We start from the raw sequence: 120,658 nt of genomic DNA, 5'->3' as shown, positions 1-120,658 counted from the left end.
CAGGTCATAAATTCTGTCACATGTTTAATGTAAAATAATTGAAACAAGTTTATTCATTATGTAACCATTCATATACCAAAATGAACTTAACAAAACATAGATTCTTATGACACTAAAGTTTATTCAAAATGACCTCCGTGATTTTGAATACAGGCCTTCAATCTGCGCGGCCAGTCGTCTATCGCAGCACGAACGAGGTCCATGTCAATATCGGCGGCTGCCTTAATCAAGGATGTCTTGAGTGACTCCAAATTGGGATGAGGCTTTGAGCACGCCTTTTCCTCCAAGTGTTGCCATATCTTGTAATCTAACGGATTCAAATCTGGACTGGAGGAGGGCCAGTCTTCGTGCCGGATGAAGTCGATTTCACGCGCCGCCAGCCAGTCTTGTGTGCTCTTCGCTCTATGAGCTGGCGCCGAATCTTGTTGGAATACCCAGTGCCTGTTATTGAACATGGTATGAGAAACAGGTTCCACAAGGTTCGTCAGGACTGTATTTTGATACACAACTGCATTCATTTTTACACCTTTCTCACAAAAATGTACCTCTGTTAAGCCCCAATAAGAAACTCCCAACCATACCATGAGCGAGGATGGAAAATGACCTCGTTGGACACGCGGAATACGGTTGCTCGCTTCTTCACTACTGTGTGCGTACACCTTATCATTTTGTTTGTTGTAGCTCTCTTCTACGGTAAAAAATTTTTCATCCGAAAAAAGAATTTCCCGATATTTTTTTCCCGCGTACCGCTTCAACAAAGCGCGGCATCTCTTCAGTCTCAGGTCCATTAGACGAGCATTCAAACGATGTCCTGTTTTTCTTCGCTATGCCCGAAGCCTTAAGTCTTCATTTAACACCCTTTTCACCGTGGTTCTGCTTAACCCCATCTGAAGGGCCAACAGTTTCTGCTTACGTTTGGGATTTCTTTGAATTCGCGCCTTCACAGCTTTTATCACTGCTGAAGTTCTAACAGACCGAGGGCGACCACTTCTTGACCTCTCATCTACACTAGTCTTCATTGTATCGTTTGATGGTACGATAAACGAATCTTTTGGTTATATTCAAATTTTTCAGTATGTTAAAAATTTGAACTGGCGCGTGCCCGCAACGATGCAACGCAATAACTGCAACACGGTCTTCTTTAAGCGTCCACTCCATATTTAAAAATGAGTAAAATTCTAAAAGTATACATTTTTATTTTCATGAACAATTCGAAATTCGAATTTAATAAAAAAATTTGTGGCCAGCATTCTAAAAGAAAAGTTTTTACTGTGTGACAATACTTATGACCTGACTAGTTATAATACCTTTAATCAAACTGCGCAGTAGTCGGTATTTTGACGCTCTGCACTTTATACGCATCAATACAGAGTCGATATATAGACGGTTCGCGCTTTAAAAAGCAAGGATCTTTTCCCTTAATTTTACTACACCAGATTCGTTTCGATCCATATCAACCCTGGGAGTCTTCTATTTGAAAATGAAAATCGAATACGGAAGATGTAAATGGCCACGAGATGAATGGTTAATACAAATAAAACAAAACGATTATTATAATAATTAAGTCACTTTATTATCATACCACAATGACAAAAATGAACCCCCATCTATGGACATGTTTATGCCTGTAAACATTAAATTAAATATTCGATAGTAACCAAATCATAACCTAACATCATTATAAAAATACAAAATTTTCATCAAAGTCGATAAACCGATACACGCTATAAAGCCTCGAAAAAGATAAACTTGTGAAATTAAATTTTTTCACGCAGACTGGCTTGTATTTATTTAGTCATCTAGTTTTCAACACATATCGCTTTGATACGGAGTGTAGTTTTTTTAATACGCTTTTATTAGCTTCAGACGTATGTATGTTAATATATAACAGAATCTTTAAACATGATTTTGACCACCTTTAAAACGTCGGATTAACTCGAAATTTGGTATACTTATTAAGGACTGACGACAATTCAATAAAAAAAAAAAAAAAAAATTGAAGATTGAAATTCCACTAATAAATTTAAAATAAATAATAGTTTAAAAAAACTAACAAAATACGCTTTTATAAAAAATCCAACAAAAAAAAGAAAATATAATTTAATAAATGTCGAATCAAAAATAGTGTATGAAAATATAATTTTATTGTAAAAAAGAGAGGGGTGAATGGTATCAGTAGTTATAAATATTTTATGAACAGATATAAGTAGTAGGGTTATTTTGATAATATCCTGAAAAGCACCCCACGCTTTTTTTTTAAATAAAATCATTTTTTCATACACTATTTTTAATTCAAATTTATTAAAATTTATGTTCTATTTTTTGTTGGATTTTCTATAAAAGCATATATTGTTAGTTTTTTTAAACTATTATTTGTGTCTTATTTGGGATCCTGACATTACAAATTTTCATCGTCAACAAGAATATTGTATCGGGCACAGCTGGCACGATAACACCTACGCACCGGGTCATCCTAGTGTAAAAAGATACAGCACAGATGTTAATGAACTAAAAGCGACTAATAGCAAGAAGCAATAATTTGCAAAACGATCAAACCTTTCAATTTAATTAAAAGACCCAACATGATCTTAAACCAGCTACCGCTGCCCAACGGAAGATAATTCATCTCAATTGAAGATAATATTCCATAATTTTAACAACTTAAATTAAATTTCCCACTGATTTCGATTTATAATTATTTTGTACTGCAATTTTAGTATTTTACAAATAGTACACAATTAGATATCAACTGAAAATAAATTGTCAAATAATGCAAGAGAGCTTGTAGACTTAATCCTGGCAAAATTAATAAAGATACCTATCTTTTAATGAAACTAAAATATGTTCACAAGAAAATAGTACAGACTCTGATATAACTTGACTTTTATATAATTTAAAGTATGCATTAAATGTCTTAAACGTTAGATTGTGATGTTTTTATACCAAAATAAAGGATCTGTGATGATGATGTCAAATAAAATTCATAACCTTATATTTTACATCGGAATATGAGTTATGGCACATTTTCGAGATAGTGTTATATAATAATGCCACATAATTAATATAATGGTAATTACACTTTGTCAATTTAAAAACATTCGATTGTGCTGATTGTGTGATTAATTTTTAAAAATTATTATTCTTCATTATCATTTTGACAATAAAGGCTCCGAAATCTGGTCTCAAACAAAATATCATCTATAAATCATCCGAAAGACACTTTTAAGAACTTAGTCATTGCAAAAAAGGGACCTGCAAATCAAGGAAAAAATACAGCAATCCCCCTTATAACGCATTTTTATATTACGCGATTTCAGGCCCTCGTATAACACAGGTATTCCCCATATAACGCGGGGTTTTAACATGTTATAATATTTCTGTACTGTGAAATTTATAATTATTTCTACAATTCATAATTAATTTTGCATATTGTACAGTAATTGTCATGTGAAATTAAAATAAATTAATTTATTACATTTGAGTCGTCTATTATCAAAGGCGGCAATCTGACTTTTGGACAATGATTGGTAAATCAGAAAAACGAATTATTGACTTTGTATTCCATTGGCAGTCACAAAACTCTTCGGAACGACATCTTAGATAAATAACAGGTTAACTATTAACCTTTATTTAATGCAGGTTTTGAACCGTATTCTTTGAAGGAGACGATTATATTCAAATAAATCTGTATTGACATATCAATAAAAAATTTTTGTCCAAATGTACAGATTGCCGCCTTTGATAATAGACGACTCATTTGTGTTACTAGTTTTGTAATAGGAAAAACATTAGTTATACTATATTATATTCGTATATCTATTTGTACATAACGCTTTATATGAAGTTATACAAGCGCGTTATGCGAGAATTTTGACAACACGTATCCTATAACGCGGAACCAATCTACCGTGTTATAGTGGGGATTACTTAACTATTTTATTACTTTTTTTACTACCTTCTGATTACTTACTACCTTCATCAAACTACCTGACTTAGTCGACAACTGCTTGGCTTTGTCTCTGATATTAGTCCATGAGCTACGATGAGCATTCAATTATAAATGGGCCGTGTAATGCTCATATTCCTATATTGCCAATTAACTAAAACCTAAGCTTCCGGCGTCCACGTTTTCTTTGGCATTCTGGCTTTTTCCACGAAAGCCGAACATGGAGGCGCCAAGTTTTAAGCTTACGCAAAAGTTGATATAATTTTAAAGAAATAAATAAAATAGTGGTTTGAATATCAAGCGAGGATAGCTTTGTTTTAAAATTTATCGACTTCGTTGAAAAATCTTTATTATATTAATAAGAGTGTAGTCGTAAGTATGATAGTACATAATATATTTTACATTATATATTTCACAAGACCTTAATTATCTTAAAGATAAATAAATGCATATCTATAAAGCGTTCTTATAGAATAACTTTGTATTTTTACAGGAACATTTCTGATATTAATCACCTTATCAAGAAGCAAAACATAATTTTGGCACTGATTCGCAGATGATCAAGTAAACTCTGAATTATGTCATGTTTAATTTACTTTGTATTTTCAGCCATAGATGAGGAAATGTGTCTTATGTGGTTTTCGTATAAAATATAATTATTATACTTGAAATCACTAAAATAATCAGTACATTTTAAACACAAACGGTCCTTCGATAAAAAACTCTTTTAGATCCCGAAATTACATTAATTATATATTTACAAGATATATGTATCAATTCAAATATTTTAAACCTAGGTCATGCCGACCGAGAAAAAGATGAATATTTTTTTAAAATTATAAAACGTAATGAGAAATTAATTTAAACACACTGGTTGCTTAAAATATGACTGATTTTGACTAATCTTTCAATTTTGGCCCATACATGTTATTAAACATTCAAAATTAAATTGATTATAATATCGAAGCAATCATAAGTAAGTACTTACAGACAAAATAAACATAAGTTTAGAATTGACCCCACTGTTCGCGGGAGCATTCATTATGAACGAAAAGTAAAATTAAATAACACACTATGTGAGCAAACGCTTAAAACGAAAAATAAAATCGAAATTACGAAAATAACTACATATTTCTTAACGCCAAAACAATAAGGTTAAGGAATGACATCATAAAGTCTTGGACTGAACATTACAATTGCTTTAGATAAAGACGAACAGCATGCGTATAAAATTGTACATAACTGAACACGGTCCCCCCAAACGGCGTTAGCAGGAAAGTACAAACATGAAAAGAGTGGTTCTGTTATCTCTCGTAGAAATAACCCATGTTATTTATAGCCTGTATACATCAGTGAGACATTTCTATGTGTCTCTGTAAACTCTTTTTGTTCATGTATGAACGGTCGCACATAGCACAGGGGAAGTAGACCTTTTCGTTGTCGGAGTGTCGCGCCCGCGTGTGTGTGGACAGGTCTAGGGCCCTCGCAAAATATACTTTGCAAATGTTGCAGAAAAATTTGGTGGGAGTCGCGTGCATTGTTCGGTGGGCGATGAGGTCCCGTGGGGTGGCCACCCCGTCCCCACACTGAGCGCATGTAAATTCCCCGGGAGGGTCCACCACGCCGTTACCATCGTCTTCGGAATCTCCGGATTCCTCCTCGCCGTGATGTCTCATTTTGTGAGACCTCAGCGCATCAGCATTATCGTACTGCGCGCCGCAAAGATCGCAAGCGTGCACCTCTTCATCTCCTAAGCCGGTAGCAGAGGAACTTCCTTCGCCGCTTTCGTAATGCTTCTTCATATGTACGATCAAAGTAGACTTTCTCGTGAAGCTTTTATCGCAAACAGGACAAAAAACTGAATTCGGTTGATGAACCTCATCCATATGACGTTGGTAGGCTGCGCGTTTCGTAAACTCTTTGTCACAAATGCCGCAGTATCTATCTTCAAGAGGTCCTGTACTCTGTTGATCTGTCTCTATAGAGTCGTCAGATCGCAACTTCTTATTAGGGTTCACAACGGTGACTTCAACCTCTGGTGGCAATCTTCTTTTGGCAACGGATGCCGGAGTCGGCGTCGAATGTTGAACGCGAGCCAGTTGCGAGGCATCGACTATTTCATGTTTACTGACTTTGTGGGAAACTTTGTGCTGTGGCATCCACAGGCCTGAATTATTGGCAGCCGCTTTTCCGTCCGGCGAACGAAGGTGCCAACCGCGGTGGCTCTTCAGAGCTGATATTGAAGTGTAGCTCTTGTGACATATTTCGCATTCAAAAGTCTGCGGCTGCTGGGGGAGTTGATTAACGCACTGATGGTTCTGTAAAGCCAGCAGTCCTACGAACTGTTTGCCGCACGCTTCGCAAGGATACCTGGCCTGATAGTCAACGTTCGCGTCGCCAGTGTCTTGATCGTTATCGTAGTCTCCGTCCACATCTTGTGAAGTGTCTTGAGATTTACTACTCGTGACCTGATTGGCGTTATAACCGAGCAATTCACGAGCGTGTGCAGCCTTCAGATGTTCGTAAAGCTCCAACGTAGAACTCAACGGTTTGCCGCATATTTTGCACATTTGCACAGAAGTCTTATGAAAGTTCTTCCTGTGACGATAATACGACTTTTTATCGGCGAAATTGATTTTGCATATCGTGCAACTTGACCTGCTACTGGTGTCGCCCCTCTCGCTTGTGGACTGCGTGTGATTATCAGAACCGGAACCCATATTCGGATTAATAATTCCGTGTTTATTACGCTTATGTTTCCACAAAGCATTCCTGACCGGAAATCGTTGATAGCACAATTCACATGAATAAGGTAATTCGGGTTGTGGTTGAGTCGGCTGCGTATTATTGAAATTAGCAAAGTTAAAACTGTTGAACTGCGGTGTCGACAGAATCGTACCATTTTCATCTGGATTATATTCATCCTCTTCGGTCGAGGCATGCATAGTATTCTCTTCACTGTCATTTCTGTCGTTCAAGAGATCAGCGTGTAATACCTTTTTATGCTTCCAAATGTTTTTCTTGTGCATAAAACCTTTACCACAAATATCGCAACAATACGGAGCATTAGGGATATTACTATAATTCGGTTTAAACGATACAAAGCCTGGTTGAACACCAGGATAAGACTTAATTGGCTTCCCGATGATTTGAGGAGCAAAACTCTTAGGATCTCCCGGTTTCCTATTAGTCGTCGGCACTTTAGCATGAATGCGCATGTGATTAGAATACGCCTGGCGACTTTTGAAAGACCTGATGCATATGTCGCAGTAAAATTCTGCATCGGTGGGGGTATTCCCGGCCCCGGGATGGATTTGCTGAACGTGGTCGGCAAGTTTCTGCGGAGTACTGTAGGAATTAGAACACAAACTACAAGGGTAAAATTTCACTCGCAAGTGGGTGTTCTTGTGTTCCGCGAGTTCTGACGGTCGTAAAAATTTCTTTTCACATTGATCGCAATGATGTGCCACCTGATTGTGTTCGGCTACTTGGTGGTCAGTCCATGCGTCAACTGTTTCAAAAATCGCATTGCATTCAGTACATGAATAATGATACTCTTCGGCCTCTTCTTTAACGAGAGTCATGTCAGGTTCATGGCTTTGAACGCCTAAGGTCCTGTCCGAATGCTCCGTATATATGTGCTTGTTTAGATCAGCGGCTTGTTCAAATTTGGAATCGCAATGCTGACAGAAATGAGGTTTATCTTCGCCGTGTATGATTTTCAAGTGTTTCACCAAACTAGGATAGTTTGTGTTCTTCTTTCCACAGACGGGACAGTCGGTTGGCCTACCGTCCACACACTTGGTCAAGGTTTCAGATTGATCGAGGTTACCAGCATGTACAGCAACGGCATGATCATTAAAATATTGGATGTTTCTGAATTTCTCTTCACACAAATCGCAAGAAATATTAACGGTGCATTCGCCGACGCGTATGTGTTTCTTTAACAAATTTTTGTCTTTAAACCTTACCCTGCAGTGTACGCAGTGGAGTGGCATCATAGACTGTCCATCTTCGTGAACGTCTAATACGTGTTTCATAATAAACTGTTTCAATTGGAATTTCGCAGGACAAAGTCTGCAAGCGTATGACCTAGCATTGAAGATATCTTTGTACTGAACTTTGACGTCCACAGGCACAGGTTCATCCTCTATCACGATATCGTCGGTGATGCCGTTTTCGTCGTAAATTATTTTCCACAGATCCGTACACGAATTCGATCGCATATGGCTGAGCAGCGCGCCAATGTGGCCGAAAGTTACAACACAATTGTAGCAGGTGTGTTTAGGAACCTTGTGCCCGTTTTTCTGTAGATGTTGTATAACCGCTTTCCTGCGCGGATGTTCTCTGTCACAGCACAGACATCGCTTAGTGTTAATTTGCTCAATGATATCGCGATGTTTATTTATAAAATCTCTTTGAGATTTAGTCACGTACACTTTATCAGGGTCTAACACCTTAGCAGGTTTCTCTTCTTCTTCAACCGTAGCGTCGTTGGGATCAATCGCTTCACCTGATTGGGCTGTTTCATCGAGTTCTTCCTCCTCTTCGTTCATTTCGCTAAGATATGAATTTGTTTGCATGTCCTCGTTTATCTCGACAACGGGAGCGAGACCTTCGGGGGGGACATAGTCTTCATCGTAATCATCATTTTCATCTTGATTATCTTCATTATCTTTATCTTCATGATCTTCATACTTTATATGAATATTTTCGTCAACCATCGGATTTTCTTGACTGTCCGCTGTGTCTTCATTATGATCCTTTTCGGTATCACTCTGCATATTCTCATCATGATTTTCATTATAATCTGCATTATCTTGCTCGTCATGTTTCTTATCGTCATCCACATCTTCGCGCTGACGTGCAATTTCGATCTCGTTTTCAGAATCCATATCTACTGTGTCATAGTTCTGATTTTGACTGTCATTTACTTCACCTTCCGCTTCGTCGTCACCTTGCTGATCATAAGCATCAGGGTCGGCCTCAGATAAAATAGTTTCTACCTGAAACGATGCTATTTCTGGTTCCGATATTAAAGTTTCGGGACTTTCAGGACCCGAATTCATAATTTCTGGTTCAGACACTAAAACTTCCGGTTTCGTTGTTAGGAGTGTTTTCAAAATTTGTGGTTCTTTTTTCTTGATTTGCAAGTCTTTTAGTGCTTTAATACGAAGGGGATATGGTAAATTATTTTGTGTAACTTTAGAATTTACAGTTTTAATAGGAATTGGTTTCGGTGGACCAGCTTTCGACGCATTGACGATCGGGATGTTTTTGAACTGGATTTTGTGACTGATAGGATTAGGCATAAGTCGCGCCTTGGGATTAAATGGATTAGGCCTCAATTTCGGCTGTAGATGTGTACGAGACTTTTTCGTCGTGGTTTTGTTAGTGTACCTATCAAAACTATGCGCGGTCAACTCATGTCGCCTGGCGTTGTGTGAGTATCTGTAGCTGCGTCCACAAACAAGACAATCTTTTGACGCTATTTGTTGAATGCCTTGGCGGGCGTGTAGGGTCTCACCAGTGGGACGCATAACCGTAATAGAAACTTCAGGCATGTTTGATACTTTCGCAAGAGGCGCGGCTACATTATTCACGTCTTCATCTTCATCATCTTCTTCATCTTTTTCGCTTTCTACTCCCTAAAACAGTTTTGGATTTAAGTAAAAATATCACGTATTAACAACCAAGTAGCCAATTTGACATTTCGTCTGATACTATAAAATTATTGTAATCGTACACAAAACCAACCAGGTGATTTATTTGAGTATTTTTGCATTTCAGTAACTTTCGAATGTGAAAGCAGTAATCCAATTTTAAACACATTCAGCCAAATTAACCTAAGCACTGAACACAAACATTAACACAGTGCTCCTTACATGTACTTTGTCCGCATTTTACACAACATTGTTTAGTTTTTCTGTCTCGTTTCATTGTTTTTATACATATTCGGCATCTTCTTCTGTTCATAAAATAAGATGAGTTTTGCACAAGATTGTTTATCGGAATATCATCTATTTCAACCAACAATTTATCTGTTCTTAAAAGACTAAGAGCTAAATCTTTAATGAAATTACGACGATGAGTTATCTTGTTGATATTTTCTGAACTCCATAGGACTTGAGTATTTATTGTAGCGATGTTTAGCATAGTAAAAAAAAGGGAAAGAGTCCAATCATTAGTCATTTGCATGGTCGTGTAGTAATGCATCAAAACATCAAGCACCTCAACAGCAGACTGATTCTTCTTATAAAAGGATACAACTGTCGAATTGCCGATGTGTCTACCTTTGTGATAATATCTTGGATCATTTGATATAACGTTAACACATTTAGATTCAGAAGTAACGTAAGATGTAATACAAGTGCTATCCTGGAGAAAACCAGTCATGACAGATTTACATTTTCTGTAGTGTGATAAAAATGCAGGTGGTATATGATGATGGCTTGTTTTTAATGCTGCAACAGTAAAAAGTTGATATTCATTCTTCAAAATTTCCATCAAAGTAAACGATGTGAACCAGCTGTCCATGACAATTGTTCTCTCAGTATTGACTAAATGCTGGACCATTTTTTTTACAACTTCTTCGGCACCAAAATAAGGATCACTAATAACATCCAAATTTGTTACATAAAAGTTGTTTGGGTCAACAAGAAGTACCATTTTGATGCCACGTTTCAATGATTTCTTATCAATCTCGTAACGAAATGGACATGGTCCATAAACGGGTACAATGATCTCATCAATAACTGCAGTGTTCTTTACATCAAAAGAGGTTCTACAATTCAGAGCGAAGATTTCAAATACTTTACGAATACGACGCATAGGATCAAGTGGAACGTTACTCTTAGCACAGTTTTTTTCAAAACGCATATTCTCAAGGAGGAACTTAAATCGATCATATGTAATAGCACTTCTAATGCATGGTACTCCACAGACGTCATCCCAAAGATCACTACATTTTTGATGAGTGGGTCTATATATGCCATGTAGATAAAGGACCCCTATTAAAGTTTTTATTTCCCGAATGTCTGTGAAACTTATTTCGTTTTGACCCAGATGATCATTTGTAGAACTGACAATCTGTTCGAGCAAATCATCCGAGAAGTATTGTTGCCATGCAGTTTCAATATTTTGTATGTATTTTGGCTCAAATGCTTTCAGTTTCCTAGACTTCAAATGTTCTTTTGGGTTCACAGACGGCGATGTTACTTGTGGTGTTTTAGAAATAATTTCATGATTTTTACAGACATAACCCATTTTAGAGTCAAGGAAGGAGTCATCGAGATGGTCCTGTAGTTCAGATTCTGATGAAGAATCATGGTCAGAGCAGTGGAGTACATCACGTTCTTCTGTTGTTTGTAGGGAATCAATAACTTCACTGTCTTGTACCATGTTCAAAATTGCATGCACCCGATGCCAATCCATACGGGGGTCTATGCATGTCTGTGGATGAAATTAATTCAATTGAACCATTCCAAAACAATATCTAACAAGTCAGAAGACACAACACTATGTTTACATTTCTTGGTATTAATAATTGTAAATTATAGTTATTTAAAAAATTACAATTATTGTTGAAATGTCATATTGGCTACACATTAGTGGAGAAAGTAGTCTAGATAAAAATACAACAGATTCATTACCTTATCACTCCTTGGTGTGAGCCCAAGCGATGTCAAGATGGGTGGGCCTTCCGGTTGTAATTTATGGGAGCTTTGGGTCTGAAATTTAACATTAAGGACTTTTGTTTTTAAAAGATTTACTAATGTGTTATTAATAACTAAAATTTTTATGTAGTGCAATTAAATTTAGAAAAAATAATATCAAATGTGCATGACCACAAGTATTTTGTGGTATCACATGTTTATGCAGTAAAAGCTCAACTGTAGAATCAACATGAATTTTGTATATTTTTTACCATAACATTTTTTAACAAAAATATTATCTCTATAACTTTTGCAATAACCATAATATGGTAAAATATATGAATGATTTATAAGTAATTTTTATGAAATTAATGAATACTACCAAATTTGTATAAAATGTACACAAACAAAATACCTTTGATAGTTGTATTCTAAAATTGAAAAACTATATTATTATAAAAAATAGAAATTTTATGAGGTAGTAACTAAGTTTCCGAACTAATAAGTACCTTAACATATACCAACGAGTCATCATCATAGTCTTAAATTTTTTATCAACCCTTCATTTAAATATAACTAGTTCCACAAAATATTTCAGCATATTGTATCCAACAACACAATCATTTCATAATTTATAGAATGAAAATACTTCATCAAGTTTAAGATACCTTCTTAATATAAAACAGAACTGTCAACAGTCATGACCTTGACACTAAAATGCAACATTAAACAGCAATACTTGCATATCATTGGCTTATGAAATAATATAGTATTTTCAATATGATCAGTATTGGTCATCAATTGAAAGAAATACAAAATAAATCATTTGGATGTATCTCATACAAACCTCATTATCGGGGTAAGAGCCATCAATAACCACTCCTTCATCATATGCTTCATCTGACAGAGGTTCATTTTTTACTTTCACCTGAAATTGTAATTTTCGACATGTAAACAAATGAGCTAAAAACAATTTAATTTTTAACATTCCATGTTCAAATATGTAGAGAGCAAACCCACCTCTTCTAGTTGGTTGCCATCTTTATTAATCAACTGTATCAGTTTGGTTTGTGTTCTTTCACATACATCCTTGAAAATATGCCAATTGTTGACATTATCCATGCACTTCTTACAGACATTTGTCGGCAAGTCGTCATTTTCGGTTATCTGAAAAATAAATCATACGTAATCATGGTATAGATGGCGAATGGGCGCGCACCACGCCGCATTTCATCAGAACGAGCAAGGCGAAACCGCGCCTCACGTACAGTACATACAGACTACAGATACGCGAGGAGAAACTAAGTAGGTAGGCGTTGGTATAGACGCGCCGACAAGCGGCTGCTCCTCGACCGAATAAGTAGAAGCGAGTCGAGTGGCATCCAGTGAGCCCCTCGAGGGTTAGCGCTCGATATACCTACGCACACACATCTATATCGTACTCACGCCGACACTGACGCTCGACCCGTTCGAGGGACGAGCTGCAGGCTGGTCTCGACCGATAAATCAATACACCCAACGCCAAGCATACCTAGCGATACGCAGCCCCCTCCCGACATGACCGCATGACCCCCGGGAATAATGCCAAACCCCAACCTCATGATAAACGCCGTTCCTAGCCGGCTGAACGGAATGCGGTGCGTCGCGGCCACGAGCCGACCGATAACCGTGGAACATTACAAAATGGTGGACGATCTTACGACATCTCCACCTAAACGCAGCTATGCTCGTTGAAAAAGGCGGATGACGAGTTCTCACGTTTTCCAAGAGTCTACTTTCACTGATATCTTATAACTATTGTTTATTTTACGTATTACTTACCTCAACCGACACGCAATCCTTAATTTTTGAGGCGAGGACGTGAGGTTCAGAGTCATCGGAACTGGTGGTAGGAAAAATGGGCAGTAATTCGCCACGAGCTGACAAGCACAGTCTACAAACACTATCATAGTTCACATTCATTGTAAATAAACAAAATTTAGAATGTTTCAGCACTAAAATCACACTTAGAAAAGGGACGCCATGTCACCACGAGCACTTCAACACAAAGCACTGCACATCGTTCTTGCTAGAGCACGAAAGCGGCTGATGATGAGGATGAGAAGTCGATAGGTTCAGTCGGGACGGCTGGGTCGAGTCGTCGACCACCTGTCGTTCTGCGCATGTGCGCGTAAAATAACGCCAGGGTGACCAACATCCCAAATACAAAACACGGTTCAGTCAGCTGCTACCAACAATTTAGAAAAACCATTATATTTTGAAAATGTATTTTTAATTTTTTAAAAGACTTACATTATTTGTATTTTTGGAAATGTCTTTTGCGAGATAATTTTAATCATAATTTATAGGGAAAGTTAACTACAGTTGACTGTTTTAGAAAAAAAAGTAATTTTCATATTGTTACTTTTCTAATATATGGAGCTGCTACATTAACTTACGGATTTTAACCTCTACTGATTTTCTACAACATTTCTTTTGTGCTTTAAATTGAAAAGGCTTGAAAATAGTCTTTAGCGGTTTGCTCGGAAAAGCACCTAACATTACTAATTAAAAAAAAAACGTTTACCACTCACTACCTGGCCATATTATTAACCATCGATGACAAAAAGTGATGAAATTAATTTGAAATTGTTTCTACCAATTTTTTTTGATTTTACCTCAGTGATAGGCTCTCTGGAACTTTATTTATTTATATATTTTGTAGATTCCATTAAAATCAGCAGTAATTTTGATGCTCAGGAATGATTGTTGAAGAGCAACAAACTAATACTAAGCCTTGTACTAAAAGATCACGATATTTAGTTAAACTATGACTCCAAACTCTTTGACACTTTATGTTGATTACATAAACTGCAGGATCAGTTTCAAAGTCTCGGTTCAATATAATATGTATGTATGTATATATATTATGCTTTCAAGGCGATGCGAGGCCACATCGAATCACGCTGTTGTGATTTTAGACATGGCCACACTGGACTCGTTATAGATTGGTATGTACTGATACAGATATACTGAACTTTTTGGCGGCAACGCAAGGAGTAAAGTTGTGTGATTTGTTTTATTTTGTCTATTTAGTGCTTTTCAGGTTTAAATGTGTAATGACGGTGGTTTATTAACTGTTTTGTATCGGTGAAAGTGCACAAATGTGGGAAAATGAAACAAAGCCGCTGAACGTAACTTCTCGGGATCCTCCAAAAAGTCCACTGGGCTCAGTAAATGACCACCATTTTACTGAGATTATATTTCATCCCATATCATCTCATCACATTGATGCATGCATGCAATGCAATGCATTGATGCACATGCCATGTTTCATATTAATCAACTTCATTTCATTTCATAATATCATTCTTCATATAAAAAAAGTTTTCATTAAAATTAAAATAAAACTTGACCTAAAGGTCTTAGTAACCAGGTCATAAAATCCCTTAAAAAAAGAGTGATACTCAATCAGGAAAACTATTAGTCATAACAAGTCCATGTAGATTAAAAGTCCAACAATTCTTGCAAGGTAAATGATTCATATCGTAAAAGATAGAAGAGTTAACCAAAGGTTTTAACAGTAATAATAATGCTCAGAAGAATAACCCTCAAAGACCTAAGTTCGCTCGAGAATCCTTTAACTAAGAAACTAAGTAATGGCTTCATCCTAATTACTCTGTTAATTCTGATGTTATAAATTACATAGAAAAAAGTACATATAAGAATATCCTTTTTTTATTGCTTTTAAGGGTGGATGAGCTCACAGCCCACCTGGTGTTAAGTGGTTACTGGAGCCCATAGACATCTATGACGTAATAATTTTTTTTCCTACCTTAGCTGGTAGCCTTGAGAGGCTATTCCAGCGTAGCCTTAAGGTAAATGTGCCACCGACCTTGAGATATCAGTTCCAAGCTCTCAGTATAGTTATACTCAGTATAGTATAATATCAATTTTAAAATTGAAATTTATTTGGGTATTAAATTGTTCAAGATTGTGAATATATAATTAGCCGCTACACACGAGTTAACTTGCATTATTGTAGAAAGAAAGCAAATTGGAAATAATATTTCTGGATGAAAGCTATTTCTTTTTCCGTATTGCATGATAACGTATTAGCATTATTAGCATGAATATCGTTTTAATAGTTATGACATAAAAATACCACAAACCAACAAACTATGAGAATGCAAGAATAAAAAAGAATGAGGAAAAAACTAAACTCGGATATTTAACGAAACTACGATTCTCATAGCAGAGGAAGACTTTGAGAATCAGAAACTTACTGATAAAGATATATTTAAATATAACACAATACAAAAATACACTCATACAGTTTAGAAGAATTAAAATGTTTGCGTCCTCTGGTTGAAGCAACCGAAAGCGTGCTATCTCTTTCTAGTGAACAATGAACACAGCGCCAGTTTTAAACTTCGGTTAACTTCGGTTTGTTCATTTACAAGCGGGAAGATTTAAAACTTTGACAGATGGATTATGAACTAACGATGGAATATTTCAATTCAAAGATAATGCTATCCTTTTAAATCCGATTTCGTTTTCAAATGATTAACTGAAAAAATCTCATCAAATTTCCAATAGACACTTTTTAACAATACTTTTTTTTATGTTATCTCAACCTATAATCCGGTTCCATAAAAACAACGAATTTTTTTTTTATAAACCACTATAGTATTGCCACTATTGTAATCCGTTTGTGCTGATTACTTTGCCTATTAAGTTTTTTTTATACCACAGTCTACCTATAGTCAGCGTTACGCATGAATATTTATATATAACCGCATTTAACAATGTGGATGTCGCCACCATTCTTGTGATATGAGGTCCAAGTCTCAACATTATGTAACTGTTTTCCCAACCTTGAAACCGGATGCCGACCATCGTAAAGAAATAATACTGTACTAAAAAATTGGATATGTATTTATCACCATCGTGCTTATTTGTGTTGCCAAGTTTTAGTTCGGGAGGGCTGTTTATAACTATAGTGACTTCGATCTTATATCTCAAGGTCAACCACGTAACACCAGGCGGACTGGTGGAAGCTCTTTTAAACATATATGCTAAAAAAGCATCTCGAGCTTTATCATGATCGAAAACTCTCATGCTGGCAACTATCTGTGTTAATTCGTTCGTGAACACATCTTAAGTAGGTAGGTAGTGGATGTAATGAAAAGTCATTGTTATAAAATGAACATAGGCCCAGTTCGTCGTGGCCTAAAGGATAAGATGTCTGTTGCATTCGTATCTAGCGATGCAACGGTGTTCGAATCCCGCAGGCGGGTACCAATTTTTCTAATATTATACTTACTCAACAAATGTTCACGATCGACTTCCACGGTGAAGGAATAACATCGTGTAATAAAAATCAAACTCACAAAATTATAATTTGCGTAATTACTGGTGGTAGGACCCATAGATTATACACTTAATATATTAGAGTAGGACCTCTTGTGAGTCCATACGGAGGTGAATGAAGTTAGCCCCTCAAAAAAATTTTTTTTTCCTATTTTATACTTATTTTCTATTAATTCGTTTGTTCATCATTTGTTCATGATTGTTCACTGTTAATAATTGTTTGTTCTGCATTTATTTATTTAAAAAAAATATTTAAAAATATACCTACAAGTTAGCCCCTCTAATGCAATTTTTAATATTTTTTCATCCTTAATGACTCGTAAATATTCATTTTCGATTGTTCTTATATAAAACACGTTTGTTCTCTTTCGAAATTACTCGTTTTTTGTTTAATTTACTATTTTTATTAGTTGAATAAATGTATGCAAAATATGTGTACTGCGCATGTGTCAACTATAATGCCTAAACTTTCTACGCGGTTTTAATCGTGAAAAAAAAAACAAATATGAATCCTGAAGGAGCAATTAATTGGTATACAGTTTAATTAAAAAAATTAAAAAATAAATAAATGAAATAATGTGCATTGGCGTTAAGTTACACCAAATACATTTTTTCCATCCTCTTACCTATCGTATTAAAATGTTATTTTACTAATGTTAGGAATATAATTTCGACTGTGTAAAAAAGTTATTATAATGTATACCTATATTATCTCTTGAAAGATAAATAATGAACATATTTACTTATTTGTTTATATTACCTATGTGAACTCCCTATCTTTTTTATACCTTCATAACGATAAGTAGGAGGATGGAAAAAATGTATTTGGTCTAATTTAACGCCAATGCACATTATTTCATTTATTTATTTTTTAATTTTTTTAATTAAACTGTATACCAATTAATTGCTCCTTCAGGATTTATATTTGTTTTTTTTTTCACGATTAAAACCGCGTAGAAAGTTTAGGCATTATAGTTGACACATGCGCAGTACACATTTTGCATACATTTATTCAACTAATAAAAATAGTAAATTAAACAAAAAACGAGTAATTTCGAAAGAGAACAAACGTGTTTTATATAAGAACAATCGAAAATGAATATTTACGAGTCATTAAGGATGAAAAAATATTAAAAATTGCATTAGAGGGGCTAACTTGTAGGTATATTTTTAAATATTTTTTTTAAATAAATAAATGCAGAACAAACAATTATTAACAGTGAACAATCATGAACAAATGATGAACAAACGAATTAATAGAAAATAAGTATAAAATAGGAAAAAAAAATGTTTTTGAGGGGCTAACTTCATTCACCTTCCATACGGGTAGGTATCTCTAATATATTAAGTGTATAATCTATGGGTAGGTACCACCGCCCCGTCTATTTCTGCCGTGAAGCAGTAATGCGTTTCGGCTTGAAGGGTGGGGCAGCCGCTGTAACTATACTTGAGGCCTTAGAACTTTTATCTCAAGGTGGGTGGCACATTTACGCTATAGATGTCTATGGGCTCCAGTAACCACTTAACACCAGGTGAGGATGTGAGCTCGTCCAACCATCTAAGCAATAAAATAAATAAATAAAAAGTTAATAATAAATCAAAGACAAATAATCACCTTTTTTATTTTGTTTTATCTGCTTTTCTTTATTGATATTATGTTTTATTTTTACACAAGCAACAATCAGCGTCATTATAAATACGTACAGTTTATTTTATGGTTTACTTATTAATACATTCTTACACCTTTATTTTTTATTTTTCGAGTAACATTAATATTTTATTTATTAACCAGATTACATAGTTTTATCTTACGGGATACGATTTTAAAAACATCAAGAATGTTCTAGATTATCGTTTTTTGAGCTCTTTATATTTTATATCAAGCAAATGCTTAAGTAGGATATTTGTTGTGTCTTTTGAGATTTAAAACAGTTTCCTGTCGTCAGTCGTCTAAAATAAAACCTTTTATTTTATGATTATGGTTGGTCTGTTCCTTTTGTCTATCCAGACGAGGCAAAGGATAGCATGGAGCATAAAACTAATTGATGATCAATACACTTGGAATAGAAATATTTTGTTATTAATGAAATATGTTGTATTACTGTAGTATTATTATCATTAAGGTGTTTTATATGAGTCGTCTATTATCAAAGGTGGCAATCTGTGCATTTGGACAAAAAAATGTTATTGATATGTCAATACAGATTGATTTGAATATAATCGTCTCCTTCAAAGAATACGGTTCAAAACCTGCATTAAATAAAGGTGAATACTTAACCTGTTATTTATCTAAGATGTCGTTCAGAAGAGTTTTGTGACTGCCAATGGAATACAAAGTCAATAATTCGTTTTTCTGATTTACCAATAATTGTCCGAAAGTCATATTGCCGGCTTTGATAATAGTCGACTCATATATGACATCGACATTAATCGAAAAGGGATTCTCAAGTTTGGTATCACAAAGCTTAGATTACACATTTTAAAATTTATTTCACAATGATCCCACACACTATATACATAAAGTAGATGTATTTCAAATAGGTATGTATACATAATATTATTATAGATTATTCTGATACATTTTAACTCATTGAATTGTATTCATTGCGCCTAAAGTAGAATAATTACAAAGAAAACAAGTTTATAAATTATTAATCGAATATACTCAATTACGAAAATTCACAAATATATTTCTATTAAACTTATTAAACATTGATTTGTGCGTTACAAAAGAGGCCGATTTTTACAGCGAATATTATATTTCGAAAATGAAATAAAAACTTGAAATGAATTAAAACGACTTTTTATTTTATTTAAAAGTAAATCAAAAATTCATTGTTCTATAGCCAAATAACGTGATAAAAACAATTAAAACGACATTTAAATAATACATACGCCATGCATTTACAATATGAGACGACGTTTACTGTCAACGGCATTGAAATACATTAGGTACATCGGTCCTTCCGACCTTAAGCTCGCAACTGGGTGTTAGAATACGGGCTATGCGTATTTTGGAACGAAGTTCCTTATCGCGCGTTGCGAAAGGGGGCTAGACGGAAAAATTAAGACCAAAAGTTGTAACTACACTTTTTGCTATAGTTGTAAGCCGTGCGGCGTGCGCGTGTTTCTCTGTCTGTCTATCTCTCTCTCTCTCTCACAGAAAGCAAGCCAGTTATTTTCGTTTCGTCTTTCTATTTCGCATTAAACAGTGTGGTGTCGCGACGATTATTCTTGTTGAGTGTATACAGGTTTTTTGTACATAATAAATAATAATAAAATAATAACAATAATGAATCCTATATATGATAAAAAAAAAATTATTATAAAAAAAAAAAAAATTACAATTCCTTCACTAATTAATCGAAAGGAACTTCGTTCCATCCGGGTGTCCCTTGACACCTCTCAAGTTTTTTCTAGAATAAACTTATGTACAGGGCGGACACGATGACCGTTGTTCTTGTGATGGCTGCGCGCGCACCGCCAGCCTCGACGGATCGACGGGGTTCGCTTTGGCGACAAGCGATCGCGCCACGTGGGCGAAGGCGGCTTCGACATTCAGTCCGGTTTTGGCTGATGTCTCCATAAAGGCGACTTGGTACTCTCTCGCCAAGCGCTGCCCCTCCTCCCGCTTCACCGCCCTCTCTAGGCCGCTATCGGATTTGTTACCTGCAAGGCAAAACAGTTTCACAATGCTCAGCGTTTACCTGTGTGCTTAGTGAGAGTTTTTTAACGTTCTCGATAGCGTAAAAGTTAACCCAATTTTGTATGCAGTTGGAACAGCGCCTATAACGACAAACGTAGGCAAACGATCTCATTCCATACAAATATGAGCTAACTTTTACGCTATCTAGAATATTCTAGAACGTTAAAAAACTCGCACTGAGCACACTGACCCTGAATGACGGACTTGACCAGTTGCCGTCTATTCGTTTCACTTCATAGGTACTCTGATGTCACGCGAAGTTGATTTAGATAATGGAATGTACCTAAGACACTCGGATTTCGTTCAGCACTCCAAGTTGCAGTAAATCAGGAAACATGGGCTTCTCCTTGTCCGCAAACAACAAACCGGGAATTCCGGTAAACGAAAAGAAGATGTTGATTTTTTTTCTCTACCTATGCTAGCCTTGAGAGGCTATTTCAGCTTAACCCTAACGTGTTTAGGTGAGCTCACGGGGCTCTAACCGGAGTGTTGCTAACACTGACCCTAGCAAGAGCAGTGCTTCGTAGAATCTACCACCGGATCGGTAACGCGACCCACTGAGAAGATCAATCAATGCGATGTTTGATACTTTAACTATTTAAAAAAAAACGGTCACATAAAGCTGATATTTTAAGATGTCATCAAAAATTAAATTAATATCTTAATTTGTTAAATTAAATACATAAATGTTACTCAATTAAATGTAACTTCACTGAAAGGATTACAATTCGTTTGTTTGAATGACCCAGTAAATTTACCTAATAGCATTATGACGACATCGTCCTGTGCGTACTCCCGAATCTCCCCGAGCCACGCTCGGATGTTGTCGAAACTCGTCTTGTTCGTCACATCATAGAGCAGCAGCAACGCTATGAGAGAAAGAAAGCACGGTCTTAAAAAGTTATAGTGTTTTGTTGGATGCATGGCTTTTCTGATGAACTCAGCGTTAACAATATAACGTAATAGAACAACTAAGAATTTAGTCTCTTGTCTCCAACTAGCCGATGTCGCAGGTACTATAAGAAAAATAGACATAATAAACCGCGTCCAACCCGAAAATGAAAAATAGTGTTGACTAAGGCCCTGAATAACACAGTTTAATAAAGAAATTAACTTTCCACTAGTAATTACTAACAACCAGAACTGAAGAGATCTTAAAACTTCACGATATACCTAAGTCGTCGTGGCCTAAAGGATAAGACGTCCGGTGCATTCGTTGTTGCGATGCACCGATGTTCGAATCCCGCAGGCGGGTACCAATTTTTCTAATGAAATACGTACTTAACAAATGTTCACGATTGACTTCCACGGTGAAGGAATAACATCGTGTAATAAAAATCAAACCCGCAAAATTATAATTTGCGTAATCACTGGTGGTAGGACCTATTGTGAGTCCGCACGGGTAGGTACCACCGCCCTGCCTATTTCTGCCGTGAAGCAGTAATGCGTTTCGGTTTGAAGGGTGGGGTAGCCGTTGTAACTATACTGAGACCTTAGAACTTATATCTCAAGGTGGGTGGCGCATTTACGTTGTAGATGTCTATGGGCTCCAGTAACCACTTAACACCAGCTGGGCTGTGAGCTCGTCCACCCATCTAAGCAATAAAAAAAAAAAAAAAAAAAAAAAAAAAAAAAAAAAAAAAAAAAAAAAAAAAAAAAAAAAAAAAAAAAAAAAAAACATTAATTTATTTATTTAAAAAATGAATATTGAAGTTTTACTCTGAAGAAGTACTTTTTTCAAATGAAAAAAACTTGAAATTTGAATTTCCTGGAAATGGTGTGACTAGGTCATTTTTGAAATGCAGAAGTAGTAGGAAAGCTAAATATGAAAAAAAAAGGATAAACTTTATTCAGTGCCATAGCTAACAAGGTCGATGTGTTGAACAATAGATTGCTTACGCAACCGAATTAACAAGGCAGACACACGTGACCGGTTTAAATTGACCAAGCCGAGTTGACACCGCGCCGAGCTGACGCGCGTCCGTGCGTTATCATCCAGATCGAATTATAGACGTTCACTATCATCAATAGTCCGGTCAAATGCTTCGGTACTTTAATTACATACATGATACAAATGGATAGGGAATTCATTTTATTGCTATAAGTAATAGGTATACCCGGGGGCTTTATCTCAGTCTCGATTGGATTGTACAAAGTTAATAACGGCTGTGCCACCCTTCAAACTAGAACACAATTTAATTAATTACACAACGTTGTTCGATCGTCTTGGAAGTCGTTCGTGAACACGTGTTAGGTGCGTATTTAGCTTCCGCAGCTGTAGACACTGAACACCAGATTACCGCGGGCGCTTCTTGTAACACAAAACTCAAAGTTAAATCAGGCATTTTTTAATTATCTAGAAGTCAATACAATTATTTTAAACAATGAAAATAAAAGAATTCGAGCATAATGATTCAATTCTGCTATGTGATGTATCGTTTTCAATTTCTGTTAATTATTATTACTACAATTATAAGCGAAAAGCATTAGTTATAGCGCCATCTACTAACATTTAATGTACTTTTTACATAACGTTTGTTAGCTTCACAGATTGCCGACAGATGACACTAACTTAAAAAAAAATTTCCATTTCCATTTTAAGTCACAAAACGTTCTTTCAAAGATGCAATATGAATATTTATACACAAGAATCTTAATCTTCAAAATAATTGCATTAATTACCATGTGCGTCCCTGTAATAAGCATGCGTGACGCTACGAAAGCGCTCTTGGCCGGCGGTGTCCCAAATCTGCAACTTCACCTTGATTCCGTCAACTGTTACTATCTTGTTCTGCGGACAGATGGCGTTAGTTGGATTGACTTCAATGATTTGAGTGCTTAAATTTTATTTCAATTTTTAAAATATTTGTTCTTCTCAATATTGGAAGTACAAATTTTAATGAAATTTAATTGAACGATAACGAAAAATTACACATTTTTTTTATAAATAACTCTTAGAATGTTCAGGTGGTTAAAAACTTTATCGACGCTTTGCATAATATGGATCACCGACTATTATATTGGTACATAAAAATAAAACATTCAATATAGATCACTACGTACTTAATTTAATAACCACAACTAAGTAGAATGTCCATAAATTGTTTTAGCTCAAGAAAAATTACAGGCACGCGTCGTTAAAGACTAAGAAAGTATTTTCGATGTTTATAGTTTGTTTTTTTGAATTATTAGTTCGCCGTTGTATCGTGGATCGAGGCATCACTAGGCGGCAAAAGGATCCGTGAGGTTTTAACAAATACTTCTTGAGTCATTGCTGATGTGCACGGGCGACGTTCATTGCTCGGATGGTTCGTAATCCTCTATATTGTCTTTGATAGCTATTAAAACAATATCAGCTGTTTCAGGTATTCGGAGAAAATATAATTATGTGAAAATAAAAAGTCCCTGCCACTCTACAGGCATCGACAAATTACAAAGAAAAAAATATCCAAATTTCTATATCTGTGTACCTACCTGACTCAATAATAACTCTAATTTACCTATATTCGGCTATGGTAACAATAATCTTCGACCGATAATAGTACCTACCACTAGGTTCTACTATTGTACTAGGCAGTACTATTGTTGATCGAAATTTCAAACTATAATAATACCCATACCTACCCAGTAGAGTAGGCATAAAAGTCATCCAATGAAACAAAACCAAATAAAATTAAGATTTTCATAAAATCGTTGTTGTTCCCACCGATGAAGGCAGATGCGATAAATCAAACGTCAAAAAAATGAGCTAACAAAAAAACGAGGACCTTTACAACAATAAATCATTCAACCGAAACGCCGATTCAATCACAGCTGTCACGGGCAAAGGGGCGGGCACGGAAAAAGCGCGCCAAACTTCGAACACCAATCGCGTTGAAGCGCAACGTTCGTTTGGAACTCGCGAGTGGCCCATTTGAATTCGGAACCCTTGAATGTAATTAATTACTTCTACGTCAGGAATGAGAATTTTAAATTTCGAACAATTTTTTTTTATCTTTATTAATTTTCAACATTCGAACTAATTTTTTGTTATTTAATACAATAATATTTTAGTTGGAAGTAGGTATGTGAGCTAAGCAAATATAATAATATAGTTTAAATAGTAAATGAGGTATCAGCCAACAAGAACTGTTTGAACAGCATTGAGTATAAGTCGTGGAGGAGGTCGCAGGAAATGCGATTTTGTACCCGGAAGTCGATGCCGACGGTCGATATGTAGTTTCCTGCGAGAAACGTGCCATCCCGGAAACGTACTAACATGCACGTCTTTCCAACTCCACTGTCACCGAGCAGCATAACCTGAAAAGTGGGAAAATCATGTTTAACCACGAAATAAAGCACACACGAATGTCATAATTTTAGGAATTAACAAGAATTTAATTTAAAAAAAAATTCAATGTACATTTGCGTGCAAATTAAATAAAGTACCTACCCAAAGAGTATTTTTTAATACCTATTATATGTATGTACCTATTTGTTACTTAAATAACACATTATAGAGCGCATTTGAAAGGGATATCTAAGCAGTTAGTAAGATATCTTTGATATACGGATATAGCTCATTACAGCCGTCCGTTTGGGGAAAACGGGAAACTTTATATAGATTTTTTTTATCTAATCGTTGGTAGCCTAAGAGGATTTTTCAACTACTCACGGACCGGTAGGTGAGCTCACGGGCTCAATCTGAGGTACCTATTCATCAAATTGACTATTTACCTAATTAATAAAAAAAAAACCACTTGGCTGTATACTATTTCAATTTTTATTTTATCTATGCACGTTAAATACAATTTGGAATAATTGAGTGAGAACAGAAAGAAAAAAAAGCAGTTTCACACAGTGGTCCGTGAGCGAAAAGAAAAAATGAAGATACCATTAAGACACTTACCTTCCCAAAAACATCATATTTATCTTCCTGTTTGGTTTGCTGCTCCCACTGTTCAGTAGGCGAGGGAGGTTCGCTGTGAGGCATCACGCCTTCCTGGTCACTCTTCTCGTCCTCATCTCTAGCATCCGGAAGGTTCCTGGCCCAAGTCGGTCGGACTCTACCGACCACAACGCGCTTTTCCATTTGCCTGTTATCCATATTCGGATTCCACATGTTCGATATTCTATGTTCTCGATTTAAGAAGAATCGAACATTTCTTATCACTATAATATCGAATTTTGATTCACAACACTTTTTATTGTTCAAATTCACTTTGTCTTTTAATTGTCTGAATGATTTTAATTTTTTTTTTAATATTCTTCGATTGTTTCTTGGAATTCAGAATCGAGTCGCCTTTGTTTATAATAAATTTAATTCGAAATTATTACGTGACCCAAGGATGCAGAGCGTATAGGTACGTGTTCTAAGATTATAAATGTATTTCGATGCATAGGAGGATTCCGCGTAGCAACCCTAATGTTTTTATTGAAATCAACGAGTAGAGGTCACGTTCTCCTATTAAGTAATAATCGAAGCCCATAGACATTACTATTCCGCTAGCAGCCTTGAAAGAAGAGAACATTTCAACTGTATTAATTGACGAGTGTTCGACTCTTCTAAGCTGCGGCAAAAAGTAGAAAGGTTGTGGTACTTTTACACATGCCACTTAATACCAATATAATACATTACATACTATGCAGTCTCCAACGTCTTGTCTCTAAAGAAAATTATTATTTAAATACGTTTTTATAGAATTTGATCTTTGACGCGAAAAAACGTCACATTTTAAACCAGGTACCTAAATCTTTTGGATTATTTTATTTTTAAAAAGCGCTCTTGGAATCTGACCCGCCATTTTATTTGTATTTGATTCTTATTAAACATTCTTTCTTCTTAATACGTTTTAAAAAAATCACTTATAGACATGCCAAATACTATAAGAGAGGGTCTCTTAATTACCATACCTAGTGTTAGGTATGATAATTTTATAATGGTAAATAAACATAATACTCGATTATTTTTACATAGATAAGTTATGATACCAACTTAGATCTCAGATATTTGAGATAATTCGTCGATCTCACCCCTAACAAAAACACGTAATATGGGCGGTTTTATTGTTTTGCGTCCGCCGAGTAAAACACATTCGAATCGGAGATGCCGCAACGCGAAGAACAACTTTTGCCTACGTAACTTTAATTACCAAATATTACGTACTAGGGATCCCGCAGTAGTCGAAATTCGACTATAATTAATTGAAATTATAAGTTTGAACGTTATTATGATTCTATTTTTAAATTATATAGTCACAGATTTCGCCAAGACTACACTTTATGCAAATATTAATAAAGACAAACAATATAATTTAATCTATTCTCAATTTGACAACAGACTATTTAATAAGCTATATGAAAAGTTTGACAATGAACAAAAAGTATGCATGCGTGTGTGTCAAGTGCATGGTAGTGTGTGTAATGTTTTTTATGGATTTGTTGTATTTTTTATGTATAATTTAAAAAAAAAGAGCATTCTGCACTTCTTCTCTATATTCTCTATAAGTGTGGGAAATTTCATACTCCTCCGTCCGCGCAATTTTCGTAAAAAGGGGTATAAAGTTTTTGCTTCACGTCTTAATATATAGATTAGTATTCAATAACAGAACACCTAGATATCAAATTTAAAATAAGAATCTGTATATTCGAGAAAAAAAGGTAAGGGTTATTATTTTGAGGAAGTAAGGCAGCAGCGGCCTTTAGATGCGCTGCTTAATGTTACTAGCCGCAATTATGTTTACAAGACCTAGAACTAATGATGTCATATTTTTTAAACTAAACCGCCATCTTTTCAATAGGTGTCACCGAAGTTGATTCTGCGTGTGGGTGTTAAATAAATTTTAATATGTAAGTTACAGTCCCCTGTTTCTTAATAAAAATATAATATCAGTTACGTTATGTACCAACATATATTAGTTTCTTTTTTCCTAACTAAGCTGATGGTTTTGCGAGACCATACCAGCGTCACCGGGCAAGTAGGTGAGCTCACGGGGCTCAAACCTGACGTTGTTGCTGACACGAACCCTAGCAAGAGCAGTGCTTCGCAGAATCTACCACCGGATCGGAAACGCGACCCGCTGAGAAGATCCGGCGAGAAAATCAGTGGGCTGTGTCTGTGGGTTAATTTACTCGCCGAGCCCTTCGTCGCAAGCGACGGGTTTGACGAGAACGATTACCGGTGCTTGGGGTACCTAAAAGCACCGTTAGTGGATCGGAAGGATCCGTAATGACGTGTTTTGGGCGACCTCGACTGTTTACCATTCGGTCCGCACGATCGGGAATGATATTTGTTTATTAATTGCATAGTCGCGTCAACGAACATGAATGTTAATGGCGCCGTCCACCTCAAGCTGATGTCTACATCATGTCGTCTCATCTGCATATTACGTAAATAAAATCATTACGGGCTTATTTTTTTTGTACAATATTAATTCTTCATCGCTTAAGTCATTCGCGAACAAAAGTTAAGTAGTTAAAGTTAATATTTAATTAGAAACATTAGAAAAATCGGCACAGTCGCATCACTGGATATTAGTATGTATTAGTATATTAGGATATTATTAGTAGACAGACGTCTTATCCTTTAGACCACGACGACTATATTATCTAAAGTAATTAGATTAGATAAAGGCGAGCTCGGGATGACAACGTGATTGCGTGCGAAACTTAATTCGTGTCATGTGTGTCTTGAAGCAATAACTCGTATATGACAAGGATAATTGTGTTACGATAAACCGTGGTCACGGCGTCTGGTAGTTGCTTAAGAACTAGATGTGACACTGTGAAATCTGCTATTCTTTGATTCTATCTATGAAATATTATTTGATATTTCTGATCTATGACATATTATAAAAAGTAGCGGTGCTAGGGCCGCATTGTACGCTCCCATAGTAAATTACTGTCTTCTTTTTTTAAACTATGACAATTGGCCTTTTGCGATGCCGATGTTGCCAGTGTCAAGTTTATAAAGAATCTTCAGTTTTAAAATTAATTAAGATTCTGTTATATGCCGCGAATATACAGCGAAGCGATTTATTTGAGACTGTAATCAAATGGGACGAATTTGAATTAAACTAGATGAGATGGGTCGAAATAGAGGCTCAGTAGCTATTTACTGAGACTACAGTTGGACATTTTAGTAGAAAGGGAGGAGGCACGTCTAGCGACATTTTTTTTTCTGTCACGTTTGTGCTCTATCAGAGACGTTAAAGAGGCCATCATTATTACACGGTTAAAGCTGCAGATAGGTACACTAAATTAACAAAATAAAACAATTCACATAATTTCGCATGTCACGTTCTCGCCAAAGATTCGATCTATTGTTCATCTACTGATGAATAAAGTAAAATGAAAAAAAAATCCCGAAAAAAAAAACATTCATCACAATGATCGCATAGACGACCTACCTTATACATCATAACTAATAAGGTTCAATTTGCCAAGTTAAAAAGAAATAATATGCGTCACAGTTATTTAAGCAAATGTTACTAAAAAGACTAAATCGTCTTTTGTGCTAGCCTCTAGAAACACTGATTATCTTAAGCACGGTAAATACTGTAGATATACGTAACCTCACTTCTGTAGGTTGTTACAAGTAAATTAACTAACTTAGCTAATTGCTTTCATTATGTTTTTCTATTTGTTTATAGCAGCTGTTTTTTTGATGCAAGCAAATCTTCAGTATCGACTACTTTTGAAGAAGGAAGCCACGTTTAAATTTTACAAATAGGAGCAGGGAAGGAAGGAGAGGAAATGTGAAAACAGCCCAGTGACCGATAAATTAAAGAGCGGATGGTAGTATGGACATGTGATGCTTAGGGAGGAGATGTATGGAAATATCGAAATGGTAGTGCAAAGTAGAGGGGGAAGAGGTCGACCGAAGAAGACATGGATGGAGTGTGTGAATGACGATATGAGAGAAAGACTAGTAATTGTTGAGATGACGGCTGATAGAGGAGAATGGAAAAGAAAAATTCGCTGTGTCGACCCCAACTAGTGCGGCGCTAAGGTGGAAACAAAGAAGAAGATAAGATGAAACCTTTTGAACCAATACGATCGATGGTTTTGATCACAGAACCAATACTAAATACAGCAATTAACTTAGAAACATTAAACATCTTGATAACTCATCGGATCATTAAGCTGATCGACCTAGAGCCGGTCAATCAATTGTCAGCGAAAGTTCCGTTTGAATTTGTATTGTTATTAGCGAAGTCTTAATACGGTACTAGAGGTCCTGCAGTAGTCGAAATTCGACTATAATTAATTGGGATTGTAAGTTTGTACACTATTATGATTGTATTTTATACTTCTATAATCACAAATTTCGCCAAGACTACACTATAAAAAATATTAACAAAGAAAAACAATATTTAATCTATTCTCAATTTGACAACAGACGTCAAGAACAAAAGTTTGACAATAAATAGTATGCATGCGTGTGTGCGTCAAATACATGGTATGTAGTGTGTGTAATGTTTTCTTTATTGATTTAATGTATCCTTTATGCATTATTTTAAATAAATATTAGCATTATGCACTTCTTCTCTATATTCTCTATAAGTGTAGAAAATTTCATACTCCTTCGTCCGCGCAATTTTCGTAAAAAGGGATGCAAAGTTTTTGCTTCACGTATTAATAATACGGTATAAACAGAATTTTGTGGGTTAGGTCAATCTTAAATTAAGCTGTACTTTACAAATTATAAAAAGTAGGCAGCGGTTTGGCTCTGCCCCTGGCATTGCTGAAGTCCATGGGCGACGGTAACTACTCACCATCAGGTGGGCCGTATGCTCGTCTGCCTACAAGAACAATAAAAAAAATATATTGTATAGTTTGTGGTTCATCATTATCATCATCATCATCCTACCGCAATACACTGCGGACATAGGCCTCTCCAATTGCACTCCACTGAGCACGATCCTCGACTTCTCTGTCATAACTCCATCGAGCCTGAGGGATTCCTAGCCACGTTTGCGAATTCGCGGTTTCCACTCAAGAACTGGTGGTAGGACTTCTATGAGTCCATACGGGAAGGTACCACCACCCTGCCTATTTCTGCCGTGAAGCAGTAATGCGTTTCGGTTTGAAGGGTGGGGCAGCCGTTGTAACCATGCTGAGATCTTAGAACTTATATCTCAAGGTGGGTGGCGCATTTACGTTGTAGATGTCTATGGGCTCCAGTAACCACTTAACACCAGGTGGGCTGTGAGCTCGTCCACCCATCTAAGCAATAAATAAAAAACAAAAAAAATATGTCAACGATTATATATTATCGGTTCTCCGCCTAATACGGCCATTTTACATACGGATAATCTCCAAGTTATTTATGTTAAAAACACGATTTTAAACGCTCTATTAGCTGATAGCCTAAGGGGCTATTCTCACCGAATGCAAACATAATGAATTTTGTCTTATTGTTTGTAAACTGATCAGCATTACTGCTTCGTAACAGTATCGGGCAGAACGACGCCCGTATGCGCTCGCAGTACCACAAATAAAAACACCTCAATAAATGATTTATTTCTGATTTTTTGAATGATAATGTTTATAATGTCAAATTTAATTTACAATATAAACACTACGGAACGGATACATTGAACGGATTCTCACCACAATGTGATTGAAATTTTCATGAGTTCGCGAGACTTTGACGTATTGCAAGCGCCAGGGGTACTAGTCACCGTCCTCGCCGAACTCGTCGCTTGCTACCACAGAGAGTCCCAATTGGTGGCTATCTGTGCTTGCGACGAAGGGTTCCGCGAGCAAATTAACCCATAGACACAGCTCACTGAGTTTCTCGCCGGATCTTCTCAGTGGTTCGCGTTTCCGATCCGGTGGTAGATTCTGCGAAGCACTGCTTTTGCTAGGGTCAGTGTTAGCAACGCTTCCGGCTTGAGCCCCGAGAGCTCACCTACACGCTGGGGTAACACTAATATAGCCTCTCAAGACTATCAGCATAGGTAGAAAAAAAAAGCGCCACGATCGCGGGAAGACAATGGGTAGGAAGATCGTTCCTCAATAGAACAGAGGATCCTCAATAGAACAGAGGATCCTCAATAGAACATTTCTGCAACATAATAATATTTCAATTCGCCCTTAATTAGGCGTTTAGTATGAGGAATTTTAAAAGATCCTGTTTCGAGGATTTTCGGTGTAAAACGTATAAAGAGACACGCACTGAATCTTTGTCAAGACGAAATTTTCAGATGTCATTTTCGTTTTAATGTAACCTCCTTTAAAGCGGTTACTCGAGTCCATAGACATCATAATAGAATGGCAAAAAAGAAGGCTCAATTTTATTATTTAACGATTATATCGGCGGTACTCATCTCACAATAGACTCTGTCTCCTATTATACGAATTAATATTGCTTTAAATAGGCTTCCATAGTTCCTGAAACAATTTGCTAAATACATGAATAAGTTATGTATTTTCATCATTAAGATAGTACGTGCTGCTTACATTTTCCGACGTAAGAATTAATGATTGGCAATGAAAATATAGGCACGTCTGTTCTAGTACTAACGCTATCTACGTGTCTATGTTCATAAGTCGATATTAATAATGAAATCAATATGTCTGTGTTCTGACAGAGAGGCAGGCTTCCTTTGTCGAAGCTTAAGGCTCAGTTTTATCGATACCTACCCGGACTGTTAAGGCTCATACAACATATGTGCCTTAACAGTCCGGGGTCTCAACATACAAAACACGAACACTGTCAAATGTTTCACTGTCATATTTCAGTTCAAAAAAAGAAATCTTTTTTTTTTGTGTAATGGCTATCCCATCCTTCAAGCCCGAAATGCATGATTGCACACAATACGGCATATAACTAATAAGTGCAGATTATTGATTGCAGTATGCTGTGAGGTTACTCAGGGAACGCTGTTGTCCATTCTTCGAGAATCTCTTTTACTACTCTCTACTACTACTTTCTTTGACTTTTGCGACACGCTTTTTTTCTTTTTCTTATATGGATGGACGAGATCATGGCCCACCTGGTGTTAAGTGCTTACCGGGGCCCATAGACTCATGTCATCAATGTCATGAGTTGGAAGGTCTCACTTTTAACAGTACAACGGCTGCCCCGCCCTTCAAACTGAAACGCATTATTGGCTCACGGCAGAAATACGCAGGGTGGTGGTACCTACCGGTGCGGACTCACAAGAGGTCCTACCACCAGTAATTATGCAAACTATAATTTTGCGGATTTAATTTTTATTACACGATGTTATTGCTTCACTGTGTGTGTGTGATGTGGAAGTCAATCGTGAACATTTGTTAAGTACGCACGGGAACAAATGGCGAAATTGCCTAAGGCAAGTTATTGATAAGTATTTTCTCTATTTAATACTTACATACAACCTAACTATGCAGACTGTAATAATTGGAACAGCTTCTGTTACTTAATATCACTGAATTACAGACTTGTGATTTTTAGGAACTGTGATACGATACGATATGTACGTTCAAATACTTAAAGGCTTCGTCAAACAGAACGCGTAATTAGCGCGCGTCAGAGCCCTAAACCAACGGCGCGCTATGACGCCGAGATGTGTTGTACTACTATGGTAACATACTGTTAAACAGAGCGCCAGCGCTGTAACTACGCAACGCTCTGTCGCGGCGTTAGGACGCTTTGACGTCAGGTGTTGTAATTTTTTACAAATTTTATTTTAGAGTCCGAGTGAATGTGTATTAAAATACTGAATAATGCCTGAAAAATTGATAGAATCTCGACATCTTAATACTTTTAAATTATTACACTGCTATCGAAAGGCACTATGATTTGGCGTTACGTTGCGTCAAGGAGCGTTGGGCTCATCTAGTCAATTTGTGTGACATGTAAAGAGCGCGACGTTAAAACGCAGCGCTAAGTTCGCGTTCTGTTTGACGAAGCCTTAAATCAAATGTTATCTTGATCGAAAAACTTATCCCATCACGATTTACGACTTGATTCGAATTAAGTTATATCGTTGTTAGAATATGAATTTATTTTTACAGAATTACAATTACAGAATCGAACACCTTTCAACGTGTGAACGTAAACTTTTATTAAATTACGTTCTATAAATATAAGTCATCGTAAACATATTTTGAGAAAAAAAATAAGCGATTTCTCTCTCAAAATATAATCGACTTTGAATATACTTTTAGTAATCTTGGCTTGACTTGATCGGTCATGTATAAGAGAAAGCAAATGGATGAGTGACGAACTTAAAAAATGTACTCCAGTACTCCAATTATTAATAATAATTATTAATGTTATTATAATTATTTGTATTATACATATATATACCTATACCTATCATATACATATTTATCATTAATGACTCGATTAATCGTCGAGATGGAAACTAATTAAAAAATACCGAGAAACCTAATTTACCTAAAAACGTGATAAATCTCCTTTGATTTTCAATTCTCAACATACGATATTAGTGAAGCTATATCAATTTGCGTACAAATTACTTGTTAGGAAATTCCTGAATTAAATTTACTTAACGCGTAATGCTCTTTCGTTTCTATATAGTGTAACAAGTACAGTCAAACCTGGATAAGCGAGAGTTCAAGGGAGCACAATCTAATTCTCGCTTACAGAGGTTTCTCACTAACCCGAGTTTCTCGCTAATGTACCCTCTCAATTTCAATTCGCGATTTTCCGGATTCAAACGCATTCACTATTTTAAGTTTATCACTTAATGACGACAGTACTTTAATTTTCCGTTTTGACATGATGCAGAGCAGAACTTTCCTTCGCAATTGATTAACGATAAACTGAGTAAGTTCGACAAACAGGACGGTACACAGGGACACGTGTCCATTCGAAAAGAATGCGATAAAATAACAACGCTATTTAGGTCCACGAAATAGAATAGGGTCAATATTGACGAGAAAACAATACAAAAACAATGTTAAGAAGTTCCACGAAAGTTATGAATGGGTCATAAAATAGCAGATATTAAATTTGGAATTTGTTCTGTCATTTGTTCCTCCTAAATAATATAAATTCCTCCTAAATAAAAAAAAAAAAAAAAAAATTAAGCTGGACTGTCGCTTATAGAGGTATAGATAAGTAGCAGTCTCACTTACGGAGGTCCATAAGGGAAAAATGACTCTCTCTTACAGAGGTTTCTGTTTCTCGCTAATAGAGGTTTTAGTAGCTAAAAATGACGGGTCCTGGCTATTACTCTCACTTAAAGAGTTTTCTCACTTATCCAGTTCTCATTTACCCAGGTTTGACTGTATATGTATGCATAATTGTGAGCTCAGAAACGTCCACTGTTGGACATAGGCCTGCCCTGAAGCTCCCAATAGTTTTGCGCCTGCATCTAGCGCATTTCCACGACCTTCAACAAGTCGTCGTGGCCTAAAGGATAAGACATTCGGTGTATTCGTATCTAGCGATGCACCGGTGTTCGAATCCCGCAGGTGGGTACCAATTTTTCTAATGAAATATGTACTTAAAAATGTTTACGATCGGCTTCCACGGTGAAGGAATGAACATCGTGTAATAAAAATCAAACCCGCAAAATTATAATTGGCGTAATTACTGGTGGTAGGACCTCATGTGAGTCCGCACGGGTAGGCACCACCACCCCGCCTATTTCTGCCGTGAAGCAGTAATGCGTTTCCGCTTGAAGGTAGGGCAGCCGCTGTAACTATACTGAGACCTTAGAACTTATATCTCAAGGTGGGTGGCGTATTTGCATTGTAATTGTCTTTATGGGAAGCTACTCAAGCTGCGTGTTTCGAGAAATTTTTGGTCCCAAGGGCGGTCTCTTCTACAAGCGATGTGCCCTTCTCACTGCCTATTGTCTACCCACAACCTCGAAAACCGCAATCCGTCGACCTATATCAGCTATGACGTTTCCCCTCTGGATCTTCTCATTCCTGATTCGATGACGCGGGGAAACTCCGAGCATGGCCTAGAGCCCTCTCCATGACTATACTCATTCACGATGACAGACTATCACCGGATAATATAATTAAACTGGTAAAACGTCTTGTGAGTCCGCGCGGGTAGGTACCACCGCCCTGCCTATTTCTGCCGTGAAGCAGTAATGCGTTTCGGTTTAAAGGGCCGGGCATTCGTTTTACTGTAAAAACGAAGAGCTTAGAACCCATATCCCAAGATGGGGGCATTTACGTTTTGGATGTCTATGGGCTCCGGTAACCACTTAACACCAGGTGAGGTCGTCCACTCATCAAAGCAATAACAAATAAATAAATAAAAAACTATATTTTTTTTGTTGTGGACGTGGTAGTGATGGGTTATTGGGACCTATCTATTAGGTATCTCTGTATTAATACGTGAAGCAAAAACTGTGTACCCCTTTTTACGATAATTGCGCGAACGGACGAGAATGAAATTTCCCACACTTATCAAAAAATATAGAGAGTGCAGAATGTTAATAATTTTTTTAAATTATGCGTAAAAAATAGATTAAATCAATTAAAAACAAATTCAACACACTACCATGTATTTGACACATACACACATGCATACTATTTGTTTATTGTCATGCTTTTCTTATTGCTTATATGTAGTCTTTTTTTTAAGTGATTTTATGACCTGGTAACTAGAACCTTTAAGTCATGTCTTATTTTAATTTATGTTCTTATTTTTATGAAAAATGATAATATGGAGTGAAATGAAATGAAAATGATTAATTTGAGTCGTTAATCAACTGGGATGAAATTGTGGTCAAATTGAGAATAGATTAAATATTGTTTGTCTTTAATTTAATATTTGTCTAAAGTTTAGTCTTGGCGTAATCTGTGATTATAGAAGTATTCTATTTGACAACAGAACCATAATAGTGTACGAGTACAAACTTATAATTTCAATTTAAAGTCGAATTTCGACTACCGGGGGACCACTAGTTCACATAAAAAAGCGAATTTCGCCGCCTTCAGCCAATTTTTTTCTCGGAAAGAGATTGCTCTACGACCGATCTGTTCAAATGCGAGTGATATGAGTTTCAGTTTTATTTAAAGCTGCTTAAACGGCAGTTTCATCTTTCAAACCGGAGCTCACGATTGCTTCGTCGTGTACATAAGTAGGACCTTTGCTTCTAATTCAGTGTCTCTGTCAAAGGTATTTAATATCCGGGTGTATTTGTTCTCGTCTCGAATACCCAGACATGTGCCTTTGAACATGTGTTATTTGTCATATTTGATAACTATACCTACCTTAGTAACGTTGGTCGTGAAAATAATTCTCAGCAGTTACATTTTTTTAACTACTAACTCAATGAAAATTACGTTTTGGCTTTTATCAAGTTCTGTGTGCAAAATAATAATTCCTTTCATAGCCTTTATATTATATTATTTGACAATAAAACAATAATTCAGTAAAATTATGATTCAGTTTTAAAAAAAATTAGTAACGTCAATTATCACCTTCTCATTTGACGGCTAGATTATTGCTACGCCGGTAAGAGTAACGCCATCAATCGCCGAATAGTCGAACGAATATCGAAGGATCTAGTAGCACCTAGAAAGCTCGAGAAGTACAACGCCATCTATTGTTAGGTAGCGGAAGCACAATACTCGACTTGTGTGGAATATTCTCGATAATTCTAGGGATGTGGTATCGGCTATAAAAGCGTTGCAGAGATGGCACCCAGTCAGCTAGTAACCGGAAGCGAAACAGCGAACGGATCACCTGAAGCGAAGCGGAAGAAGCTAACTGAGAATTTTAAAGTGTTTTAAGTGTTCTAAGTGGTAAATACAGTTTTAATTTACACTTCCGTGGAATTTTATTTATATCGAACGCCGGCGCGTAACATTATCTTGTAATCACATTACTCGTATTACTCGCATACATAAAGCCTAAATACGCTTATTAAGGCTGGATATATTAGGCTCTATATTGAATATTAATCACTACATAGTATAAAACAAAGTCGCTTTCTCTGTCCCTATATCTGTCTGTCCCCTATGTATGCTTAAATCTTTAAAACTACGCAACGGATTTTGATGCGGTTTTTTTAAATAGATAGAGTGATTGAAGAGGAAGGTTTATATGTATAATAATATCCATTAAATAGTAGAAAAATCAATAATAAATTACAGTTTCCGAAACGAAGCGAGGGCGGGTCGCTAGTGTTATAATAAAGCGCTATTATAATATAATTATTCCGTTTTTGAAAAAAAAAATATATTTCATATCAATTTATTGCCAGATAACAAAAATATTTTGTTTGAGGTTGGATACGTTGTAGTTTAAATTCCATGAATTTTATAGAATACACCACAAGCGTATAAAGGAAAGCGTCCTATCGCTCATTATTTGAGTACTCTTCACGAAACACGGCTGAGGGAGGACCGTGTAAAAATGTTAAACCCTCTAATAAAAGGGAATTGACGTCATTTCCAGGCTTATTCGCCCCTGGGACGGACCCTAATTTTGCTAATACAACTGTTGCTATAGGTACACTAACCAACTAGCTAACGAAGATTCTGTTTAGGAAGAAGCAATGTTTGTTATATGTAGATATTTCCATACATTAAAGACGTTAGGGCAATTAGAGACATTTTCAGATTTCAAATTTAAAAATTCATTTTATTTTTATTTTAGCGGCTGGATAACATTTTTAACCGGCGTCCAGAAACGAGAAGATTTTCAATTCGACTGAGTTTTTTTTGTGTGTGTTTCTCTTAAGTTTTTTGTAGGTAAATCGATTTTGATGACCTTTTTTTGTTTAGAAGTTGATGCTTTTCGTGTGGACATATTTTAATTTTATCAGGATTTAAGCAATACTTTTTGAGTTTTAGTAATGCTTATTGAATATACTTCGACTAAATTGATGACGCTGATAAACTGCCTTCGTTTTTATATTAAAAGTATATTATTTACTTAGTGCGAAGGTACAGAATTAACTGTCTCAGCCAAAGTCATATATAACACTCAAACATTTTTCAATCCGCAAGGTTCGAAGAATATGAAAAAAGTTTATAATTACGTATTTTTTATATTTTTTCATACTACCTTCAAGTAATGTGAAAAATTCTCAAGAGAAAACTTATTTAAGGTTAAATAAATAAAAAATCCAATTAGATCAATTGAACTATTAAATTTTATACTTCTATATACGCATATATGTATTTTCGTAATTAAATATTGTGTAGCTTTACGGGAACTTTATACGAACGAAAATACATTTACAGGAAATTTCGTGATGAATAATTTACTTTCGCGCAGCACACATAAAAAGGCGTGAAAGTAGAACCTAATCTCATCCGTATTTGAAATACTCCGCCACTCATATTTACGCGACATACATATATCGAGTCAAAGAAAATGTATGCTAAAGTGATTTTCCGCGACTTTTCTTACGGTGAAATGTTCCGTTGTAACGAGCGATGGGAATTACAAAACTTTTCAGGTTCGGTACACGCCCGTAACGAGTCAGCTATTTAAATGTTTATTAGTATAACAAAAAACGCGAATAAGCCCCAGGAAAATCCGTATTTTTTTCTAAGAATTTATACGGAACATAAAAAAAAAATCGATAGCATCTACTCGGTCACCATCCTCGTCGAACCCGTTGCTTACGACGAAGGGCTCGACGAGCGAATTAACCCATAGACACAGCCACTGAGTTTCTCGCTGGGTCTTCTCAGTGGGTCGCGTTTCCGATCCGGTGGTAGATTCTGCGAAGCACTGCTCTTGCTAGGGTCAGTGTTAGCAACTCTCCGGTTGAGCCCCGCGAGCTCACCTACTAACGTTAGGGTGAAGCTGAAATAGCCTCTCAAGGCTATTCAGGCATGGCTTTTTTTTTCTTTGTTCATTCTCTACTTATACGTGGTTTTGATGGTGGAAACAAGCTTGGTTATTGTTTTAGCTATTTTTTAAAATATTATATGTTAATTTTGTACTGTTGGTTTCGCAAATTAATTAATATAATTTGATAGACATTTTCTTATCTATACTAATATTATAAAGAGGAAAGATTTGTTTGTTTGAATTGAATAGGCTTCGAAACTACTGAAGCGATTTGAAAAATTCTTTCAATGTTTGGAAGCTACACTATTCCTTAGTGACATAGGCTATAATCTTTTTTGAAAGAAATTAGGGATCCTTACTAAAACTCCAATAATGTGATCCAAGGTGTAAAAAAATTAACTAAAATATTCTTTACATCGCGTGCCCTGCGAAAACTATTGATGATAGAATAAAATAATGTACTACGACTTTATAGAACACATTATTATTGACAAAAAGTGTCGCGACAGCATATGTGTAACTATTATAGTTAAGGCGCAATAAGTGTTCTTTTATTTAAAAAAAAAGAAACAACGTCAAATATCGTTGAAATTTTTGTTAAAGACCCGAGCGGAGCCGGAGCGGGCCGCTTGTTATACATAAATTAAGAGCATATTCAAACACATTTATAACTAGTTAAATACGCAAATCATTGTTATTCATTCAATTATATACATAATGTACTTAAAGATTCAACGTATCACCAAACTATCTCTGATTATTAAAATAAGACAATTCTAATCAATTAATAATACTGTTATTTTGTACCAGTCTCTTACATCTAAGGCTGTATCTTAAGAGTCTATAAGCAGGGCAGGTTGTTTCCTTTGATCCTGTCCCTCGGCACCCCGCTGATACTCGATTGTTTTAATGTTACGGAAATATTGACGTATAAACATCCCTTAATAATACGTATGAATGTACCGTAAAATCTATACTTATACATATGTTATACATCTGAATGCGCACTAGTAGGTTCTTATCAAATTCGGCTATTATTTATTTATTTATATATTTATTTATTTATTTATTACACTTCATATAAAATTTACAATGGCCTACGGCATTCTATACCAGCAACCAAAAGTGAAGTACAAATATATACTCACAAAAATATATATATACCATACATAAGCGCAAATAATATATATATACACAAATACATATACACATATACATACGTGAACACACACACGTATACACATATATTAGTTTTGTATTACTTTATTTATTTTTTATTTATAGCTTAGATGGGTGGACGAGCTCACGGTGTCCACCTGGTGTTTGTGGTTACCGGAGCCCATAGACACCTACGACGCTTGTCGCTTCGGCCGACAACGTTGCCGAATATTCGGTATTCGGTATTCGGCCAAATCATTATTCGTGGCAACTCTAGTTCATTTTATAATTCAACCTTTGACCTTAATCTAATTATCTGTTTACGAGATTTTAAAAGTAAACAAACCTGTAACAAAGGTTACGATTACGAAATTATTTCCAAAATAAAAACTCCTCAATTTAAAATGGGCTTAATATCAAGGTATTACGGTGAAAAGTGCCCTCTCGTGATGAAATCGAAGACGAGTAAACTACAGATTGCTCCCGTGAGATTCGAAACGCTAAATCATGTTTTGTATTCGAACGAAAGGTATTAAGAAATCGAACGCTTTCTATAAAATGTTTTTGCCTGTTCGGTGCGATAAATTAATTTGTTAGGCAATAAATTTTGTTAAATAAGTCTGTGCTATGGAAATTGAAGGCGATAAGATCTTAGCAATTAGCATAGGTCATTATTTTTGCGTCTGCGTGGGCTATATTTATCGCTTCGATTTAAAGGTTAATGAAATCAAAATGTTCCAATATCAATTACCTACAATAATATTTACAGTTTGCATCATTAAAAAAAAAACCCATAATTCTGAAGATTTAGGAAGAATCTTCCGGGTAGCAAATTTATGTCTCAAATGAAGAAGCTCCCTGCAATTGATGGAAAAACCTTTTTACTGGTGGTAGGATTTCTTGGGAGTCCGCACGGGTAGGTACCACCACCCCGCCTATTTCCGCTGTGAGGCAGTAATAAATGCGTTTCGATTCGAAGGGTGAGGGTAGCCGTTGTAACTATACTGAGACCTTAGAACTTATATCTCGAGGTGGGTGGCGCATTTACGTTGTAGATGTCTATGGGCTCCAGTAACCACTTAACACCGGGTGGGCTGTGAGCTCGTCCATCCATCAAAGCAATAAAAAAAAACGTTTATTCAAATATATTCCCCAACGATATATTTCACTAAAGATATATTTCAATAAATGGTCAGAAAATCGAAAATCAAAGGCAATATGAAACGGTCGACTACACAGCATGACTTTGTTAGTTATAACAAAAGACCGATCCGTGCTTCGATTGTTTCAATAGTATGTATCTGTTTCAATTAAATTATTTGTACTGGTCCAGCGGTAGTCGAAATTCGACTATAATTAGTTGAAGTTATAAGTTTGAACATTATTATGTTTCTATTGTCAATGACTATTAATTTACTTACTATAGTCACAGATTTCGCCAAGATTACATTATAGACAAACAATATTAATCTATTCTCAATTTGACCACAGATTTTAAACAATAACAAAAGTTTGACAATAAACTCTAAGTTTGACAATAAAGTCTATATATGCGTGTGTGTGTGTGTGTGTCAAATATATGGCAGTGTGTGTCATGTTTCTTTTATTGATTCATTTAACGGCCGTCTGGTGTAGTGGTAAGTGACATCGTCACTACACAAGGGGGTCGCGGGTTCGAATCCCGCCAAGGGAAGATATTTGTATGATAAATATAAATGTCTTTTCCAGGGTTATGGATGTATATTAAATATATGTATGTGTATAATAAAAATTTTACATTTATATCCGTTATCTGGTACCTGTAACACAAGTTCTTTACGAACTTATCACGGGACCAGTTAACGTGGCGTGATTGTTAGTAAATATTTATATTTATATTATTTATATATTTATTGATTTAATGTATTATTGAGGCATAATCTAAAAAAAATTTAGCATTCTGCACTCCCTCTCTATATTCTCTATAAGTGTGGGAAATTTTATACTCCTCCGTCCACACTATTTTTGTAAAAGGGGGTACAAAGTTTTTGCCTCACGTATTAATATACAGATTATTAAACATCAACAACCCATCAAGTAACGTCAGTCTTATTCCAAATTAATATTTACTGGCTTGTTTTATAGTTTGTTTAATGTTTATCCGGATGAGTTGGACGTTAGAGTAAAGAACAGAAGTGCACTTATTGTTGGCACTGCGGGAAAGTTCATGCGCTGTTCTGAACTTCAGACATAGCGCCAGCAAAAAGCAGTAGTGGATGCTGTGTGAGTCTCTTTATAACAATGGGTTTATTTCACAGATTCGGAGGTATTTACCTGGGTTAATATTCAGCCATAGCTATTAGCAATAAGGACTCATTTGCACTAACATTGTTTTTACCACATTTATCATTATTGTTTTTATTGATGACTGATTTATGGAATTGTTGATCTCGTGTTCTATCTGCCCGAGTTTGGAGTAAATTACTTTCAAAGTTGTGCTGTGGAAAAATCTATTCTGCATGCAAAATCCCACTGCTCATTTCGGTCAGATAGAACCAATCTTTGTAAGGCGCAATGGCCAAGGAAGTTTGGGTGGTGACTGGTGTTAGTGCCTTTCATGAGTGCGCATGGATATAGTTATAGCATTTTTATTTAGAACTAGCTGATCCGGCAAACTTCGTAGTACCTCAATCGATAAATAAGATACCTAAGCTTTTGTATAAAATAAACTAAAACAAACAAACAAAATGAATCCGCCTGACGCGGGAGATATCAAAGGAAAAATAAAATTGTTATTTTTATTTAATTCCGAGTATTTTCATATTTATCTACCTTTTAAACCTTCTCTGGACTTCCTCGAATAATTCAAGACCAAAATTAGCCAAATCGGTCCAGGCGTTCTCGAGTTTTAGCGAGACTAACGAACAGCAATTCATTTTTATATACATATATAGATAGATACAGTGGACATCTTGATATGTTTGTGGGTTCTTGTAAAACTTAGTGTGCTGTGGTGACCTCATCCGCCCAGCTGAAGTTAAAAGCCACCATTGTATGGGTTCATGGTTCCGATAAATTAAACTTTTCAACTCCATAGCCTGGGGCTTTATTAGGGTTATTGTTCACGACGTTCCGGGTGAGAGAGGGGACGGGGGAAGGCAGCGGGAGGAGGATGCGCCCGTGGCCTAGGATTCGTGTTCGTCGATCAGCCAGCGTGACACGCGTCAATATTTGTTAATATAATGTATTTTGCAAGTAATTAAATAAAACGATTAAAATTAACTGTCAAGCGTGGTTTCTTCTTCTTCATCATCGTCATGAACAGTTATTAAAATGCTTTTTCTTTTTTCTTTTTTTATTGTTTAGATGGGTGGACGAACTCACAGCCCACCTGGTGTTAAGTGGTTACTAGAGCCCATAGACATCTACAACGTAAATGCGCCACCCACCTTGAGATATAAGTTCTAAGATCTCAGTATAGTTACAACGGCTGCTTTACCCTTCAAACCGAAACGCATTACTGCTTCACGGCAGAAATAGGCGGGGTGGTGGTACCTATCCGTGCGGACTCACAACTGGCCCTACCACCAGTAATTACGCAAATTATAATTTTGCGGGTTTGATTTTTATTGCACGATGTTATTCCTTCACCGTGGAAGTCAATCGTGAACATTTGGTGAGTACGTATTTCATTAGAAAAATTGATACCCGCCAGCGAGATTCGAACACCAGTGCATCGCTCGATACGAATGCACCGGACGTCTTATCCTTTAGGCCACGACAACTTCAAAACCTACCCGCGCGGGCTCACAAGAGGTCCTACCGCCAGTAAGACCTTCTTGTGTGTAAGTGCTTCTTAAGTACCCGAAAAATCTGTTCAAGTGCAATTAATTATTAATATTGCCTTATTAGAATGCGGTTCATTGGAGGCGCAAATCGGCAGGTAATCTTCTGTACCAATCGGAAATCGATACAACGAGTTTCGTGTAAACCCGGACAAGGGTATTCGGTTCCAAAGACGCGACTAATTAAGACATGATTCAGGGATTGATAATACAATTAATTAGCGTCGAGAATATGTAGGCGTTTCAAGTAACGTTTTAGCTAAATCAGTTAGCTCAGCCCTTTTGTGAATGGAGAATTCGAACGCTTTGATCTTTATTAAGAAAAATTACCATCCTTGTGATTTCATTTCATATTTCATTTGGCTAAAAATTAGATTTTCCTGATAGTCGATACTAGGCAAAATGAGTGCTTTTGACATTTTTTTTATTGCTTATATGCCACTTGGTTTTAAGAGGTTACCGCAGCCCATACACATCTATAACCTAATTGAAGTCGTCGTGGCCTAAAGGATAAGACGTAGCGTAGCATTCGTACGTAGCGATGTACCGGTGTTCGAATCTCGCCAGCGGGTACTAATTTTTCTAGTGAAATATGTACCAGCCTTTCCAGTTTTACCAGAACAGATGGGCGAGAAAAGTTTCAGCCAGGAGGCGACCTGGTGTATTGTCGAGCGTTACACCTACGTCAGTGTTAGTTTTTAACACTGGGATAGTCGCGTCGTTCAGATAGGTAATTTTTCCAACTCATTTCCACGAATGACTTCCATAGTAAGAAATCAAACCTACAAAAATTATTATTAGTACAATTACTATACAATTGAGCAGATATCAAGTCTCAAGAGTGCCGCGACATTCACGTAGTTATATCAATGGGCATCGATAATCAGTTGACAATAGTTAAACTGTGAGCTCATCCACGCGTCCACGCGTCTAAGTAATAAATAAATAAAAAATACCCAAACGAAACTGAAATGTTTTCATGTCTGCCATTTTGTTTCCCGGATCATTCTGATACTATCTCAGCAATAATTGACAACAGCTACCCTTCAAATCAGATATTAACTTTAGTAAAACGGATATTCTTCAGACTGAAAAAAAATCGTTTTTGATCATATTGGTACGATTTATTTTTGTACAAGTTTTGACTTAAATTAGAGAATTTTAAAGGAATTTTAAAGGATCTTTAAGTTTGTTAATTTTATAGTGCTTCTATAAAGAAAACGATTATAATAAAACTGCTGACCTTCCTAAGATTTTATTACGCAAATGATTAAACAACTGTCTTCCTGTCTGCGATAGACATAATTGTGGAACCTACACTTTCGGCCCTATAATAGGACCTTCCACCAACTTCATATTAAAGTAAAACACATTAAATTATATATTTCCGATTCCGTCTTAATTGTTTATCAAAATTAAAATGTTTTAAATATTGCGTCAATATTCAAGATACTTAAATAGGGCTTAAAGTTCCGTTTTTTCCATTTCTTAACAACTTAAAAACGTGGTATTTATTCTTTACGTATATACCAAGCCTATTCGTTGCCCAGCGAAGTTATTAAATTAGTTGCTTTTGAAATATTTGTGACGTCAATAAGCTACGAATTAGGTATATTGGGATAACACGAGATCTTCTTTAATTAGCGCGAATTCAACACTCGGTTTTAAGGAAAATAACTTCTGTTATTGTTAGATTATTAAAATAAGGGCGGGAGGCGTAAAAAGACTTGGACGGACAGCGTGAAACAGGATATTATGCGAAAACAGGTAGTGAGTGCAAATATGACGACTAATAGGCCTGAATGGAAAAAAAGGACATGCTATGTCTTTTTTATATTTTTTATTGCCGTATAGGCAAACGAGCACACGGCCCACCTGATGGTGAGTGGTTACCGTCGCTCATGGACGTCAGCAACGGCAGGGGCATAGCAAAGCCGCTGCCTACCTTCCACATAATGAGGAATAAGGGAGAAGATGAAGATTGTTTGATTATAAAAATTTTTATTAATAGACAGTCAGTCCATCTAATGCTAAAATACGTGAGCGTGAAATCTCAATTGTATTAGGTAATGGATTCTAATAGTATTCGCAGGATTTTATTGGCTTACAAAAGAAATATATATAGGTAGAGTGGTAGTATATTATTATTATAATTTTATTAAACATTTACATACAAAAAAATTGCAATCTCCTTATTGAGTGGCTGTAAATAATTTATTTATCATATTTTTTCTGAACATATTTTGTCACAGTAAATAGATCTCCAGCAGCGAAATACTGAAAAAAACGGGAGATTTTTTTTATGTCCTTTTACTAGTGTAACAATAAGAAAACGAAAAGAAAGTGCACTGAGATAAATTAAATCTAGGTACGCTGTACAATTGTTTACGATAGGTAGTTTAAGATTTAAGCGCATACAATTCTCTTCGAAAGCTATGAAGAACGATTTTGCTCCAGAACTTAACGATTGAAGTTCAGAGTTACAGGATTTCCCGTGATCTTCAAACTTTGGGAAATAGCGTATACAAGTCGTTTCTCCATGAAAATTACGAACAACTTTTCTTACAGGGCACCTAAGATTGAATATAGCTCTAGCCGGGTGTTCTTAGATACTGACATTACAACTGATAACGGGACGTAATGTGAACCCTGACGAGTTATCGCTGTCCTGTATATTTCTGCCACAAAGCAGTCGTGCATCCGATTAAAAGGTATGTGTTATTCAAATCAAATCAAATCAAATCAAAAAAAAATTATTCAACATAAATGAAAGTTATAACGCACACATCACACATCCCTATTTACTCTACTAGTCGGTCTTGAAGGGGAATGCATGCGGGCGGAGCGGCAGAGACGTCGCCGGGCAACCAGATAGTTTTTCAGAAAGCTGTCAGTCGATATAGCACCAATGAAATATATTTTTACATCGTTATACTTAATTATAAAATACACCTTAAACTGGTATTATTTTAATAATTCGTTATAAGTGGCGTCCCAACTAGTGGCCGCGAACCCAGCTTAAACTGAATTTCGTACCGTAGGTATTAAAATCATAGTTCATTGTGTGTGCTAGAAAGAATGTTCTAGAAGATGCCGCCACGCAAAGTACGTACAGGTGCTGTGAGTGATAATCAGTCCAGCTCGGAAGATGAAACCGCAAGACCTTCGCCAGTACTTATGTCTGGGGACCAGTTGACCTCATTCCTTGCCGCCTTCGCGAAAACTCAGGCGGAAGTGAATCGGCAACTCGTCGAATCCCTCATGACATCGTACGCGAGAGGTAGCTCAGGTGCACCCCCTGAAGTTTCTGACGCTGCGATAGCATCCTCACCGACACCCACGTCTTTAACCAGTAAGTCCGGCAACATGGCTAAGTGTACGTCGCGCTTCGATGGTCAGAGCCGTGACCCTGAAGTTATAGAAGCATTCATCGACTCAGTGGAGATTTTTAAAGAGTGTGCGTCGATCAGCGATGATCTTGCATTGCGAGGACTGCCTATGCTGCTGCACGGTGAAGCTGCAGTATGGTGGCGAGGGGTCCGGACCGAAGTGTCTTCATGGCCCGAAGCTGTCAAGAGACTACGATGTATGTATGGTATTCCACGTCCAGCCTACAAGATTTTCCGTAACATATTCGCTGTCGAGCAAAACGAAGAGCTCGCGGATTCATTTATTATTAAAATAAGGGCTATGATGTCGACATTACCATACGTATTACCCGAACAAGTGAAGTTGGACATGATATACGGCTTATTGGATAGGCGTATTCGAAAACGTTTGTCACGAGATGCGGTGTCCAGTATTGAATCCCTGATAGATAAAGCGCGAGCTATTGAAGAATCGCTCATGGAAAATGCTACTATGAGCATAAAGTCAACGTCGTCGTCGCGTGTGCAATCGACATGCTATCCGGCGGCCGGCTCGCGAAGTTCACGCGTCGTCACATCGGATGGTGCGACTTTAGCGGGAAGCATCGGGCCTGCGTCTCCGGCGCATCCTGGATTACTGCCACAGAGTACCGCGGTAGCTCAGCGGTCATGGGTGCAGTCTCCGCAGCGTTCATCGTCGTCTTCGACTCCAATCAGTGCCGATAAAAATAATTCCGAGGTTAAAGTGAAAAGTGAGATAAATGATAAAAAGTTATTTTGTGTTTATTGTAAGTGTCGTGGTCATACACGTGATTCGTGTCCTAAGAACTCTAGAAAGTCAAATGATAGTAATAAGTCTAGCTTGTTTTGCTATGGTTGTGGTGAAAAGGGTTATATTCGAGCAAATTGTCCAAAATGTAAAGAAAGTGTTTCGACATGCGATGTTATTTATCAAAATACGTCACAATCACAACATAATGTATTCCATTCACTTGATACCATTTGTAATGTTCAATGTAATGATACTAATGTTATTGTTGCTCAGGGTAGACCTATTTTAAATATCGAGATTTGTGGGTATCCCGGTACAGCGCTTATTGATACTGCCGCTCGGCGTAGTATCGCGGGTTCAACCTTGTACTCACTTTTGTTACGTTTAGGTATTAAATTTAATTCACAAGAAATGTCAGTGAAGCTTGCTGATGGTAGCATACGTACTGATATTGTTAAGTTAACGTGTGTAAATGTAAATTGTATGTCTAGGTGTATACCTGTAGAATTTGTTGTATTCCCTAACGCGTCAAATAACGAGACACTCTTAGGCATCGATTTTATTACAAAATTTGAGCTGGTCTTGAATTTTTCTACTATGACATGGTGGACAGCTGATCGACCTCAGGTCATTCACCCTCTGCTAACAGAAAGTACACGCAGGATGGTTCAGTGCGCCTCTGTCAACCTATTGAGGCAGGATGAGGGCACTTTGTTGACACAAGAGGAACGCTCCAGCTTAGAAAATCTTCTTGGTGAGTATTCTGATATTTTTGACAAAGTCGGAGAGCCAACGCCCTTTGCTGAACATCATATCGATACGGGTGACCACGCCCCTATTGCTGTACCACCCTACCGAGTCACGCCCGCGAAGAAGGAGATCATTCGCGCGGAACTCGATCAGATGTTAAAAGACGGAATCATCGAAGAGTGCGAGTCTGCCTGGTCTGCACCAACCGTTCTGGTACCAAAGGCTAATGGTGGGTATAGGTTTTGTGTAGACTATCGTCGGCTTAATGCTGTCACAAAGGGTGATGCGTATCCTATGCCACGCATTGACGAGCTGCTGCAGTCAACTAAAAAAAGGCTGCGTGATGAGTTCCTGTGACCTTCGAAGTGGTTACTGGCAGTGCAGTATCAAGGATCAGGATAAAACGGCCTTTGTCACACCGTTCGGTATGTATCGTTTCAAGCGTATGCCATTTGGACTAAAGAATGCGCCAGCTACGTTCCAGAGACTTATAGATAGATTTCGATCGGGATCCTCGCTTAAGGACGTTACCGTATTAGCCTATTTTGATGATATATTGGTAATCTCAGATTCATACCAACGCCACCTTTCAGATCTTCGTGCAGTATTCGACCGTCTCCGCTTGTTTAAGCTTCGAGCTAATCGAGACAAGTGCGTCTTTGCTAGAGAAAAGTTCAAGTATTTGGGTCACGTGATCTCTCAGGAGGGTATATCTCCGGATGAAGGCAAGGTACGCGCGGTATTAGATATGAAGGAGCCTAAGTGTCTTCAGCACTTACGCACTTTTCTTCAAACGTGTTCCTGGTTTCGCAAATTTATACCGGACTTTGCAAAGGTAGCTGAACCACTCACACGCTTGACTAAGAAATCGTATGTTTGGGAATGGAGTTTGGAGCAAAGTAAGGCGTTTGAATCTCTTAAGAAGTTGTTGACCACGTCTCCTATTTTAGTACAAGCGGATTACACTAAGCCGTTTTTACTGAGGACAGACTCTAGTAACTATGCTTTGGGTGCTGCTCTACTGCAGGGGGAGTCGCCCCATGATGAACATCCAATAGAGTATGCTAGTCGTTTGCTTACCACAGCCGAACAAAATTATTCTACTACTGAGAGAGAGGCTCTCGCGGTAGTTTGGGCTGTCGAGCGATTCCGTGGTTACATTGATGGTCATCCAGTCCGTGTGATGACTGACCACCAACCTCTGAAGTGGCTGTTTTCCTTGAAGTCACCAAGCGGTAGGTTGGTTCGCTGGGCAATGAAGCTGCAGGCTTTTAATCTGCGTATCGAGTATACCCCAGGTAAGGCCAATGTATTAGCCGATACTCTTAGTCGACCCGCGACCAGTGATGGGGGAACACCGGCATGCGACATTTGCCCGGTTGTCATAGACGTACCACACTGGGATGCGACTTCGACCCGGGAAGCTCAGTTGGCTGATGCAGAGGTTGCCAAGATTATCCAGGACCTCGAAGGTAAGGATGAACTTGCTGTTAATCGCTGGACTGAGAGAGGTTATCTTTTGAATCAAGCGGTTTTGTATAGGTATGTGCCTGATACTGATTCCGAAGAGCCTCAACTCGTCATACCAGAAAGTCTGCGGAGTAAAGTCATGTTCGAGTGCCATGACTCGCCTACTGCCGGTCATAGTGGTATCGATAGAACATTGCACCGTATCTCGCAAAGGTTCTATTTCCCTGGTATGAGACGGTTTGTAACTCAATATCTTAAGACTTGTGTTGAATGTCAGCGGTACAAGCCATCTAACCTTAAGCCAGTTGGACTGTTACAGACTCCTGTTCCCGCTCAGAGGTTTGAAACTCTTGCGATTGACCTCTTTGGTCCTTTGCCTAGAGGACCGCAAGGTGAAAGGTGGATCCTTATTGTAGAGGACACTGCCAGTAAGTGGGTAGAAGTCTTCGCTCTCACGGAAGCTACAGCAGAGATCTGTGCCAAGACGCTGGTCAATGAGGTATTTATGAGATTTGGTCTACCTCGGCGCTTGATTTCTGACAACGGAGTGCAGTTTGTAGCTTATGTCATGCAGAAGGCTATGTTTGTTCTAGGTGTAAAGCAAAGCATAGTCCGTCTTTATCACCCGGAGGCGAATCCAGTTGAACGAAAGAATCGGGACCTGAAAGCTCACATCGCCATATTGGTTGAGGGTCGTCACCAAAACTGGCCAGAGGTATTGCCGTTCGTACGATTTGCGTTTAATAGTTCTCTCACTAGGTCTACTGAGCATACCCCTGCTTACCTGAATTTCGGTCGTGAGTTGCGGTCCCCTTTGACGGTCCAGGCGGACCTAAGAGCGGTCGTTGCATCTGAAAATTTTGTACCCCAGATTACACCGTACTTGCTCAAGCTTGCCGATACCATCTCGACAGCAATGGAGAACCTTGAACGTCATCAGGACTCTCGCAAGGCATATGCTGATCAAGGTCGTTCTTCTCCCGAAGAATATTTAGAAGGTGACTTGGTGTTAATGAAGACCCATGTTCTTAGTAACGCTGCGAAGGGTGTTACCTCCAAGTTCAACCCGAAACGGGATGGACCTTACGTCATCTCTAGAAAGGTGAGTCCTACTACTTACCTTTTGGCTCATAGATCCGGTGAGGTTTTTGGTAAGTACCACGTATCGGATTTAAGGCGTTATCATGCTAGAGAGGGTGAATGTCCTGAGCCGGTCGTACCTAAACGTGGTAGAGGTCGCCCGCGTAAAGTTATTGCTTAGGTGTCAGTCCGCGTTATTTGTGTTGTTTGACCAGGTGATAGGTCCTCACCTGATCAAAAGGGGGAGTGTATAACGCACACATCACACATCCCTATTTACTCTACTAGTCGGTCTTGAAGGGGAATGCATGCGGGCGGAGCGGCAGAGACGTCGCCGGGCAACCAGATAGTTTTTCAGAAAGCTGTCAGTCGATATAGCACCAATGAAATATATTTTTACATCGTTATACTTAATTATAAAATACACCTTAAACTGGTATTATTTTAATAATTCGTTATAAAGTACATATTTGTTGAACGTCAAAAAGAACTACCGCCAATTCACAAAAACTAGCCTCCGTCCGGAGAAGAAGTGACAAGAAACTCAACGGCAATGTCTTTTTTTGAAATATTAGTTTTTTTTTTAAATATTAGATTTTTTTAAATATTCCTTTTTACAAGGAGTATTATAACGTAACAATTATTGCAATATTGAAATGCCCGGAGCGAGCAACTCATTCCCACTTTTGTCGTTAGTGTCTCAATTTGAACCGTTTAGTAAATCCAATTAAATTACTTTACATGGAATTAACTGTGTGACCTCAAGCATAACGCGGTAAGGCCGCCCCAAGAAAATACGATCATCGCACCTTACACTCCAATATCCTTGTTTTCGTTCACCGTTTGTTTGGAGACATCGGTATTGTTTTCTAATTGTGTTTGTAAATAATTATTTATGCTTTTGATAGGCAGTGAATGGTTTACTTTGAAACGATTGTAAAGTCCAATTCAGTTATAATTGAACGCTATTCAAGCTTCTAGCTACGTCACAAAATCTCACTTTGAATTGACTACAAAGCAGCGTGGAGAAAATGTATTGGAGCAGCATCGAGAAAGTGTAGCGCCGTAGGAAATGAATGGCACAGTAAAGTGACAGAACAATGATGTTCGTTATTTCATTTATTCCATTTTTTTTTTAAAATAAGTATATACTCCTAGTAAGCGACCCGCCCTCGCTTCACTTAGGGAACTGTAATTTATTAGTGATAACAGTATTTCTCCACTATTTAATGGATGTTATTATACATATAAACTCTGCTCTTCAATCACTCTATCTATTAAAAAAAACCGCATCAAAATCCGTTGCGTAGTTTTAAAGATTTAAGCATACATAGGGATATAAAATTCCACCCATCTAAGCAATAAAAAAAAAATAAAAAAAAAATATATATATATATAGGGACAGAGAAAGCGACTTTGTTTTTTATAATACCATATAGTGATGTATAAAATCAATGGTATATTATTGCTCTTAATCTCTTTAGTATTTCATGAAGATTTCTGAGGTGATGCTCTAATGAAGTTACTTTGATGTAGGTACAACAAAATATTTAGTTACGGTATTTATTTTAGTTAAAATATAACAATACAGAAATCGTGTTTACGAAATGCTCGATAGATGAATCAATAAACCATAACTCCAACCCATTGTCTTTCAATTAGTTTCAAAGGTCATAGTCAGTCTCGTCAATAAATATTTTCATTTTCAACTCCTTTTTTTTTATTTTTTTTATTGCTTAGATGGTTGGACGAGCTCACAGCCCACCTGATGTTAAGTGGTTACTGGAGCCCATAGACATCTACAACGTAAATGCGCCACCCACCTCGAGATATAAGTTCTAAGGTCTCAGTATAGTTACGACGGCTACCCCACCCTTCGAACCGAAACGCATTACTGCTTCACGGCGGAAATAGGCGGGGTGGTGGTACCTACCCGTGCGGACTCCCAAGAGGTCCTACCACCAGTGATAAACTTCCTTTTCCTAAAGATCCTTTTCGAGCAATTGCACGATTGGAAATTATTTGAAGGATAATTTATATTTAATTTGTCTATGCTAGGAAACGAAAATATAAAAGTGTCGAAACATACTCAAGAAGACGAAACTGCAAATTGTTGAGACGCTCGTTTTCTTAATCTTTTTGTATGGGGCTGAGACCTGGATCTTGAAAGCGTCTGACAGGCGACGCATAGACGCGTTTGAGATGTGGTGCTGGTGGCGCATGTGGCGCATCCCTTGGACGGGAAAGCCGAACGCTTCCATCCTCAACGAGCTAAAAGTTGACCAGAGGCTATCCACCAAATGTCTATATAGAGTGCTCCAATACTTTGGTCATATAGCAAGAGAACCCTCTGACAGCCTGGAGAGACTTATAGTGGGTAAAGTGGATGGAAGACGATCCAGAGGTCGGAGCCGAAAAGGATGGAGTGACCAAGTGTTCGAGGATCTGGACATGAGATTGGGCCACGCACTTCACTGTGCCACTGACCGACATAAGTGGCTACAAATTACAAAAAAGGTCGCAGGCGGGCGCATCACGATGCTCAGCAATGAGCGATCTACTGAAGGAGGAGGAGGAGGAATTTGTTGTATAAGCGTGACCATAACAATGTGACCATAATAATAAACGAGCATTCGTTTATATTCTCTTCGCGGTATATAATAATATGAAGTGAGTGCACTGAGGTACGATTTCAGACGATGAAGATACCATTTTGTAGTACCATACCACCCGTAACGGGAGTAAATTCGGACCTCATTTTAGGACTTGGAGACGATGAACTGGACGCTCCATAGTTTATCGTCTAGATAGGCATCGGATTATTCATGCTGTGACTATAAGCTGCGGTGAATATTCCAAAAAACAAACGCGCCGTGATTTCGCTGCTGTAAAAACAAAATATAAGTACATCAAATCATTCGAAAATTAGATTAAGTTCCAATTTGTAATGTTTGTGCCCCTGAATCAAAACATACGCAGCCTAATGAAAGCTAACGAAAAGGGAACTCACAACTCCGCCTAACTCGATAACAATGGCAACAGTCCCGAGGACCTTTTCAAAGCAAAACGAGACTTCCTGCTTGGTTCCAGGAGTCGCATCGTATTAATTAACTTCTGAACTTCTTTGACAGGTTTCCTACGCAGGTTATTTCGTTTAGATTTTATCGCTTAAGTGAGTTGTTTGATGATGTGCCGATAGGTCGCGAGTTTCTCGAAAACATTTATTTTGTTTTTAAACGTAAATTGAAAATTTTGATTGACTTGAAAACAAGTTTACCGTTGCTTTTATGTATGCGTGAAACGTATCATTTTATTAGGCTGTCTGATATAACTCTAAGAAACTTTTTAATTTTGTAAACTTGAGTTAAAGGATTTGCGATAGCAAATTTTAAAAAACTTACATCGGTGGGCCGTGAATTGAATGGTAGACGATTTTTTTTTATATTCTTTATTAGAGCCATACACCCATTAGGTTAAGTCGGCTTTTGGTAGACGATCAAATATATTTTTTTAAAAATGCCAAATCTTAATGTAATTACGGGAATATGACAATATGAATACCACTGAGTATGAGTGAACCTAACCTTCAAGCGGAGCTTAGAATTTGAACTATCTAAAAGTGATTTCTTAGTATTATAAAAAGGGTTCGACTGTTGCTAATTTTATTTCGGTAATTTTAGATCTACCCAAATTATTTTCGAATATTTTCATTTAAAAAAACCACTTCGATTTCTCCAACAAAATCCGCCACACCAACGTTAGATGCCAAAGGATTATAACCATCAACAACAAATTAATTAATTTTACCGTTCGACATTCCTTCGATAAATTAAAAACGAAAATTATTCGAAACATCCTCTCTCAGTTATAACAGGAAAAGTTAGTTAATACCTCTTCAAGCAATCTGATGACTATATAAAACTTGGTCTGAAAACTGGCTGCAACGGAACAGCGTTTTGAGCTCTGCTAATTGAAAAACTTAATGTTTTCGCCGTGAAACTATATTTTAAATTTCATGGTGGATATAAGATTAATACAAAAGGATATCGTATTACCCAACTGAATTCCTTTGCAATTATGCGCCACGCAAACAAGTTACAGTGGGTCGCGATTTCGATCCGGTAGTAGATTCAGTGAAAACTCTCTGAAATTGAGCCCGTGAGCTTACCTACTGGTCCGAGGGTAGTAGGAATAGCCCATTAAGCCACCAGCGAAATAGGTAGGGAAGAAAAAGACGGGTGGGCAAATTTCTAATAAGTTTTTTTATTTTCTTTTGCCAAACCTATATTCCATAAAATCTCTAAATAAATATTAAAATTGGTTTAGCGGGTGATACTGTGAAGTTGGGTAGCCATCGGATAAAAGTCAAAAGAAAGATCGGTCAGCAAAGCGGGCCGGTTTTGACTACTATTCCCTAGAAGGTATTTAAAACTGTTATAGTTTGTTGTAGTCAATCACGAACGCGGCCATGGGTATATCACGACATCATTCTGACCGTGTACCTGATTACGCCTGATTATTGTTGACTTTCCATCAATGGACAACAGATGCGGTGTTTATCTTTCAACAATTAGTGAATGATTCTTCTTTTAAATAGTCAAGACAGTGTTTGTCACGGTTTAATTAGTGGTGTGTTAAAGCAATTAATATCATCGTCGTTGTCATTTTATATCCTATACATAGCCTGCAGTATCAAATTAACTTGAGAGTGTCTACGAGTAAAAGGCTCTTAAGTTCAGTGGAATTATCATTGAGGAATAATTCCATAAGTTATTACTTACACTTAGCACTTTTATATATAAAGAAACTAAAAAGAAAATACAGTTCATGTTCTACATTTCCATTTTTTCCAACATAAAAACTTATCAAAAAATAAAGATCTTAAGAACTAAAACAAACTTTCTTCGTTGTATTATGTGTCATTCATAACTAAATAATAATCAAGGTTAATCAAAGATAAGGAAAAAAAAAATAACACCGGTGATCTACCATCATTATAGACTTTGTCGACTCTCAATAGAGTATATTTTGAATTGATACATTTTAGAAGCGAAGAATCAATTTAATTTTAAAATGATAATATCTAAATACAGAAATCGGTGCAAATATATTGAAATCTACAAAATTAATAACAGAAGTCCATAAGTGAGCTTTAATGTAAAGTGCTTCCTCTTCATAACTTGATATGAAACTAATTCAGAAGTCACTCTTCAACTTTGACTTATTAAAAGCAAAAACTTCAAGACTTCCAACAGTTTGTAAACAAAGTTCTATTTAATATTGTATAATCGATTAATCGATTAATGCATATTTCACGTTAAAATTAAAGGTGGCATGTTTTGACCCTGAGTTTTTGGACGACAAAGCCTTATTAACTTATGTTTTGGGTCTGGGCAAACAATCGCCCGAAGCTTTGGGATATCTTGTGACCTCTAATCCTCATCTCCAAAAATCGTCTACATGAGTCCCGCAATAGCGTTTAGTAATAGGATCCTACAGAAATCGTAGTCCGCGCTGCCTTCAAGTCACTTTGAAGCACAGACCAAAAGATGGGATATTCGGAAGTGCTACTAAATCTAGACACTGGTGGTAGGACCTCTTGAGTCCGTAACTTATATCTCAAGGTGGGTGGCGCATTTGCGTTGTAGATGTCTATGGGCTCCAGTAACCACTTAACACCAGGTGGGCTGTGAAGTCGTCCATCCATCTAAGCAATAAAAATAAATAAAAAGAAACATGACAATATATCTCTAGACTGCTGCGGAACTAGGCAGACCTGATCACCATACGACTACCGGTCTAAAGTTGGGGCAGCCATGGCATATGGTTTCTTAATGGAAACCAAAATGTACCTATATGTGCTAATGCAAAGCTAATGCTTCAATTAGCGCTTAATATTTGGGATATTGTGGACTCTTTATCATCTACAATATTCTACAACTTCAAATTAAGTGTCAGCGCGATGGTAAAACAAAACTGTCTGGCTGTCTGAGTTGTCGATAGCTTTTATTTTTCATAGATTTTTTGCAACTGTCAGTCGCCGGTCATATTCTGTGTACACCCACAAAATTTCAATTAAAATATCGTTCTTCATGGTATTGGAAGTTGGAAACTGGATTTTTTGAGGCGATATTTTCCAAACGTATAATATTCAAACAATAAGATGTACAAAAAACAAGATTTAGAATTGTACTATTTGAGTATTAAAGACACTTTGTACACGCTACAGAGTATAATAGCTCTCATACAAGGGTTCGTAGGTCGGAAGCTGGTTACTTACAACTCTGTTCTCAATACTCAGTTTTTCCCATAAAATTAACATACAATAGACGTTTTATTGCCCTTGTAGGCAGACGGGCGAGCACATGGTCCACCATGGTAGTTATTACTGTTGCCCATGGACTTCAGCAATGCCAGGGGCAGAGCCAAGCCGCGGCTTACCGCTTAATACTCTCCACAAGCCTCGTTTGAAGAAGGCTGGTAAGAAGATGAAGATGGCTGGTAAATTGAGGAATTTGAGATGTGGTGTTGGAGACGGATGTTACTTATCCGGACCGATCACCGAACAAACTTGACCATTCACGACGAGCTCCACATAACAACTAGACTCTCTACAATCCGTTGTCAGCGCATATTAAGCTTAGGACACATTATCCGCAAAAATTCTGACCACCTCGAAAATCTGATGATAGTAGATCATGTCGACAGAAAAGATCAGATAGTCGATTGATAGCATCACTTACCAGCATCCCCATACCTGAAGCCCTTAGGACTGTCGAAGATAGATACACGTGAAGAGGAATTGTGCAACGAGTGACTGCATCAAACTAGACTTTCAGAAATGAAGAAACCTACTCCGAAGAAAGTGGCTTATGATTCCTGTGGCGATAATGGTCATTTTAAGTATTTTAACCTTTTAATTTTTGCTAGTGGTTTTCCATACAGAATTTTCAGGAGAAATTATGTACGAACTATTCCCACTGTTCTACTTGTATACATATTCTAAGTACGAGTGACTATTGCCGCACCGGTCACCGGTCACGGTGGAGCAAATTAACCCTAGGACACAGTCTACTGAGTTTCTCGCCGGAGTGGGTCGCGTTTCCGCTCCGGTGGTAGATTCTGCGAAGCACTGCTCTTGCTAGGGCTAGTGTTAGCATCGTCCTCAGGTTAGAGCCCCGTGAGTCACCTACTCGTTCTGTAAGCCTAGTATCGCTGCTTGAGGTAACTAGAATAGATAGGAGAAAAAAAATGTACAAGACATTCCGGCTCGAGCAGCCGGACGGAGAGGACCTCTCAGACTGACCCGGTAGACTTCGTAGTGCTTCAATCGATAAATAAAAGAGCTAAACTTTTGTATAATACTAGCGACCCGCCCTCGCTTCGCTTCGGAAACTGTAATTTATTATTGATTTCTCCACAACTTAATGGATGTTATTATACATATAAACCTTCCTCTTTAATCACTCTATCTACTAAAAAGAACGCATCAAAATCTGTTACGTAGTTCTAAAGATTTAAGCATACATAGGGACAGAGAAAGCGACTTTGTTTTATACTATGTAGTGATAAACTTAAAAACACACATCAAAGGAAAAACGAAATTGTTATTTTTATTTAATTCCGAGCATTTTCATATTTATTTACCTTTTAAACCTTCCCTGGACTTCCACAAATAATTCAAGACCAAAACTAGCCAAATCGTTCTAGCCGTTCTCGAGTTTTAGCGAGACTAACGAACAGCAATTCATTTATATACTTATATACATATATAAGTATAGAAGATTATTATTATTTTTTTGCCAAATTAACAGCGATTTAATTACAGAAAATGAGATGTAAACAAAATTACGATTTATATATAATAAAGCAAAAATCCCTGGAGCGAGCGACTCACACCCACGCAAGTGGCATCTGGTAATAAAAAATCGCTTTATATGTACTACGCCTTGTTAAACAAACGTGGCTTGACAGACTTATGGATCTATGAACAGTTAGTAATTGAACGTTTTGTGAGATCTTGTTGAAAGTGTACTATGGCTCAAAAAAATCCAAGAAAATACAATAGTAATTTAGTTAAATTTCGTCGATATCAGAGGGCGAGATAAACTTTTGTAAGCTTAGGTGCAATCTTCCTTTTTTTTTCGGGCAGATCCCTGATACCCTTTCTGCAATCTGCCTGCTTTGTCTTGAAGCATCATGCATTCCAGTTTGAAGGGTGGGACAGCCACTATACTGTCCTCTTAAGAGATAGATCTTATGTATCAAGGTGGGTGGCAACACTCGTATTGTGATGAACATAGACTCCGGTAACTCCTTAATACCAGGCCAGCCGCAAACCAGTTCACACGTCAATGCCAAGAAAACTTGGGCTACCGATTACATTAACTATATAAAGTACGTATATTTCAATTCATCCAACTTTTAAATTGTCGCACAAAAATAATGTGATCAAATTCGATTTTAGTAATATTATAATTCCTGAAAACCACATTCAAAGTGGCTCAACCGTTCAGTAGATTGGCTTGCACAAAGGCACAGTTACACAATAAACATGTTTCCGATTTTATTATCTCTACAGATAAGCACTGGTTATTATTACAAAGTAGTTTGTAACAAAAATATATATTTTTGGTTTAAAAACTAAAGCAATAAAGCATTTAAATAGCAAGCTGAATGAACATTTAATTTATTTATTTTTATGGTCAGTATGTTAGAGCGAAGTTATAAATTTATTGTTTAGTCATCGGTCTCTGATGCGTGTGATATTTCAGACGTCTGGAAAATCCATTAGAATGACGTTCAAAGATTGCTTTATATTGAAACGAATAAACCTACAAGCTAAGCTAATAAAAGCATGTTAAAAAAAACGAATATATTATATGTACATAATATACACATAATATATAATAATATATACACCGTTGGGAATGTAGAATGGGCCGACATGTAAATTCCCTTATTACCGTAATTACGTGGGTAGGCTTATCCGAGCTCGACACTTCCACTGACGGATAAATGGAGCTGCGATTTGACATTGAATTATTATAAACTAGCGACCCGCCCTCGCTTCGCTTCGGAAACATTAAAACACACATGAAACAAAAAAAATAAAATAAAAAAAAATAAAAAAAAGTAGCCTATGTTCATCAGGGACAATGTCGGCTTCTAATGGAAAAAGAATTTTTCAAATCGGTCCAGTAGTTTCGGAGCCTATTCGAAACAAACAAACAAACAAATCTTTCCTCTTTATAATATTAGTATAGATATTCAGCGTAAATTTACGATATTTTCACATGTTCAGATTTTTAATAAGCCAGAGAAGAATTACTAAAGTTTGGCACGTGAAAAGTAATTGAAATTTACACACTAACAGTACCGGAATTTAACCATCCTATCTATTTCTTGTTGCTAAACAGTTATAAATGCAATTGTTTTTCTAGATACTTGTAACTAAACAGTAGTAATTAGTTCACGGATTTAACATAAAAAGTCTCTCCATGAGCATTTAGGCCTATAAAATACAAATCCAATGAGGTCTTGTCACATTCAATATTAAACGGCCCAAAAGCAATTTTTTCTCGTGTATTGCATGTGCAGGCAACATGTGACATTGAATGCTGAATATTTTAAGCAAAGACATTGACTTCAGCCAGAGATTGAACTAGATCAGCGAAATGATCGGGTGGGTTGTAAGTAGCTCTTTGTAGGCAAGCTAGACAAATCTGTGCTCCTGATTACCAATTTCCGCGCACTACTGGCCGCAAGGGAGGTTGCGTGCATCAGCGCACCCATTAATTAAGTTTTCACTAATTCAGTTTTGTCATTGAATCTATGGTACAAACTACTAATGAACGAGCGATTAGCATGATGGATTTATTGTTTTGGAGGATGCTAACATTGAAATTTAAAAGAACGTGAATAAATATATTAGCTCAATTGTTGATTTTTAACGACGGTTGATGAGTGCTTTCTTGTTTTAAATAACGCAGTTTTCTTCAATATCGTGCATTAAATTTCGCGTACGATTAACACAAACCGAAGCTTAATCCGATTACGTATCCACAGTACAATATTATCGCTAACTTCGCGCGCGATTTGTTAACGTCACGAACAGGGCGACCACCCGTCCTGACGTCCTGTGCAGACTGACGGGACTGCTCGTCACTGCTGGAGCGTGGCTCTCCGGGAATTCCACCCCCTCTCGGCGCTCCCGTCTCTTTGGATATGACATTGAGCCACAATTTGTACCTTGCCAAATTAGATGCGGTTTACACGAACGTTTCAGAAAATAGAATCAAAATTGAGCATGATTGTGTTCCTTATTAGCAATGTTTCCACTTTAATGATTTCCTTTCCCCGCGTCTCAATTCAAATTTCCCCTTCACAGGGCTTTTTTCCCCTCAAAAACTTTTCTGCTGTAGTTTTTACTTTTGGCCCTAGTGTAGTAACGCTAATCCACGGTAGAGTCCATAAAAAAATAGATCCGAAATTTACCGCAATATTTTAAGCTAGATTTTACCCATGATTTCCCGTAATTTCCCCTTTTAATGTCTTCGCCCTTTTCTCACCCTATGGACCCTAATTTCCCCTCAAATGGGGAATTTCCCCTCATTGTGGAAACACTGCTTATTAGTGTCGGGTTTGTAAAACGGGAATAAGAGAAGACAAAAGTCAGCTTCTAGAGATTTCGCGAATAACTAACAAGGCTTGTTATTTCATTGTTTCTGTATTAAATATCATTAATAAGTTCGAATGAGAAGGGCTTAATGGATCCATTTAGTTAAAACGCGATTGGAAATCACGCTAACAAATAGCTTTGGACAATAATGTAAATATTTTTCGTCCTTCTAGCACAAAGAGGCTTTTTTGGTACTATAAAAGATAATGTGCGTCCAATCGTATTATCCGACATTAAAAACAGGCGTGACCGGTCCAGGAAAACGAGCGAGACGTGATTTAGGTAAGTGAAAATACAAACGGACGCTTAATCTCTAACGAGACTATCTATATTTGTTGTGAGCCCCTGTTAGTTTAGGAAAGTTTAAGTTATTGTTTAAATTTTAACGTAGTGTGGCAGTTTTATTGTGATTGTATAATTTTTTTAAAGTTGATAGTAATTCGCAACTCCGATTAGCGAGTCGCGATTCCGACCCGGTGCTAGCTAGAGCAGATATTAGCGAGTTCTCTCAGACTGAGCTCGTGAGCTAGCCCATCATAAAGGTAAGCCAGAATAGCCCCTCGAAGCTACTGGTAGGCTTACTGGTGGTAGAACCTCTTGTCAGTCCGCGCGGGTAGGTACCATCACCCTGCCTATTTCAACCGTGAAGCAGTAATGCGTTTCGGTTCGAAGGGTGGGGCAGCCGTTGTAACTATATTAAGACCTTAGAACTCATATCTTAAGGTGGGTGGTGGCATTTACGTTATAGATGTCTATGGGCTCCGGTAACTACTTAACACTTGGTGGGCTGTGAGCTCGTCCACCCATCTAGGCATTAAAAAAATGGTAGGTAGGCAAAAAAAGGTGATTTGTCGATAATCGCTCGTTTGTGACATACTAAACATTCTGCCGCGAAACAAAATTGCTTTCCGGTCTCAACGTGAATAAGAAATAAATAACGTCAAAATTTATAGGATTAATAGATTATTAATCAGAATATTTCCTTATCAAAAATGGTATTTTATAATTAAATTTCGTATCTATTAAAACATCCTAAAAGCCGGAGATCTCTATGGCTACAAATTTATCTCTAAAATGAACGGTGATTTCGTCGAAATGTTCATCAAGCTCTATTTGAAAATAAAATTAATGATAAAGTATCTATGATATAAACGGGTTTCCGAGGGTCGCTTTGATGGCTCTCAACTAAATCGAATACCTTTAGAAGTACCTGTAAAATGTTAAAAAATAGGTCGAAATGAATTGATTTAATTATTCAATTAATTGGTATTGATTTTGGAGGGGAGTCGAAGCTGACTACCGCGTTTGGTTGGTTTTATACGACTATGCTATTTTAAACAAAACTGCGAGCAGGCGAAAACGTTCACAAATAAATAATAGTTTAAAAAAAACTAATAAACTACGCTTTTATAGAAAATCCAACAAATAAATAGAAAATAAATTTGAATTAAAAATAGTGTAAGAAAAAATTATTTTATTGTAAAAAAGCGTGGGGTGCATGATATGAGTAGTTATTCATAAAATAACTACTTATACCATGCAACCCACGCACCTATTTTTTTTTTTTTTTTAAATAGGATAATAGATTTTCTATGAAAGCGTATTTTGTTAGTTTTTTTAAACTATTATTTATTTTTCATTTTTTAGTTGAATTTCAATTTTTTTATTTTTTTTTAATATTGAATTGCCTTCGGTCCTTAATTAAGTATACCAAATTTCGAGTTAATCCGGCGTTTGAAGGGGGTCAAAATCGTGTTCAAAGATTCCGTTACAAACATACATTCATACGTCTGAAGCTAATAAAAGCGTATTAAAAATATTGTCTAGAGTTGGGTTAATATGGATTTTAGGGCCGCCGTACCGCGGAGACCGACGTCGTTGGTCGTCGACTATCGCCTCGACGACCCGTCGATCGGGCGTCCTCGGGGTGGCGCCGCGTGTCTGGTTGTAGTGTTGACCGCGGGAACCCCCCTACTCTGTCCAGGTTCTGACCCCGGACGGAGATCGGACGTCGGGTGTAAGAGTGCAGGGGAGTCGTTTAGTGGGTGGGCCCTAAAATCCTTGGGCCCGCGATCTGCTCTCAACACCTGCAGATCGTTAAGTCTCACATACCCCGCGCGCCCCCTTGGCGCGGGGACCTCGTAGGAGGTTCGGCCCTCGGCCCGAAAAAAAAAAAAAATGGATTTAATGCGTGAAAAGACGAAGGCAGCAAACGTTTGAGCAGATCTTGTTAAATTACAATCTCGTTGCTTATCGAGTCTCGTTTCTTAATTCGTCGTGGCCTAAAGGACAAGAGGTCCGGTGCATTCGTATCTAGCGAAGTAACGGTGTTCGAATCCCGCAAGCAGGTACCAATTTTTCTAATGAAATACGTACTTCACAAATGTTCACGACTCATTTGCACGGGGCACGAATAACATCGCGTAATAAAAATCAAACCCGTAAAATTATAATTTGCATAATTACTGGTGGTAGGACCTCTTGTGAGTCCGCATGGGTAAGTACTACCGCCCTGTCTATATCTGCCGTGAAGCAGTAATGCGTTTCGGTTTGAAGAGTGGGGCAGCCGTTGTAACTATACTGAGACTTTAGAACTCATATCTCACGGTGGGTGGCGGCATTTACGTTGTAGATGTCTATGGGCTCCGTTAATCACTTAATATCAGGTGGGCTGTGAGCTAATCCACCCCTCTACGCAATAAAAAAATATTCTATGTAATATCAAATAATTAATTACCTAAACTCTTTGTGCGTGCATTGAATATTTAAACAAATATGTATGAGTAAGAAGTGTCTGCTATAACATTTCTAATCATCCTTTCCAATTTTTTAAGAACATTAATATTTGTTTTAATTATTATTATACCTAAGTGTAATAGTTTCTGTGTTTTCGTTTTCGTAACGATTCTTGTATATGTGATGAGCCCCAAGGGTGTTTTTGTATTATCATATATTCACGTTCGCGGCTCTAGATCCAAGTTTGTTTAGGATCCTTAAAACGTAATTAATTAATCGCGCAAATACCAAGAAAATTCATGTTTTGCGGTCGTATTTAATATTATGAGGTGAACTCTGTAATTATATTACCCTAATACTGAGATGAGACGTGCCTCCATAATGAAGCCTACTACAAAAGAGTAATTGCCATCAGACTATAGGAGCGCTAAATTACGTGAGTTTATGTAGATTTTCAACGTAATTGGGACTGGTTAGTTTTTGAATTTAAACGTTTGTAAGTTAGTTTTGTACGGTTTCAATTAAAACATTTTATGAAGATCAAAACCCGCAAAATTATAATTTGCGTAATTACTGGTGGTAGGACCTCTTGTGAGTCCGCCCGGGTAGGAACCACCGCCCTGCTTATTTCTGCCGTGAAGCAGTAATGCGTTTCGGTTTGAAGGGTGGGGTAACCGTTGTAACTATACTTGAGACCTTAGAACTTATATCTCACGGTGGGTGGCGCATTAACGTTATAGATGTCTATGGGATCTAGTAACCACTTAGTACCAGGTGGGCTGTGAGCTCGTCCAACCAACTAGGCAATAAAAAAAAATGATCGATTGAATTTGTGATATAATGTGAATACTAAAACGCATGTATACGAATACGTGCTAATACTATAGAAATGGTAGTCTGTATTATATTTCTAATGTAATTAAGTTTACTGTGAGAATTATGAGTACAGCGAAGGAGATAAGAAACTAACCTTCGACTTCCTTAAGACGAAAAGGTTTTCGAAAGACAAAGACGTATAATTTAATGATATTCTAAAAATTCAATGGAATTCACAATTAAATAAAAAAAAAAAAATTCATTTAATTCAGACCCTCTTAAGACCATATGTTGTAAGTAGAATAATACTTAGAACTAAAAAATTATTAAAAAAAAAAAAAAAAATTATTAAAAAATTCTTGTTCAAAAATGTTCAGATTTTTTTTTGCATGTCACCTTTTTGTACCATACATTTTCTTTTGTAAAATAGTAGAAAAAAAGTTCATTTCATTTTACATAAGCACATTGGTAACCAATAGAGTGACCACTCGACAGGGGGTGTTTGCGACTCGGTTGACCGCCTTAGCGTAATGCACGTTGGGGGAAAGCTAGGGTTGAGTGTTATCGATCATTTAAAGGCCTCCGAAAACTTGAAATTCAATTTATATTCGCATTATCAACAGTGCTTCATCGATTTTGAATAATATTACTTGAATAGGCCACAAAAGGCGTAAAATTACATAAAACGTTTATACAAATTACAAACAAACAAACCTTTTTTTTCGTTTTAAAAATTAAATTCATCCATTAACTTTTTTGTTTTTTCCTACATGATCATTAGTAGCCTAAGGGGCTATTATAACTTCACGAGGACCAGTAAGTGAGGTCACAGGCTCAACCTGAGAGAATTGCTAACACTAGCCTTAGCAAGAGCAGTGCTTCGCTGAATCCACTACCGGATCGGAATCGCGACTCACTGAAAAGATCCGGCGCGAAATTCAGCGGGTTGGCCAAAATTTGGTAAATATGCACTCAAAATTAGGGACTTAAAATCCAAGGAATTTAAGGTACTAATAACATATGATTGTTAGTTTTGATGAAAACTAAAGATTACTTTTTCATTATTCGCTTATTTGAAAATTACCTGGTAACCCTGGCCGCCCACTCCGGGGTGCTTCGCTTTATTGAAACGGGCGTTAACGGTTCATCGGGTTTTTGTCATCGCCTGACGCTCAATGAACAATGGATACCTAAGCCTAATTTCTAATAGTCCCATTAACCCTTTGACTATTGAGCGCAAAATTGAAACCTAGTTAACCTGTTACTGTTTTAATTTAAAAAAAACTAGCAACTTGGTCTGATGCTTCGAATACTACTTATAGACTTTCTAGCTACAAATAATAAAGATGTTACAGTTATTTAATGTTATTTAACATTCGAATATGGTATTTCTAATATTATCCATAATATAAAACAAAAAATGATAATATGTAAGTATATTTGTTTTATATATACGTGAATCATTCATCCAATTGTTATGAAATTTAGTACAGTTGTAGTTAGCTTTCTAAGAAAGGTTTCTCTCGTAAAACCACCAATGTAGGATGGATAGGGCACAATTTAAAGAAGTCAATGTTTTTTTGCATGAGAAAGTTTCGTGTTTGACTATCGCTAATTGTAACATTAGTGTTAATCACCTATCAGCAGAGCGTGACCGGTTGTCATTAGTATTTATAAAGTTATTTACTGCCGTAAATGTTTTTTTTTCTGTACATAATAAGAATTAATAAGTACCTTAAGGTATGGCAGTGTATTTGGTTTACGGTTTCAACGTCACAAAGATTCCACTCAGTTAACCACCTTTTTAATGAAATTTGGGAAATTTTTATGTTTTATTTTTTTATTGCTTAGGTGGATGGACGAGCTCACAGCCCACCTGATGTTAAGTGGTTACTGGAGCCCATAGACATCTACAACGTAAATGCGCCAACCACCTTGAGATATAAGTTCTAAGGTCTCAGTATTGTTACAACGGCTGCCCCACCCTTTAAACCGAAACGCATTACTGCTTCACGGCAGAAATAGGCATGGCGGTGGTACCTACCCGCCCGGACTCACAAGAGGTCCTACCACCAGTAATTACGCAAATGATAATTTTGCGGGTTTCATTTTTATTACACGATGTTATTCGTTCACCGTGGAAATCAATTGTGAACAGTTGTTGGGTACGTATTTCATTAGAAACATTGCCTGAGATTCGAACATCGGTGCATCGCTCAACACGAATGCACCGGTCGTCTTATCCGTTAGGCCACGACGATTTCAGATGTTTTATTGTTTCAAGTACTTTATCTGTGGTTAATTTGTTTTCTTCGGCGAGTATATGCCAAGGCACCTTGGAGATTTAGTACCGCCGCATTGATCGATTTAGAATCTCATTCTGTGATTGGCAAAAGGATTTTAAAAGGTAAAACACAAAAGAATGATCCGTCGTTTTTACTTTAGCATTTCGCGATATAAAATAGCTTACAAGTCAAAATTACCTAAAATAAAGACGTAAAATTCGTTGAACTGACAATTTTACCGAACTATTTTCTTGACCTTTTTTGTTGGATTAGATTATACATACAAAACTATACCGTGAAGTCTGGCCTAGCGTGATAAGAAGCGTACTTTACTCTGTATGTGTTGCCCGCAAGTGACTTTGAATAATAAACATTCCTTTTATACTCTAAAACGGATTCCAACTAAAACTTAGTTAAAATATCAGTTTTATTTGCGCTCCTAGATTTTTCATATTCGTTTCTCGTGAAATGAGTTCACGAAGCCGCTGTATTGACTCGGCAATTTAATAGTTTTTTTAATAAACATGACTTCTCTGTCTCTTTAAATAAAGTTTGAATAGTAAAACAATTTGATGTTTCTGCTTCAAACTCGGAGTGATTTAAGTTTCAAAGAAAAATAACAATTCAACAAAAACGAACGGTCTAGCCAAAATCATGATATTAAACTGTGGTACGGATTCCTAGCAATTCCGAATTACAATTTTTGACAGTGATCTTCTTGATCACTGTTTAGCGGATGTTATGTTAAATTAGCATCCAGATATTTTGAGGAAACACCCCTTGAGTATCCCAATGAGAAAATTTTGGAATGATGAAACGGACGAAAATATTACAATTCTGTATTATACTTGACGGCGTTAACGATATTTCTGTTTAGCACGTGCAATAGGAGTGACTCACACAAGCCAGGTGCGCCGGCCGTGTCGTTCGACTCACAAACAACAGGTGCAACAGAAGTGACTCATAAATAAGCCAGCTGCGCCGGCCAGTATAAAAAGGCTGTACGTGCCTCGCAATGAACATTCGTTCGACTGCGTTTGCCCGGTGCACTTACTATATCGTTGTTACGTTGTGTGATTCAGTGACTGTTGTACGTACTGGTTAAAGTTGGACAAGTGTTAAAGTGAATTGTCAAGTTAACATATTGTTGATTAAATCAGAAACCAAAGGTGACTTCGTTTTACTTGGTGTTCAACAAGATAATATCTACCCTCAAGCTTACATCAGAAGTGGGATCAGGACTCTACTCTCACTGGCGTGACGTGTTTGAACATGTTCGAAGTACAGCAAAAAAAACATGATGCAGATCAGAATACTAGTAGTGGTACGCCACAAGAGCGTGAATGCAGCATACGTAAGTCGTGTAATAACGTCTCTGTTACCTCGATGGAAGATCTGAGCCACGAAGAAATCGTCACATCTTACGTTCTGGCTCATGTTGCCCAGTTTGACTGTCGACTTCATCACATGGCATTTACTAACGGAAATACAACACGTAACAAGCTATTGCAAGAAATTAAGGCAAGTACAAATCTCAAGTGAAACTTCGATCGCAATAATGGATCTGTCATGACGAGTGGGTAGTTCCGACACGAATCGTTTTTAAGCCAATGACTACTGCTAGAGTTACATGGCACTAGTACAGTAAACCAGGACATGAGACTGTGAATTGTCGCTGAAATTTTAGAATCTACTCGATTCAATACCAATAACACTACACGTTCGATGACTTCGGGCTCCAGCAAGCAAGCAAGCCAAGTTTCCGTGGGGAAGAAAAATTGACACATCTGAAGTCGTCGTGACCTGTAAGATAAGACGTCCGGTGCGTTCATGTCTGGCGATGCGGCGGTGTTCGGGTTCCGCTGGCGGATGCAGGTTTTTCCGGTGAAGTGCGTGCTTGACATGTGTTCGCGGTTGGCTTCCTTAGTGTGGGAGTAACATCGTGTAAGAGAGATGGAACCCGTAAAATTGTAGTTTGCGTGGTGGCTGGTAAGATTTGTTGCGGTAAGAAGTTTGCATGGTGGTAAAATGTCTTGTGAGTCTGCACAGGTAGCCGGAGGTGAGACTTCCGCGGTCGCGGCCCACCCAGTCCGCGAGAACCGGGCAGATCGCCTCGACGGTACGGAGGCCGGCCGACGGGTCCGCCAAACGACGAGACCACGCCTCCAGCACGGACTGCCGATATTGGAGCCCCCGCGCTCCGGCTGCACTTGCGCTAGGGCGCGCCGCCTCGTAAGAGACTGAGGTATCATTGAATAACTCTGACTGCAATCGCGCGCTGCCGGCGTCGCAGCGCGGCGACGTTCTCGTGGGTAAGGACGTGGCACCAGACGGGTGCTCCGTATAGTGCCATCGACCGCACGGGTACCATCACCCTGCCTATTTCTGCCGTGAAGCAGTGGTGTATTTCGGTTTGAAGGGTGGGGCAGCGGTTGTAACTATACTGAGACCTTAGAACTTCTATCTCAAGGTGTGTGGTGCGTTTACGCTGTGGATGTCTATGGTGACCACTTAACACAAGGTGGGCTGTGAGCTCGTCCACACATTAATACGAAGAGCATAATCAAACGAAATTAGATACGAAGTTTAAAGGGCCGTTTAAAGTAGTTGAAGTATTGGATGGAGTCGATTTAATTTTGACTCTCACACATTCGCTTAAGGCTCGAGCTGCTACTTGCCTCGCAAAAATACAGCCTGGTAAGATATCCTGGCCTACTATTAAAGAGATGCTGACAAAATTATCTAATGATGCAAGACCACTTCGACCTGGTTATTAAATTTGAAATGGAAAGCAAAAAGGGACCAGCTGAAGCCGGTATCCGGCTATGGCAACTTATAAAGAAGATTCCCGACGCTAATGTGCCAGAACAAATAGCCACCGGATTTGTTATATCAATACTGTCGCAGTGTGATGAAAGAATCCGTCGGGAATTGAACTCTGTCGTTATTACCACAAAAAATCGTCTATTTCACACATTACGTGGCTTTACCCTCAAAAGAAAAAACGAAGATCCTGATAAAGAACCAAAACGCTCTCGAAGTTTTTTTCCGTGGAAGCTGCCATTTCTGCGGAAAACCTGGGCATCGTGCCGAAGGGTGTTGCGACAGATACTGCTCTCAAACTTTTTTCGATATTCCAGCAAAATCTGAACAACCTCCTCATCCGTGGGCGCCCGGCTCTCGCCTGCAAGTCAGCTGTTACGTGTGCGGTGATGCGAGTCATGTAGCTTCTGGGTGTTCCATGCGCTACAAGAAGAAAAACGACACTGCTCCAGGTGCTGTGGCAGGTGCAACCAGAGACGTCAACGTGTGTTCCAGAGCTTCAGTGTGTTACAGATAAGTGGTTTTGGCTTCCCCTTTATGTTCCATTCAGGGTCAGAATGTAGTCTTATAAAACAAAGTCATAGTAATTTATTCAATGGTAAGCGGTTTCATGAACAAGTCACTCTTTGATCTGAAAGTAACTTAGACCAATCATGATGGTAAGAGCACTTAGGGGATATTCAACTCGCCCTTAATAGTGCACGTTGTCGAGTAACAGGGTTTACTCCAATAGAATAGACGTTTGCCGTTTAGGGTAGTTCACTTGAAATATCTTAAAGTTTCAACAGAGTGATAATCCCTCTAGATTAGATCTTGATTTAGCACGGTCGAAGACCGGCGAAAACATAAAAAAAGGGCACAAACAGAAGCTTGGTTTAGTCGAGGCAAAGCTAAAGTCAACCTCTTTTCCGCTGGGGATTTTGTTTTCGTAAGTTGACCGAAAATGTAAAGGTCCCTTCAACATTACTGCAGTTTTGGAAAACGATAGGTATAAATTGAGACATGTAAATAGTTCTAATAGAGTGTACAAATTTCCCCATGAAAACTTACGTGAAATACCTCGAGGCCCGTCAGGCCTACTAGAAATTTCTGAAAATTATAGTGACGATGACGTGACGGCGTACACAGATGGGTTAATTAATCTTGTTCATGAAACTGATCTTAATGATGACGACTCTATCACTGACAATAGAAGCGACATTTTTATCCGCAAATAGCGATACTATGTCTGTGGGTGGTGATACAATGTCTGTTAGGTCAGGCACCTCGGGTGCAGGTGTTGGAAATGTAGAAAACGATGGTCGGTCTCGCACTATTTCTGAAGAAAGTCCGTATAAATGTTCTAGTCTAAGAAATGTTTCAACAAATGCTACCGTACACGCAGAGTGAAAAAAAAGAGAGAAAAAAAAGAAAAAAAAAAAGAAAATTAAAAAAAAGAATTGTAAGTCATTGAAGGGTGTATCCGGTCCAATGACTTGGCTAAAGGGATGTTAATCCGGACTAGCAAAAAAAAAAAAAAAAAAGAGAAAAAAAATGTAGGTCGTTGAAGGGTGTATCCGGTCCAACGACTTGGCTAAAGGGATGTTGATCCGGACTAGCAAAGAAAAAAAAAAAAAAAAGAAAAAAAAAGTGTGAAGTCATTGAAGGGTCTGTCCGGTCCAATGGCTTGGCTATAGGGATTTTCATCCGGACTAGCCACAACAATTAGCTACAGGGATTGCGATCCGGTCTAGCATTATTCGGTCCAATTCGAAAAACTGAAGAGATAAAGTTAAAAGGGACATACTTACATACCTGAAGAGTTTTAAATGAACTGACCCAGGTATATAAGCAGTCAGTATTTATAGCCAGTATAGGATTTTCTGAAGAATTATGCGAACCGAACCGTACTAGATTGTTAATATCATAGACCACGTTTTAAGTTGCATACGTTAATGTCAGGATGAACGAACACGTTTGTTGTTCACAGACATACCATAAGAATGCGCGCACGAGGACGAGCGCACGTCAGTATGGCCGTGACGGCGTTAACGATATTTCTGTTTAGCACGTGCAATAGGAGTGACTCACACAAGCCAGGTGCGCCGGCCGTGTCGTTCGACTCACAAACAACAGGTGCAACAGAAGTGACTCATAAATAAGCCAGCTGCGCCGGCCAGTATAAAAAGGCTGTACGTGCCTCGCAATGAACATTCGTTCGACTGCGTTTGCCCGGTGCACTTACTATATCGTTGTTACGTTGTGTGATTCAGTGACTGTTGTACGTACTGGTTAAAGTTGGACAAGTGTTAAAGTGAATTGTCAAGTTAACATATTGTTGATTAAATCAGAAACCAAAGGTGACTTCGTTTTACTTGGTGTTCAACAAGATAATATCTACCCTCAAGCTTACATACTTATGTTTGTCATTGTAAATATCCTCTTCAAATTACAAAAGCAACACACACTACATTAGAATTGAATTACTAATTTAACATGACTGAAACCGTGGGCACACTTTAGCTCTAAAATGGCAAAATAGAATAGACCAAATACCCTTTTTTTTGAGAATGTTTTACGGCCCTGTATGCTAGTCCTTATGAGCCGACCACTTACGCTGATTCTTGGTGTGACGAATAATAAATTACGACTACTAAATTACGACGACTAATAATTTAGGATCAAATCCAGGAATAAGGAAAAGAGAAAAGAATATCAAACATTTATTGAACATTTAGGTGTTGTTACATTGCTCGAAGGTTTAAGCTGATTTTAGTTAAAATGATATTAAATCCTATCAAACATTCGATAACATGGTCTTATTCATAATTATCGAAGCTTTATAAGCCGATTATAAGAACAGTCAAACAGTATTATTCATCATAACTGATTCGTTCATTAGATATACAAAGGGTTCGTGGCCCATACAGCCTAATTGGTAACAAAGGCTGACAGTATGTCCCAAGAACGTATCACTAAGCTGAAAACAATCAGTTGGTCGTGACAGACAACCAGGGGTAATAGCAATGGGAAGACTATGCTAGAAGTGTTATACAAAATGGAAACAAAATCAAGAAATCACAACTAAGTGTGATTGCATAAACTCGAGACAAGTCCGATTTCAATGACCGAATTACTTTTTTTTTTGCTTTGCTTAGAAATAGTGACCCCAGCGATCGACATTACTATTTTAATACAGAATTTTATCGGTACGCAAACAAAACACTTTAGCTCTTCTTATAACTGACTTATAAAGATTCCTAGCCAAAGACACCTGTGACAGAGAATCTGAGAAGTGTGCGATTGGGATAGTATGGACATGTGATGAGACGATATGAAAATGAGGTTGGTAAGATAATGTTAACTATGAATATGGAAGGATATAGAGGAAGAGGTAGACCTAAAAAGAAATGGATGGATTGCGTGAAAGACGATATGCACAAGAGGGGAATGAGCCAAGAAATGGCATATGGCAGAGGAGTATGGAAGGAGAAAACATGTTGCACCGACCCCAGGTGACTGGGAGAAGGCCAGGAGAATGATGATGAACTCATAATGAGTAAAAACATTACGACGTTGTACGTGTTAAGCGCCAGATCTCTTTAATAGCGATATTTTTCTTCCAACTAAAATAAAAAAACAAACGTATGAACATTGATTGACTCTTATATTTTAAGGCACCGCTTAATCTTAGTTCGAAATTAGTTTTTGCATACGCTTTCCATTCCAAAGAAGAATTTGAAAATACGTTCACGCAGATGGTTTCTATTTACTAAATCGAAATCAAATTAATCAATTCAGAAATGATTAAAACATTTTTGTTTTCTAGAAATCGTTCGCGAAAGTTCTTATGCAAATCTTCGACTGACCTTTAAAAATTTTATTTGGTCTATAATATATTATTTAATTATTATTTTCCTTACTACTTATGTGATTTTATGTGGATCAGACACTGACACGTGACAACAGCCAATTGATTGGCGCGGCGCTTGGGTGTTGATCTTGATCCGTTCCAATGACATTATAAAATCAAGTTACTTTTTATATATCTGTATATTAATACGTGAAGCAAAAACTTTGTATCCTTTTTAAGAAAATTGCGCCGACGGAGGAGTATGAATTTTTCCACACTTATAGAGAATAATATAGAGAAGAAGTGCACAATGCTAATATTTTTTTAAAATAATGCATAAAAGATACATTCAATCAATAAAGAAAACATTACACACACTACATACGATGTATTTGACGCACACACGCATGCATACTATTTATTGTTCTTGACGTTTGTTGTCAAATTGAGAATAGATTAAATATTGTTTGTCTTTGTTAATATTTTTTTATAGAGTAGCCTTGGCGAAATTTGTGAAAAAGTATAAAATACAATCATAATAGTGTACAAACTTACAATTCCAATTAATTATAGTCGTATTTCGACTACTGCGGGATCTCTAGTATAAATGAATTGCTGTTCGTTAGTCTCACTAAAACTCGAGAACGGCTGGACCGATTTGGCTAATTTTGTTCTTGAATTATTTGTGGAAGTCCAGAGAAGGTTGAAAAGGTAAATAAATATGAAAACGCTCGGAATTAAATAAAAATAACAATTTTGTTTTTCCTTTGATGTGGCCACCGTCGGACGGATTCCGTTTGTTTGTTTTAAGTTTATTTTATACAAAAGTTTAGGACTTTTATTTATCAATTGAGGCACTACGAATTCTGCCGGGTCAGCTAGTATCTATACTAATACATATTATAAAGAAGAAAGATTTGTTTGTTTGTATTGAATAGGCTCCGAAACTACTAAACCGATTTGAAAAATTCTTTCACTGTTTGGAAGATACACTATTCCCGAGTAATCTATTTGAAAAAAATTAGAGATTCTTAATAAAACTCTAATAATGTAACCCAAGTTGTAAAAAAAATTACCTAAAATATTCTTTACATCGCATGCCCTGCGAAAACTATTCATGATAGAATAAAATAACGACTTTGTAGAACACATTATTATTTACAAAAAGTGTCGCGACAGCATATGTCTTTATAGTTATGCTGCAATAAGTGTTCTTTTATTTAAAAAAATAGCGACCCGCCCTCGCTTCGCTTCGGAAACATTAAAACACACATGAAACAAAAAAAAACAAAAAAAAATGAAAAAAAGTAGCCTATGTTCATCAGGGACAATGTCGGCTTCTAATGGAAAAAGAATTTTTCAAATCGGTCCAGTAGTTTCGGAGCCTATTCGAAACAAACAAACAAACAAATCTTTCCTCTTTATAATATTATTACTAGCGACCCGCCCTCGCTTCGCTTCGGAAACATTAAAACACACATGAAACCAAAAAAAAATAAAAATAAATAAAAAAAGTAGCCTATGTTCATCAGGGACAATGTCGGCTTCTAATGGAAAAATAATTTTTCAAATCGGTCCAGTAGTTTCGGAGCCTATTCGAAACAAACAAACAAACAAATCTTTCCTCTTTATAATATTAGTATAGATATTTAAAAAAATAAAACAACGTCAAATATCGTTGAAATTTTTGTTAAAGACCCGAGCGGAGCCGGAGCGTGCCGCTAGTTATAATATATAGTGATGTTTACAGATAGTTATTGGTCAACCGACAGCACTCATGAATATTAGTTCCACTACAACAATTTGTACAAAAACACTAAAAAGACACACATAAGGTACACTCGTGATACTGGAACACAAACGCGTTAATTTATCATTGAAAATAATAAGCTTACTTCAATTAAAGTAATTATACCAAAAGTTTCGAATCCAACATTTAAAGAAGTAAAATACTTACCGTGAATCCGATACCCACGGTGGCTGAGAAATTCCCAGCCTGGAATTTCCCAGTTTCGAATTGTACCAATAAAGATGTTTTCCCGACACCGCTGTCGCCCAGCAAGATTGTCTGTTGAATAAGTTATTTGATTAATTTACACAATATAGAGATGCGATATAAACTTTTACGGTTTTAGTATTCTTTACAACAGCAAACTCTTCATTTTTATTGGATACGTTAAACGCAAAATAACCAAGTAACAATTATTAAGTGGTCTCATTTTAAAGGCTATGAAATCCTTTGTATCATTCGGCTACAGTGAGTTACAATGTTGGGAGATTTTTTATGGAATTATAGTTTGCCCGAGTATCAATCAGAAGTGGAATGAGTCCAATGAGTGGAAGTTCTCATGACATCTGTCATGAAAACTTCCACTCAAAAATACAAAATCAAATGACTAATGAACAGATTCATATGATATAAACAAGACTTCGACCACGTACCTAATAGCGGACATTACCGTCGCGTTTCCGATCCGGTGGTAGATTCTAAGAACCATTGCTCATGCTAGGGCTAGTGTTAGGAACCTCCTCAGGTTAGAGCCCCTTGAGCTTACTTACTCGTTCGGTTACGCTGGCATAGCCTCTAAAGGCCTCTAAAAGCTTAGGTAGGAAGAAAAAAAGTGCTATAAGTTCATGGGTCCTGAGAGTCACCTTTTTTATTTATTGCTTACATGATGGAACGAGGGGAGCCTATGTATGTGTAAATGCCGCCACCCACCTTGAGACATGAGGTCTAAGTTTCAGTTGTACAGAGCAACTAGTTTAGCTTATCGGCCTATTCATACAATAAAACAGTGGGTTGAATTACCAAAAGCATTGGAACAAGTACGTCGAAGCAATTAAGATGAAACGCTATTGCTTCGAGGATGAAGTGAGTAGTATTAACTGATGCGAGCTTAAAACACGACCCACATTATAAAATTATTATGGGAAATCAAAGAGCATAATTTGGACCAGCCACAAAATATGGCTAAATATTAATTAACTTTTATTTATTAGAAAGAAGTCTACTTGTATAGCTGTCTATTCCAGATAACGTTCGTGCCTTTGAATTTTTCAATACAGCGCGACTACCGGAATTTCGTTTTTGCTAAAAAATTAACTTTTATTTTCATTTTCGTTTCGTTTTACAAAATAATTGATATCTTTTCAAACGAAAGCATTTACTTTTTTCAAACGGATGATTGCGTAATTTTTTATTGTTTCCGAAAGAAAAAAAAATGAACTGGAAAAAAAATAATACAAAGAAGCTCCTAATTACCCGAAGTTTGTTTTAAAAAAATACTTTCGAGAAAATTCGTACGAATTTTTGTTTTGGTTCGCGATTAAAAGTTCTTTAATTGACTGCTTCGTTGTGGAATTTCTCGAAATTCTGCTAATTGTAAAATTTTATTTCGAGCTTAGAAGCACAAAAGCTGACTTCGCGATTTGCAAAAATCGCTTTCACATGTGTCTTTTAATTATGTTTTAATTTGAGCTTTTTAATGTATCTTTAATCTCTTTTGTTAATTCTTTCGGTAATCGAATTTTTAATCTAGAATTTAATTTTCATAACATGTATTTCTATAAACCCAAAACTACCACCCGATTTTTACGTAAAATGAATCGAGACAATGAACATACTGTCGTATTTATTATTGTAGATGTATCCGGTATTACCCGGGTGTCACACTGTTTTTCTACGATACAAATATCTTGGTGCTAAAATTTCATCCAAATACATGCCCACATATGTGCACAAATATAAAACAATTAACCATCGCTTTTTTTAAAACGTTCCACAATTACTTAAATCTGTACTTGACCAACCGAACAAAGCATCGCCTTTGTCTACAACTCAACAACTCAACTGTGCTTTCACTAGACTCTGCGGCATTAACTGGATTGTTTGAGTATTTAAACGGACTCCAACTGGAAAATTCTAGTCTTGCAGCTCAGTACAAATTTAAGTTAAGCTTTAAGTTTTTAATGCATTTTTAATCCAACTAAATTTCTCATTTCTTAATGCAATCTCATAATATAATAGTCAAATAAACCTATTGTAATAAAAATGAGCAAACGGACAGATAGTACTGTATGTAAGATAATTTCAATAAAATATAAATAAATACACTGCTGCTTGAGATACAGGTTTTATCACCTAGTTCAAGCACAGATGCAAATTATGATTGTGTTTCTACTCCTATTTTAATAATAAATAAATAAACAAAGGTATTAGATCATCTTGTGAATCCGCGTCCGCACGGGTAGGTACCCCCACTATGTCTATTTCCTGTATAATGACCATAACTATATAACTATAACATTAACTGTTACAAAAATACATAAATCCTCTAAATAATTTTGTATTTTTTTGCAAAATAGAAGCCAGGCTTTGCCTTTAAAGATTCGAGGTTAAATATATCCTAAAATGTTAACATTTAAAACTCGCCCAGGTTGCATTTAGCTCAGTTGAAACACATTTTTGAATTGAAGCAATCTTCATAATGTGTGTTAACTTAAAAGCCAATCTTCTGAAAGGCACAGACGGGTTCGAAAACATTAACACTCACAGAAAACGACTTCTACATGATATGTACTTTAGGAGTAAAGCACTTCACATATATTAAAGGGACTATACATTACGCGAATTTACTGTGAAGCGTTTCTCCTAACAGCTATTTGACGTCTATGTAGTCTTGCAAGTTCTCGTATTAAACAAATTAATGGAGAAAATTTGTGGAAGACAATGACGTTTTGTTGTTTTAGTCCCTATAGATAGATATTGGAACAGTTATTATAGCAAAATAAGCACACGGAATGGAATTAAAAAAAAAAAACTTATTGCCAACAAAAGCAAACGGGTATTCGTAGTGCCAAAGATACAGCCGTAAAACTTGTCTAAGTCGCGTCGCGTGAATCTTTTCGAACTACGTTTAAATAATTTGCATTGGAAACACAAGCATGAGGATGACCCAGTAAAAATATGCGTAACGTATCAGTTCTTGATGATTGGAATGACTATTCTGTAACGACGGCTAGTGCGATGGTAATAGTTAATGGGAGGATCATCGCTAACTATTCCTCGGGGTATCCCCATGGAACGCACAGTATATTATCATCAAATATCCACAGATTACTAATGAGAATCGACCCCGAAAACAAACACAAAAAAGGAAACATCAAAAGTCATTGAATGGGCATAAATAATAATGATACATTTTTTTGATAATTTCTTTACAATTTATTGTTAATTTACTACTTCTTTAGATGTATTTTTTTATTGCTATTTAAAGCTATTTTACTAAACGATACTACACAATTAGATGTTAAAAACATTGTCCACAAATGTTCTCCCGGGATTCGAATATACGTATTAATATATTTTCAGTCATCTGGTTTCCATGGCAACCTATCGTTAGCTATTGTAGAGGAAGGCAGATTAGTGATAGCTCCCCTCGTCGGTTAGTTACAATCAATTATATACAGGTCAATGGAAGCAAACTACACTAAATTGATTACTTACCCGTCGAGCCAGGGTCGCAGTTGATTATAATATAAGATGATCTTGTAGGTAAAGAATTTCGATTATTCGTATCTAAATTTGCGCTAAATCATAACCCCACAGTGTCTTCTTCGTGTTATATTGTGGAAAGGTTTTATGGCTAGCTTGCTTGGTAAGAGAGGATGCGAAGTCGCGAAAAACGGCGCGATTTTATTTCAGATGTCACCACCAAGTCATTATATAGTTGTTTCTTATTTGAATTATCCAAGGTTACGTTAATGAAGACTCATATATGATAATTAGTTATCAAATAAACGAGCGATTCTAGTGAGCATTATAGGTTTCTGCTGGGTTTTATCTTGTTTATTTTTCATCAATCGTCCGTAGTATTAATGAAAAAATATATATCAGAAAAACAAATCTAATCTATGCCTAAATATAATTAAATCAATCTAATCAAATTATTTTCTTTTGGCATTTGGAAATCCAAATTTTGACAAAATGAAATCACCAAATCCCATGAAAGAAAAGAAACAATTAAGGAAGAATAGAGAAGTACTACTACAACTACTATTGGAGATATAACCCAAGGAAAGTTTTTGTCAGGCAGACGGCTGGTTGCAAATCTCATGCCAAATCTCTATGCAGCATAATAAGAGGAATGCCCGATTCCACATATTGTGGCACAAAGGCAAGAATAGTCCATAGTGTTAATAACGTAATCGTGTAATAAGGCACTGGATTCTTCACAATGCTTTAAAAAAAGTGTGCTAACCTTACGAAACACGGCTCGAGGCTACTTCATCACGTATGACGTCATTTGGGGCCAAAATATAACGAACTAACTATAGAACGCCGGTTTCGGCAACTCTAAACGATGGGACGATCAATGATGTAGATAACAATTAATTAAACCATAGTATATACACTAACACAAGAGGATTAGCCTTAAAAACAATAAAATTCCGTTCAACTACTTTAAGTATTTCCCTAAGTTCCACCCTAATTTCTGACTTGGGTATTAATAGTATGGCTTGTGGTGGACGCGAACACGGGGTAGTATGTGAATGTGAATCATACGCCGGCCTGAATAGATATTAACTTGTAGATGTTACGACAAAAGAAAGATCTTCCACCCCAGCGGGTGAAATTACTCGGTAGACCGACGGTCCGAATGTTATTATTCGGAACTCGTACGGATGCAAACTAATCTTGAATATTTCGTTAGCTAGATTTAGGCATCTGTCAAATATCTTGTATTCCGTGATAGCTACCAGTTGCAATCTCATTTTAATTATACGAATTATCGGAATCTTGATTTATTTATTTATAAATTACAGCTTTATTTTCTTGGATGACGTGAAATAATCGAATCGAAGTGAAAGTAAGGAGAATCGCACACTTACCCACCACGAAGAACTGAGCATACTTTCTAACAGTCATGTGCGCCTGGTATCAAGCTATTTTCGGATCATATAGACATGACGATATGGAAGGCCAACAACCATTTCGAGACATGAGGTCAATAAGTCTTTTTGTTTTGTTTTTCAAAATAACTTCAAGACATGCAAATTTTGGTACCTACTATTTTAGTTGGCCCGGAAGCCTTCCCTAACCAGAACATTTTGTTTCACGCGAGGTTCGTGAGACAATTGTGTTGTGTGATATAGGCTGAATATCTTCTTCGTGTAACTCATGGTTGACTGGAACTGGTCTGATGATTAACCTTGTAATCGAATTACTTGAATTGGTAGCATTACCGCTCATGGACCTCGGCAATTCCAGGGACTCAACCAAGCCGTTGCTCATTCATCTATATACAGTCAAACCTGGATAAGAGAGAGTTCAAGGGAGCACAATCTCATTCTCGCTTATAGAGGTTTCTCACTAACCCGAGTTTCTCGCTAATGCACCCTCTGAATTTCATTTCGCGATTTTTCGGATTCAAACGCATTCACTATTTTAAGTTTATCACTTAATGACAGTACTTTAATTTTCCGTTTTGACATGATGCAGAACAGAACTTTCCTTCGCAATTGATTAACGATAAAGTGAGTAAGTCCGACAAACAGGACGGGACACAGGCACACGTGTCCATTTGAAAAGAATGCTATAAAATAACGTTATTTAGTTCCACGAAATAGAATAGGTTCAATATTGACGAGAAAATAATTCAAAAACAATGGAAGGAAGTTCCACAAAAGTTAAGAATGAGTCATAAAATAGCAGATGTTAAATTTGTAATTTGTTTTTTCAGTCGTTCCTCCTAAATAGTATAAATAAATAAAGCTCGACTGTCGTTTATAGAGGTATAGATAAGTAGCAGTCTCACTTACGGAGGTCCATGAGGGAAAAAGGACTCTCTCTTACAGAGGTTTCTGTTTCTCTCTAATAGAGGTTTTGGGGGCTTAAAATGACGGGTCCTGGCTATTACTCTCACTTATAAAGTTTTCTCACTTATCCAGTTCTCACTTACCCAGGTTTGACTGTATATAAATGAATTGCTGTTCGTTACTCTCGCTAAAACTCGAGAACGGCTGGACCGATTTGGCCAATTTTGAATTATTTGTAGAAGTCAAGAGAAGGTTTAAAAGTTAGATAAATATGAAAATGCTCGGAATTAAATAAAAATAACAATTTTGTTTTTCCTTTGATGTCTCCCCCGTCAGATGGGTTCCTTTTGTTAGTTTTAAGTTTATTTTAAACAAAAGTTTAGATCTTTTACTTATCGATTGAGGCACTACGAGGTCTGCCGGGTCAGCTAGTTTTTAATATTTATGGGCTTAATATACTTCTCCTAGCAAATACTATTCCCAAAGCGCGCTCTTTCAGTTTTTAAAGTATAATGTTATTTGATTAGTGAAACTGAACAATTCTGGCTCTAAAAATATTAACAGGCAAACACACCGTTCACATTACCTATGATCTCACTGTTGATATTGAGAATGCACTCAACTGTCATGTTAAATTACTGTCAATGGAAAGTATGACATTATTCAAATAAAAAAATAAGGAATAATAAATATTCTTTTTAACAGTCTACCTGATTTGGTGTTCTGTTTAAGAAAACCAAAAGAAAAACAATACGTTTACGAGCATTCTTAATAAGAGTTTTAACTAGAACATTTTGCTTTCTTCGAACGGAGACAAAGGAAATCTTTCACAAAAGAATAATTGTGGTTAATTCATAGTGTACCATTGCTTTCTAAGATAAAACGTTTATATCCTCCAGTTTGAGAGGAAAATTACTAGAACGAATGGCGGTCCTCGTCCGAGTTAAAAAATCCACCACAGAATTAAATTAACATTAATTTTTAACGTAAAATAAATTAATTACGCAATGACGTTTTAGCTAACCTTGAGATATTAGACAAAAAGTCTTTATTCTTTATTGCATTAGCATATCGTCTATTCTACGCTTCAAAATTGAGAAAATGATCAGAAGAATGGTGATAATCAAACGTAAAGGCCCGCAACCCATATCAGCAGACTTAGAACTTAAAATGCGTTTTGTCTAATCGCTTAGACGGTGAAAGAGCTCCAGTTCGCTTGGTGTTACCAGAACCCATAGATATCGCAACGTGAATACCGCCGCCCATATTAAGATATGAAGTTTCAATTAAATTTCCAGATGTCCGAATTGTTTTGTACTTGCCTATATGATTTGAAATTAGCATCGTTCGATATGAGCAAAAGAGAATCTTATGCCTTAAGCCACGACGACTTCTTTAAACTACGCAATGTTTGTGTAAAAAGGCCAACAATAGAAGTTTAAGGTGAACAAAGATTTATCGTTAATGGTCGAACAAGCAATTGTCATTAATATCCCCTGACCGATTTTACACTTTGTTCACTGTTTTATTTCTTAGATTTTCGATCGTAAAACGAATAACTGACCTTGTGAATTGGCACGTCTTCCTCGGCATGATACCGCATGGGAGTTTCTGCGGGAGGATGGTAGTCCCTGTACCCGGTCGGAGACGGAGTGCTTCGAACTTTGGGGGCTCGAAGAGTCTCGTCTTCAAAAACATCATCACTCATGCTGTCGTCCGTTCCCATTTGCTGTAAAGATAAGTTATATTAAATACTAGCTTTATCACTTTTAAAAATAGGAATCTTTAATGTTCTTTTTTTTTTTTTTTTTATTGCTTAGATGGGTGGTCGAGCTCACAGCCCACCGGATGTTAAGTGGTTACTGGAGCCCATGGACATCTACAACGTAAATGCGCCACCCACCTTGAGATATAAGTTCTAAGATCTCAGTATAGTTACAACGGCTGCCCCACCCTTCATACCGAAACGCATTACTGCTTCACGGCAGAAATAGGCAGGACGGTGGTACCTACCCGCGCGGACTCACAAGAGGTCCTACCACCAGTAAAGTTCTTTAAGTATTCCTTTAAGTATTTCAATATTAATGGCATAATTTTGCATTCAACTTTCTAGTTTGAGCAGATTCATATTATAGTATACCTACCAGGTGGGCTGTGAGCTCGTCCACCCATCTAAGCAATAAAAAGAATAAAAACAAAAAGTTTTAGTAAGGATCCCTAATTTTTTTTAAAAAGAATATAGCCTAGTACTCGCTTCCAAACAGTGAAACAATTTTTCAAATCGGTTCAGTAGTTTCGGAGCCTATTCAATACAAACAAACAAACAAATCTTTCCTCTTTATAATATTCTCTCTCTCTCTCTCTCTCTCTTCGATCGATTCCTCACTGCTGAGGATCGTGACTCCGTCCGATTTCGTCAACCAACTGTCTCCATCGATCCCGCCCTGCAGCCCTGCATAATATTAGTTTAGATAAAATATAAGTATTATAATATTTTAAGAAAATTTCAAGGCTGATGATAGCGTTTCGGAAATATTGGTTTAGTAAAGTTTTCTTCTCAACCCCACGTAGCAATTATGCGGCCCGACTCCAAGTCGCGGTATCCGTGCCGAGATTTATGGACTTGATTCGAGTTTTCATTGTGTGAACAAATAAGGGGACGTATGTGTGGTCCCAAATGTACTACCATACAATACCCTCGCCCGTATATTCCAGAAAGTTTTATTTAACAAGTCAGTTTAAAGTAATCAAAATATTTATTCTGAATTGAAAAGAATTAGGAATTTATTTCCAATATATTTGCATACAAGCAGTGGATTGAAGTCTTTAAAACGCTTCATAAGATGTAATTATTGAAATTAAAAATGAGTGAGCAGCATTTTCCTTCTTGACATTTTTAAGTGAGGTTTTATTAATGTACTTTAAGTCTCATCTGTTTTTATGAAGGAGGCAAAATGAGCGTTTAATTTTTTTTCACTGCGAAGGAATATTTTAATATCAAAGTAAAATTAAGCGACTAAAAAGAGCAACTTAATGAAAAACCTTTTCGCTCCAAGTGCTTTCAAATATTGACAGGCAAATATTATATTTTGATTAATTAAAGAGATATATGTATATCGTTTACATATAATGACAGTAATATAGTTAAAATTTGAACCCTTTTTTAATATGCTTTTATATCAGCTTCAGACGTATGTATGTATCTTTGTAACGGAATCTTTGAACATGATTTTGGCGCCCTTCAAAATGTCGTATTAGCTCGAAATTTGGTATACGTATCAATGACCGATGACAATTCGATATTTTTAAAAAAATGTTATTACTACTTACTGGTGGTAGGACCTCTTGTGAGTCCGCGCGAGTAGGTACCACCGCCCTGCCTATTTCTGCCGTGAAGCAGTAATGCGTTTCGGTTTGAAGGGTGGGGCAGCCGTTGTAACTATACTGAGATCTTAGAACTTATATCTCAAGGTGGGTGGCGGTATTTACGTGGTAGATGTCTATGCGCTCCGGTGACTTAGATCCATTAACAAAAAAACGATTATTTAAGTTTGATCTCTATCTGTCTATCTTTGTAACGGTATCTTTCAATATAATTAGCACACGTACAAAAGGACCGATATTTTTTTATTATAATATTTTTTTTTATTCTTTTAATTCGATCTTCTGTTAGAGCAGGCTTTTTTTTAAGTTTTTATACAACTTTTTTTACTAGATAGATAAGAATAGATAGAAGATAGACTAGATAAATTGTCCAATCTTAATTTTACTATATACGTTCCTCCCATCAAACTGGTATGTAGACTGTATTAGAATTAGTCTGGCTGGCAGTCAGAGGCTGCTTTACCTATGGCGCTGGCTTTGGCATTTTCAATTATCTTGTTACATTTCGTGTTTGTACCTATCCCATTTTGATCGCGCGCTTACTAGAGAGCGCTGGGGCAGTGCTCGACGATCTTGTCAACCAAAAGACCCAAATATAGATAGCACACAATTTAAATTTATTGAAGGAGCCATACTTTTTTTAACATATATTTTTATAGCCTTGTGTTACAAAAATGTTTTGGTCGTATCTTACAAGGGAAGATAATAAGTAATATTCTGTTCCTGAATTAAACATTTCGCCGAGGAACCGTAGCTGAGGAGTCAAGGAGCCGTGGGTGACCGATCTCTGCGCAAAGGTAATGTTTTTTTTATGATTTAAGGATTACTGTTGGCCCGGAGGCCTTTCCAGTTTCACCAAGACAGGTGGGCGAGCAAGAGCTCAGCCAGGAGGGGAGCACGGCAAAGGTAATGTCTGGACATGAGCGCTATATGGGGTATATACGTCCTTACTAGTAGTACGCAAACGCCTTACCACCAGTGATTACGCATACATTTTGCTGATTAGATTTTGAAAATCTTTTTTTCTGTTATCGCTTAGACGGTTCGACTAGTTCAAGTCGTACCTGGCGTTAAGCGGTTACCAGAGCCCATGGACATCAGCAACGTTAATACCGCCACCCATTCTGAGACATGAGTTTTAAAATCTCAGTATTTTTACAAAACACGACTGCCTCGCCTTTCAAACCGAAATGAATTATTGCTGTTTAAGGCAAAAATGGGCAGAATGGTGGTACCTACGTGCGAGGTCTCAAGACGTCCTCCTACCAACAGTAATTACGCAAATTATAAATTATAGGTTTTGATTTTTATTACTCAATAATATTAGTCCTTCACCGTGCAAGTCAATCGTGAACATTTGGTATGTATTTCATTGGAAAAAATAAACTTTCCGTAAATAAAAAGCAAATTATTTAAGGAAAGTTGATTTCGTATTTCTATGGAAAAAATAAGCGGAACATACAAAACTTTTTCTGTACAAAAGCACTTTAAAGAAAATAAAAGCAATTGGAATTTGTACACAAATCGAGCGTTTACGTATTCACGTAAAAGTACTTAAATGACTTTGTAGGATTTATTCCGTTTTTTAACTATATTATAAACGAGTCGTCTATTATCAAAGGTGGCAATCTGTGCATTTGGACAAAAAAAAATTATTGATATGTCAATACAGATTGATTTGAATATAATCGTCTCCTTCAAAGAATACGGTTCAAAACCTGCATTAAAGAAAGGTTAATAGTTAACCTGTTATTTATCTAAGATGTCGTTCCGAAGAGTTTTGTGACTGCCAATGGAATACAAAGTCAATAATTCGTTTTTCTGATTTACCAATCATTATCCAAAAGTCAGATTGCCGGCTTTGATAATAGTCGACTCAAATGTCATTCAATTGTTCTTTTTACAAATTGATTACGTATTGGGAGATATTCGACAAAGGAAAGATCTTTCGCCGCAAGGGAGAATTTGTTTGGTATATCGACAGTGCAAATGTTATCATTCGGATTTGTATATGTCCAAAATTATCTTAAAAATGTCATTAGCGCGACTCCGGCGTCTGTTAATAGCTATTATTCTATGATAGCTACCGCCACAAGTGTATTAAAAATATCATATTTGCATCTCACTTTTCTCACTAGATATGCATACGTTAGAGTAGGATGGAGTTTTTAGCTTCACGTCCTAACGGATCCATCAGATCCAATAACCTTTGCATTAGACGCCTTCAGCTCTAACACTAGGACCCCGGTAACCGTACTCGTCGAACTCGACACAGAGTTCGATGTGCAACATAACCCATGCATCAGCTCGCTGAGTTTCTCGCCGGATATTCTCAGCGGGTCGCGATTCCGATCCGGCAGTAGATTCATTCGCGAAGCAGCTGCTCTTGAGTTGTTAGGTCTCCTTCGGAGGCGCTCGGGCATCTGTTAGCAAATCCCACCCCTCCTGGCTAAGCCTTTGCTCGCCCACCTATGCTGGTGAAACTGGAAAAGCCTCCGGGCCACCAGTAATCGATCAATATCTAAAAAAAAGTTTTTAGCTAGATTTCTTGTACCCTAGACAGATACAGCATCAAACAATCGTCCTCGCCGGAAATTTTCAAGTTCAGTTGAAAATCGCACTACCTTGCACAATAATATGGCTCCTACGATATATGTAACTGTATAAGTTGCTACTTATTTTGTATTTACTTGCATATTTTTAGTATTTATATGTATGTAATCGTATGTAAGTCTATCTTATATTGTATTTATTTTTCACATGTGTGTATGAGTATAAAATAAATAAATAAATATTTACTAACAATCACGCCACGTTAACTGGTCCCGTGATAAGTTCGTAAAGAATTTGTGTTACAGGTACCAGATAACGGAAATAAATGTAAGATTTTTATTATACACATACATATATTTAATATACATCCATAACCCTGGAAAAGACATTTATATTTATCATACAAATATCTTCCCTTGGCGGGATTCGAACCCGCGACCCCCTTGTGTAGTGACCATGTCACACCAGACGGCCGTTAGTATAGATTTTATGTAAGTTTATTAAGATATAGCACCGTCCATGCTAGTTTGCTTATTCCTCTCCCTGCAAGGTTGTCTGGAAGAGATCGCTTTTAGCGATAAGGCCGCCAATTTACGTCACCGTCTATTATTTGTTTTATATGCTTGCTCTGTACAGGTGGTGTCAAATAAAGAGTTATATTATCTATATTATTATATTAATACGTGAAGCAAAAACTTTGTATCCCTTTTACGAAAATTGCGCGGACGGAGGAGTATGAAATTTTCTACACTTATAGAGAATATAGAGAAGAAGTGCACAATACTAATATTTTCTTAAAATAATGCATAAAAGATACAATAAATCAATAAAGACAACATTACACACACTACATACCATGTATTTGACGCACACACGCATGCATACTATTTATTATCAAACTTTTGTTCTTGACGTCTATTGTCAAATTGAGAATAGATTAAATATTGTTTGTCTTTGTTAATATTTTTTATAGTGTAGCCTTGGCGAAATTTGTGATTATAGAAGTATAAAATACAATCTTAATAGTGTACAAACTTACAATTCCAATTAATTATAGTCGAATTTCGACTACTGCCGGACCTCTAGATATTGTTATTATACAGCTACAAGTATATTTATTGACACGAAACAAATGTGGTGCATGTCAAAGTTTGGAAACCGTGAAGTTCTGCCTTTATTAAAATGCTACGAACATTTCATTTCCTTTTAAATGCAAACATTTGACATAAAGACTTTGGTATTACATTTACGTATTTCGGGTATGTTTTTTAATCTAAGAAGAAGGGAGACCTTCTTATGTCAGAGATGAAAAGCCCTTTTGGAACGAACGCATTAGCGATGTCTAAGTAAATGTAATAATGTAGTCTCTTTATATTGAGAGGCTTATTCTATTCGTTCGGTTATTTTACGTTGATTTCTTGATATTCTTTAATACGAATAAAATAAACTTATTAAAATTATATAGAATTTTATATTTTATATGACGCAGAGACGATGCCCTTAAAACCCCTTCAAACATCAAGTGGTTGTTTCTAAATGAATTGGCTTTGGCAATGCTGTCGTCACTATTGCCATTGTGATCGCCATTATCTGAGTGGTAACTCATGCTAGGCAAAGTGGAAAAAAAAAATTGGACCTATACCTGTGGCAGTTTGTTTCCTTTTACAATATTCAAGAGGTTCAACCTCTCCGGCGGCTTGCACTCAACTACCCTTGTCTTTTTATTTAGGAGGAAAGGTTTACTGGCGAAGACCGTTTCAGGTTCACCCGGAAGGTCGGGCGAAGCACGGGCTAATCCGGGTAGGAAAGGATTTACTAATAGCTGCCCGAGCGTCAATTTCTGCCGCGCTGTCGGAAATTGGATTTAATACTCATTTAGGGCATAAAAAAAAACTATCAATAGATAGACGTTTGCGTTGTGCGCATGATATTAAAGAAATATGAAACATTTACCATAAGGTTATTTTTAATTTTGAAATTCAAAAAACGCTCTCCCATATGTATATATATTTGAGAGATCGTGATCGTAGTTTTCTGAATTGCACTATAGTTACGTTTAATGTCTTAATATAAAATGTATTTCCAAACGAAGTTTCACACATCTAAACTCCACTCCTCGAGTACGAATCGCCATAAAGGACAAGATGTCTAAATAAATCTCATATTAATAAACCTAAAATACAACAAACGTAAGAATGCCACGTTCATTACATAATATACCTTTAACATAATATCAAACATTTGAAAATTACATCAAAAGCTTCGAAGTTACATCAAAAGCTTTACGGTGACTGTTTTCTGTAAAGCTTGCTGCACGACTGCGTGTGAAACTCATTAGTTTGAGTAACTCTTTCTTACGACACCTGAATATTATTAGGCGTTTATACAAAAGCTGTAAGTCATCGTGGCATCAAGACGTCCGGCGCATTCGTATCTAGCGATGCATCGGTGTTCGAATCCCGCCAGCGGGTACTAATTTTTCTAATGAAATACGTACTCGGCACTCACGGTGAAGGAATAACCTTCACCGTGGAAGTCAATCGTGAACATCGTGATATTATTTATCGTGTAATAAAAATCAAACCCGCAAAATTATAATTTGCGTAATTACTGGTGGTAGGACCTCTTGTGAGTCCGCGCGAGTAGGTACCACCGCCCTGCCTATTTCTGCCGTAAAGCAGTCATGCGTTTCGGTTTCAAGGGTAGGGCAGCCGTTGTAACTACACTTGAGACCTTAGAACTTATATCTCAAGGTGGGTGGCGCATTTACGTTGTAGATGTCTATGGGCTCCAGTAACCACTTAACACCAGGTGGGCTGTGAGCTCGTCCACCCATCTAAGAAAAAATAAAATAAAATACACGTCATACCTACACACAACCGTAATACCGTAGAGGGGAGGACATTCCAAAACCACCGGTCAACGTCCTCGCCGAACCCGTCGCTTGCGACGAAGGGCTCGACGAGTAAGTAAACTAACTCATAGACATAGCCCACTGGGTTTTTCTCCGGATCTTCTCAGTGCGTCGCGTTTCCGATCCAGTGGTATAGATTCTGCGAAGCACTGCTCTTGCTAGGGCCAGTGTTAGCAACACTTCCGGTTTGAGCCCCGTGAACTAACCTACACGTTAGGGTGAAGCTGAAATAGCCTCTCAAGGCTATCAGCATAGGAAGGAAAAAAAAAGAGTCGATATTTCTTTATTTTCAACTATTGACTTTTTACCGTTTCATAAATATTAAAACGCAAACAATTTCCACGAGGTACCAGATTTAATTTCGAAAACTAGTTCGTTTATTAAAAATACGAAGAAAAGAACCGAAGAAAAATATACCTAAATTAAAAAAGTTTTTTACTTAACGAAAAGTGAAAAAAATAATCATCGTATTTTTTGCTAAGCAAACCATTTTTAGGTCAAATAATCTATTAGGCGTAGTTAGAAATGGTTCATTGAATACAAAGGCACGTACTTTTTATTATAACTAACGTCCTTAACAAAGCGTGCGTGAGTTTACTCGAAATACAAATTAAAGAATTTTGAAAAACATACTTTACATAGTCCGATTTCAATTTGTATAATAAATTTTTTCAATAAATGTGTCTGCGATTTCGTTCGTGTTGACTTATTTTTTATGAGATATAATCCCTATCGCTTGATTAGGATGAGTTAATTCAAATATTCGCTTTGAAATTAATTTTCACATTGGACCACGTAACAAAATAAGAAACTGAGCAATGCCATCTATCAACCACTAATAGACACGCGCATGGTTTCTTAGAAATTTAATAAATTTTGAATATCGATTATGACCGATTATTGAACACCGATATACCGATTATGAATACCGATTATTGAGCACCATTAATGGATCGGGAGGATCCGTAACGACGTGTTTTAGGCGACGTCGACTATTTACCATTCGGTTTATCTACAGGATTGGGTATGTAATTCCCGGCGGCCACGACAAGAGGGTTTTCATGTCGTCCCGCCTTTTTAAAGTGGCGCAATGATGCTGACTTTATATACTTACTGACTGAGTCAAGCTCCAGGTCATCATGGAGATCCACGTTCCTTAGTAACCATGGTGCTCCGACAGCTATCCTGCAAATATCGACTCGTAGACATGGCGATGTACGTGAAGACTGAAAATCTATTGTTCCATATTATAATAACTTTATCAGGGGTTCAGGGGTGCAACCTAGTCCGTGAAGTGTTTTATTACGCGAACATTTGGGACACAAGATAAGTCAATCACGAGTTGCAAGGGCTGCCAGTTTTGGAATCAATGAAAAACAAAAAAAAAACTTACAAAATACATATTTTAAATTTCGCATTAAATAGTCCTAAACTATGATTGACCTAAGACACGAGTGCTCAGAAAGATATTGACTCCGAAGGATAATCGGAATTTTCCAATTTTTATTATTTCAATAGTGCTAACCCTGATTTAAATTAATATTACTTACTGAACAAGTTTAACATGACTGAATAAGATCCGCTATAAGCTACGCAGTATTCAACGCGGTACATGTGTGTTTTATTGATTTCAATCATGTGTATGTGGAGCGAATATGTAAGACACATCATCTTTCGAGTTCGTTGTAATTAATTAAAATCGGCTAAGGAGCTCATGGCCCGTTAGTGGATTCACAGACACCACAAGATAAACGTCGCATGAAAGATAATATTGAAATTTAATAAGTAAATTTGCGTTTACGGTTTGTGTGTGTGTGTGTGTGTGTGTGTGTGTGTGTGTGTGTGTGTGTGTGTGTGTGTGTGTGTGTGTGTGTGTGTGTGTGTGTGTGTGTGTGTGTGTGTGTGAGAGAGAGAGAGAGAGAGAGTATGCCTTATTGTACGTAAACAAAAAAAAATGCGAAATATTAAGTACAAAAAGGTACAATTGGCAGTCTTATCGCTAAGAGCGATCTCTTTCAGACAACCATCAGGTGGACAAGAATCATTTGGAAACGGATTATACGCGGTGTACCTATACATACAGATACCTACATACATACATACATACATATATTAATACTAGCGGACCCGACAGACGTCCTGTTAATGCAAGCCCAATAATTCATTCAAGTCGATCCAGCCGTAAGTTGCAGTATAGATAAATAGCCTAGATACAGACTGTAGCTCTATCTGCCGGACTGAATTGGACACCACCCAAACGCATACAAAAAAATCATTCAAATCAGTCCAGCCGTGCAGGAGGAGTTCAGTGACAGAAACACGTACAGTATGATTATATATAAAGATACACATACACATACATATACATACACAAATATATCATCATCATAGTCGGTTACTCTTGGCAGAGCAGTCGTGGTCATGTGGAATTTTTGTTTATTAAAGCCTTGACAACTGTTCTCTATAGTTCGCGAACTGAGGCTTTGCGCGCGCCATCGTTAAGGTGGGTACCAAAGTAAGAATGTTTACTTGATCAGACCAATATTTTTTCTAATGGTGTTGTTAATATTAGTATATAATATTTCAATCATTTCATTTCATTTCATTCATAGATTACAATATTAAAGACGCTATGCAAATACATCAGGTCAATTTGCAATTTGAAATTGCGTTAAAGTATAACAAAAAATTTACATACATTTGAGGACTAAAATAGATAGACGATATGGATAACAACTTTATTCTACACTACGTCTCGTTGTTCAACTACTCAAACAACTTTATTATAATTCATAGAACTACCAGCTTTATACGAAATTCGACCGTATTAAACTTTCAACCCAATCAAAGTTAATTTTGTTAATGCTTAAACATTTTAAAACCAAATTAGAAGACTGGGAATCCTTAGATATTTGTTTATGACTTATCCAACAAGATGACACATTCGATAGCGGCGCCATCTGTCTTTCGGGAACCGCAACGGATCCGCTCTGGCTGAAATGTTTCAGCGATCCCGTGCAAACGTCCTGAAACCGCAATGTCGTATTCCCGTATTGAACTTCTGTAGTTCTCGTATGTGTTAAAAGATGGCGGAATGAGATTTGAACGTTTGAGACGAAACAAGCTAATAGATAAGATTTGGTAGTTTCGTTTGTCATTACCGCAAGTATCCGGTGTATTTCTTTCGAAATATAATTACGTGTTATTAAATTAGGAACTTTAAAAAAAAATGCTTTCGCCAATTAAAGACGTCCAACAAAGTCATAGAAGTCGAAAGCTTTGAAGCAAAACTTACACTACATTGCGTCACTTTGAGAAGGCGGCACGACATGAAAACCCTCTTGTCGTAGCCGCCGGTAATTACATACCCGATCCTGTGGACCGAATGGTAAACAGTCGACGTCGCCCTAAGCAGATCCACTGTTAATGAATCCTCTCCATCCATTAACGGTGCTTTTAGGTAGCTCAAGCACCGGTCACCGTCCTCGCCGAACCCGTCGCGTTGTCGACGAGTAAATTAACCCATAGACACAGCCCACTAAGTTTCTCGCGGGAGCTTCTTAGTGGGTGGCGTTTCTAATCCCGTGGTAGAATTCTGCGAAGGACCGCTCTTGCTAGGGCCAGTGTTAGCAAAACTCCCGATTTGAGCCCCGTGAGGTGAGCCCAGTTACGCTGACACTGCCTTTCAAAGCTATTAGCTTAGGTAGGAAAAAAACCACTACAATATTTTGAAATTAAAATCTTAAAATCGTTCCAGTTTTAGCAGAGGGACAAAGGAGTATATAACGACCAACTTCGAGACTTCCGATTGACTTGAAAATTTGGACACGTATCAAGGACAGATGACAAAAGAAATTCATTATATTGACCTGATATTATTATTTTTATTGCTTTGATGGGTGGACGAGCTCACAGCCCACCTGGTGTTGAGTGGTTACTGGAGCTCATAGACATCTACAACGTAAATGCGCCACCCACCTTGAGATATAAGTTCTAAGATTTCAGTATAGTTGCAATGGCTGCCCTGCCCTTCAGACCGAAACACATTAATGCTTCACGGCAGAAATAGGCAGGGTGGTGGTACCTATCCGCGCGGACTCACTAGAGGTCCTACCACCAGTAATAACCATGACAGGGATCAAATGACAATTAAACATTAAATTTAAAACATTACATTTAAGTTAAACTTGCTATTTATACGCTATATAACCTTTTTTTTTATTTTTTCAATTTACAACTATGAACTACATTTGTACCTTGCGTCCTTTAAACAAAAATATGAGGGAAGAGACTGCAATACCTATAATGTTTTTAAAATCTATTTTCCAATTTATCAGTAGGTACATCAAATTAATTTCATGAAAATAGTACCATAATAACTATTCTCACTTGCAACTCATACCCACTTCGGTAAAGCGGCACGACACGAGAACCCTCTCATCGTGGCCGCCGGTAACTACATTCCCGATCCTGCGGACAGAATGGAAAGCAGTCAACGTCGCCCAAAACACGTCATCTCGGATCCTCCCGATCCACTAAGGGTGCTTTTAGGTACTTCAAGCACCGGTCACCGTTCTCGTCGAACCCGTCGCTTGCGACGAAGGGCTCGACGAGTAAATTAACTCTTAGACACAGCCCACTGAGTTTCTCGCCGGATCTTCTCAGTGGGTCGCGTTTCCGATCCGGTGGTAGATTCTGCGAAGCACGGCTCTTGCTAGGGTTCGTGTTAGCATCGTCATCAGGTTTGAGCCCCGTGAGCTCACCTACTAGCCACGGTTACACTGAAATAGCCCCTAAGGGTATCAGCTTAGGTAGGAAAAAAAAAAACTAACATTAAACAGTAAACTAGCTACGTGTTTACCGTCACCCGAATTTATATGAGAAACTTATTGGTTTTCGATTACCGAAACCGAATTTCATTGAAAATTGGAATAAAAAAAAAACTATCGGTAAAACCCGCCATCCAATATACATGCAAAGTAAAATGTAATGACATTTCCATAAATTTTATTTTAAGAGGGCGTCCTACTCTCGTCCCCCGGGGGCGAGAGGGGGAGGAGAGGGGCGGGGAACTGGGTCAATGTCGCCCTGCGTTCAACCGGTATACTCTGTCTTCCCTCGTCACCGTAATTGCCTATTTACGATCTATTGATTCCTTTTTGAATTGATTCAATTTTCATTCTAAAAAGCTGTGTCTGATTATTTTTTATGCCGTTTCTTTGCCTATGGTCCCATTTTAACTTGATTTAGTTCTGACAGTGGTACCCATAACAAAACCAACCAGTCTTCAATTTGTTTGAATTTTTTTTGTTATACCGAAAATTTTCAAAGCCGTTTTTTTTGTCAAAATATTTGTTTATGATTTACTACTTTACATAATTTCAAACTAATCACTGTAACTATACACTTCTTTCGGTTACTTCTATATGAAAAGTTACCTTAGATACTTAACTAAAATTTAAATACCTAATTCCAATCAGATTTTTCATACGTGATGAATTTTATTAATTAATTTACTCACTAAGCAAATTACAATTGCGATTGTTTGTTATAAAAATAATAATAATTAAATGAACAGAAGAATTTACGTTCTGTACATCTTCTATATATATTAATACGTGAAACAAAAAATTTCTATCCCTTTTTACGAAAATTGCGCGGACGGACGAATATGAAATTTTCTACACTTATAGAGAATATAGAGAAGAAGTGCACAATGCTAATATTTTTTTTAAATAATGCATAAAAGATACATTAAATCAATAAAGAAAACATTACACACACTACATACCATGTATTTGTTGCACACACGCATGCATACTATTTATTGTCAAACTTTTGTTCTTGATGTTTGTGGTCAAAATATAAATATTGTTTGTTTTTATTAATATCTTTCTATAGTGTAGTCTTGGCGAAATTTGTGATTATAGAAGTATAATAGTCTTTGAAAATAGAATCATAATAGTGGACAAACTTATAATTTCAATTAATTATAGCCGAATGTCGACTACCAGGCGACCACTTAATAAATGTTTTAATAAATGTACCTATTATCTCTCTCGCAGTGCGATGCAGTGAGGGTAGCTTATCGCTTTTAAACATCCGTTTTCAGAATTATCATTACTATGTTAATGGATCCGTATATTACAATTTAGAATCTGCAGAGCCATCGAGGCGGCTAATCGAATTAAAGAATCGATATGAAGTTATGCGGTTATGATATTTTAAGTTACAAAATATAATTTCACTACAGTGAAGTCCAGTGATGGATTTAGGCTTGATTGCGCCCTAGGCTCTGTGTACCGCGCTGTCCTTAATGCTAGAATAAATTTTATTAATTTTGATCCAATATTTGTATTTTAAATTTAAAATAACTTTGTTTCAATTTTTTTTATAATTATTAATCTGACCTCATTTTCAAAGGAGAATGTCTTTAAATTTATTCGTCTCTGAAATATTGACATTTTATAAATTTTGCCGCCCCTCAAATCATGCCCTCCTAGACCCGGGCCTGACGACCCTAGGCGTTAATCCATCCCTAATGAAATCCAGTCATGCTGCGCTGCGACAATACAAAAATAAAATAAAAACTGTTTTTTTTAAAGTGGTCGCGCTTCACTTATTGCCCCTTTTTTTTATTACTTAGCTGGGTGGACGAGCTCACAGCCCACCAGTTAAGTGGTTACTGGAGCCTATAGACATCGACAACGTTAATACGCCTCTCACCCTGAGATATAAGTTCTAAGGTCTCAAGTATAGTTACAACGGCTCTTCGAACCGAAACGCATTACTGCTTCACGGCAGAAATAGGCATGGTGGTGGCAGCTACCCGTGCGGACTCACAAGAGGTCCTACCACCATTGATGGTACTTATATCATATCAGAAACCTTCCTTGGATCTCCATCATCAACTCAACCAAGCTTCATCAAAATCGGACAAACACAGACTTTAATTAAAACAGATAATACAATCGCATTCGCATAACATTTTCATCGTAATTAAACGTCACGTCGCAGTTACACACGAGAGCGATGAAGCTATATATTTTATCGCGGCACTTGTCCGCTATCGGCGTGGAAGCGTTGTGATAACATTAATTATACCGCAGGCACTGCACTCGTAGCGCTACCGATGAACCTTGAACTTCGATTTGGGCCTCATGTCGACTAATCCAGGGGTCAACTGTTGGAATGACACCGCACGCCCTTAGACATGGTGTCGTAATCTCGATTGTATGGTTAGCGGCAGAATTAATGCAAATGCAGTGCAGAATTAATGCAAATGATTATGAACAAATGTATACCAACTTTATCTATCATAAATAACTATATTTATCTTTTATTTTATTATACAAATTTTAATTAGATCATGTTGGGTCCGATCTTTTTACTGGTGGTAGGACCTCTTGTGGACGCATTTACGTTGTAGATGTCTATATGGGCTCCAGTAATCATTTAACAACAGGTAAGCTATGAGCTCGTCCATCCATCTAAGCAATAAAAAAATAAAAAAAATAAGTTTCGTTACGTTTAGATTCATGTTTTAACATGCGCTACAATTACTTCTATCATTAGATGTCACATTAAATAATTGTTTTTACGAATGCTGAAAAAAATATATCGAAAAAGCTGCTGTTTAAGTCCGGGCGTAATGTGGGAAGGTACCATTCACGTTACGCCATCAATGAGCTTCGACAACCGCTTTATATCGAGTGTGTTATGAACATGTTTTCCTTGCTACGAGAAAAATGAAATTCATATGTGTTTTGGTACTTGACATTCAATTTTAGATAATATTCTTTTTTAAGGTTTTAACTATTAGTTTTTCTTAATAAATTAGTGTGAATCAATCGTTGTGGATCAATGAAAATCTAAATCGTGTTTTCGAGAATGCAATCTTAAAAAAAAACGTAATTTATTGATCTAGTAACAACTCGGGAAGCTACGTAAAGTGAATGAAAATTTTTGACAGTCAACCTAAGGTCAATGACTTCCAGACGTCAAATACACATTCCCTTTACATAGTCCACCAATAAATGTATTAGACAAACGATTCTAAGTTACTTACGCTCATCTTCTGTCGAGGCACGCACTCATTTACTCACGTATAATCACAGCACTCATAAACAAATTGACAGCCCGTTGCTTACATGCCACATCCTCGGAACGAACACAGATAAACGCACACTTGTACACGTGACTATATAACAGTTGACACTTAATAGGCCGCTCTTTTATTCGGATATTAGATTCGAACAGATATCGGGTTAAAAACTAAGAATTTGAGGTTATATTTCGGATCGGTAGGGCATATTGGGAGCGAGTGTGCTGTAAGGCCCAAAATTGCATGCGCTCGTGTCGTTGTGTGCGCGGCTGTGTAGCGACGCGACTGGGTGAGCTCGGGGTGGGTTGTGCGCATGTGTTCGTGCGTCAAGCTACACGAGATAACAGATTTTCCACGATCGGTTTCAAGATAACTGAAGTTTGGTTTTGTGACGCCTAAAACGTTCTTTGCATTGTAAATAGAGGATAGGGAAGATCGGTTAAAATCGTACAGTTATTGAGTTAATTTCGCAGTAAATAGATCTATGCAATATGAATGAGGAGGAATTAATTGAAAAGGATTGGATCGTGTTAATTTAAGCTCGTAATTTTCAATACAAATTTTGGATGTTTTTTTGACCCATCTGATCTTAAGTGGTTACCGGAATCCATAGACCAAAGTCGTAAATGCCGCCACCAATTTTGAGGCATGAATTCTATTCTACAGTACAACGACTACTCCACCCTTGCTTATTATTGCTTCACGGCAGAAATAGGCTGAGTGGTGATACCAACAGAAAACCTCCTCTCATCAGTTTTTTCGTATAATACCGATAGACAAATACAGCTGATATTCATCGAGTTTCAATAGTATAATACTTAAGACGATACTCATATGAAACTTTCTAAAAAGTTTGTTAATTTCAATACAATTTATAAATGTTCAAAATAAAAAGATTTAAAATATTGTCACCAGATCGATCGTTAAATATTTGATCCACACTGTCTCTGTCACACTTTCAGATCGATTGCGATTCTTCTGGGAAATTCCTCTACTACGAATTCTCATATTGTTTTAATTCGAACCATTATTTGGGAAATAATATAGGTATACAAAACTACACATTGTCCTTAATCTAATTAAGTATAATTCAAGGACAACTATATAAAATTTTCCTTTTAACACTACCATTAAATTATAGAATTTATTGTTTTCGAACATTGAAAAAGATACGGCCCATTTATGTTTTTTACAAAAGTTAGACTCTATAGGTATTAGTAGATTATTCTAGATAATACTTAGCTGCCCGTTATCCCTTTGATTGCCTTTCAAAATATTGGTGTTTCGAACATAGTTACAAATAAGTAACTTTGTTTTCATCTACAGTATCAAATACAATTTTTGCTGAGTACAAACTGATAATCGAAGAAACCACTCCCTCCTCTCTTAGGTTACGTTACGACATGCCTTCAAAGGAATTGTACAATGAAATGTACTTTAGACTGATATACACTATTATATTCTATTCTATTCTATTCTATCAGCCCATGGACGTCCACTGCTGGACATAGGCCTCCCCCAAGCCTCGCCACAAAGACCGGTCCTGCGCTGCCTGCATCCAGCGGATCCCCACGAACCTCAATAGGTCGTCGGCCCACCTTGTGGGAGGCCTACCCACGCTACGTCTCCCAGTACGCGGTCGCCACTCAAGAACCTTCTGGCCCCAACGGCCATCCGTTCCGCGAGCAATGTGTCCTGCCCACTGCCACTTCAGTGTCGCAATCCTTTAGGCTATGTCGGTTACCATGGTTTTCCTGCGAATCTCCTCATTTCTGACTTGATCTCGCAATGGAGAGGGCTATGCTCGGAGTTTCCCTGTGAGATCAAATCAGAAATGATATACACATAATATCGCAATTCTCACTTTTTAAAATTATTCCTAATTCGAGTGAGAACCATAACTTTAGTAATAAAAATGTCTTGTTTGTGTTGTTAAATTAAACACACACACATTGACACAGATTATTCAAGTCATTTGGAAATAAACGTAGACAGCAAGGAATACAGCTGGAATTCGCTTGAGGGAAATTTGATCGTGAACGCAGTTTTAAGGGATGACTGAAAATTGCGCGAGAGAGACGTGTACATGCAAGTACTTAGTGTTAGAGCGAGATGATATTTATTTATGTGTTGGGCTACGTAAAGTGACGTGACTTATCTTCGGTTGTTTGAAACATTTTATAGGACGATTAAATCTAAGAACTAAGCCCACGTCGGATTAATTTGTGGACTAACATTGTACCGGCCTACAACATTACTGCCGTTTATGAAGGCTCTTCATTAATTCTACATCCTATTCTAAATCTTAATTACCGTTTCAATGTTTTTTATTGACAAATTAACTATAACCAAGTCTTTTAATCTGAAATGTGAAACTACCTATAAATTTTTTTGGTAGAAAGAGTTACTAGGTAGTCGCCCAAAATCATTCCGGTTTCACTGATGGGCGAGCTATAGCTTGGCTAGGAGGAGTGGGATTTGCTAACAGCTGCTCGAGCGTCTTCGGAGACCTAACAGCTCAAGAGCACTGCTTCGCGCATGAATCTACTACCGGATCTCAATCCCGTCCCACTGAGAAGATCCGGCGAGAAACTCAGTGGGTCTCTTAGCTTGCTCTAAGGATGATAGAGGTAAGGAGAACCGTCTCTTATGAGAGAAACTTGAAAAAGTGTCCCACTTTCAACACTAAATAACAGTTCAAAAATCCTTCAGAATGGCACGGCACTAGCATAGGCACAGGGTATGATATGAATTGAGCAGTTGTTAACTGATTGAAGTATGCTGAGTTAGGAAATTTAATAAATTTAATGACTAGAGTAGTTAGTAACAGTGTAATATACAAGACCTCACATGCTTACGTAGTCCACACTAAGTTCGTCAATATAACCTAAAATTATTGCTGTGGTAAAACGTGGGGACATCGATTGCATTTTCTTATCAGTTTTAAATAAAATACTTTTTGTGATTTTGTAGTGCTTATAGATCTTTCGTCCTTTTTTATTTCTCTATCTTATTCTAATAACTTTCAGCGCCTTTTTTTAAATTTACCCGGCTGCTACTCTAGCGCCACCCTTATTTAGCAGATTTTAACGGACAGTTCTCCTTACCTCTACCCTCCATAGCTTGCTCCTAGTTCTTAGTGAGCAAAGAGCCTTGAAAAACGGTTAACGATCTAGCGCATCTGGTGTTGTTGCCAGAGCCTATACACATCAAGGACTCAAGATCAGTCGCGTTGTTCCCACACTTCAAGCCCGGACGCATAATTATTCTGCGGCAGACAAAGAAAATACACTTATTACTCTTTCACATAAAAGAGGTTGCGGTCTGAGTCATCAATTTACTACGTACCATCCGACTTTACAATGAGCTTTCCCTCCGTCGCATCGCTGTGCCATGTCCGAGCTTGAAGAGCTTTAAAACAAGTTCAGCGGTACGCAGTGATTTGTATGTGTCCCTGGTAGTACTTGATGAGCGATGGTAACCACTTACCACCGGGGGGGCCGTTAGCCATCAGGTTATTAAGGCTACCCATCGACACAACTCACTAAATTTCTCGCCGGATCTTTTAAGTGAATCGCGATTCCGATTCGGTGGTGGATTCATCGAAGCACTGCTCTTGTTAAGGCAGATATTAGTGAACCCTCTCAGAATGATACCCATCAGCTTGCCCTACCAGCTAGAAGTCAGAATAGATTCTTGAATCGACCGGCGATTAGGTAGGAAGAAAATATAGGTCATTAAAACACATCGTGCAAAAAGTCATAAATACTCTTTTGTCGTAAGTGATTTCGCCAAAGATCTAGGAGCCCTAGAGTGTTACCAGTTGAACAAAAGGACCGGGTTCAGATACCCGTATATTATAAACAGTCAAAAAGACCGTTACCAATAAGGTAGCTAAAATAAACCTAGGCAACTAGCAAACGTGTTAAGTAAACAATGATAGCACAAAGTAACTTTAATCATAGCGTACTTTAAAAACCCGTTTCTCTTATCTCAAGTGTTAAAATGAAACGAAACCGCGCAGTGTCCATTTGCAGAACTATTTATTTTTATCAAGTGCACTTGACATGCGCGCTACGTGACCTCAGAATCGATGGGAACAGCGTTTGTTTGTGTTGCATCTCTCTCAGATCAATACCGAATCGTATCTAGCTGTCTTCGTTGTTGATGTGACAGTTGCGTCATCTGACCAATCACATGCGTGACGCGTGGAGCAAATAGTTAGCGTGTTTCCTAATAGATGGCGTTAACCGTTTTCAATTTGAGCGAATCGAAAAGTAAAATCAAAGAGCTCCATGGAGATCACCTTAAAATAATTTTAATTTTAAATTGAATAAGTAACAGATGTACATATCATGATCAAAATGTTATTACTTAAGTGAATAATTGAGAATAAAGAGGTTTGACAGAAAACAAATTTAGTTGAGCATTAATTGAAGAACAATAGACTCATCACTGGTGGTAGGACCTCTTGGCAGTCCGCACGGGTAGGTACCACCATCCAGCCTATTTCCGCCGTGAAGTAGTAATGCGTTTCGGTTTGAAGGGCGGGGCAGCCGTGGTAACTATACTGAGACCTTAGAACTTTTATCTCCAGGTGGGTGGCGCATTTACGTTGTAGATGTCTATGGGCTCCAGTAACCACTTAACATCAGGTGGGCTGTGAGCTCGTCCACCCACCTAAGCAATAAAAATAATAAAAAATTCGTCGAAATCAGTTCGGTCGTTTGAGCGCGGAAATGAGACAGAAAGAAAATGACTTTCCTATTTATGACATTACTACGGATTAGCAACAATTCTCTCCCTCGTCTGGTTATAGTATTTAAGATAGATTAATACTTAAATTCTAAGTTGTAAATAAGAGTTTCAAAGCGAAACCAAAGCGCGCCGCACGGGGCACACAATGGGCCGGTACTACGGACTTATGTGGCTAGATAAGAAGCTATAATCATTAGAGAATGCTACCTATTATAATCGATATATTAACGGCCCCAATTCCTAAAACATTCTCTCATCACGCTCCCACTCAGGCAAAGGTGACGCAGAAATAGTCAAGAAACTCTTCGAAAAAGAAAAATCTCGTATGCGTCATAAAAAATCACTGTAAAATCACTTGATTTTAAATAATTCGAACTAAATACCAAAACATTTTATATTTCATGATTGGCTGCTAATTAATGTCCGTTGTTCACGTCACCTCCACGACTTTCGAATACTGGTCACTGACCTAGAATACCTTAAATACCAGATGTCAAATACTAAAGCTAATTATTTCAGTTGCTCTTTAACGTAATGTAGACGCACAATTCTTTGGGGTCGTTTGAAACACAATACCGAATGCGTTCGGGCTTTAATGGAATTTTCATAATTGACATTCCATCGAACCGCGTTCATTTCGGTTCACGTTTCATAGAAACACTAGAAAAGCTAGGGATATTGCACATCTACTGGTGGTAGGACCTCTTGTGAGTCCGCGTGGGTAGGTACCACCACCCTGCCTATTTCTGCCGTAAAGCAGTAATGCGTTTCGGTTTGAAGGGTGGGTCAGCCGTTGTAACTATACTGAGATCTTAGAACTTATATCTTAAGATGGGCGGCGCATTTACGTTGTAGATGTCTATGGGCTCCAGTAACCACTTTACACCAGGTGGGCTGTGAGCTCGTCTGAGCATCTAAGCAATAAAAAAAAAAAAACAACATCGCTACTAAGATTCGCGTTTCCAGTATACACAAAAGAGTTTATATTTTAATGTCTTTGTTTGACCACAGAGATACGAATTACCCGAGCTGGCTAATTATATACCTATAGTATATCTGTTGTGCGTACCTGTAGTAAACATGTTCAGAAGTCAGCGGTGACCGCCCACTGACTTTCTCGCCGGATCTTCTCTGTGGGTCGCGTTTCCGATCCGGTGGTATATTCTGCGAAGCACTGCTCTTGCTAGGGCCAGTGTTAGCAACACTCCGGTTTGAGCCCCGTGAGCTCACCTACATGTTAGGGCGAAGCTGAAATAGCCTCTCAAGGTTATCAGCATAGGTAGGAAAAAAATATGTGTGGTGTCGTGGGACACCGGATAGGAACGAAGTTCCTTATTATAAAAATATTAATTTTAAGTTCTATTCGAGGTATAAAGAAAATTAATCTGGAGGTTTCGCAACAAACCACGGTCATTCGGTAACGTGCGAACTTATTGTGGTACACTTCATTCACGGTTGCTTGCATAAGAGTTAGTATATTGCGCAAACGAACGCTCTGAGATCGTGGTCAATGAATGATAAAAAATATGTTATTTTTTGTACGTTATTACAAAAGTCGTACACTGTGTGCATTATAATTTGTACGTTATTACAAAGTTAAGTCGTACACTATGTGCGTTACTAATAAAAATCTTACGTTACGGACGTTTTTTCCCGGTTAGAATATCCCTCCGGAGTCCCGTATGGAACTTCGTTCCAAAAAAAAAGTCAGCGGTCAATGTCTTCGCTGTCTCTGAATAGTATAAAACAAAATCGCTCTTTGTCTGTTGACTTACGTCCAATTCTTCTCAACCACGCAATCGATTTTGAAACGGTTTTAACTTAAATAAAGAGCGGTAAACAAACTACATTTGTGTATACAAATGACAATGTGGTGAAAATAAAATAAGTACTGTGGAGTTAACTAAAATTAGCAAATTTAGATGATACCCGATTTGGGGATATATACGACAAAGGGAAGATCTTCCACCGAGCGGGTGATATTGCTCGGTAGACCGACGGTCCGAATGTTGTTGTTCGGAACTTGTATATATGCGCTTTATCTTGAAAATGTCGTAAGCGAGATTCAGGCATCTGTCAATTATCTTGCGTTGTATGATGGCTACCCGCCACACCCGACAAAGGATTTAAGACGAACGCAGTTTTTTTTTCTACCTATACTGATGCCTTGAGAGGCTATATCAGCGCTACCCTAGCGTGTAGGTGTGCTCTCGGGGCTCAAACCAGGAGGTGTTGGTAGCACTGGCCCTAGCAAGAGCAGTGCTTTGCAGAACCTACCACCGGATCGGAAACGCGACCCACTGAGAATATCCGGCGAGAAACTCAGTAGGCTGCAGTTTATACAGAGAACAGTATTTTTTCCAAAAGGTCACTTTCCTACCAGCCCATCTAATAGTGACTGGTCAGAACATATGAATATATGTTATGAATATATATGATAATACATTTAAAGGTTACCTATTTGAAATCATAAATTCTTCATATTTGCAGTATTTATTTTCTCTAACACTATTTCGTCCAGTGTACTTAGTGCGAGTTTTTTAACGTTCTAGACAGCGTAAAAGTTAACTAAATTTGTATGCAGTTGGAACAGCGCCCCTAGCGGCAGACGTAGGCAAGCGTTCCGACTCCATACAAATTTGAGTTAACTTATACACTACTAGGTATCGAGATACGCTGTCGAGAACATTAAAAAAACTCGCACTAAGCATACAGTTCGTTTGAGTTCTATATACCTACTTCTGGCAACGTTTCGTCATAGCTAAGGATTACCTCCGCTCCGAAGCAATGGCCTTGTTGGTATTGTTTCGGAAGCTATTGCGCACTATAAGTGCATTTTAAGTGCATAAACGCTCGACTGTAACAGCACCCGCCGATAAATATTGTAGGTATATCGATCGACCTTTAGAAAGACATAGTCGGTTAATTTAGGCTTCGTATAGCATTATCATTAATAATTAACATTGTGTATTTATCTACTTGTTTAATTCAAATTTAAATATCGCACTGTGGGATACAGAAAAAAATGTAAAAAAAAAACTTCATCTATACTAATATTATAAAGAGGAAAGATTTGTTTGTTTGTTTGTTTCGAATAGGCTCCGAAACTACTGGACCGATTTGAAAAATTCTTTTTCCATACATTGTCCCTGATGAACATAGGCTACTTTTTAAAAAAAAAAAAATTTTTTTTTTTTTGTTTCATGTGTGTTTTAATGTTTCCGAAGCGAAGCGAGGGCGGGTCGCTAGTGCTTAGATAATTTTAAAAGAAACTTTCGTTATGTTTTTTTATTAAATGTCGCTTTGATTAAAATATTGAAATATGCGATGTAATGTTGTTTTCCCAAATACATAGGTATTTGATATCTCCGTAACGAATGTTTTAAAATATTTGATATTTTTAAGAACACAAAAGGATAAAAAACACGGTATCAAACATTGAATCTTTCTTGTAACGAATAAAAACGCATTTCAAATAAACGCTAATAAAATCGATTTAATTCGCTACAAAGAAATTATTGATTGAAATATTATTCAGTAACAATAGCCGGAAACACGGTGCTGGATCCAGACGTTGCCTCGGGTAACAAAAAAGCCCTTAAAAAGACATAAAAAATCACTATGCATCCGAGCGACCGCCTACCGCAGCCAAAAATAGACCACGAACAAAGGAATAAATTATGAAAATAAGCACAAACGACAAACACTCCAACCACCGATTTTATTCTTTGCTACTCCGATATAAAGTTTATAGTGTTTTCGGCTCGATCGCTAGTTACGTCGTTTTGTTTTTCGAAACTAGCATCTGTGTTTACATGTTGGCAGTAGAAATTATTCCCTGGATGTTTTCTTTTGAGAGGAGTTTTAAATAACGCAGCGCACGCGATCTTTTTTAAGACATTGACATGGACAACACTAGCGGTCTAGCTCAACGAGAAATAGATAATTGAATCTATATATTAATACGTGAAGCAAAAACTTTGTACCCCTTTTTACGAAAATTGTGCGGACGGAGGAGCATGAAATTTCCCACACTTATAGAGATTTTAGAGAAGAAGTGCAGAATGCTAATATTAAAAAAAAAATGCATTAAAAATACATTAAATCAATAAAGAAAACATTACACACACTAACATGTATTTAACATACACACATATACTCTTTGTTTATTGTCAAACTTTTGTTATTGCTTAAAGTCTGTAGTCAAATTGAGAATAGGTTAACATTCTTTATCTTTAACATTACGAGTATTTGTCTATAGTGTAGTCTTGGCGAAATCTGTAACTGTAGAAATTTAAGTCTTTGACAATAGAACCATAATAATGTCCAAACTTTAATTATAATTTTAATTAATTATAGTCGAATTTTGACTACTGAGGGACATCTAGTTATTATTAATGGATATTAGTTTTCTTTTTGGAGCTAAAAAAATTAGCGTGATTCAATTAAAAGTTAATGAAATTGGATAAATAGCAAAAAGGCGACTGGTTAAATGCTTTATTACCCATTCGGGCGTTACTGGAATAACCCCTTAGGCTATCAGAGAATACGTAGGGAAAATAAGCGAATACAAATTCCTAATGCATCGACCACGAGCCAAGACGCTAAGAATAGCCGAAATTTAACAGAAATTAAATTTATAATTAGTACTGAGTAAGCTTTTAACCTTTTGCTAATGACGATTAATAGCTTAGGCTGTAAATTCTCTGAGGAACGGTGGAAAATAATGAACCATATATCTAATTAATATGGAAGCTAAGTAAAGACAAAATAATCCACATGCGTATATAAAAGTCGATACTGCATTTATCGATAAACCGTTCAGAAAATCTTCAGATTAAAAGCCAATCTGAAGATTTGTTTTTCTTGTGTATATTCGAGACAAATTAGGTTTCCACTTTGCATATGGTTTTTTTTGTTTTTGTTTTATTGTAGACATAGACGGGCAAGTCAGCTTATGGTCGACTCCGTCTTCAGTGGTTACATAAATCCATTTACATCAGAATGAAGCCATAAATCCATAGAAATCAGAATGTAGCACCTTGAGATAAGCGGCCTACATCCCAACGTAGTACAACGGCTGCCCCACCCTTCAATCCGAAACGAATTACCACTTCGCGGCAGAAATAGGCGGAGTGGTGATACCCGTGCGGACTCACAGGACACCCTACCACCAGTCATTACGCAAATCATAAATTTTGAAGGCTTGATTTTCAATATACGATGTCTTTCTTTGATCGGAGAAAAAATTCGTATAGTATAAGTACGTATTTCTTTGGAAAAAATTGTAGCTTTCTGCGGGATTTGAACACCGGCACAGTTGCATCGCTCGACAGGAGTAGGTATACCAGGCGCCTTATCCTCTAGGCCGCGACGAGATAGAGAGAAAGAGAGTGAGAGAGAGAGAGAGAGAGAGTAAGGAAAACGATGATCCATACATATTAGCAAACAATTTATTTTTAATTTTTTTATTACTTAGGTGGATGGACGGGCTCACAGCCTACCTGGTGTTAAGTGGTTACTGGAGCCCATAGACATCTACAAGGAAAATGAGCCACTCATCTTGAGATATAATTTCTAAGATCTCAGTAGAGTTACAACAGCTACCTCACCCTTCAAACCGAAACGCATTATTGCTTCACGGTAGTAATAGGCAGGGCGGTGATACCCACCCGTGCGGACTTAATAGGTCCAACCACCAGTAATTACGCAAATTATAATTTACGGGTTCGATTTTTATTACACGATGTTATGCCTTCACCGTGGAAATCAATCGTGAACATTTGTTAAGTACGTATTTCATTAGAAAAATTGATACCCGCCTACGGGATTCGAATCACGTTGCATCGCTACATACGAACGCACCGGACGTCTTATCCTTTAGGCCACGACCATTTCAGGCTAAAAAATATTCTATATTGTCCCGAAAGGAAAAACTAAACTACCCTCACGAAACCTAAAAACAACATACTCACAACTTACCGTGACAAGTTATCGCTTAGTGTAATTAATTTTTTGCTCTTGAGACTTGAGTTGGAACTTTCATTTGTGTTGTACCACTAAATCGCGGATGCAACGCAACCCTCTTATCGTGTACGGCTTGAGTTGCATTCCCGACATAGACGACGGGGCAGCGAACATTCGCGCCATAAATAAACATGTCATTTCGAATATCTCGCTCCAGTCTCGAAGCTTTTAGGCATTCTAAGCACCGGTTCCCAGGAAACTAGCCAAGCTCTGGCCGGATCTTTTTAGCGGGTTGCGATTCCGATCCGGTAGTAGATTCATTCGCGAAGCAGCGCCCTTGACCTGTTAAGTCTCCTTCGGAGGCACTCGGGTAGCTGTTAGCAAATACTATTTCTCCTGGCTGAGCCCGTGCTCGCCTACCCATCCTGGTGAAGCTAGAAAGGTCCTCTGGGCCATCAGTAATTCCTCCTTCCAAAAACAAAAATCAATTATAGATTATTATTTTTTACGAAACGCTTTTACGATCACAAAAATTGTATAATCACATATTAAATAGCAAATAATCACACGCGATCACCTTTTTTTTATTGCTTTGATGCGTGGACAAGCTCACTCACAGCCCATAAGGTATTAAGCGGTTACCGGAGCCCATATACATCTATAACGTAAATACGCCACCTTGAGATATGAGTTCTAAGGTCTCAGTGTAGTTACAACGGCTGCCCCCACCCTTCAAACCGAAACGCATAACTGCTTCACGGCAGAAATAGGCAGGCCGGTGGTACTTAAGGGTTTGATTTTTATTATACGATGTTATTCCTTCACCGTGGAAGTCAATCGTGAACATTTGTTAAGTACGTATTTCATTAGAAAAATTAGCTGGCTTCAAAATATGTTTACCAGTATACTGTGGAAATCAGAGACGTTTAAATATATACACATTTACATATTAAATACTTAGGTATATACATAAAGAAGAAACAAAATTATTTGCCGCACGACTGTTTGCTCAAAGTAGAGGTCGAACCCACGACTGTCGGTCCAGAAGACAAGTTTGACCTGTTTAACTGTACTGTTGCAGGCAATACGGATGCATAAATAAAAAAATCTAATATCTGACTGATAGGATAGGATAGGATGATAAAACTCACAAATCAAAAATTGCATTGACTTAACTTCTTGCGTCGGTAAAATTTCTGAGTTTTTTTTCCCCTACCTATGCTGATAGCCTTGAGAGGCTATTTTAGCTTCACCCTTACGTATGGTAGGTGAGCTCACAGGGCGCAAACCGGCGTGGTGCTAACACTGGCCATAGCAAGAGCAGTGCTTCGCAGGATCTACCACCGGATCGGAAAGGCGACCCACTGAGAAGATCCGGCGAGAAACTCAGTGGGCTGTGTCTGTGGGTTAATTCGCTCGTCGAGCCCTTTGTCGCAAGCGACGGGTTTGACGAGGACGGTGACCGGTGCTTGTAGTACCTAAAAGCACCGTTAATGGATCAGGAGGATCCGTAATGACGTGTTTTGGGCTGAGTTTAATAGTAAGCTGCGTACCTATATCAGTAGTTGGGGTAATTAAAAAAATCCTTTTTTTGTTTTTTCTCCTCGTTATCACCTTTAGATGTTGGTTATTCTCACACATTTGTTTCGCCAATATCGGGAAACAGTTTTAGTGGTTTATTTATATGAGTGGTCGGAATATGCTGCTTTTAGTACTAAATCTTAATATTGTATTGCTATATTTATTTCGGTCTGTAAATATTAAGCGAACACACCAAAAGAATAAGTTACTTCCAAATGATTAATTAGCCACGAATGTCTCAATTATTCTATTCAACTATACGGTTTATTATTAACGTAATATAACTGCAATGAATATGTAAAACTGACATCAAATGACATTTATTATAATATTATGTTTAACGCTCGATTGATATTAAAATACCGCTCAATTGATTTATGTAATGTCATTATAGAACATTAAAACTTTTTGCCGCATCCGAAATAAATTATGTGGTTCGTTAACGTTATTAACACCAAAACAAATACTTGTTTAAATGAAAAAAGAACTGCGGTAAATAAGGCCATTAATCTATTATAATTATACCTATAGTATTTGTCCGACGCAATCCAAACGCAGCTACAAGCAAGGTCACACGTCGCTAGCACGTAGAATCGACAACGTCGCACTTTAAAAAGAGACGGCTACGCGAATTCGCCGTGAGTTAGACAGAGAGGATGATATTTGTATTGTGCATTCAGAGGAGAACGGATGCGGTGTGCAACTCACAGCGCGCGCGAGAAAGCGGCCTCTACCAACTGAATTTGTAAAGAATAAATTAGAAAGGCAGCCCAACTTCGAACCGAAAGAAGTTGTTAATCAGTCAACTTTTTGTAGGTTTTAATGATATTACATTATTAACGTACCTACTCAGTCTTGTCGATATTTAGGCCTAGACGAAATAGAGAATGGTTTTTCGTAAATCTAACTTTATTTTATTATTGAGATTATTGGATTTGCTTTTAAATTTTATAAACAACGATATGATTTTCTAACACAATGAAATCTTGATTACAAATATTGACTTGCATAGAAACAAATTCACGTAATGGAGAAGTGAGAAGTGATGTTCCTTCTCCGAATTATGTTCCAGCCAAACTATTCAACATCGCATCAAACTTTTTGTAATTTAAAATTTTATGGTGAACACTGAATTTTCTTAAAAAAAAGTGTTGTAATAAATATAATTAATAATCGTGTCTATAGGTGTATAAAAATTAAATGTAAGCCATTGCGTACTAGGCGCGCATAAGTTTTAACAACACTCCGACTATTTAGGCCTAAATGCACGCGGAGTTTGCTATGCGACACCACGCGCTATGGCTTCCAACCGAAACCCGAATATGACGAAATTTATTATTTCATACCACAATTATTATTGATTAAATCCAAACGAATAAGGACATCAATATTTGGAGCGTAATTTTCGTAAGAATGGCAAAAAATGACGCGACGTGAATAAATCTTATCTCACAGTGACTATTTTACAAATCTGTTTTTACTTAAATTAACTAGCCGTATAGTGTCAATGGAAATGTAGTTTCTTTTCTTTTATATTTAACATAGAAGTATAGAATAGTATATGTTTTTTTACCCAGAGTTAATCGGTAGAATAATTATGACATTTTTTTTTCTACCTAAGCTGAGAGCCTTGTGAGGCTATTTCAGCGTAACCTTAACTAGTAGGTAGGTGAGTTCACGGGGCTCAAACCTGACGACGTTGCTAACACAAACCCTAGCAAGAGCCCTGCTTCGCAGTAGTTCGCAGAATGTACCACCGGATCGGAAGCGCGTCCCACTGAGAAGATCCGGCGAGAAACGCAGTGGGCTGTGTCTGAGGGTTAATTTACTCGTCGAGCCCTTCGTCGCAAGCGACGGGTTCGATGAGAACGATGACCGGTGGTTGAGGTTGATCACATAAATAAATGTAATAATCAACTTTGTACTAATTATAGATTTATAATAACTTACACCCTTAGACGAGCGAACAGCGCAATTTGAGCCGTCGCTGCATTAACTATGCAATGTTAACACGTTAACGACTGTAAGCACTTGTGAACATACAATCACGTGACGGGTAGTAAAGTGAAGAGAAATCGCTTCTTTCATCTATTAGAATAAAATCGTGTTGTATTAAAAGGTCTCTAAGTAAAGGCAGAAGGAAGTGTATTAGGAAGTCATAGTCACGACTCAAATACCAATAGACACAGCCCATTGAGTTTCTCGCCGGATCTTTCGCGATTCCGATCCGGTGTTAGGTTCTGTGTAGTACTGCTCTTACTAAGGTCAGTGTTAATAAATTCTCTCAAACTGAGCCTGTGAGCTCATCTACCCGTCCCTTCGTAGCTGAAATAGCCCCTTAAGGAACCAGCAAATACGTAAAAAAAAACAATTAATTTATACCGGTAAAATTATATTGTTCAATAATGAAAATTCTTTTTGATTAGCTTTAATGACCCTTTCATTGACCTTATCATTTTTACATTTATTTATTAAAATCATCTTTGTGTTGCAAATATGCGTTTTTGATTGTTCTAAAAACAGAAGGCATGATTGCATCGCAGCAAATACGGGCTGATCAATATAGTCAAAAAACGCGGTCTGCTATTTTCTAGTGAAACTAGCGGCAGGACGTCTTATGAGCCCGTGCGGGTAGATATACCACCGCGCCTATTTCTGCCGTGAAGCAGTAGGTATTGCATTTCGGTTTGAAGGGTAGGGAAGCTACTATAGTTGGAACTTAGACTAGGAACTATTGTCTTAAAGTGTGTGGCGGTATCTACGTTGTTGATATATATGAGCTCCGGTAAGCAGTAATAAAAGAAAATAATATTTAGCCACGTCATGGGAAGAAATAGGGTGCAGTTCTAGACTTCTCTAGTTATAATGAACATATCTATATTTTGTCACTGTAATATTTTAATCGCATACATTCAATGGATGGGTAAGATTGTTTTTTTATTGTAATTGAAAACGGTTTGTTTGTTAATAACATTTTATTGATGAATTTTTTCCACATCGAATCAAACTTGTTTAGAAAATATTACATAAAAGCAAAATTTGGTTACAGGGAGAGCGGTAAAGTAGGCTTTTTAATTCCTACCTTAAAATATGAGCAATTATACGTTCCGGTCTGAAGAGTAGTAAGCACCTACTACAGTCGTTATCCCAATTGAGACTTTGACTATATGTGTGCTAATGTATGCTCTGAGGAATTATTTATGATGATCCCACCATCTCATTTCTACCATCACACCGCCCGCCAGCGGAGTAGAGTTCATTCATACTACCTAGAGCCACTGCGTTCAACCACAGTGCGTTTCCAGAGATCTTTTTTGCCAGGTACTATCCGGCTTTGGAATGAGCTCCCCTCCACGGTGTTTCCTGAGCGCTATGACATGTTTTTCTTCAAACGAGGCTTGTGGAGAGTACTTAATGGTACGCACGGCTTAGCTCTGCCCCTGGCATTGCTGACGTCCATAGGCGACAGTAACCCCTCACCATCAGGTGAGCCGTATGCTCGTCTGCCTACAAGGGCAATAAAAAAAAGTCATGATAATACAAATTGCATTTAGGATATTGACAACTTAAAGTTTGACGCGCGTTCTTCCCAGAATGATAGAGTAGTCATTTTTTAAATACAGTTGAAACGGTAATCTCATTTCAAGGTTGATGGCAGCATCAGCTTCAGGGACTCAAGCTGGGAACAGAATGAATGGATTGATTTGTTTTTACGTTTATAACTATATGTTTGGATATACAATAAATTTCCACTTTCTAATACTGAACGGTATTCACGCTGTGTCTTATGTCAGTGGTGACAACTTAACATTAGACGGGCTGTGAGCTTGTTCGCTCATTTGTTGATTAATAAAAGTTTTCGTCGTAGAAGGTACAAAAATACCTTCATTTTTTTTTCGCCCACCTGTCCTAGTGAAGCTGGAAAGGCCTCCGGGCCACCAGTAATCTTTCAATCATAAAAAAAAAACCTTCATTTTTACATTTCATACGTAAATTTCAATAACAACCCTCTTGAAAATAAGCGACAAAATGTATTGAGCAATTTTAATAACTCAAAATGGGATTAGCGTCACACTTGATGTTAACAATCGCGTGGACACCCTTGCTGCGACTCGCCACCGATAGGGCTAGCACGCTTGGTAATAATTTGTGAAGTGAATGTTAAAAACTGTTTTTATTTTTATTGCCTAAGTGTGTGGACGATCTCACAGCCCACCTGGTGTTAAGTGGTTACTAGAACCCATAGATATCTACAACGTAAATGCGCCACACACCTTGAGATATAAGTTCTAAGGTCTCAGTATACCTAGTTATCTTCAAACCGAAACGCATTACAGCTTCACGGCAGAAATAGTCAGGGTGGTGGTACCTACTCGCGCGGACTCACAAGAGGTCCTACCACCAGTAATTACGCAAATTATAATTTTTGCGGGTTTGATTTTTATTACACGATGTTATTCCTTCATCGTGGAAGTCAATACAGAACAATTGTTACGTACGTATTTCATTAGAAAAATTGATACCCGCCTGCGGGATTCGAACACCGTTGCATCGCTAGATACGAATGCACCGGACGTCTTATCCTTTAAGCCATGACGACTTCATCTTTTGTTTTGCTTTACAGGATGCTCCCGATCCGAGTAGTCTAATATGTCCACAATTAGGACCGTTTCTCAAAGAATCGTCCTGAAGATTGAGAGGCTTGTTATCTGTCAAAATTTACGTCTGTCAAAATCATAATTATCATCAATCATATTGAAATTTTTCTAATGAAATACGTACTCAACAAATGTTCAAACCCGCAAAATTATAATTTGCGTAATTACTGGTGGTAATCCCTTGTGAGCCCGCGCTGCCTATTTCTGCCGTGAAGCAGTAATGCGTTTCGGTTTGAAGGTGGGGCAGCCGTTGTAACTATACTTGAGACCTTGGAACTTATATCTCAAGGTGAGTGGCGCATTTACGTTGTCTATGGGCTCCAGTAACCACTTAACACCACAGGGGCTGTGAGCTCGTCCATCTATCTAAGCAAAAAAAACTTAATATATCATTATTATTATTTTTTGAGAATGTTTTACAGCCCTGTATGCGAGTTCTTTTGAGCCATTCATTTATAATTGCTGAATATTGTGCGTATACTCATGTACGCATAATTATCTGAACGGACATAATAACAAACATAATTTTATTATAGTGTTGGTAAGTGCTTATATTTATTGTGTTTAATTTTGTCCTCTATGACAACAAACCGAAAACTTTAGTACAAAATATTTGTTTATAAATGACATAAACTCGTTATGAAATTCGGTTAGCTGCGCCCTTATTTTAAAAAAAAGTTTAAGTTTAAAAAAATCGAATTTGTCATCCGGACAACCCTAAAGCTTACTCTACTAACGGAATTACTATAGCTATATGTGTACTGTTACACCCAATAGATACTTTAATCATGATAAACGCGAAATTCTATTTGATTTGGTTTTCATTGTTTCCAACAGCACACAAGCTTACGGCTCATAAGCCGTAACGTCATCATAATTGACGTTTTAAATCTAGATGTTTGGGCTCTGAATGTACCGTTTCTTGTCTCATATGAAGGTCATCAATAACAGACGAGAAAATAACAGCTTGAGGGCAGTCGTATTTAGAACACGGCGCAAACGGTATGCGATCTAGTTATTTAGGTTCTATCGGTCCAAGTGTCCGGTCCGGTAGGCAGCGGCTTGGCTCTGCCCCTGGCATTGCTGAAGTCCATGGGCGACGGTAACCACTCACCATCAGGTGGGCCGTATGCTCGTCTGCCTACAGGGGCAATAAAAAAAAAAAAAAAAAACCGCCAATGATGTAGTGGTCTCAGATGTGCCTGAATGTAATTCAGATGGCCAGCCAAGTTCAGAATTAATTCATTTAAAATATTTAACACCAAGTTTTAAAAATAGAATTGAATAGTAATTATTTTTACTTATCTTTTTTTGGCATAGCAAAAACCAATAGAAAAGGGGCGAAAATACTAGAATTGAGTATGAAGAATAGAAACATTCCAGGATACAAATCGTTTCGGTGCAATATTTTTAATTTATGCACCCTGACGGTCGTGGTGTCTAGGCATTACGGATGCAAACACAACGAGAATATAACAATCTAGAATGGCAAAATGGGTAGGGTCTGCCCGTTTGGACACGACCCAAATTGACGTTTGAGATATGAACGTCATGCCAGAAATTGCGTAAACGTACAAGAGGGTGGGAAAGGATCTAAATTTCAGCTCGTATAGGAAAAACCTACTAAATTGATTAATTATGATTTTTTATGTTAGTTAAATTGCACAAATACATGAGACAATTACAGTTGCGATATAATCAGGATTTAAGTTTTTTAGATTCGCAATAAAGGCAAGCTCCTAGCTACTCTCCTACCTCCTACTCTCCTACCAAGCCGTTGCTCAGTAGACCGACGGTTCGAACGCGTCCGTTCAAATGTTCGAAAAATGCGTATAAAATCCATTCAGTCCTAATTACGTCGCATTAACTCCACTAGTTAATGGCTACGGTCATTATAGCGCGCCTTGGGTGAGGCCTATTTTCAGCAGTGGACATTTATAGGTAGAAAGAGAAAGAAAGAAGCCTACTTATACCTAATTTTTCGAATTTAAAAAGTTTATCCATAATGTATGTGTTATACTGGTGCGCAGAGCCGACGTTCATTTTAAACTCTGTGGTGATGAACACCCGAGGAGAGAGGGAGACTCTTGCTTTGCATAGTTCTATATTATGCAACAAATGAACTATTTTTAATCTACTTGAAGAAGAGAAAAGGTTCTCAATTCGATTGTATTCGTTTCTCTGAGTTAATAACAAATCAGAACTTTTTTCTAGGTGAATAAATTTTGATGTTTTTTTTTATATCTGAAAGCTGGCTAGTTTTTGTGTTATTATTAGTGATGCATATTTAATTGACTACATTGATGATATTTTCATATATTTTTTTTTGTGGAAGCTGTTTTTTCCTGCTTTTAACATTGATATGGTGACAATTAAAATTATTATTACAAATTCTCTAGGATCATGATAGACATTATCATCGATAATACAACTACGATAACACAGAAATAAGATCAATATGCATCTGGTATCTTTTTTTTGGTCAGGAGGAAATCGCCGGAATTCCGCCCTCCATTGGGGATGGCGGGAGGGGCATTTCGGACCGATTAAAGTTTAGTGTGGAACACATCTCTTCCATCGCCCTCCACCTCGAGATGCCGGACCGACGGTCGTCAGCGCCACGACCACCAGCCCTCTCGGTCGGCAGGCTATCCGAAGCCCGCCTAGATGGCGCCGGCGCCGCTTAGAATAGGCTATCCCACGAAATACCCCACTGGGTCAGAGCCAGTGTGGGTCGAGGATAGCCGGCCCTCCATCACCCGGATGCTCTTGCGTAAAACGCGTGCAGAGTAGCTTGCACGTCGACTTCTTAGGCGTCCCTTACCGAGCATCGAATGCATATGGTATCTAACCCCATCCCTCCCTTTGCCTATGCCTTTACAATACTTACACAGGTAGTAGTAGAGATAGTAGAAGTAGATAGACTTAGGTGTATCTCTTGTTATTGATTTACGTCGTTAGCAGATCTATTTGCAGTTTATCTCTTATGACGAATTACAACAGAAAATTAAAAAAAAGAAATTGTGTAGTTTCCGAACGTTTTTCAAATTAAAATCTAGTAAATTTACGCAGACACAAGCCGAACCAAATTTGCTTCTCAGTCGCGTATTCTCGTTGTGTTTGCATCTGTAATGCCTAGACATCACGACCGTCAGGGTGCATAAATTTAAATATTGCACCGAAACGATTTGTATCCTTGAATTTATCTATTCTTCATACTCAATTCTAATATTTTTACCACGTTAGTGTTGGCTTCGGACAATGTCTGAACGAGATATAATTAAGAATCTGCTGTTAAAATTTTTTTCTTTATGAAGCTAGAAATGTTTTTGCTATGCCACAAAAAGAAAAGTACCTAAGAATAATTACTATTAAATTCGATTTTCAAAACTTGGTGCAGTAATTATTAATGATTTAATTCTTGCGTTCTTAATATGAATTCACGTAGAGATGCAGCGATTAATAAAAAATAGCTGTTATGTTATGCCCCTCACACTAGTACCTACCTAAGTCATATATCAATTCTTATAAACACATAATGTACTCAAACTCTTAGTTCTTAAGTTCTAAATCATTGTAACTATATAACATACTTATTTCCTTATGTTACTCAATCATATGGACATTGTTTACTTTACATCAAATCTTCATTTGTAATTAGAACATTAGTTAATATTGTATTCCTTTCACATTATTGATATCCTGTCATTTACTAATTGTGTCGTTATGGATTCTAAATATGCTTACCAATAAGGTTCATAGTCTAAATGATTCATTTACTAATTGTTTAGTAAATACTATTCATGCATTGATTCTCTTTCTCCTTGAAACTTAGGAGTTCGACGTCAATCTTCAAGCTCATAACATCCTAACTCTGTCCGTGTAACATCAGATTTGTGTAAAGGATAAATAAATTCAGTGTGTATTAAAATAAAGTTTCTTTTTAAAA

General features: G+C 37.3%; 2 protein-coding genes and 1 long non-coding RNA gene across 5 annotated transcripts; 1 reads left to right on the top strand and 2 right to left on the bottom strand.

Annotated features, from left to right (window-relative positions):
* Window positions 1–4,278: 4,278 nt before the first annotated feature.
* On the bottom strand, window positions 4,279–13,785 carry LOC114243172 (uncharacterized). The gene is made up of 5 exons (XM_028174565.2): window positions 13,423–13,785; window positions 12,622–12,768; window positions 12,449–12,529; window positions 11,599–11,676; window positions 4,279–9,594 (listed from the first exon to the last, which is right to left on the bottom strand). The coding sequence occupies exons 1-5, from the start codon at window positions 13,561–13,563 to the stop codon at window positions 5,296–5,298; spliced, it is 4,746 nt and encodes a 1,581-aa protein (XP_028030366.2). The 5' UTR covers window positions 13,564–13,785; the 3' UTR covers window positions 4,279–5,295.
* Window positions 13,786–18,564: 4,779 nt separating this feature from the next.
* Window positions 18,565–100,030, bottom strand: Rab26 (RAS oncogene family member Rab26). Of its 3 annotated transcripts, none has more exons than XM_028174620.2 (6): window positions 99,710–100,030; window positions 84,355–84,519; window positions 76,930–77,040; window positions 23,342–23,450; window positions 21,418–21,528; window positions 18,565–20,622 (listed from the first exon to the last, which is right to left on the bottom strand). In XM_028174620.2, the coding sequence occupies exons 1-6, from the start codon at window positions 99,713–99,715 to the stop codon at window positions 20,381–20,383; spliced, it is 744 nt and encodes a 247-aa protein (XP_028030421.2). In that variant the 5' UTR covers window positions 99,716–100,030; the 3' UTR covers window positions 18,565–20,380. The 3 variants fall into 3 exon arrangements, with proteins under 3 accessions (XP_028030421.2, XP_089586554.1, XP_028030420.2); XM_089730428.1 differs by lacking the exons at window positions 76,930–77,040; window positions 84,355–84,519; window positions 99,710–100,030 and adding exons at window positions 24,848–24,958; window positions 25,548–25,940; window positions 61,839–62,170; XM_028174619.2 differs by lacking the exons at window positions 76,930–77,040; window positions 84,355–84,519; window positions 99,710–100,030 and adding exons at window positions 24,848–24,958; window positions 25,548–27,125.
* LOC149502237 (uncharacterized) lies at window positions 69,176–73,478 on the top strand. The gene is made up of 2 exons (XR_016323673.1): window positions 69,176–70,562; window positions 71,458–73,478. It is a non-coding gene; the product is annotated as an uncharacterized LOC149502237 (long non-coding RNA).
* Window positions 100,031–120,658: the final 20,628 nt, after the last annotated feature.

This window comes from Bombyx mandarina, chromosome 10 (genome assembly GCF_030267445.1).
Source record: "Bombyx mandarina strain Sakado chromosome 10, ASM3026744v2".
Classification (NCBI taxonomy): Eukaryota; Metazoa; Arthropoda; class Insecta; order Lepidoptera; family Bombycidae; genus Bombyx; species Bombyx mandarina.
Note: the sequence above shows the minus strand (reverse complement) of the source record. Positions and strands in the feature narration are given on the sequence as shown.

What these genes read in the sequence shown, in the direction of transcription:
- LOC114243172 (XM_028174565.2), bottom strand. Translation starts at nt 13,563, where the DNA reads ATGAATGTGAACTATGATAGTGTTTGTAGACTGTGCTTGTCAGCTCGT. An exon ending in AGGATTGCGTGTCGGTTGAG is followed by an intron (nt 12,769 to 13,422) that starts GTAAGTAATACG and finishes TTTATTTTTCAG; the next exon opens with ATAACCGAAAATGACGACTT. An exon ending in GCTCTTACCCCGATAATGAG is followed by an intron (nt 11,677 to 12,448) that starts GTTTGTATGAGA and finishes GTTAAATTTCAG; the next exon opens with ACCCAAAGCTCCCATAAATT.
- Rab26 (XM_089730428.1), bottom strand. Translation starts at nt 25,760, where the DNA reads ATGTGGAATCCGAATATGGATAACAGGCAAATGGAAAAGCGCGTTGTG. An exon ending in CCGTCGGCATCGACTTCCGG is followed by an intron (nt 23,451 to 24,847) that starts GTACAAAATCGC and finishes ATCTGTCCGCAG; the next exon opens with AACAAGATAGTAACAGTTGA. An exon ending in TGTCGTCATAATGCTATTAG is followed by an intron (nt 20,623 to 21,417) that starts GTAAATTTACTG and finishes TTTGCCTTGCAG; the next exon opens with GTAACAAATCCGATAGCGGC.